Consider the following 143,615-nt stretch of genomic DNA (forward strand, 5'->3'; position numbering starts at 1 on the left):
ACTCGATGTGTCCCTTTCACGTTGATGTTTCGATCTCTCTCCTTCCTACTCTATCTGAACAAAAAATGGAAAAATGTCCTTGGGTGAGGATTAAAAAATAATAATAATAAATAAATAAAATTCATTATTAGAAGATGACATGATTGCTTATGTAGAAAAACCAAAATTCTCTGCAGATAATTACATTTAATAAGAATTTAGAAAAGTCATTAAATACAAAATCAATACACAAAAAATTTGTTTTTACTTTTATATACCAGCCATAAACAGTTAAAAATAAAAATATAAAAAAATAATACCATTTTAAATAACATTTTAAAAATTAATTACCTGGGAATATATCTAACAAAAGATGTGCAAGAATTTTGAGGAGAAAATTATAACATTTTATTGAGAAACATTAAAGAAGTCTAAATAAATTAAGAAATACATGATGTTTGTGAATTGGAAAAGATTGATACTCTAAAGATGTCATATATCCCAAATTGCTTTATGGATTTAATCACATCCAAACAGGTTCTTGCATGTGCATGTGTATATGTGCACACACATGTCTCCGTGTATGTATGGAGGTATATACTTTGACAAGCTGATTCTATAGTCAGTAATAAATCATGAAAGGCCAAGAATAACCAAGATATTAAAACCAACAACCAAACAAATAAAAAACAAAAAGAGGGTGGACTTTTCTAGCAAAATACCAAGGCTTATAATAAAGCTACAGTAATTAAGGAATGTTACTAAAGCTGGATTAGATAAATAGGCCAATGGAACAGAAAAGAGAGCCCACAAACAATCTCATTCAAATATAGGAATTTGACTTATCACAGAGGGAAACAGCAGGGCAATTCAAAACAGTCTTGCATAAATGGCATCGGGGCAGTTCAATATGCACACAGCAGCGGCGAAAAGAGGGGACTGGAGTTGGATCACTATTTCACACAACAACCAAAGAACAATTTTTCAAACCTTAATATTAAAAACAAAATTTTTAAGCTTTTAGAAGATAAAATAGGAGAATATCTTCCTGACCTCCATAAAGAGAATTATTACACATGACCCAAAATTACTAATAAAAGGAAAAGATTGATAAATTGACTACATTTAAATTAAGAACTTTGTTCATCAACAGAAACCATCAAGAAAAGGAAAGAGCAAACCACAGAACTGGAGAAGACATTTGCATCACGTATAACTGACAAATGAATAGTATCCTGAATATAAAAAGAAGTCCTACAGACGGATAAACAAACAAAATCAACCTAGCAGAGGGGTAAGCAGAAGACTTAGAAAGGCCATTCACAGAGGAGGAAATTTCGATTGGCCAATTAACCTTTTCTCAGGTTTGCAACCTTAAGGAAATACAAATTAAAATCACGATGATTTTCCACCACAGACTCACCAGGTTCACAGAAATTAGTAAATCTGGTAATTACAGGTGTGGCAAGGATGTGGAACCTTGGGAACTCTCACACTGTCAGCGGGACTGTAAATTAGTGCAAGACTGTTGTTAAATTTGAAGTTACATATAGCCTGTGACCCAGAATTTGATTTCTGTACACTTAAGCTGGAGAAACTTCTGCATTTGTCAACCACAATATATGTGCAACATGCTCATAACAACGTGGTTCATATTTGCCCCTAAAAATAACTCACCTGTCCATCAACAGTGGAATGGGTAAACAAATTGTGTTATATTCATACAATGGAATATTATAGAGCAAAAATGTAGATAAACCCGACAAACTTAAAGAAGCCAGACACAAAAGACTAAATATTGTGTCAGTACTTTATGTAAAGTTTAAAAACATAATATAGATTAAAAAATAATCTTAAACGATATTAATAAGGGACATATTCATAGGTGATAAAATGATAAAGAAAACCAAGGAGGGAAAGGGTCATGACTAGAAAGGGATGCCCTGTTCTGGGGGCTGGCAATGTGCTGGTTCTTAATCTGAGCAGAAGCTACCCATTATTTGCTTATTTATAATACAGTACATTTAAGGTTTGTATGTGCTTCTCTATGTGAGTGACATTTCAAAACTTGAAAAAGGCTTTAACAAAACAATAAGCAAGTTTAGCTGAATAATACCATTGTTAAACTCTGTCTCGCTTCATAGAAAACATGATAAAAGACACATTTTGCTCCTTTGTACCATACGTTATTCTATAGCCAACAGTGCATTTCATAGACAGGAATCACCCATGAAGCTGACTGATTTAATCATAAGGCCCAGACTACTTAAACTCTCAAAAGTCTACCGCTAATAAATAAGAAATTTTAGGAAAGGATAATTCTTACAGAAATATGTGATTTTCAGTAGTATCTAACCAGTCTTTTGAACCGGTTTTCAAAAATGTAAATATATACCTTAAATTTTTAATAAAAATTTTAGATTGTTGTAGTCTTAATTCTTCAGATAAAGAACTTGTATTCTCATCATAATAATGAAGATAATAGGTATCACATAGTGAATGCTTGAGTTTCAGCTGAGAGTTAAAAATATGCTGTTCTCTCCCTGTGTCCTTGTTGCATTCTGCACGTGATTGCATGTACTCTCAATGCAACCCCACAGTGTAAGAACACTTGTAACTGTTTTGCAAATGACCTTCACAGAGATTCGGTAAGTTGAATACAATTAATACCTCATAACTCTTAGCTAGGATTTGAATGCAGATCATTTTTATTTCAAACACTAAATGATTCCTCTTCTACATTGTTTTCCCTAAAGAGCCCAAAGTATGTCGGGCTAAAGGGATTAGATTACGAAATATCAGGTTCACTGGACTCCTGCCATGTACCCATCACAATGGTAAATATCACAGAAAATGCAAAGGTGGTATGGCACCGTTGAGAGGGTGAGAGGTGCAAGACACAATGCCATGGCTTAAGGAACACGATGGTATCCCTTCCACCCTGAGATGCTGTAATCCAAGCCAACTGAGAAGACAGTGATGACACATCAAACAGCTAGAGAACAGGCCGAACACCACACAATTCAGCGTGAAGCTGTGTGATATAGAAGCAATAGATTCCGCTTCCCTCTCGTTAGTACTTACAACTTTTAAACTCATGAGAGTTGTACCTGTGACTGATTTCCACACGTGGCTTGGCCATAAACTAGATATAACCATCATTCCCATGGCTGCTTCCAGGCACAGTTTGTTCTCATAATAGAACATTGGGCCTCAGCTACTTCCACTCTTGTGATTAGACCCAGTAGTGTCTAATAGCGCAGTGGGTTGGGAGCGGGTGGAAGTAATGAAGACCTTCCCTGGCCTGTGGGCTAGAACAATGGCTCTTAGTCAGAAACAACCACACAGTCACCCAGGAGAGGTGAGGAATGCTGCTGAACATTCTGCAATGCACAGGACAACACCCTCCTCCTTGCCCACCCTCAACAACAAAGATAATTTGTCTCAAAATGCCAAGCATGCAGGGTTGAGAAACCCTGGCCTAGAATAACCTTTAAGAGAAACTCAGAGAGAACAGAAGAGAATTTGGGAATGTGCCTGGTGATTACAAAATTAATCCGCAGAAAGCAAAAGCACACACACAAACGGTTAGAAGAGATGATGTAAGATCTCGATTTATGAAGCAACCGAAAAGAAATAATTACCAAGAAACTGGCACAGCACACAAGCATAAAACTTTAACGTGCTCCTGAGAAACACACACACAGACACATATAGACAATGGAAAAGCATGTCATGTTGTTGGGGAGGAGCAAGCAATATCATAAAGATGCCTACTTTCCCTAAATGAATCTATAAATTTTATATGCCCCTGATTTTTTAAAATCCCAAAACAATTTTTTGAGCTAGACAACCCGATTCTAAAATTCATATGAAAACAATAACAAGGGAAACAGGAAAATTCTGAAAAAGAAGAGTAATGAAGGTGAACTATTTCTATTAGATAATAAAACAGTTTCTGAAGCTACACATAATTAAGATAATGTGATATTGGCATGACAGATAAATGGAACAGACTGAGAATCTCAAAAAGAGGCACAAATACAATGGGAATTTTATATATTATAAAAGTAACATTCCAAATCTATAGATAAAAGACAGATTATTTGCCCTGGCCGGTTTGGCTCAGCAGTTAGAGCATCGGCCTGCGGTCCAGAGAGACCCGGGTTCGGTTCCTGCTAAGGGCGCGTACCTTGGTTGCAGTTTGTCCCCGGCCCTGGTTGGTTGTGCGGGTGGCAGCCACTCGATGTGTCCCTTTCACATTGATGTTTCTCTCTCTCTCTTCCTCTCTCTCCGTCCCACTCTACCTGAACAAAAAATGTCCTCGGGTGATGATAAAAAAGAAAAGAGATTATTCAGTAACTGACATGGGACAATTGGGTAACCATCTGGAAAAACATACAGCTTGACTTACTGTCCTTTATATGAATATTAGAAGAAACCAGGGGATTTTTAAGAAACAATCTCAAAGTGCGAAAAACTCATTGAAGTATGTCACAAAACCAAAACTCAGGAATTATGAAATAAAAAGTAAATATATTCATCTATGTAAATGGAAAAGAATGACAAACAGAAAAAATATATTTGCAATTTACATCATAGGGAGCTAATCTCCTTAGTATATGAAGAGCCCAGCTACTTCAATAGAAAAGCAGCAACTCAGAAGAAATGTAAAGAAAGGAACTGGACTGTCCACTGAAAAGGGAATTCAGATGGTTCTTAAATTTGTGAAAATAAACCAGTCTCATTCATAAGAGAAATTCACAACAATGACTTACTTTTCCCCCTATCAGATTGTTAAAGTCCTAAGAATTTTGTATGCATGTGGGTGTGGGAAAATAGGTATTCGCAGATGTTAGTGACGTGTATGTAAGTTGACAAATCCGACCGGAACTAGACACCCTTTCAACCCAGGAATTTTATCCTCCATATCTACTCACACATGTGCAAAAATGTGTGAGTTATTCCGTGAGACATTGTCAGTAGTAAAAAAAATTTGGTAAGATTCTTAAATGTTCATTGATAGTGGCTATAGAAAATCAGAAAGAATATAAATGCTCATTAATCGTGAACTATAAAATTATAGAACATTTACAGTATAGACACTTTGTAGCCATAAAAGTACTAAAGGAGTTATTTCTGTGTGAATATGGATGGACCAATCTCCAAATCTCCAAGATATAAATCTAAGCGAAAAAGCAAAGAGGAGAGCAATGCATAAACTCTATCCCCATTAGTAAAAAAAAGGAAGTCAGGAGATATACCTGCACACATAGGTATAAATGCATATTTGATTGTATATGCATAAAATATCTCTTGAGAGATATCACTCCATAGAAGCATGCTACTTGGGTTGCTTCTTCAGAGTTAGGTGGCTAGGTGTCAGGAATAGAAGCAATACTTTCTGTTCATTGTATAATACTTTTGTGCCTTTTGGATTCTGAACCAAATGCGACTATCACCTACACCAATCATTAATCAATCAATAAGAATGTCAACCTGGCACAGCCATCATGGCCGCCAGCTCTGGCCTGCCAAGTTTCTTTTTTCTTTTTTTTTATCCTCACCCGAGGACATTTTTTGTTGTTGTTGTTCAGATAGAGAGGGAGGGAGAGAGAGGAAGAGAGAGAGAGAGAAACATCGACGTGAAGGGACACATCGAGTGGCTGCCACCTGCATGACCAACCAGGGCCGGGGACAAACTGCAACCGAGGTACGTGCCCTTAGCGGGAACCGAACCCGGGTCTCTCGGGACCGCAGGTCGACGCTCTAACCGCTGAGCCAAACCGGCCAGGGTCGCCAAGTTTCTTGCCCTTTCCCTCCCTCGCCTGCCCTGTACAGGCTGTCACCGCCGAGGAAAGCTGGGAATGAAGAGTTTAAAAGCACGAGGCTACCTTTTCTCCACACGCATCCATCCAAGGCTAGAGCTCCGCATGGGTTCCCAGCAGCCTGCTTTTCAATCCACGGGGGTGGAGAATTTAGCTTATTTTTAAATTGTGTGGAATTCAGAAAAGAACTGCCAAAATGATTAAACAGACTGGAGAGACTGGTTCATAAGGAAAGATGAAAAGACCTAAATGTGTGTAATTTGGCTAAATGACAGCAGGGCCAGGCCATGGTCTGCACCTACAAGTATTCAACAAGTTCAATCACCAGGACAGGAGAGGAACAGTTGAGGACATAAGTAGGAAAAAGATGAAAATATGAAAAGAAAAACAAAGTGTCTTGGTCTTTCTGTCTGTCTGCATCTCCAGAGCAGCCCCTCCAGGAAAGCAATGGATGTCTTGTTCCTTGGATCGCATCCTAGAAAATCTTCACCTTTGCAGAGTTATGAGCCCACGGCAGCTGATAGCCTGGGGTGAGATGTCACCACAGAGGCCTTCTTATCTCTATTAAACGCCCTTTTCCCACTACCAATCTCCTTGAATTTGGTGCTCTCCTGGACCCAAGTGACCACTTAGCTTGCTTTTTCTCCCTCCCCCATGCATACCCCATGAGGCTCAGACAGTCTTGGGGTTGGGGGCTGCCTGTGCGGAGTATATTCATCACCATTCATATTTCAAAACCTTGCTGGGTGCCTATGGTCAGGCTGGAAACAAAGCTGCAGTTCCCTGCTACTATCATGGAGTTCCTGATAGCTCATGATCGTTCTGCCATCAAGAAGTGGCCAGTGAGATGGCCAGGTTGTCACAGAGCCAAGTAGCAGCAGCACTGGGCTGGGCATCTCCTGGATCAGCCCCTCAGCAAGCCTATCCCTGGAGCATATAGAAAATTTACATTATTGCTTTGCCATAAAAAAATGAGTATCGTAGGGGATGCTCCGCTCTTTTGTAATCTACCTGCCTCATCCCTTTAGCTGCATTTCTTATATTTATATTTCCTTTATTTTTGTTTTTTGTTAATCCTCACCCAAGGATATTTTTCCATTAATTTTTAAAAATAGAATGGAAGGGAGGGAGAGAGAAAGGGAGAGAAACATTGATGTGAGAGAGACACATTGATTGGTTGCCTCCCGCAAGTGGGGCCAGGGATTGAACCTGCAACCCAGGTATGTGCCTTGACCAAGAATTGAACCCGTGACTCTTCAGTCCACAGGTCGACACTCCAACTGGTAGGCCAAACTGGCCAGGGCTTTATATTTCCTTTTAACTGAATCTCAATCCATATTCCTTTGAGCTTGTGTATCAATGTGCCAGAGTCTGCATATAGATGTGGAAGCACGTATAAAATATGTGTGTGTACATGTGTACATGTACCAGTCTGTGTATCTAAGAAGATGCACATATGGGTAAGATGAGTCAAAAATGAAAGTTAAGAAGCACTCTGGTAGGAATGCCAAAATGAATGCCTAAGAGTATATTTTAAAACCATTTGTGGTTTATGTTTATTTTAAATTTTCACCATCTATCAGATGAAGGAACTGAACTGTGGCTGAAACTTGAGCCCGACATACCTACTATTGGCAGCAGGAGGCGAGGCCACACCCCTGCGGGCAGAGTAGGGTCTGAGGGGAAAATTATTAATTATAATTCTCAATTATCCTGGAAAGAGACAGCTTCTGGGTCAGGAGATGAAAAATTGGCAGCCGGGTCTTACACTGTAGGGAAGGAGAGAATTCTTCTCTCCAAGCACTGGTTCTCTTAGAACAAGGTTCTGAGGGGTCTAGACATGTTGAGGGGCTTTGCCGTGAGATGGACAGAAGCTGGACTCTGCCACGTGCAACCCGGTCAGGAGCAGAGCAAGGGAAGGCGACTGGCTCACTGCTGCACCAGGACTGGGTTTGCCTACAGATTATAGGAAACCCAAACACACACAAAGAAGTCCCGGAGTAACTGTTCCAAGGATTCAGGGATTTCACCTCCTTCTCTGCTCCACCATTCTCAGCATTTGGATTTCAACCTCAAAGCCACCTCATGTCCTAAGATGGCTTCTGTAACCCATCATCACATACTCATTTTGGGCAACAGAAAAGGCAAAGGCGACTTGGCCCAGGTGTATCAGCTCCTGCAAGGAGCCTTCTCAGAAGTTCATTTCTGTCGTGTTGGCCAGGACTTCGTCTTGTGACCATACCCAGCTGCGAGAGAGGTTGGGAAAGACATCTTTTCAGCCTGCTTCGTCCTTCAGATAAAATTGTTTTTCTGTACCAAAAGGAGGGGATGAATTCTGTGTGGAAAGTTTTTCTGCAGTAGGTGAGCAGAATTGTGGCCGATAGCAGACTGCATAAGGGTATCTGGTTGCCAGAGAGAGAATGATTTTGGTATATGCTTTCTTTTGGTATACCTGAGGTTGTACCAAAAAGAAAAAGAAAAGAAAAAGGTGATATTAAGTGTTGCAACCAATTATTGGATGTGCTAAGAGGTTTTAAAGAGAGGACCTCTGTCCACTCTTGGACACAGGGCAGAGCAGCACCCTGAAGCAGGATGGTGTGGCCTCAGAGAGCACTGGTCTGCACCCGACTACAGGGAACTTTCTGTAGCAGCAGTCACTTCGCACCCAGAAATAATGTGTCTAAGTTGTTACTGCTGGGGGCAGGGGGCAAGGGGTTAGAGGGGAGGACACAGAAAGACACCTCTTAGAGCCTCCCTGGGAAACACTGGTGGATAAGAACACCTCAGAAGTCAGCCAGGGTTCTGCCATTCCACAGGTGAAGGTGACCAGGTCAGTTAACTCTATGCTGAACCATGTATACCTGTGTACGCACAACTGAACCATGAGGACTGGGGGATATCTGAGTGACCTGAAATAAAAGATACATGTAGCCCTGGCTGGTTTGGCTCAGCAGTTAGAGCATGTGGATCGAAGGCTCGCAGGTTTGATTCCTGGTCAAGAGCATGTACCTGGGTTGCAGGTTTGATCCCTGGCCTTGCTCTGAGTTGTGCAGGAAGCAACCAATTGATGTGCCTCTCTCTCGCATCAATATTTCTCTCTCTCTCTCTTTCTGTACCTTCCTCCCTCTCTCTCTCTCTCTCTCTCTCTCTCCTTCCTGCCGTTCTACTCTGTCTAAAAATCAATTGAAAAATATCCTCAGGTGAGGATTAACAAAAACAAAAACAACAAAAAAATACATATAAAAGTATTTGTTTTGCAAAGAAAGAATTGGTTAAAAAAATGTGGATGGATGCCCTGGCCGGTTATGCTCAGTGGTTAGAGCGTCGGCCTGCGGTCCAGAGAGACCCGGGTTCAGTTCCCGCTAAGGGCATGTACCTCAGTTGCAGTTTGTCCCTGGCCCTGGTTGGTTGTGTGGGTGGCAGCCACTTAATGTGTCCCTTTCACATCGATGTTTCTCTTTCTCTCTCTTCCTCTCTCTCCCTCCCACTCTATCTGAACCAAAAATGAAAAAAAAAAAAACGTCCTCAGGTGAGGATAAAAAAAAAAAAAAAAAGTGGATGCATGCATTCTAGACTAAGTTCTAGTTTTTTTAAGTGAGTTTTGTAAAGAGGGTTGGTGCTCACTTTGGTGACTGTTAAGCTTGGTGGTTTTCAGAGCATGTTTCATGAAACTCTCTAGTTTATGGAGTACCTCGGTGCCCAGAAGGAGGCCGAATGGGCTAGGCTTCGGTCCTCCAAATTCTGCTGCTTGTACCATTTTTATATTTTTGTGTTCCATGTAAATTTTCACTTCAAAATTAATTTCCAGTGCTCAAAAAATTAAAATTTACTAGCTTAGGTATTACACTTATTAATGCTGATCATCTGATATAGTTAGTCTCATTATCTTAAACAGAGAAATATTGAGGAATAGTTGAATAAAAGGACATGAATATATACCAACTCATCTAAAAAACAATCCCAGCCTATACCAACATGTCCTGAAATATGCAACAGTAGGCACCATGATTTAGGTACTAGAGAAGGTTCTGGACATCATCAATCAAAACACCGAGGAGGACAGGAAGGGATTCTACATGAAGACAAGTTTTGAAAATCCTCATTTATCCGTCTGGCAGGAATGGACAGATGGATGGAGCATATAATAAAACCCGGTTAACGTGTTCCGTGCATGGAGGATTTAGAAATGGTGAACCACAGACTCTTTAACCAAATCGTAGACTACTCAAACCTGGTGAAGCAACTCGGCTTTGAAAGCAGCAGATACACAACAAATAAGAGGAAGTGCACTGGAGGCCGCGTGAGTTCCCCGGGTCTTGACTTCCGTGAATGGATCTCAGACACCTGCAGCAGGGACATGAGGTAAGCTCGAACTGTCCTGAAGTCTATCTTAACCTTTCTGGGCTGGTATTTTTCAGGGACTCATTACTTTTCACGCACAACCCTGTACTTCTTTGACTCAGATACCTGTCTGGGTAGACCACAGCCTGACGTGTATTCTTGTGGGTGTTTATATAATGGCAAGACCTGAAATTTCCTCTGCAGCCAAGTTTTCCCGAAGCAGTAGGCCGGAAAGCCAACAGATAGGACACATGCTGCTGTTACTGGCCACGTGAGAACAGATGCTTGCTCTGCGTGGCTGGCTGTATGCTTTGTTTATCATAACACGGGGGTTCATTATGACAAGCAAGTATTTATGTCACACCGTGTTAATAAAAATGCTCTTAGCAATCGCGACACATAGGCCATTACTCCTGATTAAAAGTGAAATGTCACTTTTCATGCTGGCTTTGTGCCACAAATTAAGATATTGTAGCTATATACTTACAGCTTTTTATTAAAACTACTTTGATTACTGAAATCCAAGCAGGAAAAAAACATCAATTTTGTTACTGCAAATTGAAGCCTTAATTTTCTAGCATTTCGCTTTGTTCTGAAACAATGGGATTTGGGGCGCAGGAGGTGACTTGAGAATACAATCATTGCATGACAACAGAGCTGCCTTCAATGGGGAGCTTGGAGGAGACAGCACATCATTATCAGCAGGAGATATGATTCATTAAAGAGAAATAGCTGGGCTGTGGTTCAGGCCACTCTGGGGAGACATGAGTAATCCCCTTAAGACAGAGTCTCTTCCAAGGCCGGAGAAGTGTGGCCCTTCACAGAGTAGAAGGGATTGCTGCTGAATTCAAAGCTGCAATTGACCTCCCAAGGTCATCTAGTTCATCCCCTCCAGGCAGAAACCCTTAGAACCCACAGTAATTCTGACATGGCAGCCTGAGAGAGCGCACACATTCCGGAATCCCTCCAACATTAAGAACTTCATTGCCAAGAAATTCTTCCTGGGTTGAAATATAATTTCTCTGCTGTGACTAATTTGCTTATGTTTTTGTTTCCTGTTTTCTTCTCTTGAGAGACAAATAAGCTGGTCAAGGAAGACTGAGGAACCCAATGAACACAACCTGCCCGGAGCTGGTGAATTCAAATCTAGAGAACTCATCATGTATCTCCAGGTCTAAGAACAGCAAATGCTTTCCTTGGCAGGCAGAGAGCACCGGCAGGAGGCAGCCTGGTCTACCTGTTTGCGATAACTAAAATTCTTCAAGGCTCAGGGTACAACGCACCAGGGAATGATTTCTAGTGCCAACCAAAACAACAACAACAACAAAAAGTATGAAAAAGGAAGGAGAGAAGCAATTTAAAAGTCTGTAAAAATACTGTTAGGTGGGTCTGATCCTGGCGTTTGAGCGCAAGGGTGAGCAGGGGGTCTCTTTTTCACCCAGGTAATGACTGTATGAGCCCCATAAGGAGATGGTTAAATCAAACACTGAGATGACTGCTCTTAAGAGGGGAAAAATATGTCAATCACACTTTGCCTTTGACACAAGGAAATTCCTTGAAACTGAGAATGGAGAGTGGAAGGGAGGAGAATGTCTCCTGATGTGGGTGGCCAGGAAACCAGGGGCCAGAAAATCATGAGAGGAGAGAGGGAGAAAGAGACAGAGAGGGAAAAAAAACACAAGATTGAATTCTAATCAAAATGCTATGAGGCGTTCACACCAGGCCTTGAGAGAATATTAACAAGGTTACCCAAGGGGGGGCCTTTAGCCCCAGGAATTATTAGTGAATATGGAATTATATTTGCACAAACATTACCAGATGCAAGGAGCTAAATGTCCTGCAGATGTGGAAGGAGCCAGCGCATGTTCCAAACAGGCACAGCTTTATTTGTTTTACCTTCTTACAAGAGCCCGGGCAGCACGTTTCTGAGGGGTTACATTCTGGAATGACCACCCCTGTTTCAAACACCAACGGCTCCTTGCCCTGGTCTTTAAAGTATCTCTGCCCAGGCCCAGGTGGAGGGGCCCCCCGCAGGTTTTTCAAACTTACCAGCTCACCCCCACCCACTCCAGGTACCCTAGCGCCCCAAGGGATCAAGGTGCTCCAAGAGGGATTTTCTGAAAGGAGAGAGGGTTCAGAGTTGGGTAAATCACAATCATTTAAAAGAGGTGTTTTGAACTCAAATATAGCAGCTGATGCTGGGGGAAGAAGACACCCAAATACAAGAGAAACAAAAAGTTTCCTTCTGATACGCTGCTATCAGATCCTCGAGATTCGATTTCAGGTCTGCTGAAGGAGACCTGTAACACCTCTAAGGCTAGGAAGTCGTTCCTTCAGGGAATCTCCTGAATTTGTAACCATAAATCCTCGCTGTCATCTTGCTCACGTCCAGCAAGACCAGCCAGCACGAGGGACAGACCTGTTCAGCATGCTGACATGCCGGGCAGAGGCAGATGGCTGTGGCACAAGTCCCTTCCAAGTCCCTTGGTGGGAGCTCTATCCTTGGTGGGCAGAGTTACATGCTTCTGTAAAGTTTACAGACCTAAGGTACTAACACCAATTAGTTACTACTGCCCTGATTGGCCCTCTGTCCCATTTCCTTTGTGTGGATTGGTTTTGGAGCTGAGTTGAAGATACATTTGGCTTGAGTGGAGTGGGCAATATTACGTGGTTCATATCACTTCGGGTATAGTTATTTGCTAGCCACCTGGTTGTAGGAATGGAGTCCACAAACATTCCTATCACTGCCACTGTCTGCTCATCCAGGGAGCTGGGGACCAAGGTGTGTCATGCTGGGATGTGCCTGCATCCTGCAATGCCCAACCCAGAAATTCCGAGGACAGTGAAGACAAACAGGATTTGAAAGCTAGTCAGAAGCTAGTTCCTAGAAGACGTAGCTAAATCTCACCACTCTTTCCTTCAAAACCTTGATGGAAGTTTTTCCAAATTTAACAACAATTGTAAAATTCTGCATACGTTACAAGCAGTAGGCTGTGGCGCTGAAAAAAATTTCCCAAGTTATCAATAATACACAACGAATTTTGATGAGTCATACTGGAGGGAAGTTGAAGTATGTTTTTATTCTCTCTCTACATATTACATACATGTTATAATTTTTGTCATGTGAAGAGGCATTAGAATATGTAGCATATGTTTATCTGTACGTGTGTATATAAATACACATGTGTACATGCACACACACATAACAGAGAGGTATTTCAGGTAGTTGTACATTAAAACTTCATGTTGTTTTCTGTAATTTGTGATGTTTGTGGTGTTTGTATGTGGGGCACCTTTTTAGCGATTTGTTGGGATACCTTTCCTCGTTCTAAATAAGTACTACCTAATTTTATAGACAGATCGAGTAATTTTTTTTTCCTAAAGAAAGTCTCCAACATTGTATAAGCTTCAGACCCAATATAATCCAAATTTGCCTCTGGTGTAAGCAATTTTCACTTAATTTTATTTTACTCACCAACTTAAAAGCTTAGCCTTGTTCATACCATTTGTTTCCCTTGAAAACTTTTTATTTTTATTTTTTAATCATTTTTTTATTTTTCACTTATAGTTGGCATACAATTTTATATTAGTTTTAGGTGTACACCCCAGTGATTAGACATTATTTAACTTACTAAGTGATCATCCCGATGAATCTCATACCCATGTGACACCATGCTTAGTCATTAGAATAGTATTGACTATATTCCCTATGATGTACTTCACATCCCTACAACTATTCTGTAACAACCAATTTGCACTTCTTAATCCCTTCACCTTTTTCACTCATTCCCTCAACCCTCCTCCCATCTGGCAACTGTCAAAATGTTCTCTGTATCTGAGTCTGTTTCTGTTCTGCTTGTTTGTTTATTTAGATTTTTAGATTCAACTGTTGGTAGATCACATTTTTAAAAGGTGGACCCTGAGACTTGAATCCAAGGTCTGTCTTGTGCCAAAGGAAGTAAATTAGTCCTAGCCCTAATTTTCCCCCCAACCCCACCAGAGGGCATGCTGATTCCTGAAGTGATCCTGCCGCACTTTATCTAGTGTGGTTTAATGGCTTCCCCTGACACCCTTCCCCCTACCACTCCAACCCATCTGCCCTTTGAACTACCTCATTGTTAAAAGATCTGAAAGATCTCACTGTCAGAAAACGTCTTCATTTCCTCTCCATTGCTCTGCAATGTGCCCTTGTGGACCCTCCGTCAATTCCTTCTTCTTCTGATACCTGACAATTTTCTCTGTGTGGTGTTTACACTGCATAGAAACAGGAAAGATGTTTCAAAGCATCTGGGCTGAAGAACATACCATCTTTGAAATAGTTTTTTAATTGAAATTCAAAGCACACCCTCTCCAGGAAGCCCACCAGATTAATTCCAGGCAGCAAAAAATCCCCATGCCATCCCCTTGAAGTCGCTTTGTAAATTGCAATTGGCTATTCACAACCACACTGGATGTGTTTGCTTATATTCTCTTCTTATGTTGCCTAACGATCCTTACTACTCAAACTTAAATGCTTATTCGGATTCCAAAATTTTTGTGGGAACTCAGTAAAATTTTCAGACTATATAATATAATGAAGTTCAGTCTGTTTTTTTTTTTTCTTCACTACACCTCAGCATCAATCATGTTGCTTTCAAAATGAAAAATACGCAAGTCCATTTTGTGCAAAAACAGAAAACCTCACTTCCGCGGTAGAACAAAAGCTCTGCAAACTCCGGGCCTGGTTCTCCAAACTCTACTGTATGGCTTCAGCTCTTCAGTGTGTAACAGTGGCAGACAGAAATGCTTCAGTTTCTCTACCTGTAAAATAAGAATCGCATTATTTTTTTCCCATTTACTTCACAGAAGTCTCATGGGGAACAAGAGGTAAATGATTAATGACTGAAAGTTCTTGGACAAACACAAAATGCTTAATAAAAATAATCCCTCATGAGCACAGTGATAGGCACTGACGACCTGATGCTAAACCTTGGCTGAGATGGAAGGCAATTCAGATAAACTCTGGGCCCCGTCTACGGCCAGGCTTCGTTTCCCCGGGGAGGATGATCCGGACTCCGGCTCCTTGACTCCCTCCACTGACAGGCTCCAGTTCACAACCCTTCCAGGCTCAAGCCCAACCCCCAGATAATATGAAATTTGACTTCCTGCTTGTGGAGGAGCAACACTTGGGAAACTGAAATGCCCCATTGTGAGGTCACTATAATTTTATCCTCCCTGTTTTAGGAAACATGCTTGGTCAGCCCATACCACAACATTAGTAAGAAAACGATTTGAGATCAAAACTCAGTTTTGCATCTAGTTTAGGTCCTTCCTAAGAGAAGCCCTTGCTTAGCTCTGGAAAGGGTTTCCAAGTGAAATATGTTTCCTGTCAAGGCGGAGAAAGCCAAGGTGTGCTTAAAGGGTATATGCATCTCTCTTGGTAGAAACTGCAAAGGTTATTTTAAAAAGAAACGAGGGATTCTGGCATATTTTCAATTTATTGTATTTATTGAACATAATGTGTTCCTGGTCTTCTGCTATAGGGAAGCCACGTGAAATCACCCTGAACACAATCTGATCTGTGAGTAAATTCAGAAAACTCAAGATGCGTACTTACTTGGCCTACTCTGCCATGTGTTAAACTGTCTTGTCCTAAATGACTTCCTTTTTATTCTATTCTTTAAGAGAATGAAAGAAAAATAAAGGAGTTTCTGTTAGAGAAAGAACCACCACACTCTGTTATGGTTCATGAAACAGAGGATAAAGCGACATGAGGAGATTGGGCTTTGGAATAAGACAGACCAGGTTTTGGAATATTAATAGTACCAGTTACTAACTATGAGATCTTGAGCAAGTTATTTAACCTCCTTGAATCCATTTCCCTGTCTACAAAGATGGGCTAATATATATATATATGTGTGTGTAATACACACACACACACACACACACACACACACACGAGTGAATTAGATATAGTATAAAGTGCCTATCTTATAATAGACAATCAATACATAACAGGATAGTAATAATCATCATAATAAAAATGATATATTCCTTAATTGTCAACAAACTTATTATGGCAAATCAACAAAATTTTTTGAGGATCTATGGGAACTATAGGAAAGAAAAATACAATGATTTACACAAAATAAAAACTATCCTCAAAGATCAGACCATATAGTTTCATTTTTGAAATTTTTCTTTCTTTTTTTTTTTTATCCTCACCTGAAGACACTTTTCCATTTTTGTTCAGGTAGAGTGGGAGGGAGAGAGAGGAACAGAGAGGGAGAGAGAGAGAGAGAGAGAGAGAGAGAGAGAGAGAGAGAAACATCGACGTGAAAGGAACACATTGAGTAGCTGCCACCCGCACGACCAACCAGGGCCAGGACAAACTGCAACCAAGGTATGTGCCCTTAGTGGGAACAGAACCCGGGTCTCTCTGGACCGCAGGCCGACGCTCTAACCGCTGAGCCGAACCGGCCAGGGCTTTGAAAATTTTCATAAAAATATCTTTGTGTATTCTTTGCTTTTATTTAATGCATATGCCAATCATAGCATAGGTTCTTAAGTTGGACAGGTTATAACACTATACCACAATATACTCATTCCTCAGGAACACTGCATACTATAAAATTGCATGTTAAAATAAAAAGGAAAAGGAAAAAAAATATTCAACTTTGTAACCAGAGCACTAACAAAAACAGTAATTATTGCATGGGACACACTTGAACAGCCCAGGAAAGCAGACCAGCTAAAGATTGCCTCAGGGGTAATTTTAAAATGCACAGAAACAATAGTGTGGGACTTCTGCTTCTTGGCAAGATGGAGTATCAAGGGCTAGATTTACCCTGTTGTGTAAAATAACTTAAAAAAGAAGGAAAGAAAAAAGCCTGGACAAATACATGAAACAACAGCTTTCAAGATATTGGAAATAAGCAGTAAAGGTCATTGATTTCTAAAAAGCAAATGAGGTGAGCCCTAGGGTTGCCTAGCTTACTAAAGAGAGTTTCCAGGTCATTATACACAGAGAGGATCTCGGGTAGAGCACAGTGACCCCCCTGAGTTGGGGAGATGGAACCGGGAGCACGGGTAAGCAACAAGACTTGAGTTCTCAGGGCAGGGGACTGCAGAGGAGAGAGCTGCACAGAAAGAGAACTGACATGTTCAGAGGGTCCTCTTCAAGGTTTCAGCCAGTAACTCATCAGAATGTGACTGAGAAAACTACCTGAGACGAAGGGATGAACCAACTGCCTTACATACAGGATAGGAGCAAAAAAAACTAGAAGATAGAACATATTAAATAAAGTCATGGAAGATAGTTTTAATTGACCTTTTACAGATAAAAACTAAAATATCAGAAGTGAAAGAAAAATACACTAAATGGAATTAACAGCATATTAGACATAAAAAGATTACACATTAGAAAGAAAGACAAGTGAACTTGGAGATATAGCAATAGAAAATAGCCAAAATTAAGCACAGAGATTTTAAAAAAGGAGAAAAAGAAAAAAAATAAAACATCACTGAACCATGAGACAACTTCAAGCAGTCCAATATGTGTGAACTTGGAGTCACTAAGGAAAGAAAGGCAAGGGAAGGGGCATACAAAATAGTTGAAAACGAATGCCCAAAATATTTTCAAATTTGATGAAAGCTATAAACCCATAGAACCAAGAAATGAAATGAACTTCAAGTATGAGAAATATGAAGAAAATTGCATCAAGGCACATCATAATCAAATTCTTAAAATTAGTAATAGAGGAAAACTCTTAAAAGAAGCCTAAGAAAAATGGCACTTTACATACAGAGAAATAGCAGTAAGGATGACATAAGTTTTGTCCAGATACCATGTGAGAAGATAGTGTAGAACATCATTAAAGTACTCAAAGAAAAACAAAAACAAAAACTGTTCAACTGGAATTCTGCAGTCCACAATTATATCTTTCAAAATTAAAGTGAAATATATTTTCAGACATACTAAGAGACAAAAACGAAAAGATAGTCTATCTATGATCATCTCAATAGATAGAGGAAAAAGCAATAGGCAAAATCCAGTATCCATTTGTGATTTTAAAAAGGTTTCCACAAACTAAGAATAGAAAAAAAACTTTCTCAACTTGATAAATATCATCTGAAAAAACCAGCTAATATACTTAATTGTGAAAGACTACATGTTTTCCCTCTAACATCAGGAATGAGTCAAAGATGTTTGCCTCACTACTTCTATTCAATATTATAGCGGAGGTTCTAGCTGGTACAATAAGCAAGTAAAATAAATAAATGGCATCCAATGGGAAGATGGAAGATAAACTGTCTTTCACCACAGATGACTTGGTAACCTATGTAGAAAATCCTGGGGAAGCAACAAAGAAGCTATCAGAACTAATTAGTGAGTTCAGCAAAGTTGCAGGATATAAGATCAATATACAAAACCCAATTGTATTTCTATATACTAGCAACAATTAGAAATTTAGAAATACCATTTACAATAGAATTTAAAAATATGAAATAGTTAGAGATAGACCTGATAAAAGATGTTTAATAGCTGTATACTGCAAACTACAAAATATTGCTAAAAGAAAATTTAAAAGACGTAAAATATGGAGTGATACTTGCATTTAAGGATCAGAAGATTCAATATTGTCAAGATGTCACTTCTTTCCAAGTTGATCTGTAAATTCAATGCTTTCCCAATCAAATATCCACAGGCATTTTTTATAGAAATTGACAGGCTGATTCAAAATTTATATGAAAATAACAAGGCCCTAGAATACTTAACACACGTTGAAAAGGTAGAACAAAGTTAGAGAACTTACACTATCTGACTTCAAGACATATTATAAAGCTATACTAATCAGGACAATGTGTATTGGTGTCAAAGAAGATAAATAGATCTATGGAACAGAACAGAGAGGCCAGAAATGTACCCATACACGTATAATCAACTGACTTTTTTGACAAAGATACAAAGGCAATTAAGTAGAGAAAAGATAGTCTTTCAATAAATGGTGCTGACACAATTTTACATTCATATGCAACAAAGGGAACTTCTATCTATAACTCATACCATATACCAAAAATTAACTCAATATGGATTGTACATCTATATATAAACCCTGAAATTATAAAACTTCAAGCAATTGTTTATTTATTTGGTGAACCATTTGATATAAGTTACAGGTACCATGATATTTCAACCTAAGAACTTCAGCATATATCTGAAAAAGTCAAGTAATTACTGTATGTTTCCAAGTTGCTGTTATCAAACCAGCAAAGTTAACCGATACAATAATATTGCCTGATATGCAGTCTATATTCAAATCTCCTTAATTGACTCAATACTGTCTTATTCTTCCTATTTTTCAATCCAGGATCAAGTCAAGTGTTATGCATTGTGTTTAGTTTTCAAGTTTCTTTATCTTCTATAATCTAAAATAGCCTTCCCTCCGGTCTTTAAATATTTTTATGACATTGTGACTTTTCAAAAGCCTATGCCAGTAGCCTTGAAAGATGTCCAATGATCTGGATTTGACTAATTGGTTCCTCAAGCTTGTATACAGGTTAAATATTTTGGCACATGTACTTCATAGGTGATGTTGTACACTTCCTGTTGAATCACAGCAGATACACCCAGTGACATTTGTCCCATTGGTGATGCTAAGTTTAACCACTTGGGTCAGTGGCATCTGCAAAATTTCTCCTCTGTAAATATATCTTTCCCTTTGTAATTAATAAGCATCTGTGATGTAATATTTTGAGATGTATGAATACTATGCACTCCAATTACAGTCCAACACTGATGATCTTTTTGTCTTTGTTTTTTATTGAGATATAATCGACAGACACAACATTATATCAGTTTCAGGTGTACAATGTAATAATTCAATATATGCCCGTATTGTGAAATGATCCCCACAGTAACTATAGTTAACATCCATCACTGATGATCTTTATCTGAATCAATCATTGCATATGTTGTTGTAAAATGGTAAATTTTTAATGTTATCATCCTTTCTACATATATTAGTTGGCATTTTTCTGTAAAAAACAGCTTTCCTCCCTTCCCCTGCCATGCTTCCTTTGGATGCTCAAGTTGTTTCAAATGTGGCCCTGAGGCCCTTTCAAGGCTGCTCCTGTGTCCTTTAGCATTTCCTTTGTAGTCTTTGAGCTCTCCCTTGGCTTCTGGCACTAGATATTCGGGGGTCATCTTGTATTTCTCCTGCTCCAAACTTAGAATTGGCCAAGAAGCCTTGTTTTTATTTATTTATTTATTTAATTTTTTTGTGGTACATGCCCCTAGCTGGAACTGAACCCAGGACTCTTTGGTCCGCAGGTCGATGCTCAACTGCTGAGCCAAACTGGCCAGGGCGAAGCCTTGTTTTTAGTAAGGAATGGTATTTAGAAACCATGACCTAATTTCAGATGTGCTCAAAGCTACTGTCACAGAGTTCATAATGGTATCCTCCAATTTCAGGGTTCTTCACCTTTCCCTATTCCATATTTATATCTTTTTTTCTTTAAAAATTTTTTTTTGTTTCCTTTATTGATTTTAGAGAGAGAGAAAGTGAGAGGGAGAGAGAGAGACAGAAACATCGATGAGAGAGAATATCGGTTTGCCGCCTCCCGCATGCCCCCCACTGGGGATCAGGCCCACAATCTGGGCATGTGCCCTGACCGGAAATTGAACCAGTGACCTCTTGGTGCATGGGTCAATGCTCAACCACTGAGCCACACCAGCTGGACTTACATCTTTTTTCTTAAACAGAGAGAACCCAAGTTCCCAACTATCTCAACATTTTTTTTTTTTTTGCTCTATCCTACAATACAAATAAAATAAATGCAGTACTCCAATACCAATCCTACTGACAAACCTAAATTCCAGATTATATTACAGAGCTTTTGAGCCTTAGACTATATTCTATGTATTTAGATTATTGTGTTCAAAAGTTAATTTAATTATTTTTACCGGTGTGGTTATGTTATAGATTTGATAAATTGTTAAGGTTTATTATTATATTGAATTTTATTTCTTTCAGTCTTTTCCTTTATTTTGAATTTGTAAAACATTTATATAATTTAAAAATTCAAGCTTCATGGGAAGATATATACGGGATATCACATTCTCATCCCTATCTTATCTAGTTTATTACCTACCCCTACTCTACCTCAGGTACCATTGTCGTATTTTATTTATCCTTCCTGGATTTATTTCTGAAAATGTAAGCAAATACATGTACATATTTTTATTCTCCTTTCTAACACAAAAGGTAACATACTATATATACTCTGTTATACCTTGTTTTTGTTTCACTTAAAAATATATCCTAGAAATAACTTCATTTCAGGTCACAGAGGTCATCCTCATCATTTTTTTATGGCTACATTATACTCCATTGTATGGATATACCATAGTTCACCAATCTTCTCTGGAAGGAAATTAGGTTGTTTCCATGTATTGCTATCAGAATTGTTATCACAATAAATAATTGTAATTATATATTGCTCAGTTATCATGGAAGTATAACTCCAAAGTATGTGTCCAAGAATGTATTAGGGCTGCCATAAAAAATACCACTGACTGGGTAGCTTAACCAACAGAAATGTATTTTTTCACAGTTCTGGAGGCTGGAAGTACGTGATCAAGGTGCAGCAAGTTTGGTTTCCTCTCAGGCCTGTCCCCTTGCCGTGCAATGGCTGCCTCTTTGGTGTGCTCACGTGGTCTTTCCTCTTTCTGTGCGTTGTCTGCTATAACTCCCCTTTCTTGTAAGGACACCAGTCACATTGGATTAGGGAACACCCACATAATCTCATTTTGCCTTTATTATCTCTTTACAGGTCCTATCTGTAAATACAGTTACATTCTAAAACACTGGGAGTAAGGGCATCAATATACGAATTTGGGAGGGGACACAATTCGGCCCATAACTAAAAGTAAATGCTAAGTAATGCCAAATCCCACGTCATCGGGTTTATACAATTTTGCACTACCATCATCAATCAAGCACTTATTTTAAATCTTAAAGCTGAGAGGACTCTCTCTAAGCAGTAGCCATACTAAAAGTTTTTCCCTTCACACTGAAAGGTATCATTTTATTCCCGCTATTCCAGCTCTCTTTGCCTAGAAAAATCATGTTTACCAATTGCCTATCAGATACTTGATGTTACAGAAACATGTCTTTTTTTTTTTTTTTCTTTTAAATTCTCACCTGAGGTCATTTTTCCATTTTTTGTTCAGATAGAGTGGAAGGGAGAGAGAGAGAAAAACATCGACATGAAAGGGACACACTGAGTGGCTGCCACCCAGATGACCCAACCATGGCCGGGGACAAACTGCAACCAAGGTTCGCGCCCTTAGCGGGAACGAAACCCGGGTCTCTCTGGACCGCAGGCCGACGCTCTAACTGCTGAGCCAAACCGGCCAGGGCTACAGAAACATCTTTTGAAGCACACCAGACTGGACTTGAAATTGTTGTGACTCAGATGTTTTCCCTTGGATTTGAATATTGTATTACAACAAATTCTTCCCTGAAAAACTTTTCTGCTATAGTCATGATTCTGAGAGTAGGACACGTAAATTTTCTAAACTAAAGAAAATGGTCAACTTGGGGATAGATCCAAGTTTTCTGGTCTGGGTGAGGAAAAGAGGAGTAGAGCATAGTCTATTATATAAGAATTTAAAATGAGAAACACAGATTGAATTTTTCTTAAGATGCAAGAAAGGAGAACTAAGGGCCATAGTTTTCAACCATTGTCCCTTGCATTATAGGTGTATCCCATAAACATAAGTTCTCATTCTAGGGATTATAACCTCATGGGGAGATAGGAGCATTGCAAGAGATTTATAGTGCCCTGGCCAATTTGGCTCAGCAGTTAGGGTGTTGGTCTGCAGACAAGGAAGAGTCTCAGGTTCGATTCCCCATCAAGGGCAGGTACCTGGGTTGCAGGTTCATCCCCGTGCAGGAGGCAGCCAATCAATGTGTCTCTCTCTACATTGATGCTTCTCTCTCTCACCCTCTCCCTCTATGTAAAAAAATCGATGGAAAAATATCCTCAGGTGAATATTAACAACAACAAAAAAGATTTATAGCTATCACCAGGCTCTGTCATCTTGGTGCCATGGTTACCTCCCCTAGTCTCATAGGTGGGTAGCCCACAAGGCATGTTCCTTTCCCCTCCATCAGCCGCTCTTACCACAGTGTTCTGCCTTGAACTGCTCTCTCCAGTCTCTTTTGATGAATGGTCTCATACTCCGGCCTTTACTTTCCAAGTGGAATTTTATTCCCCAAACAGTTACAAAAAGTGTTCTGTATTTCTTTCATGTTTGTTAATTACATAAGAAAACACTGCCACTGCATCAAGTTTACACAGGACAGATGTCTATAAAAGCAAGAAGCCTTTCTCTGAACCCCAGAGGTAACTTATGACAGTGTTTATATGTTATTTATAAGAACAAATTCCTAGTGATGGGAGCAAATGGGAAACACTCCAATTCCTTGTTGTCGGGTATATACACTGCTTAACATTTTTGGTGATAGATTAAGAGATAATTATCAAGATGTATATATATATAGATATATACTTCAAAATTAGTCATTACACTTTAAAATTTTTTCCCTGGAGATATTTAGATTTATTTTCTTAAAAAAATTTTTTTTCTTTATTGATTTTTAGAGTGAGAGGAAGGGAGAGAGAGATAGAAACATCAATGAGAGAGAGACCATCGATGGGCTGCGATCAGGCCCACAACCTGGGCATGTGCCCTGGCCAGGAATCAAACAACAGACCTCTTGGTGCATGGATCAATGCTCAACCACTGAGCCACACCGGCTGGGCAAGATTTATTTTCTTATGTGTACAAATATATATTCACAAAGGTATTCACTGAAGCTTTGTTTGCAATAGCAATGATCTAAAAATAATCTGTTGACCAAAAAGATTGTATAAACAAATAATGATACTCTCAATGAAATATTATGAAGCTTGTAATTTTCTTTCAAATTGAGGTATTGATGTGTACTGATATGCACAGATGTTTAAGACAACAAGAGACAAAATGAAGTTGTAGAGCTTGTCGGGAAAGAAAGCATGTGGGTGTCTGTGACATCTTTGTAATAAGCACAGAATACTTCTGGAAGGATGCACAATGGCTAGCAGTGATTCATTGGCAGTGGGATTCAGAGTTGGGGTAGGATACTGGAGAACAGAACTTTTACTTCTTTTAAAAATTGAAAACAAAAAGTATTTTAAATAAGATATTTCCATGTTCTTGGGCATGATTCCTATTTCCAGGTTCCTGGTTAGTAGATCACAATGCCTTCATTTCCCACTGTCCCCTGAGAGTTTTCTTTTGTCTACAGCTTTCTTTTCCAGTAGCCATTCCACACAACAGAAGAAAAATGGTTGCGTTTTGTCTAAGTTATAGCAGGCCTGGAAGAGACAAGATGAGCAAGTTGGGCTTTGTCTTACATAATTCCTTGTTGTGCTATCATAACACATCTAAACTCCAGGCAACACACCAATATACACTCAGCTAAAAGGACAGAGCAGGAAGTCTGCAGTGGAGAGCGTGGGGTGGAGATGTGCCGAACATCTGCCTCCCTGACCACGATCCGAACATTACTAATTGTTCTATTTGTTTACTTTCTCGACGTGGAGACCAGAAAATAGTCTCCTCGTATCAAAATTACAGTTGTGAGACATGGATACTTAGTTTGTTATCAGGGAAGATTTGACCAGTATTTACTAGATTAAGAACTGTAATTTGTAAGGTATAGCATGGGAAATATAATAAAAAATATTGTGATAACTATGTATGGTACCTGTGGGGACTGTAAATATCGGGGGGGGAACACTTTGTAAATTATGTGATTGTCTAACCACTATACTGTGCACCTGAAACTAATACAAAATAATACTGAAAGTCAACTGTAATTGAAAAATAAAAATTAAAAACACAAAAAATAAAAAATAAAGCCAACAAAAAAGAATTACTGAAACTTACTAGATTAAAGCTTTCTGAAATAATATCTGACCACCTTGAACCTATACAATATTTTACAGCCACGCAGAGAGATAAGTATTGCTAGCCCTCAGATCTGGCCCAGGTAAAAATCCAAAAGCACTGGCCTGCAGGACCATCAGCCTCTTATTCTGAGAATTCACTGCTGCCTCTCAGAGTTGCAGCATAGGATGGCTGCTCACGTCATCTACAGTACTAACACCTCCTAAAAGCACTGGATGGCATCTTTAAATTAAAATAAAATGAATATTCAATTTCATTTTTTAGAATATTTAGGAGTACTTTGCAATCCCCCTGGAGAAGTGCAGGCTCCTTGGACGATGCAAAGCCAGGGCCAGCAGTTCCTGCCAGAGGAGACAACTAGTGTCAGCTGCTTCTGAGCAGTCAGGAATGGTATGCTACAGCACCAGGGTATGTCACTGTCACTTGTGTGATTTGAACTTTAAAAATTAATCAAGAGTTGACCTCGCTAACTAGGTACCTGAACAGTGTTGTTGTTCAAAGATTTCTTGAAATCCTGCGTCACTGATTAAGTGAAGGCTAAGCCTAAGTACTTCCCCCACCATCCCTGGCCAATTCTAGCGGCGGAAAACCAGCCGCCCAAGCCCAGAACATTGCGGTGCTTTGTGCAAGGAGCACAACCCACTCCTCCCACCCGTCCTGTGTCCAGTCCAAACACTGCTGTCTGCCTCAGTCTGCAAGCGACTGAGTGAACGGTCAGTTTCTGTTGCAGTTGTGGGAAACCCCAAACTAACATCTGCAACCCACTTTAGAGTTTTCCAAGTATTTTTCCCTCATATATCCTGGGTTCCTAATACACAACTACAAGCTAGAAGGCAATTAAAATATAGTGTGTGTTTTTTATGTACTCATTCTGCATGCCCCATCCCCCACAGCCTGTCAAATAAAGCTGAAATGTCATTGATGAATATTTATTAGAGAATTGTGTGAATATTTTTATATTTTCTTAGAAACAATCGATTAAAATTGAAAATCATTTTTCCAGCCTTCCAAGATGAGAATTTGACTCCAGATGTTTCAAAATTTGCCCAAACTAGAACATACATTGTTTTGTTCCCTTCAGCTCAACGAAACAATTATTTATTGATTGTCTCACACAACCTCAAGCAAGACTGGTTTGCTGTTCTAGAGGGATCTTAGGGGATCTGTGGAGAACAAAGACAGTCAGGAGATGGGAAGGGGGTGAGGGACCCTATGGAATATGGGAGCACGGAGGGGTGCTAACCCCATCGTGGGAGAAGGTGTCTCCTGTGGCTTCACAGTAGATAGCCATCACATCCTCACAGTATGTTCAGGAGACACATACTGTTTGGATTATAGAAAGTGGTGTGAAAACATCCTGTTTGAGGAAAGCAAAGGAAAACATGCATATTTCCCCCTTGGCTTTGCCCTTGTTCATCATGTTTTCTTCCAAGTCCCTCCCTTATCTCCTCATGGGCTCTGATTCCTCATGAACTGCACAGGATGCTGGCTCTAAATAGATTCCTGGGAAAGGGCCTGCGAATGCCGGTGTCATGCCAGGGCGTGGGAGGCCGTGAGTGAAGAGACCGGGCCAGGACACCAGGATGAAGGGAAAGGCACTCTAACAGCTGGCTCCGCTTAGCAAAGCCGTCGAGGCCAGGGACAGGCCAGCTCGAAGGGCCCCAGCCTTGCTAGTGATCAGACCACTCAACTGAGATGCTACTTTTGGGGATTCTCTACTTGCCATCCTCTCTACCCAGGGCTGTCCTCTGGGTCTCCACTGACACCCTGCTTCCTTCCCTGGCGACACTTGTGTTCAATAACCGTTTCTGTTCACTTGTCACCCCTATTAAGCTGTGTGTGTGATTCAAGAATTTTCTTTACCTCCAGTGTCTACCACAGTGCTTGGCTGAGGGCACCTCTCAGAAAATATGTTTCTATTTTTTTTTTTTTTATCCTCACCCGAGGACATTTTTCCATTTTTTGTACAGATAGAGTGGGAGGGAGAGAGAGAGAGAAACATCGACGTGAAGGGACACATCGAGTGGCTGCCACCCGCACGACCAACCAGGGCCGGGGACAAACTGCAACCGAAGTACGTGCCCTTAGCGGGAACCGAACCTGGGTCTCTCCAGACCGCAGGCCGACGCTCTAACCGCTGAGCCAAACTGGCCAGGGCTGTTTCTATTTTTTAAATTAGAAAAAATACTGGAAATCCTAAAATTGAAGTAAAACACACAGTCAATGCCACTGCTTTAAAAAAAAAATTATTATAAACATGTAAAAGTTCCCCTTTCATATCCTTCCTTTCTTTTTTGCTAAAACACATATATCAATACATATAGTAAATGTTGGTTGGATGAATTAATAAATGAGCGAATCAATAAATTGAAAGAGTTGAAAAGACTGAGGGAAAATGCCAGAAGTTAAACCAACAATCAAAAGGATCATCTCTCCATCTCAAGATGCTTAACTTTGTATCTGCAAAATCCCTCTGCCATGCTTCTGAGCATTAAGATGTAGACATCTCTGGAGCCCATTTTTCTGTCTGCCACAGATCCAGTGGGGCAGAGGGATAGAAGATCTAAGTACTTAATAGTCTAGACTGCGTTTCTAAAAAGCACCTTGACCTCATCCACTTTCCCTCTTTGGATCTCAGTTTCCTTATCTATAAACTGGGGAAATTCACTCAATAAGTGTGTTATTAGCCACACACATGCTAAACTTAAGGAATATAGAATAAAACAGAAGTCATTGTTCTTATGATGCTTACATTCTAGAGGAGAAAAAATTAAGTATGTAAAATATGTTAGATGGTGCCAAGTGCTGAGGAGTGCTGAGGAGACCAGTGTGTCCGGAGCAGAGCAGGGTGAGGGAGGCAGTGGGGAAAGAGGCCGAAAGCAAGGCTGGGATGAAGAATGCAGACCATCTGGGCCTTCTGGGTTTGGGTAAGGACTTGGGCTGTTTTCCCAATGACATGGAAAGTCAGAGGAGTGACCATGATTTCACATGCTGACTGAGAGAATAGATGGAAGGGGACAAGGGTGGAAGCAGGCAGATGTATTATACATTATTCTCTTGACCTTCAACTACAGACCCAGACTTCCTCCATGCAGTTATCCCCCCTACGGGCACCCCGCTCCTCTTTCCAATTCAAAATTCCAGCTCAGTACTCATCTCAGAGCTGTAAGGGCACTCGGGGAGCTCATCCTTTGCCCCCATTTTTGGATGAGAAAACTGGGGTCCAGACCCTTTGGAAGCCTGTCCAAAGTCATTAAAATAGTAAGTAATGGAGCCAGGACTACCCCTTGAAGGGCATTAAAGGAAATTAATACCCTTCTTGAAGGAATTAAAAGATCTTCTTGACACAAAGATGTTTTCCCCGAAATTCTGCTTGCTAATTGCAGTCTCCCCATTAAATTAAATTGTGATCTCAGAGAGTGTGAAGATATTCAGCTTTGTGTACTTCGCACTTGGCATGATGTTCGGCACATAATAGACACTCAGTATTTGCTAGATGAGTAGGTAACAGAATGTCAAGCCCTCAGGAGTCTGTTTTTATATGTTATTAGCATCATGCCTCCCTACTCCACCCCACCTCACCGCCTCATGGTGTTAAATGTCAGACACATGGAAAGCTCTAAGAATCTGAGAGCTAAGCTCAGTGTTCTAGGAAATGAGACCTTACATTTTTTTTTTTTTAATCCTTACCCAAGGATACTTTTCCCATTTACCTTTAGATAGAGTGGGAGGGAGGGAGAGAGAGAGAAACATCAATGTGAGAGAGACACATTGAATGGTTGCCTCCCGCACGACTTTGACCAGAGCTGGGGACCAAACCGCAAACAAGGTATGTGCCCTTGACTAGAGTTGAACTTGAGACTCTTCCGTTGCTCTAACTGCTGAGCCAAATCCACCAGGGCAAGACCTTACTTTTTAACAACAGACATGTGGCGCCAGGATTGGAGTGGGGTCTTCCTACTACAGTGACCGCCAGAGCTGGAGAGCCTCTTCTTTCCCGTCCCTCCTTGACTCCCAAGCTGTTCTAGGGTAAGAAAGATAAAATAAGTTCTTAAGGGACGTTATTCTTTGAGAAGAAACCACAGTCCTGTTTCCTGTGACCTCCTGTGGCTGAGGTATGTGGATCCCGTTCTTACTGAGGTGCTAACTAGGAGTGAGATATGACTGATACATGTCCAGAGCTGGTGTGGGAGCTGTGCCTGTTGACCAGGAGAGAGGCCCGAGATGTGCATGCTTGTTCCGTCTGTGGCCTTGTGGACTCACACTGTCACTTAGTTGCTAATAATTTAAAACCTGGGGAACTTGAGTTTACACTACCATGTCCGTGCTCTAGTAGCAACTACCCTGTTGCATCTTAACAAGTTTCCAAGAAATCTTCCCTGCAATTTTCAGCTTCTCCATGGTGAAATCCATGTCCTTTTCCTCTGTGAATCCCCAGTAGCTTAGATGTCCAGGTTAATAACAGGTGTGGGAAGGGAGAGGGGAGGAGGATGGTGGTGAGGGAAGGAGGGAGGGAGGAAAAGTGGGATGGAGAGCGGGAGCGAGGGAAGAATGCTGGCTTTCCAATTCTATTTGTCTCTGAGGTTTCAGAGTGGGAACTAGGCAACTAGAACCAAGAGAAGAAGGTGCTACATGTGATACCATACAAGAATGATTCGTGGTACCTGAAGTGACACAATATTACCTTTTCAGCCCTTTAGTTTTGTGGGCATGCAGTAAGCACCCATTAAATATTTTTTAAATGAGTGAATTGTGTGAATAAAAAAGTATGTGCACTTTGCCTAACAGCCTTTACAGCTAAATGTCCCCCCGTGTCCTCCAGTTCTCACTCTGCCTCCAGGCTCTCTCCTCTGGCACTAGCTCCCTAACACCCCCTGTCCCCCAGGAGAGGCATGTGATACTACTAGAAAACTCATCATTCCATCTTTGTCTTATTATCTAATGATTTTCTCACTAACAGCATTCTGAATCTTCAAGTTCGTCACAGTTCAGGTTTGACTCCTCCTATATCAGATTATGCACGACACAGTCTCTGAGTCTTGCACAAATTCACAGTGTAATGATTAAAAACTCATTGAGGTCCCAGCAGGACCATCTGTCAAAATGGGAGGACATTTCACCTGTCATCCGTGTAGGTGTTATTTCCAAAGTGCTGGAAGATCCTTGGGTTGAAATGTGACACCTGTATGAGCATAAGCTTACATAGTTAAGGGCTGGAACCTTGAGAATCAGCAGGTTCAACCACTTCCATTTTTTTAAAGATTAAAAGCAGGCTGAGAGGTTAAAAACTCCTGTGTCACTTTGCTAGTTATGGCAGAGTGGGGGTTGGGAATAAAGTCCAGTGTTCTTTTCAGTAACCCAGTGCCTCCTGGAACAGTCTCTTCTGTCTTGCTTCCCATTGTCTCAGCTGCCTATGAAAGTGGATCCTCTTAGATGCAAAACTGATATGGACAGATCTTTATTTAGTCACTTATTTTTTAATCCTCACCGCAGGATGTTTTTACTGATTTTGAGAGAGGAAGAGAGAGAAACATCAATCAGTTGCCTCCCATAGGCACTCCCTGCCCACTGCCCCAGGATCAAACCTGCAACCTTGGTATGGGCCCTGACCAGGAATAGAACCCGCAACCCTGTGGTGTACGGGATGACGCTCCAACCGAGCCACCCGCCAAGGTTGGACGAATCCTTAAAAAGAGATGCTGGCAAACAGGAAACTTGATGATAAATAGGGAGATGATGCAAGAGAATGAGCTGAATCCAGAAATAAATCATATCTTCACATAGTGTTTACAGAAATTGTGTTTTGAATAATTTCCATAGAAATTATTTTACCCACCACAGGAATGCTGCTCCCTCCCACAGGGATTTGACAGAACAGAAAGAGAAGCAGAATGAAGGAAAAGCAGTAATTTAGATTTATATATAAAACATTAGTTGGAACCTAAGTAATAACCCTCGACTAATCAGAATGTTTTATGCATTCTGCTTTTCAGTGGAAAGAGCAAACCACAAGAAAGCAAGCATATATCAGAGATTTTAAAAAAATGTTTCCAGGGCTTATTTTAGGCTTTAAAAAGTTTTCCCCAATTCCCTGCACTGTCTGTTTGTAAAGTATCTCACTGGACACCTTCCTCTTTCCCCTCATGTGTTCATCTGTTCATTTAATCAACCTGCCAATACTTATCGAGCCTTCCTCTGGTGTCAAGTACTCTGTTCAGTCAGAGATGAAAACATGGTCTTGGCCTTCAAGTTTAATGCCTGGTTAGAAAGTTATCCTAAGAATATTTAGATTTTTATCACTTTTTTTCACAGTTATATTTCTAGTTCTGTAAAGTAGTTCTGTACTAAATATTTCCATCTGGCCTTCCAGATCCACTGTCTATCATTTTTGCATCCTGTTTTGTCCTTCTGGGGAGTGGTGGGGGTGGGGGAAGGACTCACCTTTATGGTTCAGATAAGCATGTTCCTTTGCCTTGAGGTTTAGTAAATGGAGAAACCAAAAGATCAGATCAGATGGTGGGAGGAGAAACCGGGCTGTGGCCTGGCCCCTCCCCCCAACCCCAACACACACCTCATTCCTCACACCTGCCAGGCTTTGGGGGGTGGGGGGTAGTGGCTACATTCCTCTCTTAAAGACCACAGACCTATTGGATAAACCTCTCCTAGAACTTGTTTGGATTAGTAGCTGTCATACAAATCATTGTGATTGCCAATTACACAATAATGAGTGTATTTCTGAGAAACAGCAGAAAGCAGCAGTTGGAACTAAGGAACTGCTACCTAAAGTACTAGAGAGAATGAAAATAGGTCAAGACTCTTCCTACTTTCCCTCTGAAAAGAGATCTGTGGAAAGCCACTTCATGTTCACAGCTGGTGAGAAAAGTTTCATATTCTGTCCTTCAGAAACCTAACCTTGCCATGGACCGGATGACGCGCCGGGGTAATTTTACTTGGTTGAGATACATACAGCAGTCTCGAGAGAACTTTTGAGGCCCATTCTAAATATCTGTATCTCAGTATCTGTCATGGCAAAACTGGAGCTGTCTTACTTTGGGCCCATCAGGAGAATACAGGGTTCTTTGGAAAAAGACAATGCTGAAGACAATGGAAGGCAGTAGGAAAAGAGGAAGACCAAATATGAGATGGATTGACTCTGTAAAAGAAGCCTTAGGCACGAGTCTACAGGAACTGAGCAGGACTGCTGAGGATGGGGCATCGTGGGCATCACTCATCACAGTCACCAGGAGACGGAGCAGACTCAACCGCATGTAACACACAACTGCCATGGACAGTATGTGCCCCTTTTTCAGGACACATAGTCTGAAATATGGATCCTGACTGTAATATCCATCTTTGTATCTCTAAATGAATCTAATTTGGAACCAAACAGAAACTAGTTCCTAGAACCACAAGTTACAATATATGCCATCTAGCCCTCCTAGTTTTTATTCATTTTACAGAAAAGGGAGGAAAGTATATAAAGGTTAAATGGTTCACTGAAATGAGAAATGGGTCTAGTATAGCGCTTTTCAGCCTTTATTTCATGGCACACATAAACTAATACCAAAATTCTGCAGCACACCAAAAAAATACTATATTTTTTTGCCCATCTGATAAAAGAAAAAGGTGTAATTTTGATTTATTCACACCAGACAGCTATTGTTGTGTTGACTGTTGTCATATTTTATTGGACAGTCTAAGGGGAAAGAGGTCAGTGCTCCTGACTAAATAGTCAGGTGTTGCATGTTTCAAAAATTCTTGTGGCACACTGGTGTGCCTCTTACAGTACCCAAGTTAAAAATCGCTGGTCTAGCAAACAAATTTTCTGAGTTCAGGCTCAGTTGACAAAAAGTAAAGAAACACATAGCTGACTACAACTGTCAGTAGGTTTTGGAAAGTCTAAGGGATCTTGGAGATGGGATTTGACTGAGACAGTGAGGTTAACACCCTCCCTGTTTTTAGAGAGATCAAGATATCTTCTGATTTTTTTTAAGAAAGATCAAGATCTAAGCAGTAGGTCATGGCCAGGATCCTAGCATTACACCAGACAGACAGGGTGTAGGAAAGGATCTAACGTAGCTTGATTACACAGACAAAATAGAAAAGACCCTATCTAAAAGACACTCCAAGAAGCTTTTTGGATACCTTGCTATATTTCTTTTTTAAAACATAAACTCTGACGTTCACCCCAGTTATGAAGTAGCTGAACAAAGGGTGGTGATCTACATGTACAGTGAGTGTAAAGATAATAAATAGATCTTGTCTTTAGGGCCACACCATCTGGAAAAGCTATGGCACGCAAAATAAAATGCTCCTTCTAAACTTTAATTTACTAATTACTAAGCCGCATTTCCTCATGGGACATATGTCCTAAGACTAAGGGTGAACAGTGGGCACGAGGAATATTGAAAATAATCTCTTGCGCCATGGCCGGTTTGGCTCAGCGGTTGGAGCGTCAGCCTGTGGACCAGAGAGTCCTGGGTTCGGTTCCTGCTAGGGCATGTACCAAAAAAAAGAAAAGAAAATAGTTTCTTGTATTTCTCCAAAATTATTCTCTCCATTCTAGATCCACATTTTATTAAGGGAGCAATTCTCTGTCTGCTTTGAAGACTTGTACTCTAACGATGAAACAGCAGTCTGACAAAGAGTATCGAGAGAAAATATTAAATATGAACAGGAATTCCAGGGCCTGCAACATCCCATATAACCCACACTCCTCATGGTTCTGCACCCAAAAGACTCTAGAAGTAATGGGAGTCAATTCTCTGAAGATCAACACAAGCAAATTATTTACCTAGGCCTCCCCAACCTCCCCACCGTTTTCCAACCCCAGTCAAAATGACATCATCACAGAGTAGGAAAGAGAGTCCCTAAGGTTAAGAAGTTAAATCTGAAAAAAACTATGGCCTTTACCCTTAATGTTAAGAAAAGGGTATTCTGAGAAAATTTCTAGTTTGCTATTCACATTACCAAGTCTCTCCTTTAATTTCACTAGCTGACACCTTCCAGAAAAAAAACTGATAGTACTGCAATGTCCCCTTTAAAACCCCTAAGTAGCTTTCCTAGACCAAATAAGCCTCCTGATGATTATCCTCACACAAAGAAGAGACTGTCATTTGCACTTCCTCAACAACAACCAGGGAAAGAGCATCTTTTAATGTTGGGGGTGGAGGCATGAGAGCATCAACCCTTTAAAAATTAGCCATGAAGTTGCTCTAATGATGAAGCATGACACAAGGATGTGTGCTCAGATGAAGCCTGTCCCGTGGACCAGCCCTAGCCGTAGCTACTTCAGCTTTGTAGAGCTGTCACTTAAAGTAGGGCACTCGTCTGAGAACTGAAGTTCTTCCTATTCCTGCTTATTCCTTGTGTGATTTTTGTCAAGGTACTTGATATCTTTGGACCAGTTTTATCAGCTATAAGGGGGAGTATTTGAATTAAGACAAGGGTAAAAAAAGAACAATCTCCAAATCAATATCATGATTTCTCACATAGTTTAATGACTCTTTGGAAGTTATCAAACTCAAGGATCGATTCTGCCTCACTTTATATCTTATAATGGATCAAGAATAAGACAGCATGGCCACAAAACGATAGCTGTACCCAATATTATAAAAAGAAGGGTTTGCTTTCACTGTGGAATCTATTCTGCTATTTTAAAAACATATTCAATATAAATTAAAGGTCAGAGGTGAATGGACTGTGCTTTAAGTAAGTTTTGAACACAGATGCCATCTAGTCTTTGCATTCTGCAAAATTCTTCTTTAAGTGAATAAATGTGTAGGGTAACTCTCCATTACCTTGATCAGCATCTAATACCAACCTGACACTTAGAATTAAATTAGAGAAACAAAATTGGATACTTTGAGACTTGAGGGCTGATTATACTACTGGAGCTAAGAGTGGATTTAAACTCTTTCCTTATCCCATTTGAATCTAACTAGATATAAACTCTCCATTAAAGAGGAATAGAGGTGTGTCTGCAGAGGTGGAGGTTCCCCTTGATGTTCTTGGACAAGGAAACCTAATCCTTTCTTCTGACACACATGGTTGCAATAGAAAGCGTTCCCCAACTGCCAGTCTGGTTTTAATCTATTGTTTCAAGCAGGACAGGATTTGCAGGGAATGTGAAGAAAAGAGCAAAATTACCAGAACTTACTATAAAATAAAAGTGTTGATGAGAAATCAAATTTTAAACAAGTGTTTAAAATTGTAAGCATGAACACATTATACAGCCACACAGTGCATAAGTGTATGACTATAAAAGTTTTTAATTGTAAGTCTATATCAAGTCTGCTTTCAATACAACATTTGTATCTCATTTTACTAAAATTCTTTGGCTTACCAAATGATAGCAATGGTAAAATAATGCAATAAATACAATGGTGCTTCATTTAAACAACCCTCTTGGACAATGAAATATTCCATAAGTGAACTTTCCATGTAACCAAACTATGCATTATACAAACACTTAAAATGTTAACCATTTTGTCTGGAAACATTTCAGAGGTGTATCACATAATTTTTTTAAAAAGATGCACTGAAAAACATATCTTTTCCTGAAGATTCAGAATTAGCATGTAAAATCCTTATCAAAATATGCTGAATATACTGTACTCCTTAGACGAGAACAAGATGATGAGCTTATATGATGGTGAGCTTTTTGGTGATACTTTCCCTAACACAAAGGTTTCAGAATGCTGCTGTAAAAAAGTACAAAAGCAGACAAAACTAGCTTGCTTTTAATAGATCTAGTGTCTTTTCTGCTGTCAGCGGTCCCTTCTGGCTGTTAAATGCCTATCAACCTCTGAAAATTAATCATGTACTTGTCAAAATAATATTTAGGTTTAAAAGCTCTATCTACTCTATGTAAGGCACTATTCAACATGCTGGGAGAAATGTTAAGAAACACAAAATATAGTCCTTGCCCAAGGAGCAACCTCGCTGGATGAGTGACACCCAAGAGTCATCAGGTCACCACTGTGGTGGGAAACACAATTTATTACTTCTACGACTGAAAATAATTTACTTAAAAAATACAGATATTGAAGTGATTACACTTGTGTTCTGATACACCTTTTCCAATGGGAGTATGTCTCCCATGAAAGTATTATCAGTCATGTGAGTCTTAGCAGATAAAAGACTAAAATTACTGCTTAAGGAAACAAAGTAGGCAGGCCTTTTGACAGCTATCTGCTGTAACCCTCCTCTTATTTTTAGGCTTTATTTTACAATCCAGATGGCGTAGGATGTCATAAATCTAATCTTACTAATTCCTAAGGTCATTGAATCTAATTAATAACATCTGTTTTTTTTATTTAAAAACAAAACAAAACAGTATTTTAATGCTTTGCTGTGTATATAAAACATTTAGGCATTTTATAAAATTGTATATTTACAAGGGATACTGTATATTGTTATAAAGATCAATCATCACACCCACTGGCAAAGTCTCTTTCCTGGGTTTCAGTATTACTACATTTTAGGGGGGTTTTATGTATCTTTTGGTTACTCCTTTTAATTTCCATCATCCAGCCATCCACTTTTATTCCACAAATGCTACCTGGCAGTCTCAAAGACTTCCTTGGTTTCAATTACCATCTGTTTCTTAGTTCAGACCCCTCTCCTGAGATCCAGACCTATCTGTCTAATGGGTGTCACATTTGGGAGTACTATAAGCACCTCAAGTTTGACAGAGACAAAACCCAATTGATCAGTTTTGTTGAAGAATGAGCCATGATCTCCTTAGATTTTTTTTCCCCCTCATCCCTACAGTTCTTTCCCTGCTTATATTACACTAATTATGCTTGAACTTCACCAGTACTTTGTACCACTATTGAGATTTTAATGTATGGTTTTAATTAAAAAATTTTGATTTAACTTGTTAGATTTCAGTTCCTTAAGAGTATGGGCATCCTTATTCCATTGATTTCTTACCTCTCCCTATGGAAATATGGTAATTTTTAGAATTGTTCAATGGATAAATACAACAAAACACATAAAGGAATTCTGACAAATCTCTTCGTTATATTTTTACTGATATCTATCTTATATGTCTCGGTGCTTTTTTGGGTTATTAACAGAAGCAGGCGCACTGAGTTAACTCTTCTCATAATTTACCTCAAAACAGAAAACATTTTCTATCAGTTATCACCTTTTTCTGAGGCCTTCCCTGGTCGGGCAGAAGTACAGTCTTCCTCCCCAGTCCTGGTGTGTGCTTGTTTAACGCCTAAAATACCGCATCATGTATTTACTACAACCCCGTCAGGCCGTACACTTCTTGGAGGAAAGGTGTCTTTCTGTGTCCCTTCAGTGCCTCGGGCCTGCAGATCGGATGAACTGAGGCCACACAGATCTCAGTGGGGCACTTACTGCTCTCTAATAAGACTGCGAAGGCCCCATTCCTACGGAAACTTCTTTAAAGCTGCCTCTGGGTGGCTAGGATCCGAAGAGCAACTTCCTTGACTTTCTTCCGGTCTGAAACTCCGCTAATATCCCCGAAGGAGCCTCTTCCTCCAGGAAACCTGTTCAAAGATTAGGTCTCCCAGGGAAACACTGAAGGTAAGCCCCACCCTGTCCCTGTCCCCACCTGCTCCTCAAAGACCGCACTTCCCGGGCAGGGGCACAGCTGCCCGCGCCCGAAGGCATGAGCGCAGGCGCAGCAAGCAAACGAGCAGCGAATCTGCGACTGGCTCTCCGAGCCGACGTCATTCAAGACAAGAAGGCTCCGCCCTCCTCAAGATGGCGCTGCACTCAATGCGGAAGACGCGTGGGTGCTGGAACCTCATCCGGGCATTTCACAAAGGACCCGAAGCTGCTCCTGCTCCCCAGGTAACCAAAGCTGGACCTTCTCCCGCTGGTTTTCCATCCTGCTTGGTCCTTCTCGTGTCCCCTCCCTCCCTCCATTTGCTTTTCTCTTCCTGTTTCCTCTGGAGAACACACGGTCACTTCTAAAGTCGACTCGCGTAGGACTGCCCGTCTGTCTGCGGCGCGGCGACGTTGCAAAGGTGCGTGATGACGCAACGCGCCCCTGTGGGCGGGGCGCACGGCCGCCTGCCCTCTGGGAATGCCCACCTTTTCAAGGACTCATTGTGATCTGACCGTCGGTTCCCTACCAGCAAGCCAGGGGGCCTGCGGAGAAATTAGAGAAGACGTCTTGTCAGGAATTGGGAAGTTTACGTTGGTGTAGCCGCTGACTTCTTCCCTGTGTCAGTGCGGTACTTGAGCAAGTGTCAATGCATTTTTCAATGTGGTTCCTCCATTACCCCAAAGGAGACCTGCGGAAGGGCGTCCTGTCCTGTGCCAAGCAGCACTACTGCTACCATGAATTTCTCTGTCATGCGGAGAGCATGACACGGCCATCAGCCTGCCCGTCAGTATTTGGAATTTTACCCTCATAGCAAAAGAAAAATGTGTGCGTGTGCGTGCGTGCGTGTGTGTGCGTGCGTGTGTGTGCGTGCGTGTGTGCGTGTGTGTATTTCATTCATTCAGACATTTACTGAACGTCTTCCAAGTCTAATATAAGCGGTAGGCACATGCCATCTATCTCTTGGGAGCTATCTTTTGGGAACTAGGTCTAAACTTCGGATTATGTGATTATTGGGTAATTTTATGGCATATTTGCATATTCGTTGTGGTGTTGCGTAGGTGTGAGGATTTTTGTAAGGTAAGGGGTGTTTTGGGAAGAGCACTAGACTGGAAGTTAGGAAACCAGAGGTCAAGGAATTTGTCAGCCACTTGTTAGCTGTGTGACATGACAAGTCACTCAATCTCCCGGGGTTTATTCTCTAGCAAAATGGGTGGAAAGGTTGGTTTGATTGACATTTATGTTCTTTCAAGCTTTGGAATATCTATGGCTTCATGATTATGAATCCAAAGTACAGCAATGAGATTAATTATGAAAACCAAGATTTAAGTTCAACTTGTTTTTCTAATCATCCCACAAATCTCTTAATTCTTTGTACTTAAGTTTTCTTCATTGATATGAGAATTAAAAGATTCTTATAAGGATAAAGGGTATTATATTGGAAAGCTCTTCATTAACAAAACAGCTATTTAAATGTTATTTTAAATTTCAGCTATTGATTCAAAATTAGATAAATCCATGAAATATTCTCCTCTTTGAAACTCAAGGGTCTGATTCTGCAGAACCAGAATTGGTTGATTACTGTATTTATAGCTAATAGTAGCATGTTAAAAGCTATGGTATCAAAGTAACTAAGCCTTAGACCCCAACTTCCTCTCATTCCAAACAAGAGCTAAGGATGTCATGAGAAATAGAGAATCAAAGAGAAAAGAAAAAAGAAACTACAGCTCACTAACGACTGCCTAGGGAGATTAAGGGGACTAAATCATAAATGCTAAAGAAAAAATCTTTTAAACATCTATTGTTTCAGTGGCATTTACCAACACAATTATCTTAAAGTTAATCAACTGTTAATCTAGATTGTTTCAAGATGTAGAATTTCCAGAACAGATCAGTGTTTCCAAAGCTTTGATTTAGCTTTGATTAGATTAAGAATTACATGTGAGAGCATCTTTTTAAGATATAAATGTACAGCCCTGGCTGGTTTGGCTCAGCGGTTGGAGCGTCGGCCTGCGGTCTGGAGAGACCTGGGTTCGGTTCCCGCTAAGGGCATGTACCTCAGTTGCGGTTTGTCCCCGGCCCTGGTTGGGTCGTGGGGGTGGCAGCCACTCGATGTGTCCCTTTCACGTCGATGTTTCTCTCTCTTCCTCTCTCCCTCCCGCTCTGTCTGAACAAACAATGGAAAAATGTCCTCAGGTGAGGATAAAAAACAAAACAAAAAGATATAAATGTACATATAATTTTCAGTCACTAAAAATGATGGTTTGAAGGATTAACACAGTCCTTTGAAAGACCAATTGAAAAAGATACAAAATTGCATTAATAGTGTAATTACAATATTATGTTTGCAAATAAATATTTATATAAATACACAGAAAAAAAAAGACTAGATGGAAACTATTCTTGTTTTGTTTTGCTAGGTTTTCCTAAATAGTAGATTAAAAGTGATTTTAGTTTTCTTTTTAAGCTTTCCATATTTTTCACATGTTCTAAATTGAAGATAGATCACTTTTAGACCTAGAATAAGATTTTAAAGTGTAAATCTCCATATAAATGCATAGTCATTAATATCATCTGTGATATTTTAGGTCTCAGAGAGATGCTTGTCCTACAGTGCTGTTATTAAAATGGCCTTAGAAAAGGACTACTAAAAATTTATGGCCACTTTTCCTGTGTGTATCTTCTTTTTCTCTTGAAAAGCTTCCTTTGAAGTCAAAGAGATTTTGTGAACAGATGCAGAAATATGTGAAGGAAGAATTGGATTCTTAAACCAGATGCATTAGACATTTTTATGATATCTCATAACCTTTGTAGAAAACAAAAATTATTTTGCAAGAGAACAGTATAATAGAAAGAAATGTATATTTGTCATATGGGTGATTCTATCTAAAACTAAGAAACAGCCAAGTTGCGTGCTATTCGTTTTGGCTGCACAGTTACTCCCTGAAGTGAGAAGCAAAACTGGAGGAGCCATCGCCCCTTTGTTGGAAGCTGTGACTGCTAAAGTAGTATGATTCCTACGTTGTTTTAGTGTTTTCTTAAAAAAGCAAAATCTTGGATAATAAACCTGGCGTTGAGGACCTTTAATTATCTCAGAGGCAGGCTTTTGCCCCTCAAGGCTAGATGTAGACTCAAGTTTAAAATAAAAAATAGGAGGAAAAAGAAATAATAGTGTATCAAGCAATAGTCATTTTGAGATGCCTACAGTTTATATGAAAGAGGTTTATTTTGCCAGGTGTTGCCTGACAGAAAACTGTTGAAGTCTGACAAGATGGGAGTAGTCCCAGAGTCAGAGTGAAGGTCTGACGTATTATGCTTAAATTATGCTTAAATGCTGATGGCATTAGGTAAATAAAAGCCTGTCATCATTAGTCAAACACAGACTCCATACTTTTTTAAACGCTGAGTTATGATTTTATTGTGCAAAGACTGAAATATTGATGGTTAGTCAAGTTTTGAGAGAATATTTATAATTATTCAATTGAAATGTAGATTGTCCCCATTTTGTCCTAGTTGAACAACACTTCATTGTTAACGGTCCCAACCTGGCTTTGGCCAATATGAATATACTGTTCCTACTGTTAATGGCCACTAAGTATAGCCATCGGATGAAATAATTATGCCTGCAAAAAAACAGACAGTATATTAAATTTTTTATCTTGTATTTATTTCTTACAACAAGGCTTTTTAAAAGTTCATCTTTTTAAATTTGTTTATTTTAAAATAATTTTAGATTTATTTACAAAGTTGCAAAATTTGTACAGAGTATTCCTATATACTCCTCACCAAGGTTCCTCTTATATAATCACAACCTATTGATCAAAGCCAAGAAATTAACTTGTTGCAATACTAGCTACTGACCCATTTCAAATTTGACCAGGTTTTCCACTAGGATCAAATCCAGGATCCCATATTGCATTTAGTTGTCATGTCTCCTTCAATCGATGGCACTTCCATGGTCTTTTGCAACCTTGGCACTTTTCAAAAGAATTAGTCAATTATTTTATAGAAAGTTTCTCAACTTGGGTTTGTCTGATGTTTTCTCACATTAGACTGTGTTATGGATTTTGGCAAGAATACCACAGAAAAGATATTGTTCATAAAGAAGCTTTAAGATAGGGTATTAGCACCTTCTTTTAAATCACGAGGAAGTAGACTTTAGTTAAGTAACTTGCCTAGTGTCACAAAGCTAATTAATCGGGGAATTAGGATGGCAAAATTTACTATTGGGATTTTGTTATATATATATATTTATTTATTTTTATCCTCACCTGAGGACATTTCCACATCTATCCTCAGACAGAGCCGGAGGGAGAGAGGGAGGAAGAGAGAGAGAGAAACATGAATGTGAGAGAAACACATGGAGTGGTTGCCACCCACACAACCCCACCCGGGCCCACGGACAAACCACAACTGAGGTACGTGCCCCCAGTGGGAACCGAACCCGGGACTCTCTGGTCTGCGGGCTGACGCTCTCAGCGCTGAGCCAAACCTGCCGGGGCTCTTTCTATGTTTTGCAATTAGTGTTTGTTTTTGTAGGTCTATGATCTAATGAGATTAAAATGGGGTAGTGTTTCCAGTTACTTTACTCTTAGCTCTTCTGTGCCACGTATTTTCTGTCCAACATGCAACATGAGATAATCAGCATGGAGAGCTATCAGGAGCTGCTGCAGCCATCTGGGAATTTTGCTAGATGATAACTGTGCCAGTTTTCTCAGTCTCTTCATCTCTCTGCCTTTCTTAAATGGTAAATAAAGCATTGTATGGATCCACTCTAAAGCTTTTAAGCTCAATCTAGGAGACTATTTGTTTAAAATGCTCTGTAGGTTAGTTTTTCTTGTGAACTAACTTAGCTTATTAGAAATAATATTTCTGCCTTGGCCAGTTTGGCTCAGAGGTTGGAGCGTGAGCCTGCGGACCAAGAGTCTCGGGTTCGGTTCCCAGTCAACGGCCTCATAAAGAACATTTACTCCAGGTCTGCTCTTGATTCCATTCTACCACCATCACTCAGGGTTCAGGAATTTCTCTTCTAGAGACTGCAACATGAGGCCTAAGGCTTCTTCCTGAATTTCCACAGGAAAAATTTACTCATTTAGGGTGGAAGCTGCCCTGCCAGTGTGAGACACTAGATGCAGAGAGATAATTTATAGGCACAGGGATGATCCATTGGCTCCAGCTTGACTTAATTTAACTCTGCTCAGGCATTTACAGTTTGCTCTATCTATCATTTCTGAGCAATACTCCATCTTTTATTCCCAGTTGGAGACTTAACACTTTTTCTTAACTTCCCTGCATACTGAGCGAAGCAAGGTCATATCTAGGTCTTCTCACTGCCCCTTCATCTGAGTTCTATTGGTCCTCTAGTCATTTGTCAAAATTCACCTATAGTTCTCTTTTTTTCTTGGCATAAGACTTCTTTGCATCTATTGAACCTACTCTGGTTGGCTAAGGGACCGCCTTTTTGATTGCCCTTTTGTCTCCTAAAAGGTGAGTCAAGCCACCCTGATTTCTAACGCTTGGAGATTTCACAACTTGCTCTTCATCCATTGCCTTCTACGCCAGGACACTGAACCTTGTGCAGGGATGGCAGTCTTTCTTTTTCATTCCTGTCCTGGTGTTCTGGCTGGGCCTAATTACAGTGCCAGGCAACTCCATGTGGATGGAGCCCTGAATATATGACCTTGGTTATGTTGCTTCTTATCCCAGGTTCTTGGGATGATAGTTGTAGATTTTTCATGAAGGCATTTGAGAGCATAAAATAAAAGAACAGATCTGGCTTTGTAAAACATTTTCAAGTGGACTCTTATTCTCACTAATAATAATAATACTACTACCCTATTCTAATATAGTACTTTGTAGTTTTCAAAATGCTTCACGTTTGCTCATTAATCTTCATTACAACATACAAAGTTTCAATACTTGGTCATCTAAAATTTTTATTCCTTGATTGAATTTTCATTGTTTTTCTATTTTATAACCAGTTTTATAAGATAGTGAATCTAAATAAGTAAATGTCAGTATTCCTTCGAGTTTTAGTTCAGTGGATATTATTTTCTTATTTGTACTAAAATTAGTTAAATGTGTGATTATTTTGGGGCCCTGTTGCAATTTCAGTTATTACTAACCATGATGATGTGGAAGGTGATAACTAGCATATATTTATTGGGTGCTTACCATGTACCAAGCATGGTTTTAAGAACTTGACATACATTAGCTCATTTGATCCTCATAACCCAATGAGATAAGGGCTAATATTAGTCCTGTTTTATAGATGAGGATATTGAGAAGTTAAACAACTCACCCAAGGTCATATAGCTATCAAGTATTAGAGCCACAATATAATTCCAGGTAGCCTGAGTCCAAACTCTGTACACTAACCATAATAAATAAGAAAAAGACATTAAATTCTGAAACAAATGATCTGTGATAATACTCTGATAACTGTTTTGCACCTTTTAAATCTGTTCCATTGAAAGCCACTTATGTATCTTGCCATGGTGACACACAGTAGAAATTATAAATCATCCTTTGTTGTTGCTGTTCCTACAGTCTTGTTTGGCTCAATGAATTATGAGAAAGGAGCAAAGCTGTCTTGTAAATTTATCTCCATGTCTCTATTTGGCTACTGCCACTAGGATTACCCTGTGTAAAATAAGGGCTTTTAACACATGAGTCCCAAGGTGCATGTAGGAAATTCTGTTTATACACATTCTATAGCTAAAAGGTCAACCTGTGCACAGCCCTGCAGGCAGAGGGGAGGTGGTGAGTGTTGAAGCTGATGGATGACCAGGGGACCACTATCTAGGGTTTAATTGGGATTTATGGCTAGAGTACTTTCTTCAAAAGTAGAGAGGTGCAAAGTGGGAAGATGGGAGAGATGAAAGTAATTAGCACTTCGAGCCATTTCAGCAATCCTTTATTCTAAAGGATTCTTATTCCAAAGAGTTCTTAAAGGGGTCTGTAATTCACTAATTGAATTAAAGTGAATTATTCCTAATTAGTACATTAATTAGGATGCTGTTGAGGCTTTAAAATTAGCAATATTGAACAGAGTTTACTTTATGCACCAAACAAAGGGCTCCTCATGAACTGTTCCTTATCCTCCCCATGAATAGGGACTTTGCATGGGCTCTTCTACTTTATATTCATTCAGCCCCACACTTTACTCGCTGTTACTTTAGGTCCCTTTTGGGAAGCAGGAGAATGTAATGGTGAAGGGAAATGGAGCTGTTTACTCAAATCCCTGAGTTGGATTCCTGTCCTCCCATGGGGAGAATCATCTAAGAAGCCAGTTCATAAATTTGCTGGAAGAGAGGAGATCTCTTGGGCTGGGGGTAAGTGTGCAGGATAAAGGTGGAGTCCCAAGGGAGATATTAAGAACCAGACTATATGGAGCCCTTGCCAGTTCTGGGGAGAGAGCCAGGTTGGCCCTCTGTGGATACTAGTTACCTGGCCATCTTGGTTGTGAAGGAAAATCCTCCTCTGCAGGCAACTTTGGCTTCTCCAATGGCTGGCACCTTTCCAGCCACCCCCAGGCCACCAAGCTGGGAAACTCAGTAAGACAGAAAAGCAAGTATCTAGAGGATAAATGGTCACACAAACATTATACTTGTCATTTAAAGTTGACTGAGAGGAAGTGTGATAAAGCAGAAGGTGTGTGACTTTGGGGATCAGTTGGGCTTAGTTCCACCACATACTAACTGAGTGTTGCCAGGCAAGTTATTTGACCTCACCAAACCTCAGTTTTCTCCTCTGCAGTGTATTAATAATAATACATTGTAGGAATTTTATGTGGACTCAGGATCTTGCCATATACATAAAGTCCCTTGGCCAGTGCACAGCACCTACTGAGTCTTGATTATTATGTCTTGACTGATGATGATGATTTTTTCAATTATACATAATTCTACTCAACAACCTTTCTCCTCTCCACCATTATCAGTCTTAATCCTTTGATTCCACATTTTCCTGCCCCTCCACCTCCCAGAAAAAACAGTCTGACCAGATTAAACTTCCAAAAGCAGAGCTCTGGTTATATTATTCCCTTGCCCAGATACCTTTGGGGGCTTCTCATAAAGTTTAGACTCCTTGTAGCCTCACATTCAAGACCTTTTACCGTTCACACCCAAAACACTTTCTAGGCCATTGCTGTCTTATATGGATCCTTTGCCCTGGAGTTAATAGAATTGCCAAGTTTGCTCAGAGCTGTTCCCTTTTACTTCTATGTTAAAACCACTATCTCTTGGAAAGGCCTTTCTCCCCATCCTTGTCGGCATTCCATCATTCTTTAAAAACAAGACAAAAAATAAAAACCCTCATATGTAGGTTCCAGAAAACTTTGTTCTGAAGCTGGAAATGATTGCTCTCATTTTGAAATTTTATAGGACTTTGTACTTTTCTTACAGAAATTAACACATCCTTCCTTTTATTCTGTCTTTGTTTATAGGCATTTGCTTAGGACAGATGGAGAACATGCTCTTTTTAAATTTAGACCTTTGTAAATATTCCAGCAGGAAACAGTCTATAATAAATACCTTGGTCTGCAGGTGCAGTCATAGGCTGCCATTCAGCAGGCAGACATCAGCAAGAGTACGTACCTGGCCACCTCTAGTACTGAAGGGTGGGCAGGAAGGATTCTTTCCACTGCACCTTAGCTATGATAACTATACATGTGAGAAAATGAGGTATTACTTGAATCTTTGGCATACTGATTCCTGTATCAGAAAGAGCTCAGTAAGTATTGAGTTAATGAATTCAGTGAAACAAAAACAATGATATAAGAGAAAGTACATACCGTTGGCATTTAGCATATTGTTGAATTTAAACCATACATTTTTTTTGTATATTTTTACTTATTTATTCATAGAGGGTATTCAGTGTTTGCTCGAGTTAACAAGTGATCTCATTATTGCCCTAAATATCCAGATGATTAGGAGATAATATCAATTTTATTTTAATGATTTTCCAAGTAGGATGTGAATTTCCAACTTGTTGCTATAAATGATTTTTATTGCTACTCTAGCCCCAGTTTTATTTTTCACTGGAGTTTCCTACCTCTGTATATTATATTAAAGCTTGTTACCTCTGTATATAGAAAAGTATAGGATTAAGGATTAAGATGAGGAGACTTTATTTTAAGGGTAGTTGCCTCAAGAGACTGGTTTACTAAATGTGCTGTATTATCTATACAACAACTGACATTTTGGGTTTTGCCTTATAATCAAGAGTATGCTTTCTTCAACTCATGAAGGAAATAATTTTACTTATTCTATCAATTTTACTATTTTTCTTATTTATTTTTGGTCCCTTTCAAGCAAACTGTCAAACCATGCCTAGCACCTTTGCTTTATAGATCTTGGTATGTTCTATGTACACATAGAAAAACCCCCAGGTCTCTCTGCAGTATTACACCATGTAGACAATAAGTCCATCTGCAAGCTTCCAGCCTAATGCTATTGTGGTTTTTCTCTGCACCATGATAAGAGTGGACTCGTGTGACTCAAGCAGAATTCACATCTCTATTACAAAAGACTTACATTCTCTTCTTTCAAAGTGGTTAGTAGTCAGTAAGGAAAATTTTATTGTTATACTTGCTTACCAGTTTACCATTTACATATTTAATAAAATCTGAAATCAGCCAAACATAATGATAGAACCATCACAGTATGTCAGCTCTTACAAGAGGTTTGATTATAGTACCTTCCTGATAAGTCTGTGGCTACCGTGGCCAGACAGCTTGTGAAATCAAGGACCAATTGTACTTATACATCTTTTAAGTGTCTTGGAAATTCCAACATTTCAGCAGCCACATGACATTTCCCACATTGTTTCCCACATTCTAAAATGGACTAGGAATTTTTCAGTAGACCATGTGTCCTTCATTTTGATTGGGAATAAATTAACATATCTGTGACTCAAATAGAGACACAACTTATCCTCTCATCTTATTTTTCTGTCTGAATAGCAGACTCTTGGGTCAGGCTTCCATGACACCTGTCTTCTTGAAAGTCAAACGCTCACCTTTAGACTAACCATGTGGAGATAGGGTCATCCAGCTTCCATTTGGACCACATGTGAAAAGGGATGGAGAGGGAGAGGAATGTCTCTTCAAAAAGGAGTAACAAAACCATGACCACTGACGGAATTACTATCAACCAAATAACACATTTGTTTTTAATACAGAAAGATCATCAAAAAAAAGCATGTAAAGTGGGAAAAAAAAAAAATATATATATATATATTTTTTTAGATGAGGGGTTTTTTTGGTTCCATACAAACTTTTTTTTTTTTTTTAAATCCTCACCTGAGGACATTTTTGCTTCAGACAGAGCGGGAAGAAGAGAGGATAGAAGAGAGAGAGAAAAACATTGATGTGAGAGAGACATATCAAGTGGTTGCCACCCGCACAACCCCAACTGAGGCTGGGGACAAACTGCAACCAAGGTATGTGCCCTTAGCAGACACCGAACCCAGGACTCTCTGGTCCGCGGGCCAATGCTCTAACTGCTGAGCCAAACCAGCCAGGACCATATGAACTTTTGAAGTATTTGTTCTAGTTCCGTGAAATATGTCATTGGTATTTTGATGGGGATTGCATTGAATCTATAGATTGCTTTGGGTAATAGGGACATTTTAATGATGTTAATTCTTCCAATCCACAAATAAGGTATTGTGCTTCCACTGTTTTACATCTTCCTCTATTTATTTTTTCAATGTCCTGTAGTTTTCTGCAAATAGGTCCTTTACTTTTTTGTTTAAGTTTATTCCTAGGTGTCTTAATTTTTTTGCCGCAATGGTAAATGGGATTGTATTTTTAGTTTCTTTTTCTGTGAGTTCATCATTGGTGTATAAGAATGCCATCGATTTCTTGACATTAATTGTGTATCCTGCTACTTTGCCAAATTCATTTATTAAGTGTAGTAGATTTTTTTATGGTCTTTGGGGTTTTCTACGTATAGTATTATGTCATCTGCGAATAATGACAGTTTCACTTCCACCTTTCCACTTTGGATCCCTTTTCTTTTTTCTTCATGTCTGATTGCTTTGGCTAAGACTTCCAGTACTATGTTAAATAAGAGGGGCGAAAGTGGGCATCCCTATCTTGTTCCCGTTCTTAAAGGAAATGGTTTTAGTTTTTGCCCATTGAGTATGATGTTGGCTGTAGGTCTTTCATATATGGCCTTTATTATGTCGAGATATGATCCCTCTATTCCTACATTGCTGAGCGTTTGTATCAGAAATGGGCGCTGGATTTTGTCAAATGCTTTTTCAGCATATATTGATATGATCATGTGGTTTTTATCTTTCATTTTGTTTATGTGGTGTATCACATTTATTGATCTGCAAATATTGTATCAGCCTTGTATCCCTGGGATGAATTCCATTTGTTCATGGTGAATAATTTTTTTGCTGTATTGCTGGTTCCAATTTGCTAGTATTTTGTTAAGGATTTTGGCATCTTTGTTCATCAGGGATATGGGCCTGTAGTTTTCTTTCTTTGTAGTGTCTTTTTCTGGTTTTGAAATTAGAATTATGCTGGCCTCATAAAACAAATTTGGAAGTCTTCCTTCTTCTTGAATTTTTTGAAATAGTTTGAGGAGAATGGGTATTAGTTATTCTTTGAATGTTCAGTAGAACTCCCCTGTGAAGCCATCCAAGCCTGGGAGAGTCTTGATTACATCTACAATTTCTTTAGTTGCTATTGGTCTGTTCAAGTTTTCTATCTCTTCCTGGTCCATGTGTTTCTAGAAATTTGTCCATTTCACTTAGATTCTCGAATTTGTTGCCATATAATTGTTCATAGTATTTGTTAATGATCCTTTGTATTTCTGTGGTGTCAGTTGTTACTTCTCCTCTTTCATCCCCAAACAGCTGCAACAATCTTGAAAAAGAAGAACAAAGTAAGTGGGATCACAATACCAAATATCAGGTTATACTACAAAGCGACTGTAATCAAAATAGCCTGGTACTGGCACAAGAACAGGCATATAGACCAGTGGAACAGAACAGAGAACTCGGAAATTGCCCCAAGACATTATGCTCAATTAATATTTGACAAAGGTGGCAAGAGCATACAATGGAGTAAAGACAGCCTCTTTAATAAATGGTGTTGGGAAAATTGGACAGCTACATGCAAAAAATATGAAGCTAAACCATCAACTTACACCATACACAAGAATAAACTCAAAATGGATAAAAGACTTAAATGTGACCCAAGAATCCATAAAAATCCTTGAAGAAAATGTAGGCAACAAAATTTCGGACATCATACACAGCAGAATTTTCACTGATACATCATCTAAGGCAACAGAAAAAAGGAAAAAATGAACACATGGGACTACATCAATCTAAAAAACTTCTGCACAGCAAAAGAAACAACCATCAAAATGGAAAGGGAACCCACTGTATGGGAGAGCATAATTGCCAATGAGACATCAGATAAGGGGTTAATTTCCAAAATATATAGAGTGCTCATGCAACTCAACAAAAGGAGGACAAAGAACCCAATTAAAAAATGGGCAGAGGAGCTAAATAGACACCTCTCCAAAAGGACATACAAATGGCCAAGAGATATTTGAAGAAATGTTCAACATTACTAATCATCAGAGAGATGCAAATTAAAACAACAATGAGGTATCACCTTACACCCGTCAGAATGACCACCATCAACACATCATCAAACAAGTGTTGGTGAGGGTGTGGAGAAAAGGGGACTCTAATATTGCTGGTGGGAATATAGACTGGTGCAGCCACTGTGGGAAACACTATGGTGTTACCTCAACAAAATAAAAATTGAATTGCCATTTGACCCAGTGATCCCACTTCTAGGAATATACCCTAAGAAGCCTGAAACACTATTAGAAAGAATATATGTACCCCCATGTTCATAGCAGCAATATTTTCGATAGCTAAGATCTGGAAACAGCCCAAGTGTCCATCAGTGGACGAATGGATAAAAAAGCAGTGGTACATATACACAGTGGAATACTATGCAGCTGTAAGAAAGAAAGATCTCTTATCCTTTGAGATGACATGGAGGGACCTAGAGAGTATTATCCTAAGCGAAACAAGCCGAGCAGAGAAAGACAAATATCATGCGATCTCACTTATTTGTGGAATATAATGAACATAACAGTCTGAGGAAGAGGGTAGACCCAGAGACGTTGAAGTAGAGTACAGAATGACAACCCTCAGAAGAAGGGGGAAAAGAGGGTGAAAGGGAGGGAAGAAATAAACCATAGAACTTATATGTATGTATGCATAAACGATGGATATGGACAACAAAGCTAGGGACGGGGTGGGGGGGGGATGGGGAGGAGGGTGTCAATGGGGAAAAAAGGAGAAACATCTGCAACAAAAATAAATTAATAAAAATAAAAAATCAGGGGTTTTTAACTCAAACTTGGAGAGAAACCAGAGGTGAAGAATCCAAAAAAGAGGTAGAGGTGGGAGGAGACTCAGAGTATGGATCCAAGGTTCATGAGGAGAAGGTGTCAGAGAGGGTGAACAGAGCTATAAAGAATGGCCTGACCAAATGAATTTTTTGGAGGTAGCCTGTTTTAGGATGGAAAAACTTAGAGCATGGGCATGATTATGGAAGCCAGTAAAGATGGATAGGCTGAAGGTACAGGAATGAGATGGAAAGAACTGGAAGAAATGCAATGCAGAGCAAGTGACTGAACACTGGGAGAGACATATCAACTCTGAGACTGGGAAAGAGGGTAAGAGGTGGCTGTGGGTCTAGATCAGTTTGCTGGGAATGGGATGGGGAATCCAGGGACTCTGAAACCTCCTGGGTATAATTGTCTCAGGGGACTTATGTCCCAAGGAGATGGAATAGGTTAGTGGTTTAATGTATGGGGCTCTAAAGTCAGATAGTCTGGGTTCAAGTCCAAGTTCTTCCAGTTGATAACTAGATGTCCTTGGGCAACTTACTGAACCTCTCTTCATCTGTAAAATGAATTAAAAGTTAAAAGCTTGAGGCCCTGGCCAGTGTGGCATAGGTGATTGAACGTCATCCCGTGCACCAAAAGGTCACCAGTTCAATCCGGTCAGGGCATGTGCCAGGGTTGCAGGCTGTATCCCCAGTAGGGGGCATGCAGGAGGCAGCCAAGCCATGTTTCTTTCACATCGATGCTTTTCTCTTTCTACTTCCCTCTCCCTTCCTCTCATTCTAAAATCAATAAAAACATATTTTTAAAAAAGTTAAAAGCTTGAACTCTGTAGCCAGACTGCCAGGGTTTAAAGCTTATAGACCACACCACTTAAATCCCTGACTAGCAGTATGTCCTGGGCAACTCACTTAACCTTTCTGTGTCTTAATTTCTTCATCTGCAAAACAGAGACAATAATAGTATCTGTCTCAGAGAATTACTATGAGGATTAAACGAGTTAATATTTTTAAATGTCTAGAGCAGTACAGAGATAGTGAGTACTGTGTAAGTTTTTAAAAGGGTTCAATAGCCCGGCTGGTGTGGCTCACTGGATGAGCGTTGACCCATGCACTAAGAGGTCACTGGTTCTATTCCAGGTCAGGGCACATGCCCAGGTTCTGGGCCCAATCCCCAGTAGGGGCCGTGCAGGAGGTGGCCAATTGATGTTCTCTCTCGTCAATGTTTCTTTCTCTCTCTCTCTCCCTTCTTTTTTTTCTAAAATCAATAAAGAAAAAATTTTTTTTTTAAAAAAAAGATTCAGCCCTGGCCGGCTTGGCTCAGTGGTTAGAGCGTCAGCCTATGGTCCAGAGAGACCTGGGTTTGGTTCCGCTAAGGGCACGTACATTAGTTGCAGTTTGTCACTGGCCCTGGTTGGGTTGTGTAGGAGGTAGCCACTGGATGTGTCCCTTTCACGTTGATGTTTCTCTCTCTTCTTTCTCTCCCTCCCACTCTATCTGAACAAAAAATGGAAAAATGTCCTCGGGTGAGGGTAAAAATAAAAATAAAAATAAAAAAATAAAAGAAGGGTTCAATAAGCAATGTTGAGATTTGAGAGTCTAATTGAGATTAGACACTATACATTAAATTAATAGGTAGATACTGCATTTTTTGAGATTTTTCACCAAGAGTGCTCAGCTATCAATGCGTATAAGTGAAGAATGAGCTGTCTAAGCCTACCTACCTAGAAAGGGAGGGATCCAGGGTCCTAAGCTGGGTTGGTTTTGCATTGTGCTGCTGGTTATTGTAGTAGGACATGAAGTCAGATGGCTAATAGGAAGGCGGAGGTGAGGAAGTCAATTGTATAGACAACTTTAGAAACAAATGTTAAGATTTTATCTTTTACTTGGATTGAGTTGAAAAGCCACTGGAAGGCTTTGTTTGGAAGAATAGGTTTTAAAGCCTCACTCTGGCTGTTATGTAAAAAAATAGAATAGAGAGCAAAGATGGAAGCAAGGAGACCAATTAGGAGGCTAGTATAAGATTTGAGCTAGCGATGATGGTGGATTGGACTTGGATAAGTGGAGAAGATAGTTTCATGAGAAGTAGTCAGAATCTGGATATTTATTTTTTAAAGAATGTAGAACCAACATGATTTTTAGATGTAGGATGAAAGAAAGGAAAGAATCAAGAATGATTCCTAGGTTTTTGTCTAGAGCAACAGAAAGAATGAATTTGACACTTAATAAGATTGTAAGAGTGAAAAAGGAATAAATAAGACTTTGGGAGAGGGGAGGTCAGGAGTTGAGTTTTAGACATGTGGATTTTAGATGTCTAGTGAACATCTATGCAGCGATGTCAGGTAGGCAATTAGATATATGAGACCAAGCTCAGGAGAGAGGTACATTTTGCGAATCCTCGGTACAGACTGTGCCTAAAGCTAAGAGATTGGGTGTGATCATCTAGGCATTATTTTTGGAAAAAGAAGAGAAGAAGTCCAAGTACTGAGTCTGTGAGCATTCCAACTTTAAGACATAGGGATGAGATGACCCATCTAAGACAGTAGTAGCCAGAGAGATGAAAGAAAAAGTAAAAGGTGACATCCTAGAAGCCAAGTGAGGAAGATGTTTCTTAGATGAATTCACATGTATCTGTGCACACACATAGACACACACGCACACGTGCACAGCACATATCATATATGAAGATAGAGTGATCAGGAATACTAGCTACCTTTACTCACTGATTGTCATAGTCTCTATTTGCAGGCAAATTTACTTGGGAAGCCAAATAAGGTAGCTTGATAGGTGTGGAATCAGAGCAAGGGGTGTTTGGGGTGTTCATTGGATCACCTCATTGGCTAGTGTAATCAAGCTATGATAACCCAAAGCTCCATCTCCATTATGGGACATACTTCATATTGCTGGCCTGTGTCTTGGCACCATTTCCTTCGGTCAGCTCTTTAAACACATGGCCAAGGTTTTTCCAATAGAACTTATTTTTCTAAGCTTCCACCACCCAGGGGGCATATTCTTTCCTTAGATATGTTAATGTTCCTCATCTTGTTTTTATTAAGTCTTATCCTAAAACTTCTTATACATTTTTGAGGGGAGAGGTGGTCACTATTTCCTTTGACTAAAATGTAGACTTTCTATCTAGAAAAATATGTACTCAAACTCTCAAAACTTTGTGTACAATTTCATCAACAAAGGTTAAGAATTCCTTTAACCTTTAAACTTTAGATCACCTTATCTCTGTTTTGCTGACTCACAGAAGTTCAACTGCTTCCCTTCTTTCACATATTGAGCCTTCCTCCTCACCGTTGCCTCCTTTCCTGCTTGTTCATTACACAGCCTGTCTTATGTTCTACACCATACAGCTTTCATGTGAAATTGTTTTATAATGAGGTATTTCTGGTACTACAGTGAGCCTGGAGAGTGAGGTGGACCTTCATACCTTATTCTTTCCTGCACAAATGGCTTTATCATGAAGTCCTAGTCTGTGTTGTTACAATAATGTGTAAGGCTCATGCTAGCCAATTCTGAAATTCTGCTTTTAGTGAGGGTGTGAGACTCTTACTATAAGATGCTGCTGTTAAAACATTTAGGAATGTGTGTGTGTATTATTTTTTAAAATATATTTTTATTGATTTTTATAGATAGAGAGGAATGGAGAGGGGGAGAGAGAAACATCGATGAGAGAGAAACATCGATTGGCTGGCTGCCTTCTGCATGCCCTATACTGGGGATCAAGCCCACAACCTGGGCATGCAACCTGACCGGGAATTGAACCAGCGACCTTTTGGTGCATGGGATGACGATCAATCCACGGAACCACATCGGCAGGGCAATATATAATTATTATTATATTTTTGGAGGAAATAGATGAAGATTGAAAATATTTGTCTGGGGGGGGGGGGGGGGCGCGTGTCCAGAATATTAAGAACAACACCCATCTGGACTTCACAGAAAGTATCATGAGAGCCTTTAGTTCCCTTCTTAATTTAAAATGCATTAAAAAAATGTAAAACTGTAAAAAAAAAAAAAAGAAAGTGTCATGAGAGTGTCAGTGATTAGAACTGATCAGATATTTGGCTGTCCTTTTCAACCAGAAGATGGATTTGAACCAGATTACCATATCCATGGTTTAGTTTTGAAGGGGGTGGAGGGAGCCAATTATTTGTCTCTTTGTTCAAAGGCCTTTTTTGTATTGTAGATCCCTGAAAAGCTGGTAGAGAAGCCAGCCTTTCACATCCATTAAGGTTAGCCCTGAAACTGTTGAATTTGATCTCTTCCATTTGCCATCTGGATACAGTAGAGAAAAAGCTATTCTGCATTGGGTTGCTGGACACCATCCAGAAAATAATATGTCAGGGGCATCAAAGGCTTGAGGCACTTGGTCCAGTCTGTCTAATGATCACAGGCAGGGGCTGCTCTCCAGTTTTGCAGTATATATGTATATATATCCCAGTAAAATAGATCACAAGGATTACTGCCAACTTGTCAAAGCTAGGATTCTTCCATCATAGACTTCAAAAAAGGACCAGGTTTTAATTGGGCAAGGCTTGCTTTCCAAAACTGAGGAAGCTCCATCTCATTCCAATCTACCCCTTTCTTATGGAGAGCACTTAATGTAAGGAGGGCTTTAATTTCTAGATGGCTTCATCCTACACCCAAATGCCAAATTTAAAGTCTCCTTAAAATTGACCTCATTTAAAATTGTATTCCTATCCTCTGTATAAGTGGGCCCAGTATCTGGCCAGCTAATGACCAGGCTGGCAGCTTTCCAGGAATCTGACAACCACATCTCATTATTCACACCAACTGGAGCCAATTGTAGCTGATTTTTTTTTTTTTCCTTTTTATTCTGTTATTTTAAAATGTGGATAGGAAGCAAAAGCAAGCAATGGCATGTCGTTTGGTCTCCTCTGGGATCGGGGAGGAGCCTTGCATAATAAGACCTCTAATATGAGGGAGCATATGGCTGTGTTTTAAGGTAGCTGGAGGCCATCTAAGTCTAAGCTCCGATAAAGCAGGCTTTGGTTGGGGTGTTTGCAGGATGTACTTAGGGATGAATTTATAGCTTCTGCAGTAGGTAAAATTGTGGGACCATTGCCATTCTGTCTCTTGCAAAGAGATGGGATGGCAGGAAGTGTTGCCAAACCCTAACCATGAACATTGCTTTTCCTTGTGGACAGGAATGGGCCCCAAGCTGCACCCTAAATATAGGGAAACTCCCAAATCTCTCATACTAATGTAGGAAGCTGGAAAAGCCCCTGCTGTGTTTCTGGCCAGCTCACTAAAGGGAGTGTTGTGGACAGCGGCACTCTGGTTTTATACTTTTGTCAATTTATCCAGTAGAATCAAAGTTATTTCTCACTCTGCTCCAAACTGGTACTGTCCACACTCCCATCCTGTCATTGAGAGACTTTACTCTCAAAATCTTCCTGTTCTTTTCTCTCTTCAGGTATCTTGGTATTGGGAAAAATGAGTAGTTCTCCTACATTAAGAAAAAAAAAATAGCTCTGGCCAATTTGGCCAAGTGGTTAGAGCATTGGCCTGTGGACCAAAGGGTCTTGGGTTCAACTCTGGTCAAGGGTGTGTACCTTGGTTATGGTTCGATCCTCAGCCCTGGTTGCAGTTGTGCGGGAGGCAACCAATCCATGTGTCTCTCTAACATCGATGTTTCTCTTTTTCTCTCTCTCCCTTACTCTCTTCCTCCCTTCCATTCTATCTGGAAAAGTATCCTTGGGTGAGGATTAAAAAAAGAAAAACAAACAAAATCTCCTCCAAACATAAGTCAAGCAAAGCAACGTTAACAATTCTTAGCAGCCTTATCCCTGCTCAGCTTTGTGCACATACAGCAGGTCCTTGAATAATGTCGTTTTGCTCAACATCATTCCGTTATAAGGTTGATGAGATGCCCTGGGAACTTAACTCTTGTTTACGTCAGTTATCCTGTGGTAAAAGTGGTTTCATTTTATGTTGTTTCACTTCAAGTCACAGAACCTATTGATGACATTAAGTGAGGATTTACTGTACACATAGCTTTTTTTTTTTTTTTGACGATTTAAAAAAATTTATTTGTAGAAAGAAAGGAAAGGAGAGGGAGAGAAACATCAATGTGAGAGCAAAACATCAGTGAGCTGCCTCCTGCACTCCCCCTACTGGGGATCAAGCCCAAAACTTTTTGGTGCACAGGATGACCCCCAAACAACTGAACCACATTAGCTAAGGCTGCATAGCTTTCATTTGGCTCCTTTCAGGCTAGCCTATTCCTTCCATATTGGTGATCTGTTTTTGTTTTTTTTTTTATCCTCACCCGAGGACATTTTTCCATTCTTTGTTCAGGTAGAGTGGGAGGGAGAGAGGAACAGAGAGAGAGAGAGAAACATCGATGTGAAAGGAACACATCGAGTGGCTGCCACCCGCACAACCCACCAGGGCCGGGGACAAACTGCAACCAAGGTACGCGCCCTTAGCGAGAACCGAACCCAGGTCTCTCAGGACCGCAGGCCGACGCTCTAACCGCTGAGCCAAATCGGCCAGGGCTGGTGATCTGTTTTTAAAGAATTAAACTATTGGGGTGACATTGGTTAATAACATTATATAATTTTCAGATGTACATGATTATAGTGCAACATCTGTGTACTCTATTGCATGCTCCCCACTGGAATCTAATTTCCTTCTGTTACTATATATTTGACCCCCTTTCCTTTTTGGTAACCACCATATCGTTTTATGTATCTGTGAGTTTGTTTTGTTAGTTCATTTGTTACTTTTTGTCTTCTAGTCCACATGAGTGAAATTATATGGTTTTTGTTCTTTCCCATATGACTTATTTCACTTAGCATAATACTCTCAAGATCCATACATGTCGTCATAAATGGAAATATATCATCTTAATTATGGTTGAGTAGTATTCCATTGTTTGTGTGTGTGTAAGACATCTTCTTTATCCAGTTTTCCATTGATGCACATTTAAGTTGTTTCCATGTCTTGGCTATTGTAAATGATGCTGCAGTGAATTTAGGGTTATATATATCTTTACAAATAAGTGTTATCATTTTTTTCCTATAGTGTTTATCTGCTCTCAGATGCCCTCCCTGGTTTTTTTTTTTTTTTTAAAGGTCATTAGAGCCAGAATTCCTGGCCCTGCTTACCTCCTACCCAAGTTACTTAGCCCATCTGTACCCTAGTCACCTTACCTTTAAAGTGGGACCAGGAATAGTGCCTATGTTGTACACTTGGAGCAGTTAAGTAAGAAAGGTGAAAAGAGCCAGACACAGCAGAATACTCAATGTATATTTACTGCTGTTATTATTTTCATGATTTGATGTACTTTAGTATAACAAGTTTAGTTATTTTTACCTCATCCAAGTATTCCGCACTTTAAGCCCTTTATTATTTATTGTAGATAAAAAGATTCTGAGTTCTGCTTCGAGAATTTCAAGCTAATGCAGGAGGGGTTGCAGTGAGGGACATCCTCAAGGTCACACGTTGCCTTGCTGGCTCTGGAGCTGCAGCAGGAGCTCAGAGTTGGAGAAGCGGGGACACCCGTTCCCCTGCCTGCAGATGAGCTCCTGGGGTACAGGTGGTCCGTCCTGTCTTACCAGTTTCTAGAACTGTGCCTCAAAGATGGGGGCTCCTCATCTTCAGATCAGTTCCTCAAACACTCCTATGATTTTTTAAAAATAATTTTTCTTTATTGATTTGAGAGAGAGAGGGGTAGAAACATCAGTGAGAGAGAACATCGATTGGCCGCCTCCTGCACACCCCCCATCTGGGATGGGGTCCACAACCTGGGCATGTGCCCTCACCAGGAATCAAAGCAGTGACCTCTTTTTTTTTTTTTTATCCTCACCCGAGGACATTTTTCCAATTTTTGTACAGATAGAGTGGGAGGGAGGGAGGGAGAGAGAGAGAAACATCAACGTGAAAGGGACACATCGAGTGGCTGCCACCCGCAAGACCAACCAGGGCCGGGGACAAACTGCAACCGAAGTACGTGCCCTTAGCGGGAACCGAACCCGGGTCTCTCCAGACCGCAGGCCAATGCTCTAACCGCTGAGCCATACCGGCCAGGGCAAAGCAGTGACCTCTTGATGCATGGGTCGACGCTCAACCACTGAGCCACAAAGACAAGCTCCTATGATTTTTTAAAAAATGATCTTTTACCTTTTTTCTTTAAAAAAAAAAAAAAGTTTTTTAACTGCCATTATCTGTCTGGAGCCCTTTTTAGTTTTAGGGAATCCCCTCTGTGTGAGCTTTGGTGGGAGGCAGGATCCCTTCTGCCACGGGGAAGCCAGAGGAGGGTTCCTCTGTTTCTCTGCCCTCAGACAGAATGAGTGCGGACGAGCTCCTGACCTGAGCTCAAGCAGTAGGCCTCGCCTGCGCGACCTACCCTGTCTGCTTTCCCAAGCTCGTTTCCTGCTGCTCATCTCCCCGCGCTCCCTGCACACCAAGGACTTCGGCTTCCTCTCTGTTCCTGTTGGTTTTGTGTTTTTGTTTTTACCCCGGGGATATTTTAGCCTTGTCTCTTCTTACTATTTGTTCTCTCATTTATTCTCCAGGTAAAAATTCAAATGGCATCGAATCCAGATGCTTTCTGCATTCATCCTGTCCAAAGTAGGCATTTCCCCATTGCTCAGTTATTTCTCTCAGTTTTCCCTTCGTGGCACTAATCACATTCTGTGTTTACCATGGTTATTTGTTTACCTAAACCCAAAGCCAACACTGGGATGTGAATTACTTGCTGCCTGAGATAGAGGGTGCAAGGAATCCCCTTGACCTGAGTGAGGGGAGAGTGAGTCTCGGGAGCCAGGCCTGGTCCTAAGGCAGGCTTACAGCGATGACACAAAGGGCCAGGCTCCTCTGGAGACCATGGCCCTGTCACGGGCCTTGAAGCTGAGCAATTCAATGAGCAATTATTTCACTCGTGGGGAGCAAGAACAGGGAAGAAAGGAAGCCTTCCTTTGAGTGAGCATCACGTGTCGTTGCAGAAAAAAATTGAAAAACTTCTGCTTTGGGTAGCACTCTATTTAGTGAGTAAGAACAGATAATCAAGAACAAAAAGGGACAAAATTGGAAAGCCAGAAAGGCTAAAACACAATATAGTGTAGCTTCATAAAATTCAAAGGAGAGTATTTTAAAGGACGATAATAAACAGGGTCAGTGGGTGGATTCAAAGACATTTTTGAAGGGCAACAAGACAGAAGAGGCTATTGAACTAAAGGATTAGGGGACCATTGTTGGTTTTAGAAAAGCTTTAGTATCTTTTTGGGTGAGAAACCAGATTGGGGGGAAGTTAAATTGGGTAGGTTATGGGGAATTAAAGTAAGGATGGCAAGGATAGAGTTCTCACAGCAATATTTAGGAAGAATAGGAGAGGGAGAAATAACTCCAGATAGGGGTAGACCTCTTTATATGTCTATACAGTAGGAAAGGCTGTGTAAAGAGATAAAGATTAAAGATGGAGAAATAGTCTGAAGAACACACAAAAGAATAGAATGAGCAGCACTGTGGAAAAGGGTCAGTTGTAGGAGGATTTTTCTCTTGAAAACAAAATATGAGAAAAGATAGTTATCTACTTGTCAACATTTGGAGGTACAAAGTAGAGAAGATGCTTCACACTGAACTCAGTTAAGCAAGAACTGGGGTCATCTGATGAAAGGAGGGGAGCTAGCTTGCTCCTGGGGGTTTTAGTAGACTGGAGATTACAGATGGGCAAGAGACATGTGAAAAAATGCTCAAAGTCAGAAAGATGCAAGTTAAAACAACAATGAGGTATCACCTCACATCTGCCAGAATGGCCGCCATCAACAAATCAACAAATGACAAGTGCTGGTGAGGGTGTGGAGAAAAGGGGACTCGCGCACACTGCTGGTGGGAATGCAGACTGGTGCAGCCACGATGGAAGACAGTATGGAGTTTCCTCAAAAAATTAAAAATGGAACTGCTTTTTACCCAGTGACCCCACTTCTATGAATATATCCTAAGAACCCTGAAACACCAATCAGAAAGAATATATGCATCCCTGTGTTCATAGCAGCACTATTTACAATAGCTAAGATCTGGAAACAGCCCAAATGTCCATCAGTAGATGTGTGGATAAAAAAGCTGTGGTACATTTACACAATTGAATACTATGCAGCTGTAAAAAAAGATGGGTCTCTTCCCTTTGAGACAACAAGGGACCTGGAGAGCATTATGCTAAGCGAAATAAGCCAGTCAGAGAAAGACAAATATCACATGATCTCACTTATATGTGGAATCTAATGAACAAAATAAACTGACGAACAAAGTAGATCCACAGACATGGAAGCATGAAACAGACTGACGAATCTCAGAGGGAAAGGGTAGGGGGTGCAGGAAGAGACTAACCAAAGAACTTATATGCATATACATAACCCATGGACATAGACAATAGTGTGGAGAAGGCAGTGGGGGGGAAGCTGAAGCAGGGTGGAGGGGGTCAATGGGGGAGAAAAGGTGGGACATCTGTAATACTTTCAACAATAAAAATAAATTTTTAAAAAATTAACTCTAAGTGAAATGGACCAGTGAATTAGCTGGCTTGACTCAATCGTCATTAGACTGTAAAAGTTCTCAAGGGGAGGGACTGGGTTTTATTACTCTCCACTGCCCAACACAGTGTTTAGTGCATGGTTAGTTCTCAATGAATATTTGAATGGATGGAGGGGCTGATATGTGGTTTGTGCTTATGGAAAGTTTATTTTAATTGAATTAACTACTTGACCCGGAATGAAGGCATAGGTGAAATGAAATGTAATAATTAAACTAAGCCCATAACAGGTCTTCAGTTTGGAAACTGGACTTAATAAAGTAGATGGTACCCATTCTGTAAGCCGCACATTGTGTGTGCTGGAGTTCCTTAGGATGAGGGATAGCAGTGGTATTTTGTTGGGGCAGTGCTGGACTAAAGGGTGTGTCGCTGGATCTAGCACACATTATTCTGCTGCCTGTAGCTCTGGAATTTGGCCCAAGTTTAGAAAAGCGATATTTAGGCCCCATAATTGTAGTGACAGTGGCCCACAGGCACCTGGTCCTTCCTTGTCTGAATGTTTTAGTAACCTTGAGATAGGTCAGATCTTTCTATTTGAAACTGAATGATTAGCATGGCGTGTTAGAGAGGCTTAGGGACCTGTGTTAGGAATCCTGTATCAGCTATGAAAACTGAACATCAAAATTCCAGATTTAGTTCATTAAGAGACTTTAAAGAGAAAGGAGGACAGAGACAGACATGCTTGAAAAACACAGGAAAAAGGCTTATTTTTCTATGAGAATGAAAAGGACACTGGTGATAAAACTCTCCTTCATTTAATAATTACATTCAGAGCACCCGTGGTCTGCAGAGGACGTTTCCTTAAGATGAGACTCGTAAACTGTGGCTTGTTCACTGGGAACATTTATTTATCATCCTTTATAAGATACAGCATGGTCTTGTTTTGATTTTAAATCAGTGAACTAATATTCCAGTTGGTTACTTCCTAACAAAGGGAAGTTAAAATGATTCTGATACTAAAACATGCACTTCTCCTCAACTGACCAGTTAACATTAGGAGTTTGCTGTTTCTTCATTACTACCGGGGACCAGCGTAGGACCAAAGCCTTTTCCTCCGTGTTGCTTTGTTTTTAGGAACCGGCACAGTGGAAGCCTTGGCCCCTTGAACCAGAGCAGCAGCAGGTAAGTGAAGGAGGAACTAGATTTCAAAATATTTGGTTTTAAAAGGTTATTTGTCATGTTGAAGTCATCACCCAACATCTGATGTTGATTGTGAGATTCTTAATTTACCCTCCTTAAAGATTCAGATTTAAAAAACGTTAACACATTGCTGCTGGGTTTTCCCATAAATCCAATTTCTTAACTCAACTCAGAACACCCTGGTCCTGCAGAGTTCTGCTGTATTTCTGCCCCTGCTGGACCCGGGCGAGCTCCTGGTGCTCGGCGGGGTGCCCGCGGTGCTTGTCCTCCAGAAAAGAGGAAATGACACTATATTGTAGGTTAGACACACTCTCCCCAAGGGCAGAGCTGAATTTATACTATGAGCTCCCTGTATACTTGTGAATGCCTCTTTAACAGCATATTGTTAAAATAGAATGTCAGGAAATCATCACATAAAATTCACTCTAAACCTCAAGGTAAGATTGCTTGCATTCTACAGAGAGTCGAGCAACTTTTTAAGGGGTTCGTAAAAATCGTTTTTTTCAGGACATTTTATTCCAAGAGCATTTTATTATAGATTCAACTAAAGTTATAGTACATTGAGAATTGGGAAAAAATGCCTTGGCCTGTGTGGCTCAGTGTTTAGAGCATCAGTCCATGGGGTTCAATTTCTTGTCAAGGGCCCAGGGCATGTACCTGGGTTGCAGGTTCAATCCCTGGCCCTGGTCGGGGTGTGTGTGGGAAGCAAGTAATCAATGTGTCTCTTGCATCGATGTTTCTCTCGCTGTCTCTTCCACTCTCTCTAAAAATCAATGGAAAAAATATCCTTGGGTGAGAATTAATAAAAAAAGAATTAGGAAAAATGTTCTGGGAGTTGTAGATATTGATAACTAAAACATGGCTAGCATTTGCACAGAAATCTGGGAAAGGATAATTTGAAGATGACCTACTAGTCTTGGTAAATGGCCTTCATTCTTCTCTCTTCTGGGGCTACTGAGTGCCACGGAACTTAAGACCAGATTTGCAGTCCTGTATTCTCTGAGCGACACGTAGTTAGTATTCATTTCTACTTTCTTCATAGATGTATATGGAACCTTCACCCTGTTGCTATTAGGAGTAAACATGGTTCTTACCCGTGAGGATTTCACTGGCTGCTGAGGGAAATAGTCTTGTAGGGAAAGTAAATTACGGAACAACCATGTGCCGTAAAGGAAAAAGAACAAAGCACTGTAGGTCTTGTAGGAGGAAGGGCTCACTTTGCCTGGGGAAGGTGGAGAAGACCTCACAGATGTGGTAACATCAGAACTGGGTCTTAAGAGATCATTGGAATTTGTCAGGTGGAGAAAGGCTACTAGGCAGGGAGAACCGAATACACAGAGGACTGGAGCTGAGAAAGAGGACGGCTTCTTCAGGGGGCCAAGAGAGGTACAGAGGTACTCCAAGGAGAGGCGTGGTGGGAGGAGAAGGCTGGAAAGGGAGACTTGGGCCTTATTAACTCAGCAGTGCTGGCGGGGTAGGGACCGCAACAAAGGTAAAATGTCCAGGAACGTGAGAGAACTTGTAAAGTACTTTTTTTGTGACATAAATCATCTGAAAGGGCATTGGACTATTTTTTTCTGCATTTAAAAAAATGCAGATTTAAAAAATTCTCCAGATGGAAAATAAAGCAAGTCACTTTAATACGTATTACTCAACTAATGACATTTCCGTAACATCATCTTTACCCGGGGGGTTGGGGTTCCATCGACACAGAACAGCTCTGCTGCACTCAGTACGTACATGTCTCACTCTTCACTGTTTGGTGGTTCAGACGAGAGTATTTGCAGTACTTTCTCAGTAGCTATGATTATATGATAGTAATATCAGAACAAAAGTCAGTGTTATTTTTCACAAAAATGTTAGAGTTTACTGATTTTGACAAGCAGTTGCGTCATTTGTGGTACCAAGTATTTTATGATGAATCATTATTCAGTATACAGTAATTCAGTAATTTGTCATCTAAGTAGATGAAAAATAATGTACTTTCAAACTAGTGGATTGAAATTGTTGAAAATGAAAGCAATATTCTATTATGTATTTTAATTATTTTACCTACTAAATTATTTTACCTACTAGAACATTAATATTTTACCTACTAAAATTTATTCATAGCAGAGAATTCTGTACAATATAAAAATTTCCAATTGGAGAGGGAGGGCAGTCTCAAAAACTCAGAAGTAAATTGCATTTGAAACCATCGTAGTTTGCGTGTGAGTGCTGATTTTGTGGTGAAGCTGTTGAGAAATTATCACTTTTCACTCAAAGCATATTTACAAAAATAGAATACACACATATAAAATATATAATACAAAAAAAATAAAATCAGAGTAGAAAGCTTATTGGAAAACAGCATTAACCACAAAGGGGACGTGATAAATACTCATTGGCAAATAAAGGCAGTTTTTTGGAGTTACTGGAAATCAAACAAAAATATAAAAGAGAATCATTATTTTTGGTTTATACATTCACAACTTCATTACTATAAGAATGCACAAATTCCAAATGAAATAAGAGGTATGAAACTAAGATGCTGCATTACCTTCGTAATGAGGTAACTATTTCTTCAGCTTGAACAACACATGATGAGGCCACTTAATAGCAATGAGGAAAATGTCATAAGTTTTTGTAAACAATCAGGAAAGGGAAAGCTCTTATAATTAAATAAATATTCTTGACTTTCAGTAGGCACAATGAGACAACTGACTAAGGGATGTTGAGGTGTTTCATACACACATACATACACACACACGCAGAGTACAAATGAGAGGTCTGATGTCACCATTAAACAGGTGTAGAAAATCGAATGTGATGGTGATGTTTTACAGTAAGAGCTAAGTACTCCTTTGTGTAAAATTTTAAGGTTTATTAGTAAGTGTGAGGAATTTAAAATTCTGAAAAGCCCCCAGTACGGATACTTCTTTGATAACACGGTCTCTGCATCTACAAACAGAGTCGCAGTTGTTTCGGAACTTGTGTGAGAGGCCCAGGGTGACATGCAGGAAGCTGTGCGGCATGCCAAAACTATGTGGGACTGTTCGTTCCCTAATCATGGGCTGTCATCGAGAGCTTCCAGAGATTATCCAGGTGATCTTACCAACACAAAAAGGGGTGTGAATTAATGATCAGCTGATGCTGGTTTCCAAATGGAAGTTTTCTCCTTAAGTTTATTTATTTCCTACAAAGCATTATAATCATCCTTTCAAAGGAGCTTCAAAAAAAAATCATAGACATGATTATAGTCAGTTGGTATATAAATATTTTTTTACATTTAGGGCTTTAAATTCTAGATCCTAAAGCTTACACTTGTGGTTTTAGTTGGATATGATACTGGCTCTAGCGCTGATTAACGAAAAATAGTGTGTTATAAAATGTTAAATGTAAAACATTTACCCCAAAATTCCCATAGGACTTCTCACTTCCTTAATCAAGTTCATTCATGGAGCCACTTGCCCCTAAGTAATCTGTATATGAGTGAAGTTAGATTTTGAAGATGCTTATACACTAATAAGGTGTTTGGACTAGACCCTATAGGAAAGGCAGATACAAAAGTCAGATAAAGCCATTGACACCGTGCAGGGGAGATGATTGGGGTTTAGACTACACTGATGGAGACAGAAAAGCGAAATTGTATTGGATACCATCCCTGGGGATTTAGCAGTTGATTAGATGATGTTAATAAAAATAGCCAGTATTTTTTCCAGCTTTACTATGATATAATTGACATATAACATTATGTAAGTTCAAGCTGTACAGCACGATGATTTGACATGTATATTTTGTGAAATAGTTACCACAATAAGGCTAGTCAACTCATTCATCACCTCACATAATTATAATTTCTGTTGTGGTTGTGAGAACATTTAAGATCAATCATAGCTAATATTTATTGAGTACTTTCTATGCGCTAAGCACTTTTTATTTACTGATTTATTTAATTCTTGCAAGAATCCTATGAAGTGGTACTATTAAAATTTTGATTTCAGATGAAGAAAATGAGGTGCAAATACTTGGCAGAGATTGCATATCTAGTAACTGGAGGAGCCAGAATTTTCACCCACAGACTCTGGCGAGGGAAAGGAAGGAATGAGAAATGGCTCACTATTGGGAGACCGAGTCAGTGGTTGTGTCATTAGCCAGCATTGTAAACACAGAGCAACAGGTTTGCGGGAAGCTGACTGGCAGGCTGCGCGTCCGCAGATTTAGTTTTGATATAGTATTAAGTTTGAAGAGCTGCTGGTGGGACAGCCAAATGGATATGTCCAATAGATACTTGATAATAAGTACTAGAAATATTTGCTGTTAAAATTCATCTTTTCTCAAAGAGAAAATATTGCTTTAATGTATACATTATGCAGCTACAGGAAAACATGAAAAATTAGTGATACTGTCTCCCAGCTCAAAACAGCAAGAGTGTTTTTAACAGGGGAAAAGCTTTGTGAAAGTGTATTCTCGGGTCCTCTTTCCATTAAGTTCAGTATATAAATAACTATCTTACTTGGAACTTTGTGATGTTTTTCAACCAAGCAGATAGAGGAGGGGAATTCACTCATTATGATTTGCACCCACCCGAACATAAGTGAATTTACTTCATTACAATCTCCCCTCCCACCCTCACCCTTTGTTCCAGCATTCCTCCACATGTACCCCTGCCTCGCTTGAACCACGGGGTACTCCAGTTCAAGCCCAGCTGTTTATGGGAACTGCTTTTGTGGAAATCATTAAAGAAAGAAAGGCCTGTGAATTCTCTGGCCGAAGCACTGCCTGTTTTCTGTGTCATTTCAGTCTCATTAATCAGCAGTGCAGCAAGGTAGACACTGCGCTGTGTGTTTTACTGTCCCCAGCACAGCAGCGCCTGCGTCTCTGCCCCCAGGCCGGCGCATTGGGGAAAAGAGAGAGGGAAACCATCAATCTTCCCCGCTGCACATGTCAGCAGTGATTCCTTCCCCCTTCCGTTGGCTGTCTCTCTCACCACCTGTGTTTAGAATTAGCACGGAAGCTGCTGCCCAGATGAATAAGAACTACTGTCCCTGTCACCTGCCCTGGTGCGGACCACCACTTCTAAATGAAAACAAGGCGTACACAGGGCAACTATCTTTGTTGTGAGCAGTGCAGGAGAGAGAACCACGCGTCCCCTTCGAAGTTCATTACAACATAAAATTAAAGCAGGTTTTAGGTCATACCTTCTAGAAGGTAGCATCATTTATTGGATCAGAGGGGTAAAAGCAAATGATTTCTTGAATGCTTTGTTCTATTCTCCTAGTCTCCCTCTGCAGTGTGGACAGCTGAAGTTGATCTATGTAGGTTCAAGTCCTGACTTCACTATTTATTGGCTGGCACTACTCACGAACCCCTCTGTGCCTGTTTCTGCATCTGTAAAACAGAAATGATAGTGTTACCTGCCTCACAGGATTCAATGAGGTGATGCATTCATAGCTCTTACTATAGCGCTTTGCACACAGTAAGCACTCAATAAATGTTAGCCATTATTATTGTTAAATTCACTGTTTGAATAATAAAACTGAGTTCAGAGAGGTTAAATAATTTGTGCAAGGTCCTAGGAGATGTAGATGGAATTTGAACCTAGCTCTATCTGATCCTCAAAGTTCATGCCCTTCCTGTGACATTATATTGTCTCCATTCTAGTTCCATCTTACAAATAACTTCATATGTGAGCTTAATAAATCAGTTAACTTTATTTATGCTTTTATTACCTTTATGTAAAATGAAAATTTTAATGCTTGACATTCCTGTTAGTATGAGACTATTATCATTTAATGTCCATTAATATAATCAGGCCATATGAAGAACAGCTAGGCTTTTTTTTTTTTTTTTTTTAATTTGGCTATTTAGAAAAAGTTAAATAGTACAAAAGTGTCAAAAAGGAAGTCATCATTCCCATTCTGAAGGGTAACCATTATTAAGTTCAATGTGTATTCGCCTTCCTTATCAGCATTTATCTGTTTAAAAATGTTTCTATAGAATCACGGGGGGCTAAGCTTTGCTCCTGGGCCTGGAGGGGGATGCTGTTACTCCCACGTCACAGTGGAGAGGTTGTCTGACTTGCACAAGGAAACACAGCCAGTGCCCTGCAGAGCTGGTGTTGGGCTCTGCGTTCTGGCTCTGGAGCTGGGCCCTTCACCTCCTGAGCGCTCGGTACTGACATTCTTCTTATCTGTTCTATAGTGTTCCATCGTATACAAATAAGGCTACGCTTTAGTTAATATTTCCCTGACTGAGGGACAGTCCATTGCTTGTAGTTCTTTTGTTACTAATAATCATACAGAGATATTTTGCCAGGTGTCCTTACATTCTTGTCTGAATATTTCTGAAGGACAGTATGTTGAATGGTTGGGTCAAAATATATAAACATTTTTTTGATGGTTTCCTTTGCTGTGCAACAACTTTTTAGTTTTATGCAGTCCCATTTATTTTTTTCTTTTGTTTCTAACAAAGTGGAGACAGATTCGTGGATACAGAGAACAGACTAACAGCTGTCATAGGGGTGGGGGTTGGGGGCTGGGTGAGAAGGATGAAGGGATTAAGAAAAAAAGAAGAAAGACTCATGGACACAGACAACAGTATGCTGATTGCTGGAGGGAAGGGGAGACGGGGGAGGTAGGAGAGGGCAAAGGGGGGATAAATGGTGATGGAAGGAGACTTGACTTGGGGTGATAAACTCAATACAATATACAGATGATGTGTGGTAGGCTTATATACCTGAAACCCGTATAATTTTATTAACCCATGTCACCCCAATAATTTCAATTAAAAAATATATACTTAAATGTTGACCTTCATAAATGTCAGATAACATATGGATTGGATTTTCAATACATGCCAAGCACCAAGTACTTTATTTTTTTTATCCTCACCCGAGGACATTTTTGCATTTATCTTCAGACAGAGTGGGGGGGGGGGGGAGAAGAGAGAGAGAGAGAAACACCTTTGTGAGAGAGACACATCGAGTGGTTGCCACCCACACGACCCCAACTGGGGCCGGGGACAAACCGCAACCGAGGCATGTGCCCTTAGCGGGAACCGAACCTGGGACACTCTGGTCCGCAGGCCGATGTTGTAACTGCTGAGCCAATCTGGCCAGGGCTAGCACCAAGTACTTTAATAATCTCATTCCAATCCCCCAGCCACCCTGTGAGGTAGGTATATTACTATTCCCATGTTGCAGATGCTCAAAGCTATATAGGTACTAGAGCCAGGACTTCGACCCAGGCAGCCTGGAGCTCGAGCCTGCTTCTTAACCATGGTTAATAACCAAACAAGTTATTTTTTACTGCTTGCCTTTGCCATGTTTCTGACTTATTCTGAAGTTGAGTTAATCTGAGCTGACAGAGGATCTGAACTGATGCGAGTGTTGAAACAACCCTGGGGATTGTATCCGTCTACAGGTTAGATGATGAGAAAGGGAACCATGGGTTGCTAGAAAATAAGACTTCTTCTTCCTAGTAGTGGTCAGGACAGCCAAGAGATTCTCTCTCTCAAGTATCTTTATGCCATGAAAATAACTTTAGAATTTTTTTCCCTCTGTACTGTACCTTATAAGAAATTCTTCTCAGAGGTACAGAGCACTAGAGATAATCCTAGCATTATTTCATACGTTGTGTATAAGAATTTCTGGTGTCTCAGCTTCACTTAGCCAAGACCTCCTGTTAGTCCATGTTTTTGGTCAACCGACTGGGCTAACATGAGATCCACTTACAGCTGCTTGAGTGTTGAATTCAGACTCTCTGATAGGGGTCAGAGGGTGTTAGAGAGTTTGCCAGGCAGGGAAATGGGTACAAAAGAGCATTTTTTAATTTTATTTTTTACAGAGATGAGTTTGTTTTCTATCCATTATAGTTCTGATGTGAAATTCAGGCTACATAGGCTCCCTGAATCCCTGAGCCCTAAGGACTTAGGGACCGGACATTGCCAAGAAGTGTACCTAACAGTGGAAGGTGGTGTGCTTACCTGTCGCAGGTGTCTTTTCTCACCAACATAGAGGCTCTAAGCCACCTTCAGGTTTGCTGACTGTCATGGCTGCTGAATGTGATATTAGAACTGCCTAAAGCCAAGAAGGCCTCTGACCATGTGTTAATAAATAACTGTCTCAGGGATTGTGTTACCTTGAAATGTAAATTAAAAGCAAGTGAACTTACTTTTCACATTTTTACAGTCTTTTTATTTTATTTGTATGTGTTTCCAAGCAGATTGGCAGCTTTGGAGAATAATTGTGTAGTAGTTGGCTTAGAATAGAGGCTTTTTGATCTTGGCCGCACATTAGAATCACCTGGGGAACTTTTAAAACTCCCAATGCTCAAGCCAAATCCCAAACTGATTAAATCAGAATCTCTGAGGATGGGGCCCAGGCATCGGTATTTTTTAAAGCTCCCAGCCAGTCACTGTGTAGCCAAGATTGAGAACTGCTGGCTCAGAAGATGTCTTTCCTTTTTCATTTATGGTGTTTTCATCTGGACCTCATTTTATGTAGTTGAAGTGAATTTTAAGAATAGATATTGGTGCCCAAACCCCTCTCTAATGGGAGCAAGTATCAGAATGACCTGGAGGGCTTGTTAAAGCACAGGTTGCATAACTTCTCATCTCTTCTTCTGGTTGCAGCTCACCCCGGTAGATCTGGGTGAGGACTCAGAAATTTGCATTTATAACAAGTCTCCTGTTCTGGTGATGTTGCTGGTACAGGGAACTCATTGAAGAGCTCTGCTCCAGTTCCAATGCCTGCCTTCCACCTGCCTTCTGCTCTTCTAGGGGGCCAGGCACCTGCTTCCACGGCAGCCCTCACAATGTCAGTGCCAGGAAAGCTAATGGGTGCCCGAGGAAGCTTTGGTCTATTGCCCTGCTTTTAGTGATCATACAGTCTAATTTTTTTTAAGTCTATTACATATGCAAATGCAGCTTGTCTTCACATCAGCTTGCTCCCCTTAAGCCCTTTCTAATTCCCAATCAGAGCCCACCGGGTGGGGTTCTGGTGTCCCAATTAGAGGCCCTTCTGGGTGGGATCTGGTGTCCCAAACAGAACTTGGAGTTCACCTTCCCACAGAAACCATTTTATGAATGGTGTTTAGGTGCAGCTGAAATGGATATTAAAACCCTTCTTCAGGAATACGGTGGGCTCAGTAAGGCTTCCATGGGCTGCCTTCCAGGTGCTTGACCACCATTTAAAAAATTGAGTCTGAGTGTTTCAGAAAACCAATTTTCAGACAAGCTCTTAGAACATAACTTGTTTAAGAACTGCGTATAACTGGAACATTTGGTCCATTTTGTTTACAGTTACTTTGCCCTTTACATTTGGAGCCAAAGTGGGGGGAAAGGTTTGTCATTCATTCCGCTAACATTTATTAGGTGCTCACAATGGACCTGGCACTGCTCGGTGCCGGGGATCTAAAGATGAAAGAGACAGCCCCTGCCCTAGAGGAGCTGGTGCTCTAGGTGGGAAAATATTTTCTAAGCAAATAAGAAAATATTTATCAAGTTACAATGTGATATGTGCAATAATGAGGAGCTGGTGAAGGAGGGGTCTGTACTGCCTGGGGAGAGGGGAGGGGAGGGAGGTTCCATGGGAGAGGACGAGAGTGGGAGGGAGGGAGGGAGGGAGAGACTGAGAGCTCTGGAGTTCCGGATTCTGGTCCCAGCTGTGCCACCAGCTGTGTGCCCTTGGCCTTTTGATACGCATCTCTGTGGCACACTTTCCCCTTCTGAGAAGTGTGTGTGGAGTGGAGGTATTGGTGGGAGTGAGGGTTCTTCAAGGCCAGGCCAAGCCAACCTTGAAGTCAGAACATTCTAACCTGGTTGCAGCCCAGTGTGAAGGAAGGAGACAGAACTGGGCAAGGGCTCGGATCCAGATCTGACAACCTGCCGGTGTCTCGGGCAGGTTATTTAACCTTGCTGTGTCCTTCCCTGGAAATTGAGGCCAGAAATTCCTATTCCCATCACATGAGATGAGGTCCGAGCAAGTGCCAGGGAATGTTTCTGGAAGCGAGTGTTCCCAAAGGAAGGAAAGGAAATGTACGAAAGCATTTTTTCCCACCGTGGAAGGATGTCACAGGGCACACGGGGAAAGGTGCATGGCTCTTACTATCTGGAAGTGGCTTAAATCGCTAGGAAGCTTTTAAAAATCAAGTTTATTCCTTTTAAACGCTTTCACTAGCCTGACAATATGTACTAAGTGCTTATCATCTATGCCCCGAAAAAAAATCATAGTCTTTAAAAAAAAATTTTACCCCCTTTTAAAAAAATGTTTCCTGCAGTTTTGTTTCTTGTTTGGGGGCCATGTAAGAGCTGCTTTCTCTTATACTGAATTAATATTTACTATATTGATTCCCAGATCTGAGCATCTGGTTTCATTTCTAAGGAGAAACAAACCCATTTTTCTTGGTGCTGAGTCAGCACTTTCTCCCCAGACCGGGCCCTGTTCTTTCTGGGAGAAAGAGCTGACTGCGGCAGAACAATGCTGAGCCCGGGCCAAAGAAAGCTTCAGAGAAGCAGCACCTGGGTCCTCCTGGCCGCCGGGCTGAAGTGCTATTTTTCTGTACTGGGTCTCTTTTGTTTCAGTTCTTAAATCACTAATTGGTAGTATGTAGAGCCTTTTTTTTTTCCCCCTGGGGGAGGTGGAAGAGGGCATAGAAGGGATAAATGGTAGTAGAGACATTTAAAAATATATATATATATATATTTCTTTATTGATTTTTTAGAGAGAAAGGAAGGGAAAGGGAGAGAGAGAGAGAAACATCGATGAGAGACAACATCGATTGGCCACCTCCCGCACGCCCCCCATGGGGGATTGGGCTCAATACCTTGTCATGTGCCCTGACCAGGAATTAAACTGGAATCTCAGTCCATGGGTTGCCACTCAGTCCACTGAGCCACACAGGCCAGACAGTAGTAGAGACATTTACGAAAGTGTTGAGGAGCCCAGGATTGAAATAGCTGGGTGACATAAGTGTTAGAATCGAGAAACACTAACAGAGAGCTAAGGAGTGAGAGTGGTAAGCTGTACAGTACACCTTATTTATACACAATTAGAAGAATAAATAGTTTCATAGAAAGAGATTTTCATTCCAATTAGTTGACAGTGTTGTTGATTACTTTTTTATCATCATCTGATAACATGCCATTCGTGGAACCAATCAGACATAGTATTGTTCAGCCAAGTTTTTGGTTCACCTTTGACTGTAGTTGAAACAGGTGTGATGAATGAACAATGGACGTTACAGCTGGATGTAAGCAGGACTTTGTAATAAGAGTCTTAAAATCTTTTGTTGACGGCTTTGGTTCGCACTGCCGTACCGAAGTTGAGTGTTTCAAAACTAGTAGGCAGCCTCCTTTTAGTGTATTTTATTCATTTGCGATTAAAGATAGAAGCTCTATTTAGATTATCACAAAATTTATCTTTTCCCATAATTAGCAGTTTGGGATTTTTCAGTTGCTTTAGGGTGCAGTAATGAAAATTCAGATAATTATGAATTTTGTGTATGCTTAGTACCTTAAGACAGGAAGTATTTTAGCTACATTTGCCAGATTGATAAGTATATTCTTCCTTTGATTTGATCACCCACCCTTTCTTCTGAAACATTTCAAATCCCAGGGCTGAAGCTGCCCATTAGTAAGATTGGTCCCATTACAAAGTGAGCTAATCATTGATTGTACTGGCTGGAGGTGGCATTCGTTAAGGAAGTACGTATACCTGAAATAAAAATGAAGCCCTATTTTGTAAAAATCCTCCTTTTTTGTCTTCTGAACTCCGTGATGGGATTGTAGGTCGATGCTCCAGGTCTCCCGTGAGTGGATGAATGAATGCCTGTGGGCTAGTCTTGAAGCTGTTTTCTTTGTGGTTTGCCTCCTGTCCACTGGGAAAACCATGCTCTTTTCATTTTCTGCCCCCAACTCTAGTGCTTTTGAACACAGAATCCCCATCCTCCCACCACCTAAACTGCACATTCCAGCCCTGTGATTTCATGGTACCAGGAGTATCTCCCCTGCCATGCGCCAGGCTGCCTGCTGACTCTTGCCGGGGAACAGACGGGAACGTAAACTCACCGCCGAAGAGCAGGATGCTCTGTATATTTTTAAGACCAAAAATTCAGTTCTCATTTAGAGGCTGTATTTTCTTAATGACTGCTTGAACACTGAACAAAACATTTCTTGTTGCTCTTATTTCTTGATAACATCATTCCCTCTGCATGGACATATAAAAAATCACAGAAACCAGAGAATGAAAAGATGTATTAGATCCTGTTCAGTCCATTCCCACTGGTCACAGTTCTTCTTCCCACATCTCTCCTCTAGTGCTTTTCTCTTCTAGTTTTCTCAAGAATTCGTTTCTCCTCTTCTTCCTCTTAGTTTGAACATGGAGGGATTTATGTGGAAATATTCATATTCTTTTTCAGATTGATATTCCTAGTCTTCATAACTCCTTACAGTAACATAAAGATTCCCTCTTCATCCTAGGTCAAGTATTTCTCAATGGTATTTTTCTCTCTCTTCCATCTATTAAGTGCAGAGCTTGTTTTTCTGCTTTGTTTTCTCCCTTCATCAATCAGTCCCTAAAGCCCATTAATCATTTTTTACCTCACTGCAAGCTCCTTTGCTTATTCCCCTATCAGGAACCCAGGGCTGGTAAGGTCTCAAGGTGCTGGATGAAGCCTCAGTGATAGGTACTTATTCTATGCTAACCTCTCTCTCTTCTCCCCTCCTTTTCCCTCCCTCCCTCTCTCCCTCTCCCCAGTTTCAGTTCTCAACTACAAACTATTTTTAAAGTAATGTTTCTAAATTATGATTTGGGGAGTTATTCACTGGAAGGCCTAGTGTGTGTGTGTGTGTGTGTGTGTGATTTTAAGTGGTAAGAAATATTTGTTCTCAATTTACTTCACAGATATTTTTCATATCCCCAGTGTCACACATATTTTAGGTCTCCCCAGTGCTTAGATCAAGTGCAACTCTGGAGCTGTGATGTAGCATCCTATTTCAGGGTTGTTGTCTCAAGCACAGAGAGAAAAATTAGCAGATATGGAGAAAACAGACCATGTTTGTAGGATTTGGAATTCTCGGGCAAGGGAAAGGCAAAATTTAAGTAGCCTTGGCACTGCCATATCTCAAGTAGATTAACCCTTAGGAGCTAGTTTCAGGGATAAAGATAAAGACTTTTTTATGTTACTTTTAAATTTTTCAGCTTTATTGAGGTATAGTTGACAAATAAAATTGTGAGGTATTTAAAATGAGCGTTGTGGCAATTTGATATAATTGGGAAAGGGTTCCTCCCATCTAGTTGATGAACACGTCCATCATCTCACATATTTATGTTTTTTGTTTGGGTTTTATTATTATTTTTTTTTTTGGTGAGAACATTTAACTTCTGGTCTCTTTGCAGATTTCAATTATACAACACAGTGTTATCAACTGTGTCACTGTGTTTTATATTAGATATTCATATGCTATAAGATTTCCTAGATTGGAGGACTCAGTGTTATAAAGATGTTGGTTCTCCTCAAAGTAGTCTATAGGCTTAACATAAAAAAAAAACAAAAAAAAAACCAACAATTTTTTTCTCTTGGAACATGAAAGATGATTCTAAAATATTGAGAGTAAAGGACCAATGATGGGTAAATGCTCTTGAAGAAGAAGGTAAAAAGACGTCCTCCACCAGGTCACAACATTTATTAAAAAAGCAATTGTGATGCCTAGCCGGGTGGCTCAGTTTGTTGGGGCATCGACCTGTACACCAAAAAGTTGCAGTTGGGTTCCCAGTCAGGGCATGTACCTAGGTTGCAGGATCGATCCCTGGTTGGGGTACATATGGAAGGCAACTGATTGATGTTTCTCTCTCACATCAATGCCCCTCTCTCTCTCCATTCCTCTCGCTCTTAAAAAAAAAAATCAATAAAATATGGCAATTGTGGTACTGGTTCAGAGATAGACCAGCAGACCAACGGGACAGAATAGAAAGGCCAGATACAGACCCAAACATGCAGAGATACTTGATTTATGGTAGAAGTGGCCTTCCAGAGCAGTAGGGAGGGAATCTCTTCAGTAAGTGGTGCTGGAACGATTAGGTATCTATGTAGGAAAAAAAGAAAAGAAATGGATGCCTACTTCACACCATATGCAAAAATCTCCAGATGGATATAGACTTAAGGGTGTAATAGAAAACTTTAAAGCATACGTACATACCCATACATAAGCTTTATATATGCATATACAGGGGTGGGCAAAAGGAGGTTTACAGTTGTTCAAATAAATAACACAGTAATAAATAAATAATACAAGAATAAACTGTTTTGTGCACCCATAACTGTAAACCTCTTTTGCTTACCCCTGTATGTATGCACACACATCTTCATGACCTCAGGGTATCGAAAGATTTCTTCTAGAATGGCATAAAAATCTGTAGTCAAAATTATATATTTGGTAAAATAAAGAACATCTCTTCATCAAAAGATAATATAAAGAAGACAGATAGCCACACAATGAAAGAATACATTGAACACACATATGATTGACAAAATATTAGTATCCAGAATATATAAAAGTTCTTAATAAAAAGACAATCCAACATGAGAAAAGTAGGCAAATAACCTGAATAGGCTCTCCAAAGGGGAGGAAGTAAAATTAACCAAGAACCACAGGAGTTCTCGACTTCTTTAATAAAGAAATGCAGTTATCCCTGCCAGTGTGGCTCAGTGGTTGAGAGTCGACCTGTGTACCAAGAGGTCACTGGTTTGATTCCCTGTGAGGGCACATGCCCAGAGTGCCAGCTCGATCCCCAGTAGGGGGCATGCAGGAGTCAAGTGATCAATGTTGATGCTTCTTTCTCATCAATGGTTCTCTCTCTCGGAAAAAAAAAAAAATCAATAAAACATTTAACAAAAGAAATGCAATTAAACCATAATGAGATTCTACCTCATATCCATCCAGATTAGCTAAAAGTAAAAATGCTGGTAAATGCTGATGAGGCTGTGGAGCTATAGGAGTTGATATTAGGAACTGCAGATTATTGCATAGTTGGGAATAGTTTAACACACTAGTTCAGCTGAAGATATATATGCATAATTTATGACCCAGAATGTCTACTTGTAGGTATATACTCTAGAGAAACTTGGCACACAGTACACAGAGATACATATATTAGAATGGTCTCTTTTTCCCTGACTTTTTTTTTCAACTTTTCAAACCTACAGAAAAGTCGCAAAATTAATACAATGAATGTAATAAAGTTGTAATAGATGGTGTCTATACAAAACATTGTAGTTAGTGGAAGGAGTGTACAGGGCTTTGAAGCTGATGATACCTGGCTTGAAATCCCAATTCCACCACTTACTATCTCTGTGACTGTGAACAACCTATTAATATCTGTGAGCCTCAGTTTTCTCATCTGCAAATTGAAGGTAATAAGATGCCTACCATATTGGGTATTATAAGGATTAAATACATTAATATATATAAAGCACTGAGCATAGCCTGGCTGGTGTGGCTCAGTGGTTGAGCATAAACCCATGTACCAAGAGGTCGCCGGTTTGATTCCTGGTCAGGGCATGTGCCCAGGTTGTGGGCCAGATCCCCGGTGAGGGGCAAGCAGGAGGTGGCCAATTGATGTTCTTTCTCATCAATGTTTCTGTCTCTCTCTCCCTCTTCCTTCCTCTCTAAAATCAATAAAGAAAAAAAATTAAAGCACTTAGCATAAATGTCTGTAATATAGTAGTTGTCCCATAAATATTGCTGCTATTATTAATATTTTATTGTTAAAAATTGTAATGATGCATTTTATTTTTTCATATTCTTTTAGTTATAGCACATTTACTAATATAATTTATTTTTTAGGTTTTTACTACAGAATGCAAAAATTTTATATTTTCACCCTATGTCATAATTTTTCTTCTCATTTCCTATTTTACCTTCATTATTAGAAAGTGTGCACCAGTGGGAAAACATGACAAAATGTTTTTTACTGAATTTATTGGGGTGACATTGGTTAACAAAATTATACCATTTTCAGGAGTACAATTCTATAAACATCATCTGTATAATGTATTGTGTGTTCACCACCCCAAGTCAAGTCTCCTTCCATCCCCATGTATCCCCACTTTACCCTCTCCTACCTCCCCCTACCCCCCGTCCCCTCCAGTAATCACCATACTGTTGTCTGTCTAGGACAGAATGTTTTTATAATTTAAACAATTATACTGAATTAAAAACTCCTTTTGAAGAAATAAAAAACCAAGTATTATTTATCAAAAGTACAGAAAACTGAAGCATGAAAAAGTTATGTAACTTTTAAAAATTTAATTTAATTTTTATTTTATAAAAGTTAAGTAATTTTATCAAGAGATAATATTAAAAATAGAGTGTCGGTTTCCAAATTTCTAGCCCAAGATCCTACACACTTAATTATATTAATTATGTAGTCTACTACACTTCAGTATATATACTCAATTATATAATATTGCTGATATTATGTCAGCAATTATTTTCAGAGAAAACTGAATTAAGTAAATAGTAGTCTTTACACTTAATCTATGGCCTTCATTGCCCTAACTTCAGAATGAATGAAATCACATGAAAAACCCTTCCAATCCCTTTAATCTCCAATGAAATTTGATTCTATGTCTGAAGTCTTTCTCACTGACCCCCAGATCCACAGTCATCTCTCCTTCCTGGGCTCTCCCGCCTGTACCCCACTATTTATCTTTCCAAACTGATCAAGGTCATGTCTCTGCAGTGTACTGTTACTTATCTTTTAGACATATCCTTCTCCAATTAGATTGCATTCTCGTGGGGATTTAGACTTTTTCTTATGTGCCTTTGTATTTGTAAGTTTTTGAGTGCAGAAAAACCCACAGTTTAAATATCATTTTCTGTTCCTAACACTGTGCTTTCTACAGAGTTCCTAACAATGATGACCGTCAGATTGTTGTTTAACAAAGTAGGACTAGCCATTGTAGCTATGGTAATATGGACACAGGTTTTGTGGAGTCTGCCTCAGAAGCAAATATGTTTGTTTTCCTCTGTTCCAGAAAGATGCCGGGAGGCGAGTTTTCTCTGGCATTCAGCCTACAGGAATCCCCCACCTCGGCAACTACCTGGGAGCCATTGAGAGCTGGGTGAGCTTACAGAATGAGCCTGGCTCCGTGTTGTACAGCATCGTTGACCTACACTCCATCACTGTCCCCCAAGACCCAGCCGTCCTTCGGCAGAGCATCTTGGACATGACTGCAGCTCTTCTTGCCTGTGGCATAAACCCAGAGAAGAGCATCCTTTTCCAACAATCTCAGGTCAGCTTTGCAGATTAGAACCAAGAAAAGTTTTATTTTCAGATTATTTGAGGAAAATTTTGAATGGTTTACTTAGCTCCAGTTTTGAAAAAAATTGTTCAAGGGTGATTTCATCAAATGTGATTATTTCATTTTAATATTTTCTTTGTATTCATATCAAGTACCATTTATAAGACAGTAGTATTTTTCAACTTCCTCCCCACTGTCCATGGTAAGTTTATAGTGCTTCATATACCAAAAGTTGTGTCTCATTAGTACTTCCGACCCTGGAATTGTTTTCTATACTGGGTTGCATTCAAACTGATGATTTCATACTGTTGCCTAATCTCCTGGGGATCAAGGATAGAACTGAGCGACCAGTGGTGTTACGTAACTCCGATGTTACTTTATTGGGTATTGCATTTGGAAGGACTATTGGATAAGTCCCATTGTTCATTCTTTGTATAATAGTTTTTGAGGAGATTTGAGAGAACTAGCTGGGAATTGGAAGGGAATGTCCAGTGACTTGAGGCCAAGCCAAGAAAGCCTTTGAACAAAGCCAAAATATTTGACTCATCTCTTCACTATGGATGAATCAGTTTTACTCTTGGACAGGCAGATAGCCTGGACTAGAGACGGGGTCCTTAAGTGACTCCCTAGCAGAAAATATGAAATTTAATTGGATCATGCCCTCATTACATATCTGCTTTAACCTTGTGACAAAGTCCCAGCCAAGGGATGGTATGTTATACATGTTTTGGCACATGTTGACATGTACACATGTGTGGCATGTGTTATACATGTGTATATCTCCTTCCTTGATCACAAACTTTTGACAATTATTATGTTTATGTATGTTTTATCACCCACAGAACTTAATGTCATGATTCACACAGAGCAACCGTTTTTTAAAAATGTAATTCAAAGAATAATATCTTCACAAAATAAATGCAGTTATAAAGTTAAACTTGTTGCCATCTTGGAGATAATTTGATAAAAGAATAGAACTTAAATATAAAAATGACCATAAAGGCAATTTACTTCAGTTGCCTTTCTTACAGTTGGTCAGGAAGCCTTTACTTACACATGACTTTTCAAATTCAATCTTGGACAGGTCTATAACAAGTACTTGTTATAAAGTACTTGCTTATATTGAGTATACACCTGCCTCTCTGTGATTTCCATCCATTGACTTAACTTCTGCTGTCAAAAATACATAATCAACTCTGTCTTCCACATGACCGCTCTTCAGATACTTGGAGACATTTCTTTTGTGTCATCCTTACCCTACAGGTCTTTACCCTGCAGATTTTTACCTTCTTCAAATGAGTTGTCCCCAGATCTCACCCTCTTGGTTGTCCCACCTCGAAGAACTCTCTCCTCTCTGAAAGGGGTGTGCCTCTCGTAGTTCATGAAACAATGTTTATTCCAACTGTTCACCTCCCCCTCCAACATTATAATGCTGGTCATCATTAGAGCTACTTTTGAGTTACATAGTGCATTTTCCAAAGCCCATTTGAGCTATTTTTGCTATCACACCTCTTTTATTCTTATCTGATACTGTTTCTAAAAATTGTATTCCCAGGACCTATTTCCATACTTCTTGTAGATGAAAATGTCTACACTGGCCAGATTGATTTTTTTAAGTGACCTTCGAAATGAATGGCTTATTTACAAACCACATCTAATACTTGCACATTGAGCTCATACCCCCAGGACTGATTTTCTCCTTTGTAAAGGATTTTTGGCAGTGACCCATATACATCTGATATTTGCAATAATTGCGGGACCTTCTTCCACATAGTACTTTGTTGTTCAAAGTAGCAATTGAAAGAGTAACCCACAATATGGAGACTTTGAAAGAATTCCCTTGTAAATGAGGGATAATAAAACTTACCTCTTTGAATTTTTTGTGGTACATAATGGGTTCACTGGTTCCCACCGTGGCTGTGGGTCTAGGCCAGAGAGGGGAGGTAACTGGTGTACCTCTCTCCTAAGTGGCAGCACGCAACTCTAAGCTCCCTCGAGATTCCACCCCTCCCGTCCCCGCCTTCAGCTGCTTTGGGAGAGTTTTGATAATATGCCATTAAAATTTGAGGGAGAAACTCTTCAGTCCACATTCTACAATTTACCCCACAAAGATAGTAAAGAAGACTCCCTCAGGTGTCCTTCTGACCTCAAGACATGCTTGGTGTGAGCCATTCACTTATTTAATCAAGGCAACCAAACTTATCACCGCTCAGTGGATGGACTGGATGTCTTATCAGGTTTTCTTTCCTTTTCAAAAGTACTTAATAAAGAAAATTGTAAATATATGTAGAAGAGTAGGGAGAATAGTATACTGTATTCCTATCACTTACTAACATTTTGTGATTTGTCTCATCGATATTGTTTTCTTTGTTGAAGTATTTAAAAGCAGATGCCAAACATCATGGCATTTCATTCTTTAAGTAGTTCAGTGTGCCTCTCTATAAACGAAGGAAGTTTTCTTATGTGACCATAATACTGTCATCACACCTAAGTTGATTCCATTTATCATCTAATACTCAGTTCATATTCACATTATGCTGATTCTCCCCAAATGTCTTTTATAGTTGGCTTATTTAAATGATAACCTAGCCAAGGACCACACATTACAGTTGTTTATGGAACCTAAGTCTCTTTGTTTTCATGCCTTTTGATTTGTTGATCGAGTCATATTTCCTGTCAAGTTGAATTTTCTGCACTTAATAACATGAAAAACTTTTTTATGCTCCCACTTTTTTCATGCCTTTGATATGATGACCAGTTTTGTTGATATGTTGATAGGTTTTCTTTTATTTACTATAAAATTAGCTTTTTTTGAACATAAAATACACCTTAATTTTTTTGTTGCATTCTTTTTGTACTTGTTTGGGTTGGCTGAAATTTAGTGGCTGTTAACCACCATCCCCATTGCTCATCACCATTTTTATTTATTTATTTTAATATGTTTTTATTTATTTATTTATTTTTTTAGCGAGAGGAAGGGAGAGAGAGAGAGAGAAACATCATGTGAGAGAGAAACATCACTCGGCTGCCTCCTGCACGCCCCTTACTGGGGATCGAGCCTGAAACCCGGGCATGTGCCCTGACTGAATAGAAACGGGACCTCTCAGTCCATGGGATGATGTCAGTCCACGGAGCCACACCGGCCGGGCTCATCACCATTTTTAATAGTGTGAATAGAAGAAACTGCTTGCCCAGCACCCACAGAGTGCCTAGAAAGGAGTGCCTAGACATCGTTCCTTTAGAATGGCCAGAAAACTTCACTTATTCCTGGAGGGAGATGACAAGTTCCTCCTCATGCTTTATCTTGAAATTAGCTTTTGCTTCTTAGAACAGTTCTCCTGTAGAAGTATAATAAATTAAGCTAGTCTTCCTTTAACAGCTAGCTATTATTTTAAACACCTGGCCTCATATTTGCAGTGTTCTAGAAGGTGAAAGAATCATCGCAGTTGTTCATATTTTATGTCTTGCAATATAAAAATCAATAATTAACAGCTTTTTTCATCAACCTATGGAGTCCCCAATAGATGGGAATTGAAAAGAAAATACTCATAGCATTTTTAGATCTGGAAAAAAAATATTGCAAGTAATGTTTATTACTCTTTTACAGCTAACCTTTATAAATGTGTAAGATTTATGAAGACTTTCATGTATGTGACCCCTCTTTCAGTCCTCAAAATGGCATATAAATCAGGCATTACTGTTCTTACTGTATTAAAAGATGAATAAATTAAGCTATTAATAGATTAAATAGCCCTGGTCATTTTTGCTCAGTGGTTAGAGCCTCAGACCGAAGGGTCTCGGGTTTGATTCCCAGTCAGGGGTATGTACCTGGGTTGCAGGTTTGATCCCAGGCCCCAGTTTGGATAATGCGGGAGGCAACCAATTGATATGTCTCTCTCACATTGATGTCTCTTTCTCTCCCTTCCTCCCTTTCTTTCTATCTTAAAAAAACAAAACAAACAAACAAAAAAACTCAATGAAAAAAATATCCTTGGGTGAGGATTAACAACAACAAAAATATTAAATAGATTAGAAAATACACTTAAATCAATTTCTGAGAGCTGCCTGATACTTAGTAAAATGCTTAACAAAAACATCTTCTTAATTAGCTCAAAGGTGGCAAATCCAGGACTTTTCCTTCCCAAGGTACCACTCCTGGAGGATACACGCATGGGAGAGAATCTTCTTCTGCCCCCACAACCCCTTTGCCTCGGGAGCAGATGGCAGAGGGGCAGTGGAGAGCCAGAGCTGACCTCAGGCTGTGATGATTTCTTGCCTGGACAATTAAATTACCCTTTTACTCCTGTGTCAGTCTCAGAAATCGATAGCCCATTTCCCACATTGTCGCCATGGTCGTCTTTCTACTTAAAACACGTTGGCCCCTCTCCCACCCTCGGGGTGAAAATCTAAACTCAATTTGTGGAGAGCCCTTGGAATGAGGCCCCGGAGAACACCAGCCGGTGTTTCTTCACCAATAACTCCTTAAAGCAGAAACTGGAGTCTTTTTTAAGAAAATCTGATAAAGCAATTCTTATAAACCAGATAACTTAGAGAGCAGTTGTTTACATTTTAACCAGGTTTTTGTTAGCTCCTTTATGCTGGGGATTTCGTAGTGCATTTATTCAGTTGATCATGAAATATGTTACAGAGAAAATAGGAATTTAGAAAACAGTTGGGAGCCTTGCTGAAGCTATAACTTAATTCCTCCACAATTGTTTACAAGTAAAATTGAGAATATTTGAAATTGTGAATCAGAGCAAAATCTTTTTTGTTGTATATAATATGCTCTTTTTATGTATATCCATTGTGTTAAGCAGAGTATTTACAGCCAAATAGAAAGGCTAGTTCCCCAGGTGCTACTGGGTACTTCAGAGTAAGTTCTAGTAACACTTGAAGTAGAGAAAGAATTTAGCTATGTTATAATGCAGATTTTACCAATAATTTCATCTCCAGTCCTTTGCATTCTTTCTCAGCAGTCTGACTGGAATAATTTAGGCTTATTGAAGATTTTTCTCATTATTTTCCTTTTCTTTCTCTCCCACTGGCCTCTAGTCATGGTGCTTCCCCTAAAATATGTTTGCCATATGTGGGGAATTATACAGAGCCTCTCCTCTGAAAGGTGTGTGTGTGTGTGTGTGTGTGTGTGTGTGTGTGTGAGAGAGAGAGAGAGAGAGCCCGTCTATGTGTGTGTTTGGCAGAGGTTTTCATCCCAATGCCAAAGTCAATGGTCTTTTATTTCCAGCAGGCTTGAGTGCAGAGCCAGTCTGATCCCGCAGCTGTCTCTGAGGTGTGTGCCTCCACATCTTCAGTTGTTCCTCCCCTTGCGATGAATCACCCTGCCGATGGCAGATAAAAGCCGGGGTCCGTAGCTCTTGGCGTGCCTTTCTGCCGAGGCTAGGAGCAAAGGACAGTTTCGACTGTCATATGTCGTGGCACAGAGGATCCAAACAGTCCAGGGAAGAGCCGAGGGAGGGGAATGGAATCTGCAGCTTTGGAATGTGGCCTCATGCTCTAATTAGACTCATGTTTTGTTTCCCAGGAAATGAAAATCGGTAATAATAAGTGAAAGAGAGTTATGGGGGAATCAGATTTTGGATGAATGCCCACAGAACTGACTACATGATCTCGGCTCACTGAATACAAAAAACGTCACACCTGACCCATCGTCCCGTGTCTTAGAGGTGTAACACCGTGGCCTGAACTTAGACAGAGAGGCTGTCTGTCATGTTTTCACCAAAGCATATTTGAGTACAAATTTATATTTGTTGACCTCTCAAAGTTGTTAGACTACCAACAACAGGTGCTCATTCAACTCATGATCGAACGGAAGCAAACCAGCATCTGAGGGAAGGAGGGATCTGTTTGTGCACCTGGCACCATCTCCCAAGTCCTCCAAGGAGAGACAAAGGAGCTAAATGGCCCCCGGCATAAATAAGAAAAAGTTAAGAAGATTATTATGTAACTAAACTCCTTATGTTATTTCCTTCTCTAAGAAGTTTCCAGATAGTACCACTTTTTCCCCCAGATCTGTGCTCCTTTGTGACTTGATGAGCAGGTAGTGTTTGTGCTGCCTCCATTCCGGGCCACAGGTGTAGGTCATATCTTAATTATATTTTCAAGAAGAGAATTTTTTTTTAAAACTCTGAGTGGAAAGAGTACAGGCTTTGAAGCCAGATAGTGTTGGCCTGAATCTCACAGTGACCTCTCTTGTGACATGCTGGGAAAGTTACTCAAACTTTCTGAACCCCCTTTTTATGTCTATAATGGGATATTTAAATAATATGATGTATAATACTTGGCAAATGATAACTTCCCCTCATCCTGCCCTACTGTCCACACAATGCCCCCAGCCCAGGCTCCTTGATTCATTTAAGGGCAGAGTGGAATTGAGGTTGGGGGTGAGGTTGGGGGGGGAGTCTAATTAATGACAGTGCCTCTCTTTATACTCAATACTCAATATTTTCAGAAGAATTTGTTGTTGACCACTCAAAAAAGATAGTTTTCATTTTCATTTCCCTAATGATTACTCTGTTGAGCTTCCTGTTGCATGCCTGTTGGCCATTTCTGCGGCTTCATTGAAGTGATGTCTGGTCAAGTCCTTTGCCCATTTATAAATCAGTGTATCTTTGTGTTTTTTGTTTTGAATCATAGTTCTTTGTTTTCTCCCATCTCGGGGGTTGCATTTACACTTTGTGGCTTGTATCGTTTGATGAACAAAATTTTTCAATTTTCATGTAGTCCAACAAGCCTTCATTATTTTGTTGCACCGGGGTTTCTGTGGCTATCAGATATAACCACATTGAAATTTAAAATAAAAACTTACTGAAGAGATAGATTTTTTTAAAACACCTATATACCATCAAGTTCTTTGTAGGATGGCTTTTTTATCCTTCTCAAGTTAGCTGATTCTTGGGGGGATGCTTGTGATAGATTGTTCTTGTTCCTAATTTTTCATGTTCATTTCCTGTAAGAACAGGGATCAGCACATTTTTTCTGTAAAGGCATAGATAGTAAATACTGTAAGCTTTGCAGGCACACACGGTCTCTGTCACCTCATTGCCTCCACCTCTTCCTCCTCCTCTTTCACTTTATCCTCTCCTTTTCTTTTTTCTAAATTTTAGTACCCCTAAAATATGTAAAAACCATTCTTAGCCCATGGGCTGAATGAAAACAATCCACAGGCCAGATTTGGCTGGTGAACAGTCGCTTGCTAACCCGTGTATGAGGATTCTGTGTTCTCACCCATGGCCATGTGACTGACAGCATCTCCCTACCCCTGTGATGTTGGGCTTGTCCACGTGACTTGCTATAGCCAGTGAAAAGTGAGTGGGCATGATGTACACCATGCCCCAGCAGAATCTTTAATAGCTGTTCCATGTTTGTTCTAATTCTCTTGCATTTTTCCCTTCTAACTTGAGAATAGCATGTTCCAGATGGGGGTACTCCTTCAGTTTGGGTCTTGGAATGAGAAGTTGTATAAAGCAGAGTTATAGCCAGCTTATAACTACCAGTATGTAATGTGAATGAGAAAGAAACCATTGCTGTAAGCCACTTATATTTGGGGTTATTTGTTACCCAGCATAGTGTAGAGAAAGCTGACTAATATAATGCTATAGATAAAAAACACATATGTATACACATATACACAATAAGCAGTAGAATTTAGATGGAGGTGACGTTTTCATCAGGAGCAGACTGATAGAAGTTATTTATTCAGCTTTGGATATATAGGACTAAGAAAAAGTATAGAAAAATCCAAAGGTGCACAGAGGGATGTTCATTGGTGAACATAAATACTGACAGGAGGCAGACCAATTGAAAGGAGTGAATGAGAGTTTATCATTGATAACAGTGCTCTTTTAATTAAAATCAGATCCCCAAACGAGTTTCCTCTTAAGGGGATTTGTCATGGGCATGATAAGAGTCTAATAAAAATAACTCAGCATGAAATTGCTAGTTTCCAAGCGGAAATGGTATTTGGGAATTTGTGAGTCTGAACAGTTTGCCAGGTGTCCTAACCAAAACTTAGAGGACCTGATTCCTGGGAAGATAATGTTTATGGGAAATAGGACACGGAGGGTATCTTAGACATTTCATCCAGTAGTAAGTGAACCAGTTAATTACTTAAATGGGTGGGATCAATACCTAGCAGCCATGTCTTTTGGAATCATGCTATTCTGCACTCTTGCTGCTAATTGAATCTTTTTGAAAAAATTTTAAAATACATAAAATAGTATAACAAACATTGATGTTCCCAGCACCAGAGATGAGTATTGTTAACATTTTGTTATATGTGTTTGACTTCCTGATATTAAAAAATAATTATAAAGTCGAGAGCCTCTTTAATTCTTTTCCTTGCCTACTCCCTTGGCCTCTCTTCCCAGAGTCCCTTTCTCTATCCTCAGACAACCCAAATCTTGAATTTGATGTGTATCAATCTAGTCGATTTAAAAAATATATGGTTTTTATTGATTTTTTTTAGAGAGAGAGAGATAGAAACATTGATGTGAGGTAGAAACACCCCTGCACACCTCCTGCCAGGAATCAAGCCCACAATTTGGGCATGTGTCCTGACCAGGAATTGAACCAGCGACCTCCTGGTGCATAGGTTGACGCTCAGCCACTGAGCCACACCAGCTGGACTGTGTTGGGTTTTTTTTGTTTTTTTTTTTAAATATGTTCTTATTGATTTCAGAGAGAGGATGGGAGAGGGAGAGATTATAGAAACATCAATAAGAGAGAAATATCTGATCAGCTGCCTCCCTACTGGGGATGGTGTCTGAAACCTGGGGATGTGTCCTGACCTGGAATCTAACCTGTGACTTCCTGGTGCATGAGACAATGCTCAACCAACTGAGCCACACTGGCCCGACGATTTGTGTGGTTTTTAAAAGAAATATTATGTAAGCAGTGCAGTATTGTACTATTTTTTTAGAATTTTCTTTTTTCACACAGTATGTTTTTGTGATCTTTGGTTATACATATAAATCTAGCTCATTTCCTCTATTTGTTGTATAATATGTCATTAGATAAATATGCTATATTTCATTTAGTTAATCTCCTATTAATAACCTTTAATTTCATGCATGCATTTATTTAACAAATATTCGTTAAGCACTTACTGTGTCCTAGGTATTCATGTTATATGAGTGATGAAAACAGACAAAAATCTTGCTGCCATGGTACACAAAGATTTCTGTTGGGGTAACACAAAATAAATAATAACTAAAATAAGCCAAACAGATTATACAGAAAAATATATTGAGGGAAATGGGGAGTGGTGTTGAGGGAAACATTGCTATTTTAAAGAGTGTGGTCTGGGTAAGCCCCCTTGATAATATTTGAGCAAAGATTTAAGGTGAGGGAGTTAGCCGGGTGATATGTGGAAGAAGAGAACTCCTATCAGAGAAAAGAGCCCAAACAAAGCCTTCAGGTAGGAGTGTTCCTGTTCTGATCAGGGACCCCAAGAAGGCCAGCATGGCTAGGTAAGAGGGCAACAAGGAATATTCGAATCACAGATATGCTAGGGCCGAATGGGAGATCGTGCCTGGTCCCATAGGCCATTGTAAGGACTTTGGCTTTTCCTGAGGAAATGGAAGTGCAGGATTTTGAGCAGAGAAGGGACATGATCTATCTGGGTCACTTTGGCTGCTCTGTTAAGAGTAGATGGTTCGGGAGCTAGGGTGGAAGCAGGGAGACCAGTTAGGAAGTTATTACAGGAATCCAGGTGAGACTGGATGGCATCTTAGACCAGAGGGCAGCAGAAGTGGTGGAAAGCGGTAGGTTTCTGAAGGCATTTTGAAGGTAGAAGCAGCAAGATTGGCAGGTGGGTTAGAGATGGAGTATGAGGGACGGAGAGGGGTGAAGAATGGCTCCAGGGTTTTTGCCTAAGTAACTGCAGAGATGAAGTTGCCACCAACAGAGATGACAGCTGTGGATAGAGCAGGTTTGGGATGGATGATCAGGAGTTTGCCTTTGGAAGTGGTGAGTTGGAGATGCCATTATAGCCACAGAAAGATGCTGGATAGAGGGATATGTGAGTCTGGAGTTCAGCGAAGAGGTCTGACTGGAGTTTTGACTTTAGAAGTCATCAGTTATGAAGATTGCATTTATTTTTATTTTTTATTTATTATTGTTGAAAGTATTACAGATGTTCCCCTTTATTCTCCACTGACCCCTTCCTTCCTGCTTCCAACCCCCTCCTGCCTTCCCCAGCCTAGTGTCGATTGGTTGTGCAGATATGCATATAAGTTCTTTTGTTTATTTTTTCCCTCCCTTCACACCACCTGTCCCTCTGAGGTTTGTCAGTCTGTTCCCTACTTCCATGATTCTGGATCTCTTTTGATCAACAGCTTATTTTGTTCATTATGTTCCACAAATAAGTGAGATCATGTGGTACTTGTCTTTCTCTGACTGGCGTAATACTCCCCAGGTCCCTTCACGTCATCTCATAGGGTAAGAGATCTCTCTTTCTTACAACTGCATAGTGTTCCATTGTGTATATGGAACACAGCTTTTTTATCCACTCATCTACTGATGGGCACTTGGGCTATTTGCAGATCTTAGCTATTGTAGATAGCACTGCTGTGAACATAGGAGTGCATATATTCTTCCTGATTGGTGTTTCGGGTTTCTTGGGATATATTCCAAGGAGTGGGATCACAGGGTCAAATGGTAGTTCCATTTTTAATTTTTTGAGAAAGCACCATATTGTTTTCCATAGTGGCTGCATCAGTCTGCATTCCCACCAGCAGCATGCTAGGGTACCCTTTTCTCCACATCCTTGCCAGCATTTGTTGTTTGAGGATTTGTTGATGGCAGCCGTTCTGGCAGGTGTGAGGTTATATCTCATAGTCGTTTTAATTTGCATCTCTGTAATTAGTGATGCTGAACATTTTTCATATGTCTCCTGGCCTTTTGTTTGTCCTGTTTGGAGAAGTGTCTATTCAGGTCCTCTGCCCATTTTTTAATTGGATTGTTTGTCTTCCTTTTGTTGAGTTATATGAGTACTCTATATATTTTGGATATTAATCCCTTATCTGATGTATCATTGGCAGATATGTTCTCCCAGAGAGCGGGTTCCCTTTTCATTTTGATGTTGGTGTCTTTTGTCATGCAGAAGCTTTTAAGTTTGATGTAGTCCCATTTATTAATTTTTTTCCTTTGTTTCTCTTGCTCTGATGTATCAGTGAAAATTCTACTACATATGATATCTGAGATTTTTTTTGCCTACATTTTCTTCTAGGATCTTTGTGGTTTCATGGGTTACATTTAAGTCTTTTATCCATTTTGAGTTTATTCTTGTATAAGGTGTAAGTAGGTGGTCTAGTTTCATTTTTCCCAACACCATTTATTAAAGAGACTGTCTTTTCTCCATTGTATGCTCTTGCCTCTTTTGTTGAATATTAATTGTGCAGATTGTCTTGGAGTGATATCTGGGTTCTCTGTTCTGTTCCATTGATCTATATGTCTCTACTTGTGCCAGTACTAGGCTCTTTTGATTACGACCGCTTTGTAGTTTAAACTGATATCCGATATTATGATTTCTCCTACTTTGCTCTTCTTTTTCAAAATTGCTGTGGCTATTCAGGGTTTTTATGGTTCCAAATAAACTTTTGGAGTGTTTGCTCTAGATCTGTGAAATATGCTGTTGGTACTTTAATAGGGATTGCATTGAGTCTGTAGATTGCTTTGGGGAGTATGGACATTTTAATGATGTTGATTTTTCCAATCCATGAACATGGTATATGTTTCCACTTTTTATATCTTCTTCTATATCCCATTCTCCTCTAACTATTCCAAAAAATTCAAGAATAAGGAAGACTTCCAAACTCTTTTTATGAGGCCAGCATAATTCTAATTCCAAAACCAGATAAAGACACTACAAAGAAAGAAAACTATAGGCCAATATGCCTGATGAACATAGATGCCAAAATCCTTAACAATATATGAGCAATACATTAAAAAAATTATTCACCATGACCAAGTGGTTTTCATCCCAGGGATGCAAAGCTGGTACAATATTTGCAAATCAATAAATGAGATACATCACATAAACAAAATGAAAAATAAAAACCATATGGTCATATCAATAGATGCTGCAAAAGCATTTGACAGAATCCAGCACCCATTTCTGAAAAAAAAAGCTCAGCACTGTGGGAATAGAGGGATCATATTTCAACATAATAAAGGCCACATATGAAAAACCTACAACCAACATCATATTCAGTGGGTAAAAACTAAAAGCATTTCCCTTAAGAATAGGAACAAGACAGGGATGCCCACTTTCACCATTCTTATTTAACATAGTACTATAAGTGTTAGCCACAGCAATTAGACAAGAAGAAAAAATAAAAGGGATCCAAATCAGAAACGAGGAAGTGAAACTCTCATCATTTGCTGACGACATAATATTGTACATAGAGAACCCTAAAAACTCCATGAAAAATCTACTAGGTTTAATAAATGAATTTGGCAAAGTGGCAGGATACAAAATTAATGTCGAGAAATTGATGGTATTCTTATACACCAATAATGAATACTCAGAAAGGGAAACAAACAAACAAACAAACAAACAAAAATCCCATTTATCATTGCAACAACAACAAAAAATACCTAGGAATAAACTTAACCAAGGAGGTAAAAGACCTATTCTCAGAAAGCTACAGGACATTGAAGAAAGAAATAGATGAAGATATAAAAAAGTGGAAACATATACTATGTTTTGTTTTTTTTCAATCAAATATCCTAATGGGTGGGAATGATATCTCAATGTGTTATTTTGGCTTGCATTTTCCTAACGACTAATGATGTTGAGCATTTTTTCATGTGTCTCTTGGCCATTTGTATATTTTCTTTGGAGAAAGATTTTTTCAAATCCTTTGCTCATTTTAAAATTGGATATCTGTCTTTTTATGGTTATCAGAGTTCTTTATATACTCTGAATAGGAGCCCCTTATCAGATATATTATTTGCAAATGTCTTCTTACACTTTGTGAATTGCTTTTCACATTCTTGACAGTGTTTTTTGAAGCACAAAATTTTTAAATTTTGATTGAGATCAGTTTATATGTTTTTTTCTTTTGGTGTCATGTTTAACAAACCATTGTTTAAGCCAAGGTCCTGGAGATTTACTCCTATGTTTGATTCTAAACATTTTATAGTTGTGGCTGTGATACATTTTGGTCTGTGATACATTTTGACTTAATTTTTATGTACAGTGTGAGATAGGGATCTGACATCATTCTTTTGCATGTAGATATGCAGTTGTGCCAGCTCATTTGTGGGAAAGACTATTTCCCCCCACTGAATTGTCTTGGCACCCTTGTTGAAAATCAGTTGACCATAGATGTATAAATTTATTTCTGGACTTTAAATTCTATTCCATTGATCTATATATTCTATCATTATACCGGTACTACATTGTCTAGATTATTGTAGTATTAAAATGATTGCCTTTGGGATATTAAACCCAGCATGCATTTCTGGAATAAATCCTAGTTGCTCACTTTGTGTAATTTTTTTTTGTTCAGGTAGAGTGGAAGGGAGAGAGAGGACGAGAGAGAGAGAGAGAAACATCGATGTGAAAGGACCACATCGAGTGGCTGCCACCCGCGCGACTGACCAGAGCCGGGGACAAACTGCAACCGAGGTACATGCCCTTAGCGGGAACCGAACCCGGGTCTCTCAGGACCGCAGGCCGACGCTTTAACCGCTGAGCCAAACCGGCCAGGGCGTAATTTTTTATATATGTTGCCGGATTCATTTGCTAGTATTTTGTTTAGGAGTTTTGCATCTGGAAACACAAGGGGTGTTGGTCTATAGTTTTTTGTTGTTGTGATGTCCTTGCCTGGTTTTGGTATGAAGGTAATTCCGGCCTCTTAGAATGAGTAAGGAGGTGTGCCCTTCTCTTTCATTTTCTGGAAGAGATTGTGAAGAATTGGTATCAGTTTTTTAAGTGTTTGTTAGAATTCACTAATGAAGTCCTTCCACACCTATGGTTCATTTTGTTGTTGCATTTTGTTTATTTAGTGATTTCTGCAGCAGTTCTATAAAATCTGTTTTCATTGTCATGTCTGGCCACCACAGCCTCTGCTGCGTTAGCTTGTGCTCAGGTACTGATTGAACAGAAATTTCCAAAAAGCTTGATCCTATACTTTCAATCCTTGGCTGAAGAGCTTACACAGGACCTCAGGGTGAGCCAGAGGTGAGAGATTAGGGTTTTCTCAGGTCTTTCCTGGACATGTGCATAGCCCTGCAAATTCTTGTGGCCTTCTAGATGCCCAGAAATATGTCAGGTCTTTTCAAAGCATCCAAACGGGCATATCATTTTGCAGCTTTTCCCTTTTTTAATGTACTTTTAGAGAGAGAGGAATTGAGAGGTTGAGAGAGAGAGAAACATCTATTGGCTGACTCCTATACATCCCCTACTGGGGATCAGCATGTGCCCTGACCAGGAATTGAACTGGCAACTTTTTGGTGCAGGGGATGACGCCCAACCAATTGAGCCACACCAACCAGGCCTCCCTTTAAGTTTTTTGACCAGCTTTTTGTTTTCCTCTGCTGGTATCAGCACCTTAGGCAGCTGCAATATTAAGTCTTTGCTGCTGATTATTTTTGATCCTAGAGATAAAACTTTCATGACTGAATGAGCTCTAAGTCAGGTCAAATAACAGCAAACCCTGCACATGGGGCTTTCCCAGGGAGCTGTCAGACAGGTCAAGTAATGCCAGTTCTCTGGAGATGGGCCTTTTGAGGCATTCCAAACCCAGTCTTCCCCTTCCTTTGACAGCTAGGCTGCTGGTTTCCATGGCTATCAGAGACCCGGAAGAGGCTGATGGCAACAGGGGGAGTTTAAATGCCACAAAGCTCTGTGTTTTTACTGAGATTCGGATGGTTTTCTTAAATAAATACTCTAAAGATTATTGCTGCCTTTGGTTAATTTTCAGAGTTTGGAAAAAGTTGATCTCTACAATTTTTGCTAGTGTTCTTGTTGCTTTTGTGAAGTAGTAGATTTTCAGGGGTTACTCAGTTATCCCAGAAGTCCCACCTTGTTTTAAACATCAAAAAAGGTTTTCATTTTATTTTACTCAAGGCCCAGTGTAAGATTTACTAGCCTCTTACCTATGATATTCCATTGTATGAATATGCCACAATTTATCCATTCTACCTATGTGGACATTTGAATTGCATTCAGTTTGGGGCTGTCACATTTTATTCTTGCACATATATTTTGAGAACATTCCTGTTAGATATATACCTAGAAATGGATTTCCTTGCTCAAATGTTTTATGAATGTTGAGTGTTAATGGATACAGTTTTTAAAGTTGTTACACTACCAGATTATATCCCACAGCAGTGTATAAGAGTTCTATTTACTTTATATCCTTGCCATATTTGGTATCATTCAGCTTTTTCGCTTTAATCATTCTGTTGCATGTATAGAGGTTTTACAGTAATATAAGTTTAATTTGCAATTAATGCATTTGGCCAGTTTTCATAGGACTATTTTTTTCTTACGAATTTATAGGAATTTTTCATGTATTCTGTATACCAATATATTCTATAAAGGTTTGCAAATGTCTCCTCCCACTCTGAAACTTCCTTTTCCCCTCTTTAAATGGTGGTGTTGGGTAAAGAAAAGTTGTCGATTTTAATGTAGTTTAATCTATCCAGATTTTTGCTTTGTGTTTAGTACTTTTTGGATCCCGTTAAAAATCCTTATTGGTCAAAAAAAAATTTTAAATGCAATCAATTGATTTAACATTTTCTGCAAAAATTTTTTAAAGACCTATTATTTAGGCAGAACACTTGAGTCTATCTTGAAGAATACCAGTGTTTCCCAAAGAGTGTATTATACAAATGATTGCCCTCTCTAATTCACAAAAACATCCACAAAACATCAAGCCTGATATAATTCTATTCCAGAAGATCTTTTGTTCTTTCCTATCAAACCCAGCAATTCCGCTGAGTGTATTTCATATCCCATTTGTTTCTAATCACCCTGTCTTCTATTTTCAGAGATAATAGAGTCCATTAGATGTGAAGCCCTCTAACTTTCTGCTTCCCGCTTCTATCCCACAAAGTATAACCTCATCTATATTTATTTCTTCTCCCGTTTCAGTTGAAGATGTTTTGTAAAGTAGGTCTATCCCATCTTAAAAAAACATAATAAAAATTTATTCTCTAAGTCCATCTAATTATTGCCATCTCTATCATTCCTTTAAAAAAAAAAGTTTTGCCCAGCCAGTGTGGCTCACTGAATTAGGTGTCATCCCATGGACTGAGAGGTCCTGGTTCGATTCCCAGTCAGGGCATGAGCACAGGTGGCGTCCCCAGTTAGGGGGCGGGCAGGCGGCAGCTGATTGATGTTTTTCTCTCACATCGATATTTCTCTCTCTCTCTAAAACAAACAAACAAACAAACAAACAAACAAAAAGCATGAAATCTAAATAGGGTGGATGAATTGTATCAAGTTCATTTTCCTGGTTGTGATATTGTACTATAGTTGTGCAAGATGTTGCCTTTGGGGAAACTGGGTGAAGGGTATACTGAGTTTCTCTATGCTATTTCTCACAACTGTATGTGAATCATCTCAAAATAAAAAAATGAAAGCAAAAGTCTTTCTAAAAATTATCCATAATAATAATTACCATTTATTGAGTGCTTACTGCATGCTAGCACTGGTAGGTGGATACTGTCGTTAACCTCATGTTACAAATGACAAAACTGAGGCACAGAGAGGTTAACCCACTTACACAGGGTCACCCAGCATGTAAGTAGCAGAACTTGCATTAGGATCTAGGTAGCCTCACTCCAAAGAGAGAGCTGTTAACCACCCTGCCGTACTCCCTGTACATCTGTCTTCAGATCCTACCTCCTGCTCACACTTCAACCCAGCTCTGTGCTTGCACTCCCATCCCCATCACTCCCTTGAAACGGCTTTTGCCTGAATCACCAACAAGGCTGTTGCTAAAGCTAATGGATTCTTTCGGGCCTAACCATTCTTTCTGCAGCCTCTGATATTGTTCATACATTCAACAAGTATTTATTGAGCACCTACAATGTGTCAGACTATCGTTTTACAGCAGCAAACCAGGTAGGCAGAACTGTTGTAATTGATGAATGCCTGTGTCTTTACTGTTACTATTAGGGGTCAGGAAACTCCAGTTACTATTGACTTGTTTGTGGATGGCCACCTTATTTTCCCATGCTTTTGTTTTTCTGTGGCTAAAACACATCATATCGATATTTTTTTTGTGGTTTCACAACATAACTCAAAACATACTATATTTAAATACCATTTTCACTTTTCTCCAGATAGAAATCTAAACCTTTCCAGTTGTCTTGAATATGAGTAAATTAAAATAACCGAGTCTGAAGAGTACTACCCTTCCTATAGAATTAGTAATAATAAATTGTGAAAATTGTCTTTGACCTTTTTACCTCCTTTTTTCTGTCTAAGAATAATTCGGATTACTTTTATGCCCCTTATTTGGAAACACCAGGAAGATCTCTGCAGAATATTAAAGTCTCATTCCATATGTCCAAATAAAAAGCTATTCCAAGGAAAATACTTGACTTCATGGAGACCTGATGCTAGCTTTTTTGCGAATCGCTGAAGCTGAGCACATGAGCCTGCATTGAAGGAAAGGGGTTATCTTGTCTCTTTCCACGTCCATTGTTATTTTCTGTGTTGTCTTTCCTTTCCCCGTCAGTAAAGAAGAAACAAAAAATCCTCTCCTACTTCTTCATGCCAAAAACCAGCTCTTGTTTTATTAGTTCTAATAGGAATGTGTTTTTGCTTGATTAGAAGCAACTAGAGTCCTCCTGCTTCCATCCAGTGTTACTGTTTTTGTCTGATATGATTGTTTACAGCAGCAGTTAGCAATTTGCATGGACAGTGCTGTCAAAGTCGCTGCCCTCAGTGGAGCCCAAATGGCTCTTGGAAGAAAGATGACAGATTCAGCCCAGCAGCTTGCAAAACTTGAAAAGCGATTCCTTGTCAAACACGTGAAAAACAACCCTTCCCTCTCCATGACTTGAGGGAAAAAATGAGAAACTAGCTTACGCCAGATGGTGATTCCTTGCTAGTAAAATAGGCCTGGGCTGATTCAGCCCCATTCCTTTATGTTCTTTTTGCAAAACCCACAAAGAACACATTTGGGGCCACTTTTCAGAGTTGGCAACAGTCTCTGCTTTTGAAGGAAATCATATGGACACAAATAAAGCCACAATGGATGAAGGGCTCGGAATCCCCAGGGCCCAGAAAGAAAATGCATGGGCCTTAAATTCCAGGTCATCAGTTAGATCCTGGCCTGGGCCCAAGAATCATCCCAATTGTAACCAGGTTTGGTTACTTGATTAAATTTGGTTGAAACGAAAACAAATTGGGAAAAGGTTATATTTTCTTGTTGACTAGACCTCTTTTTTTTTTTTTTATTCTCACCTTGAGGACATGCTTTCATTGATTTTTAGGGAGAGAGAGAGAGAAACATTGATGTGGGAGAGAAATATCGATCGATTGCCTGCTGTATGCACCCCGACCAGGGATCAAACCTGCAACGTAGGTATGTGCCCTGACCAGGAATTAAACCTGCAACCTTTTGGTGCATGGAACAATGCTCCAACCAACCAAGCCACCCAACCCGGGCTAGAACTCCTTTAGAAAAAGAAAAAAAAAGGAAGAGGAGGAACAACTAGAAACTATTCAAAACACCCTTTGGGATGATAAAATGATTCCTAAATTTCAGATTATTCTAGGTCTAAACAATCAATCTTTAAGTCCAGTACCTTTCTCTGCCATTTGCATGTAAATTATCATAGCTGCTTTCATATGTTTAGAAGTTATTTCAACTGGATTTGAATCTTTGTGTATGTTTCTTAGTAACCTTGGTTTTTTAAAGGTGGAATAGATATCAGGACTTAATGAAGTCCTGTTACTGAAGATTTTGAAACAGTCTGGTCAGCCGCTTGCTAGTGGTGTTATAAAGAGGATTTAAATACTAGACTAGCAATTGTATTGGTTAGTTTTGAAGATTTCATCTTCACCTAAAATTCTGTGCATTTTGCACAAGAAGGTTGCGGATTTGATTCCCAGTTGCGGCACATGCCCGGGGTTGCAGGCTTGACCCCGGTAGGGAGCATGCGGGAGGCAGCCAATTGATGTTTCTACAAACTCGCACATCGATGTTTCTGTCTCTCTCTCTCTCTCTCTCAAATCAATTTGAAAAACATCACAGAAATCTATGCATTATGAATCAGTCCCCTTCACCTGTCCTTTTTTCAATTACCTTGATTTGGGGTATTTTCAGCCATTTAAGGTAATACCTGTCAGCTAGTTTCACCCGTATGCAAGAAAACATTGACCACCTTTGTTAACATTCTGCTTTATTTTTTTTAGGTGGTTGAACACACACAATTAAGTTGGATCCTTACCTGCATGGTCAGACTACCCCGATTGCAACATTTACACCAGTGGAAGGTAAATGCCAGTAATCCGATGAACAAACAGCATTACAGCTATCCCCTCCCCCGTTTATTTCTGTGGTAGACTCTGGGAATCCCAAGTTCACTGCCTTCCTGGTCTGCTGCTCACTGGTGGCTAGAAGAGCTGTCTTCAAACTCTCTGCCTCAGGGTATAAATGGAAATTAAAAGGGTTCTCTAAGATGCCTTCCAACTTAAAAACTGGATAAAAATAACCAACTTACTTGATTTGATCTCTGTGTGGTTGAATCAGAGTGACTTTTGGATAGTCTTGGTAATGACTGAACCTACCACATGGCACCTAACAATCCCGATCTCTGGACTGCTGGGCTCGGAGGCCGTCCCGCTGGCACTGGACTGAACTGGCAGCGAGGCAAGAGTGTTTTCGTTGTGGGGGGGGCACGGCATATTGTATTTAACATTAAACGAGTTGAGTCCAGGCAACACTTCAAACCCACAGAAAATTTAAGGCTGTACTTTTTCTTAGAAGTTCAACTAAGAAAGATAAATTGGATAACTCATAATACTTTACTTCTATTTATTTTTGCAATTGGAGAACCCAAGGGTAGATAGCCCCTGACTACGTCAAGGCAAATGCAGTTTCAAGCTTCTTCCCAGCATGCTGGATCAGAAGCCTTTGCACGCGCTGCAGAGATAAACAGGCAGAGCTCGGGAGGGACAGTGCCTCAGTGAAAGGTACTGGATGCTGCAGGATCATTATCTGACAAGAATGCCAAACACTTTTGTAATGCTTTCTACCACGTTTTGGTTTTAGGCAAGACTTCCCCAGTTTATCATAGTACTCTAGCATGCAATTGAATGCTGAAATCCTTTTCATGAGAACTGACTACTAATCAATGGGTAATGTTCCTACTTTAAAATAGTGTCTAAGGGCCTTCTAATTACACAACATAGTGAATACCATGATGATATTCTGGAGAAGTCCCCACTAGCCGGTAATTTTTTATGTGTGGGAACAACATGGATTTCAAATGCCAGCCTTTAACGAATACTTGTGATGCTTCTGCAAGTCTCCCGTCGCGTGAGGTGCTGGAGGTACGGCAGTCACCAAGACAGATGGACACAGCCCTTTCATGGGCTTGTAGTTTGTTCAAGAAAAGGCAATTAAACAAGTAATCAGAAAGTGTGGAAGAAAAGAGGGAAGGTCCCAGTGCCGTGGCAAGATCTCAGAGCACCTAGCTCGGTTTTGATTGGTGCTGTGAGGGGTGGGACAGTGGGGTGGGAAGGTGGGGTCAGGGCTGCTGAGGTCAGGGTTATTTGGAGGATTAATGAGATAACACAGATGTAAGGCATCTGGGGTTGATAATAGGCACTCAATAAATATTAGTGGTTTCTACATCTTTCCCTTTTCTTTGTAATTTCAAGATTCAGTATTCTAATATAAAAAGACTATAAATCTGATGCAGTAGCAATTTTTAAAAATTGAGTTCTTTTCCCATTTGCTCATTTCCAAATTAAACTTTCTTTATCTTTACCCAGCGGTCATTGTGAACCGGCCTTTATCATGGATGTCTTAAGTAGGAGATGTGCTGGAGGAATTGTGTGTTCAGACTTTCAAATTTCCTTTGAATGGCCTCTAGCGTTAGTAAGCCCAAAACTCCTGGAAGTAACCGGAAAAGTTACATTTGTAAGTGAATTATGAGAGCGAAGCTTTTGCTGTTAAGGCCCCAACTCAAGGGGTGCGCCCGCATGTTGGTGGGGGAAGGCCAAGTTGTGAGCACGTTGAGCTTGGTCCTTGGGATCATGCAAATCCATAAATTCAATTGTTCATTTCATTCAGAAATAACAGGACCTCTGAGAAGTGATTCATAGTAACTAAACAAATGAGATTTGTCTACACACCAAAATACCTATTTATCATTTTACATGCACTGAGATACCTAGGCCGTGGAAGCACTGACCAGTGAACTGCACATGGTATTCCCTGCAAATAAGTAGCTCTACTCAGAACCAAATGACCTGTCCGCACTGTTGAACTGCAGCAGGGAGCTGGTATCACTAGGGCTTATATTCGGCGGGTATACACTAGTAGTTTACAGTTGGCACCCACTGCTCACCAGTTACTAAATATTTCTGATGTTGCCTGGCCAGTGTGGCTCAGTGGACTGAGCGTCACCCCATGGACTGAGAGGTCCTGGTTCGATTCCTGGCCAGGGCACATGCCCGGTTGTTTGCTCGATTCCTAGTAGGAGGTATGCAGGAGGCGGCCGATCGATGTTTCTCTCTCTCTCTCTGAAGAAATCAATAAAAACATATAAAAATATTAAAAAAAATAAATAACGAAATCAGTATTTCCGATGTCACCTTTGGTGTTTCCGTCAGGATCCCCAGTAAGGAAGTATTCTGGTCTGTCCGCCTGTCCTGGGCATCGGAACCATTTCACTCGCACTGTCTTAGCACCTGCAGATCAGTACGGGAGTTAGGGCTGGTAGATTAACATTTCTCTTCGTTTTATCTTTTAAATGCCATGGTTTTCTTTGTTGTTTTCTTAAATGTGATTGTAAGGGAACATTCCAGTGTTGCCATCAGCGTTTGATGTCAACTCATGTTAATTTATAGACATTTAATTTCACGACATTTTCTGATCTTACCTGTGCAATTGGGAGTGATCTGACTTGAAAACTGGAACACTCTTATGTCCTCACTTTCATAAAATGAATGTGAAACAGTGGGGGGGGGGGTCGACTCACCTTATCGCTGCCTCAGCCTGGAGTGTGAAGACAAGCCAGCCCGAAGGCTCCAGTGGCTCAAAGGAACGAGATGCAATGTTATTACAGGTGGCTTCAGATTACCCTGTGCTTGCTTTAAAGGTTTCTTCATTTAGCAGTGCAATTCAGTTCATCTCGGATTTCTTTCCCTCTCTTTGCACCCCCACAGGCAAAGACGGCCAAGCAGAAGCACGATGGAACGGCGGGCCTGCTCACGTACCCGGTGCTCCAGGCCGCTGACGTTCTGCTCTACAAGTAAGGAGCAGGGTCCACCCGGTCTTGTCCATACTCATGCTGAGAGGAGGATGTTTTAGCCTCTTCCCAGTATATTTGGTCCACAGGGAAAGGGGACGTAGAAAGGGTCAGACACGTGAATCAGTTTGCATCTATTCCCGGGAACAGATACTAAATTCTGGATGTATGTTCCAAGGAGAAACTAACAGTATTAAGGGCTAACAGTCAAGTCGCACTTAGGTGCTGGAGACTGTTATGAGTGCTTCACATACACTAACCCATTTAGTGCTCACAGTACCTTAGGAAAGTTGTGCTATTACCATCCCCATGTTACAGATGAGGGAGCTAAGGCACAGAGTGCTTTGTGACTTGCCCAGAGTCATGTAGCTAGCAAAGCTTGTCATGTACTGGGGATTTGGGTACAGAGTTTGTGCTCTCAACTACTCTGCAGTACAGACTTTCTCAGTAGAAATGAAATTTCAAGAGTTTTAAATGTTGATTTCTCATGTAATCTAGATTCTAAAGCAATGCTGTTCAATAGAACTTGCCTGCAATTATGAAAATGAATCTGCTTTCCATGACCGTAGCCACCACCTACATGTGAGCTATTAAGCACTTGGAATCTTTTCAGAGGAACTGAATTTTAAATTTATTTAATTTGATTTTTTAATTGATAATTAAAGAGAGAGGATGGGAGAAAGAGAGAGAAACATCGATGTGAAAGCGAACCATCAATCTGCTGCCTGCTGCTCGCCCCCTACTGGGGATCAGGCTGGAAACCCAGGCGCCTGGAGATCAAACCCGCAACCTTTCAGTGCACAGAACAACGCCCAGCAACTGAGCCACACAAGCCAGGACAAATCTTATTTAATTTTAGTGAATTTAAATTTAAATAGCTACCTGTGGGTAGTGGCTACTATATTGGATCTGTAGGTTGAGAGCAAGATTTCAGCATGATGAATCGTGCCCTCATTCTTTCTGGACCTGTAATCCAGCTAGTCAGCTACTGTTGCCATTTATAGGCCTCAAACTATGTACCCAAAGGATGCTGACCTCTGCACTCTGAACTGCTGGCCAGGGCTTCTGACCCATCCCTTTCCCGGTTCTTCCTTGCTATACCACATGACCTTCCGCCTGCCATCTGGCCTTCTAGGTCATCATGTGTACATGGCCACACCTTGCTACTGAGAAAGCTTTTGAGGAAAAAGAGAAACTCAGTTAGTTTTTTCACCCCTTTGCCCCAAAGCCTCCATCCCATAACTGATTCTTCCCTCGGAGAACAAGCATTGTCTGCCTGTAAGTGTGATAACTGAATGGAGGTGACAGTGTGTGTGCCTGTGGCTTGACCCCGGAGCCTGTGCAGGTGTGGTGGAAAGAGCCAGAAGTGGAGCTGCTTAGCTTTGCAGACAAGGAATGTCCAGCATCCCATGCAGGCTATCTTTAACCTGATTAAAACCCAGATACAAGGAGTATGCGTCTGTTGTGTTGACTTGAGAGCTGGGCTCCTGGTAGCATTTATTATTGGTTATAAGTGATTTTTGACTTATCCTGGAAAGTCTAGAATACTTTACCCCAGGAACAGCAGGTGAAAGTCTAATAAAGATCCAATCATTTATTTCCTAGCCAAGTAGCGTATTTATTTAGAAAGGTTCTGTAAAGAACCTTGATTTCTGATCTGTAAAACAGGAATGGTAATTGTCCTGCCCAGAGTTATCCAAGGGTTAAAATGAAGTATGGGCCAGGCAGTGCTGTGACTTGGAGCCGTCACTTGGTTATGATCGATGATAGTTATGTTTTGTTTTTTTTAATTAATTCATTCATTTTTGTTACAGATGTTTTTCCTTTTTCCCCCACTGATTCCCTGCCCTGTCTCCCTGTCCCCCTCCCCGCCCTGTCCCCAGCTTTGTTGTCCATGTCCATTGTTCATGCTTACATGCATATAAGTTCTGTGGTTTATCTCTCTCCCACCACCCCCTCTTTTGGGGATTGTCAGTCTGTACCCCACTTCCACGTCTCTGGGACTACCCCATTCCTCAGACTGTTATGTTCATTATATCCCACAAATAAGTGAGATCATATGATACTTGTCTTTCTCTGTTTGGCTTGTTTCACTTAGGATGATATTTTGCAGGTCCCTCCATGTAGTCTCAAAGGATAAGAGATCTTTCTTTCTTACAGCTGCGTAGTACTCCATTGTGTATATATGTACCACAGCTTTTTTATCCATTCATCTACTGATGGACACTTGGGCTGTTTCCAGATCTTAGCTATTATAAATAGTGCTGCTACAAACATGGGGGTACATATATTCTTTCTGATTGGTGTTTCAGGCTTCATAGGGTATATTCCTAGAAGTGGGATCACTGGGTCAAATGGAAGTTCAATGATAGTTATGTTTTTGACGGTAACAGTCTTATATCTAATTTTGTTTTCTTTTCCTTTTTAAATATTTTTTTTTCCTTTATTGATTTTAGAGAAAGAAGAAAGGAGAGGGAGAGACATATAGAAACATCGATGAGAGAGGACATTGATTGGCTGCCTCCTGCATGCCCCGCTCTGGGGATTTGGCCCACAACCTCGACATGTGCCTTGACTGGGAATCGAACCAGCAACCTCTTGGTACATGGGTCGACGCTCAACCACTGAGCCACACCAGCCAGGCTCTAAATTCATTTTCAGAGGCTACTTTCTTACAGAACAACGGGCTGAGATGTTTAGCACCAGGGTACAGAAGCACATGAGCACGGCAGGTTTCCTTCACAGTTCAAGAGCTGTCGTGGAAAGCCCTCCGAGGTCAAGGCTGTGCAAAGGGTCAAGTTTAACAGAAAAGCTTGTCCTCCTTGTGATACCATGGCGTACAGCGTGGGAAGGAGCTCTAGAGGACCTCTTCAGTTCCCTTGCTTTACCAGCGCGGCCTGACGAGGTCGAACAGTTTCCCCAAAGCTGCGCAGCCAGTCGGAGGACACTGCGGTCTCTGAGCGCGATTCTGGTCCCCCAAGGCCAGTGCTGACCTGTAAGGAGCCAGCAGTTCTGGCAGGAGACAAGGTCACCACAGGGACAACCAGAACAGCCCAAGGCCATACATGCTAAAGTGCTGATGGATTTACTGTTATCAAGTGCCCAAAATACAGTTAGCGAAATGATAAAATACTCCTGTTTCTCTCCCCTACAAAGTGGGTTAATGGGACATACAGCTCAGGGAGTTATGAAACAAATGTTGTATGAATTGAAATGCAAACATTTTAAGACTGCAAGAGCAACATTGGAAAAGGCTTAAATTGGCAAAAATAGTTCCTTAAGATCCCAAATATGTACATATTTACATATAAATGTTTTATATATAAATATTTTAATATAAATATTTCTATATATTGTAAATATGTTACATGTTATATAGTTCTTTATATAGATGTCATATATTATATATTTCTATATTATATAGCATTATTTTATATATTATATTTACATATCAATAGATATATAATAATAATTTCTATATGTAAATATAGAACTATTTTTTATGTATTATAAACATATAAATATATTTTCTATACTCTGCCTTTTTTCAAGCCATGCCTCAGGTTGTGAGTGTTCTTTCTTAACACAAAAAATAATTATTTCAGATGTGGCAGGTACACACTAAGAGGTTTCGGATAGCTTCCAGCCTGCCCAGTACTGGCAGGTTCTCCCCCCACTGGTGAATGTTTCTGAGGAAAAGCATTCCTTCCCAGCCTCAGTTATCCCCTGGCCCACTCCCGGTAGCAAAAAACTCCCCTGCTGGAAACGGTCCTTCTTTAACTCTGACTGATCTATTTGCTGGTTAGCACGTGTACTAAGAATGGCATAAGGTGCCTTTCTTTCTCCTGTGTTTTTTTTTTTTTTTTAAAATCCTCACCTGAGGACATTTTTTCATTTTTTGTTCAGATAGAGTGGGAGGGAGAGAGAGGAAGAGAGAGAGAAACATCGACGTGAAAAGGACACATTGAGTGGCTGCCACCAGCATGACCAACAAGGGCCAGGGACAAACTGCAACCGAGGTACATGCCCTTAGCAGGAACCGAGCCTGGGTCTCTCTGGACCACAGGCCGACGCTCTAACCACTGAGCAAAACCAGCCAGGGCTCTCCTATGTTTTAAAAGCTGAATTATGGTAGCTGATTTTTATTTATTCCCATGATATTTTACATACAATTTGTTAAAATAAATAGATAAAAGTATTTTTTCTATGAAACTGGATAATTATCTATAGTCAGTTATCTATAGGAGACTGTCTCCTACCTTAGCCTAGGGAACTACCTACTGTAATGCCGTATTAGGTCATAGACATGGAGCAGACACCTACACGCTTATTTTCTTAAGGGAAAATATCTCTACGTGTCCCTCCTGTCTGGTCTCAGGCCGGACCTCCTGCTGCTGGCTGCACATGCTCAGCTCATAAACTGTTCCTTTGGGCTCTGTTTTCCTGCTGTCTTCTGTCAGACTGTCCCCATAGGAGCCATTGCCACACCACACGTAGCCACATTTCCTGGGCAAGTGTGTCGTGTGGACCACTACAGAGTGTGCAGACAAGTGCAATAAAATCAGCTCTGGCTCACTACAGCATTTATTCTGCTAACACACTTCTCATCTGTTTCATTATGCTTCCTCCCAAGTTTAGAAATTCCTACCTGCTTCGTAATAAGTAGCAGAGGCAGGATTCACACCCAGGTCTGGGTTTTAGCCTGTGGCATTTTTGTCCTCTGTAACAGAGCTTAAGCACTTGGGGTATTTTTGGTTTGATTCTGGTTCCAGTATTGCTGGATTTTTGGAAAAGGCCATAACCTGAATGTATGTGAATATTTACATTATAAATGTAGATAGATTTTTAAAAAGCAAAGATAGATAGATACATGTATAGATGCATTGAAAAAAATACTTGAATTGTCTCCTACCAGCAAATCTATATGTGGCCTCTTCATAAAATGTTCATGCAAGGGAAGTACAGAGTCAGTGTTTGCCATTGTCCAAGTCGGCATTAGAATGAGTGGTACGTGGTCTGGGAAGGGGATGGAAGAGGAGCCTTTCAGGCACATGTATGACAGACTGATGTAATTGTTTCGGTGCTTGGTGAGGGATCCAGAAATGCAGAGCTGAGACCATCTTAAGCTTGAGGGTATAACACAATAGCAGATATTTGAAGAGAGGCAAAATACTCAAAAATAGCAAGTGTTCATGATTTTTATTTTGCATTGGCATTATTTTTCTGAGTACCTAATTTTAAATAGCTGGGTATATTAAGTGGATGTTTCTCTCTCTCTCTCTCTCTACACACACACACACACACACACACACACACACAGTGTTTACTAATATACAGCGAGCACTTGGTTAGCACCTATAACGCCGCGCATCCAGGAAAAGGCACTGTGCATGGGCTTGAGGGAACGGAGGGAGGAACTCACACGTGGTGTGCTATTTGCCTGGCGCCATGCTAGCTGCTGCAGCAACAGTTCTGTACTACAGCCAAGTGGTCTTTTCCCCACTTTACAGATAAAGAAATGAAGTTTTAGAGAGGTGCCACTGATCTACTCAAATAGACATGAGAGTGATTACCTGGCTAAGCACTTTTTCTTTCTCAAGGATTTGAACAGGGAAATATGGGAAGAGGGTAGGAAGATATTGAGAGTGAAAACTGAGATAATGGGACGGGGGAAGCACAACCAAAGTGAAGAGTAGAGAGATGACTGGTTAGAAATGTCCCATCTGGTAATTCCAGGGAAGAGCTGAGTCACCGTAACTCCAAGGATCAGACTACTGCCATTGAAGACAATTGAGATCAGCAGCTCCTCAAACTGCTTTGGAGATGTCCAGTTCTTGAATTACGTCCTTTGTGAGGCCAGACCGTCCCCAATTTTTATGAGATCCTCGAAGTTGCTGGCCAAACCTCATTTCAGCAGTCTGCGTAATCACCCGCAGCTGCCAAAGCAATAATTCCTTCTTTCTCTTTTACTTTCCAGCTCTCAGGCAAGTGCCAGCACCGAACCAGACCCTCCCGGAAGGCGCTCGGAGAGGTGTAGCTTTCAGGCGGCTAGCCCCTGGAAATCAGGCAATAGGTAGAAGGGAGAGAAGGGCCTGAGCTGTCAACAGACAATCCAGGAAGCTCTTCTAAAAGCATTTTCAGGACAGAATGAAATAATTCAATATACACTTTTAAAAGAGAATGGATTCAAATGCAGAGAATTAATTGGGGGACAAAAGCAGCTGGGGCAGTCTATTAAGAGGCTCTTTTAGCCCTGGCCCGTTTGGCTCATTAGTTAGAGTGTCAGCCCTCGGACCAGAGAGTCCTGGGTTCGGTTCCCGCTAATGGCACGTGCCTTGGTTGCAGTTTGTCCCCAGCCCTGGTTGGGGTTGTGCGGGTGGCAACCAGTCAATGTGTCTCTATCACGTCGATGTTTCTCTCTATTTCTCTCTTCCTTCCTCTCTCCCTCCCGCTCTATCTGAAGATAAATGTAAAAACGTTCTCGGGTGAGGATGAAAGAAAAAAAAAAGCTCTTTTACTAGTCTGTTTAGACCGTGAAGGTGATGGTGAAGATGAAGAGAGTAGACACACTTACGAGATGTTAGGAGGTGAAATGGATAAGACCTCATAATGGATGGGATGTGTGTGAGAAGGAGGTATCGGGGCTGACCCCAGGTTTCTGACTGTGCTCCTGAGTGGATGGCTTGCCGTTCCCGAGGCGGGGAACACTGCAAGGGGCCTGGCCAGGAGAAGGCAGAGCTACATTCTGTGTTCTCTCCTCCTGGGAGCCTTCCCTCCCCAGACAGCAAAACCTTGTCTGCCTGCCAGGCCCCAGCACCAGGCCCTGCACATCGTAGGTCTTCAATAAGGAACTACTACATCAGAGTCGTCACAGCGCATCCAACAAGCAACAGTGGCGGTGGATGAATTGTTTACGAAAGAGAAAAACACCACCAAACTTCTATCCCAGCTGGGCTGGTTCAAGACAATGGCACAGAAAACTCACAAACAGCCGGAGAAATGGCGGGGGGGGGGGGACCCCAAGAGAACACATCTCTGCAAGCAGATATATGTAGGCACGATTATTCATCCAGACGCTAATTCTGCCGAAGGGTTGGGGTGGATCCCAAGTCAACGTAAGCGCAGTGAGGAACTCAGCAAAAGAAAAATGGTTTAGTCACCAGAGAAGATCAGACGCATTATTATGTGACAGAAGTTATAACAATCAAAATTATGAAAGACTTTTGTTTTATGTTGTGTCTAAGAAAGCACACTCAGGGTAAGTAAAAAAAAAAAAAAAAAAAAGAATATGGGGAAAAGGAGAAGACATTAATATGGATATCGTTATGGAGGGTATAAATTTTAAAAGAACAGCACTAAATTATTTGAATTGAAAGGAAGAGTATGAGGAGAGAAGTTGCAAATGTGAGGAGAATAAGCCCCATAAGTGAGCAGAATCAAAGACAGGCTGAATTAATGTAAAGTGTAAACTCAATGGATGAGAAGTCAGGGCCAAGATAAATTATAGGAGGTGAAAGGAACAGCAGGAGCAGAGGGGGAAAGACTAGAAACAAACAAACTAAAATCAGATGAAGAAGCCAAGTGGAGAATAGGGCCAGGTGAAAAAAATTAAAATTTTTTACATCTTTTTTTTTTTTTTTTAAGCCAAACCTCACAGAATGGTAAGAAAAGAGGCGAGAGTCCGACATCAGGCAAAGACGCATGCGGAGTCACCACGAAAACTAAATGTGTTTTCTGTTTAGTTTGGTTGCTTTGTAAATCTGGAACCATTTTGACATGTGGAAATATTCATTTTGATGTGCTTAAAGTGTATTGATTATGGTAATTGTTTTTTCTGTGTTAGTTGCAGTCCGGCGTGATTTCCTATGGGCTACCGTAATTGCTTTTTAACCTGCCCTGTTGGCTAATTTGGTTTGGGAGAGTCAAGGTGACCTCTGCATGTCAGCCTCACTGTGATTACAAGACAGGAGAAGCGAAGTCCAATCAAAGAAGAGAAATGGGGGGGGGGGGGGATGCGTGTACACCTCAGAGAGGAGCGTGTGCAGGGTTATGGGCACTGAGTGAATCATCAAAAGGACCATCTTTGATTTTACCACTCACTGGGCTCCAGACCATGTGGAAGAGAGCAATGGACAGAGCCCTAATCATCTTTTTCTGGACTTTCCCAAATTTCATTTACTGACTTTAGCAGCAGAGAAACTGCTTCCTGATCCATTGTCATGGTCCCTGCATGCTGCCTTTCCCATTCATTGTTCTGTCCCTGTTTTCCTGAAATGAAAGGAATTCTCAAAATCCCTATAGCCTGACATTTATACTTTGGAATTACCCAATCGGATCCGTGAACTGTCAGTTTCAAATATGTTTTGTACCCATACATTCAGGATGGCTGCCCAGGTCTGTGCCTGTCTCTGGGGTTGTATGTCGATATTTATGTTTGTGGTGTGAGTCAGTTATTAAAAAGGAAAGCAATCACGGTTTGAAAGAAGTCACAGTGTATATCTCACACCAGGGTCTCTAATTGCATCAAAATTTCTTTTACCGTTTTATCCTTTATCATGTCAGATATTCATGAATATATGTTATATCAATAGCTAGTGTTTCTTGAGCTCTTGCTATCAAGTACTATGCTTGGTTATTGCATTTAATCCTTGAAACAACTGTATGAGGTAGGCACCATTATGATCTCCATTTTACAGAGAAAACAGGCTTAGAAAAGGCAAGGAAGTTGGCTGTGACTCACCTAGTAGCTGGTGGAGCTGTGATTTCAATTCAGAAACGCTGACTTCTGAGTTCATGCTTTTATCCTGCATACTGATCACAAACTGATTTTATTATAAATTTTATCTTGGTATGAAACTAGAGTGACTTCATATAGATTATAGTGGCTTTCTCTTCAGATCATTCATTTTTTTTGGATGAGTGTTTATTAAGCTCCTCCTCTGTACCAGGCAACTCTACTAGGTGCTGGAAATACATTGAAAAGCAGAACAGACAAACTCTCCAAACACTTACTTTATAGCAACAGAGAAAGCAATATACTATTAAATAAACAACCAGATGAGATAAAATAATTAGATTGGGATTAATACTTAAGGCCAATAACTAGGACACTGAAAAAGAATAAGGGAGGGAAACCGACTTCGGAGAGTGCAGTTAGGAAGGCTTCACTGAGGAGGTGCTGTGAAGCTTAGACCTGGAATAAAGGAGCCAGCGTGCAGGGGTTGCGGGAGGAGCCTTCTGGCGGATACAAGAGCAGGGTGTTCAGCAGATCCAGCGCCTGCTTTTACATTTGAATTATAAACCACCCAGGATACATGATTTTATTAGGGTCTAGTCTTGGGAGAGTCAAGTCTCCCACAGGTTTATTTCAGTGTTCTAATATACGTAAACATTCTTAAAACATTCTAATATACTTAAAACATTCTTTCTATATTAAATAGGAAAAATTTAAAATCACTGCCACTCTTTCTGTTTTTATTACCATATTGGTGCATTTCCTTCAAATCAGTTTCTTAAGCTAACATTTCTTGTTTGCACACTGTGTGCCAGGCACTAGACTGCGAGCTTTGCACGTGTTATTTTACTCCTAAAAGAAGCCCTTGTGAAGGAACTATTACTAGGCAGTTTTTAAAATGACAAAACAGACTGAAGGAGGTTAACTAAGTTGCCCAGGAACACCCGCCTGGAGACTAGGAATCTGACGCCAGAGTCCCCACTCCAACCACTGTAGCTTCTCCTTTACGTGAATACACGTTACATGTATTTTCCAAGAAAACTTGCATCTGGGCTTTTTTGTCTGATATTTTCCCACATCATTTAAATGTTTTCTGATTTTTTTTTTCTGATTCTTTGTTTTCTGTCTTTTGCTATATAGATTGTGTTTTCTTTCCTTCTGTCTACTCCAGCGATTCAGAAGGTGTACTCTCTGTTTTCCGTTCTAGCAGTGATCATCTTTGAACTAAACACAGAGCACTCGAAGGAGAACATGCGGACCACTTATTCAGAGCTGGCCGCAGCGAGGCAGTCGGCTGCCACGGTTGGGTTTGTCAGAGGCTCGAAGCAGGAGGGGAGCGGAAAAACTTTATAGGAAGGGAAGGTTGCAGGTATGTTTTCTCTTTGGAGGTTGTTGCCATGGGAAAGCTGGAGGCTTGCTGAGTAGAAGCAGGGCATCTTATGTGATGCGTTTGGGAAGCAGTTTGCCTTTCTCTGGTTAGTCCTGAGTTGGACAAAGCGAGGACAAAGAATTGGGGCGCTAGCAGTCATTGCCCAAGTCTTGACCATTGTGGACCAGTTCCCGAAGAAGTTATGATTTGGCTTCCTGGTCTGGTTGCTCCAAAGGTTTTGGGTCATAGGTTTTTGGTCATTTATTGTTTGGCCATTGTCCATTTGTATATCAGCTTCTCTCTTTTCAGAAATTATTTCCTGAGGCTTTTTTTAATTGTTCCAGGTGCAAAATGATTATCATGTGGTCAGATGGGTTATTAATCACACTTTGAGATCCTCAGCCTAGACTCTCCCTTCCTTTTGATTTTGTTAACCCGAGGTTTTCGACAAAGATGGTTGTACACGTACTGATTTTAGATTGCATTTCCTACTTCAAATTGTAACCAAAATTTAGACTTTATGTTTTCATGTTTGCAGCCTGTCTTTGTGCCTCGGCATCTCTGCTTCTGAGTTCTTGAGTCCTTAGATTTGACTCACAACTTTCACTGGTCCTTTACATGCCTGAGAATTTCTTTCTGTTTAGCTTGCTTTATCTGTAAAATGGGATTAAGTACAATAATAATACATTAAAAGTGCTCAGCAAAGTGATCAGTATGTAAGGGGTGTTCAATAGCTACTAGCTACTTTATTATCATTATAATTATTAATATAGCTCACAATAAAAGGTGGCTTGGCTGTGTTTTTAATACCTTTTATTTTCAACCCTATGAACATTGTTTCATTATTGTATTATTAACCTGATTTTTCTTAATTTTGTTTTTATTTTCTGGCTGTGGCATAGAGGATTTTTAGTCCAGTACAGCTTCCTGCAGTTTTAAGGTTATGGCTTCTGTTCAGATGGTCCAGGTGCCTTCCTCGGGGGGACCATCATCTTAGATGGGAGGATGGTCCTCCAGCCTGTCATTGCTGGTCACGTTTCATCCAGGTCACTGATACGACCTCCACCCTGTCATTGCCGGTCACGTTTCATCCAGGTCACTGATACAACCTCCACCCTGTCATTGCTGGTCACGTTTCATCCAGGTCACTGATACGACCTCCACCCTGTCATTGCTGGTCACGTTTCATCCAGGTCACTGATACGACCTGTCCCTAGGATTCTGCTCTTACTGCTCCTGATTCTGCTGTTATGTGTTTGCCTTTCTTTATCATTTCACTTTCTCTGCATTTTACTGTTTTCTCTTACCGGCGTTTTTCTCCTTTTGTGGCTTCTTGCTCTCATCTTAAAACAACCATGTCCTTTTGAATCCTATTGAAGTTACCAAGCAGTTTTCTTTAAAAAACACAACTTTCTGTTTCTTGTAAAAGTTCATTTCCAAATGTCTGATCTTTCTCAGGGTCTCAAGGGTCAGGTTGCCTTTCCCTTGGCCCACGTTATTTTTCAGAGGCCCCGTTTTGGGGTCTTCTACTTGCTAGTTTGTCAGATTGGGGTTTTTTTGTTGTTGTTGTTTTTGATATTTTGTTCCAATAGAGTGGGAGGGAGAGAAAGAGAAACATCGACGTGAAAGTGACACATCGAGTGGTGGCGCCACCCACACGACCCAATCAGGGCCGGGGACAAACTGCAACCGAGGTACTTGCCCTTAGCAGGAACCGAACCCGGGTCTCTCCAGACCGCAGGCTGATGCTCTAACCGCTGAGTCAAACTGGCCAGGGCCAGATTGGTTTTTATGCGGTGGGTTTTTTAAATCCATATTGAAACAAGGAAATATATTAAAATAGTGTCTGCCAATAGAAAAAATCTACGAAAGGCCTGTGACCACCTACTTCTGTTTGAACTCTCTGCTCATCATTCAACAGGAGGGCAGAGTGGGGCACTGCACTTTGGTCCAGTGGCTTGTGTCGCTCAACTAGGTTGGCCCTGCTGGCCCGAGATAGAGTTTTCTCCTACTGCCTGCCTGCAGCACTCTACTTTTTCTTTTATTCATTCAACAAATGTGCCCTGAGTGCTGCCCACCCCTAGCCAGAAAACACTCTCTGTCCTGGGGCACGGTAGGGGTCAGACAAGCAAGTCCCTGCTGTCACGGAGCTCACATTCCCTGTCGTTTTCTGAGTGCTGTCTTCAGGACTGGATGTAGAAAGAAGGAATCAGGCTGATGCCGAGAAAAGGGTCGCTAGCAGTCTAGCTGCAGTGCAGGGATGTCAGCTCTCATCTCCAGCTAGGGTGGGTTTCCAGCAAGGGAGGCGTTGGCTCCAACCACATACTACAAGGGGCTCAACCAATTGCTCCTTCTAGTTCAGTTCTGTCGATCTTCACCATTAACGAAACGCTTCTCAAATTCTGTCTTTAGCTTTAACTCTCGATGCTAGTTTTCGGGTATTTGTATTGTCTCTGTTTTCATGGGTAGTCTCGGGAAAAATTCAGACAGGCTATTTTGGACCGCAATGCTGATAGCGTTTTAAACCTGGACATTGATTCTTCAGTGTTGCGTTTGGAGTAAGTGTGGGATATTTAATGCTCATGTCTAGTAGGAAGGCAGAGGGCTAGCCCTGCGCCTTCAGAGAGGTAGCCGAGCTTGTGGCAGAGCCCTGGGGGTCAGAAGAGGAGGGACATGCAGAGCGCACGTGGAAGCTGAGATGCTTTCTAATGATGAGACAAAAGTAGAGGGCCAAGACTGTGTTCTCGACATGTCGAGATTTAGGGGACAAAGGGAGGAAAATAAGCCAACTCATTGATCTGTGTTCATTCTATGTTATTTTTACTCTTCTGTGAAAATTTACAAGCAGATAAATATTCCATTGGGTCTTGATTATCTACTTTTCTAAATATGCATGATGACCTGGGCTTTTTTTTTCCTTCATAAACTGTCCCTATTTTTGGCCAAGATGGAGAGAAGTTGGAATCAGTCAGGTAACAATTGTACCTCTGGTTCTTTAGGAAGTGTGTCTTGAGCACCTTACTGAAATACAGTGCTTGCATACTAGAGAATTGTACTCTCTGTGTAGCTACCGTTACGTGAAAGCTTGCCAAGTTCCAGGCACTGTGCTAACCACTCCACAGGCATTGTCTCATAGGTAACAATAGTTGTGGAGGTAACTATCATTACTCCCGATTTATAGTAAGAAAGTTGCCTATAATAGAAATTCTGTGATGTACCCAAAGCTACATAAGACAAGAGTAGCAGAGTCAGGATTTGGTGTTAGCCTGACCGCCAAGCCGGTTATGTTAAGTGAGTACTCTACTGCATTGTGCACAAATGTGCACACACCTGCACACACACACACAGGGCAGCTATATGAGTGTATGAGGAACCATATGAAAACACAGTTAATGTTCAGTGATTTTTTTTTTTTTTATCATTACCTGAGGACACTTTTTGAGGGAGGGAGAGAGGGAAGAAGAGAGAGAGAGAGAGAAAGAAACATTGATGTGAGAGAGACTCATCGAGTGGTTGCCACCCACACAACCCCAACCAGGGCGGGGGACAATCTGCAACCAAGGTATGTGCCCTTAGAGGGAACCGAACCCAGGCCTCTCTGGTCTGCGGGCTGACGCTCTAACCGCTGAGCCAAACTGGCCAGGGCTTCAGTGATTTTTTAAAAATGAATTTTCTTTGATTTTCATGCAAAAGAAGTTGACACTTCTTTGAAACATATTGTTTATTCTGATACTCAAAACATGTACCAGCTCTTCTATGGGAAATATATTTAGAATTATTTTATCTTTTTTTTTTTTTTTATTAATTAATTTTTGTTACAGATGTTTTTCCTTTTTCCCCCACTGATTCCCCCCTCCCTCTCCCTCCCTGCCCTCAGTTTGTTGTCCATGTCCACTGTTCATGCATACATGCATATAAGTTCTGTGGTTTATCTCTCCCCCACCACCCCCCTCTTTAGGGGATTGTCAGTCTGTACCCCACTTCCGCGTCTCTACCCCATTCCTCAGACTGTTATGTTCATTATATTCCACAAATAAGTGAGATTATATGAAACTTGTCTTTCTCTGTTTGGCTTGTTTCACTTAGGATGATACTTTCAAGGTCCCTCTATGTAGTCTCAAAGGATAAGAGATCTTTCTTTCTTACAGCTGCATAGTACTCCATTGTGTATATGTACCACAGCTTTTTTATCCATTCGTCTACTGATGGACACTTGGGCTGTTTCCAGATCTTAGCTATTGTAAATAGTGCTGCTACAAACATGGGTGTACATATATTATTTCTGATTGGTGTTTTAGGCTTCTAAGGGTATCAAATAAATATTAGTTTCGTTAATTGACAGTCATACTTTGTTTCTGACCAGAAAGTATAGAACATTCATTCACCAGACTTGTCTCCAGGCGACTTTCAGTTATTATAAAAGATAATATTTTTTCACTATAATCACAATTTCCTCCTCTATGAATATGCATAAAAAATCTGTCACAAGATAACGTGAGTTCCTTGTGGTTCTCTAACTATAGTACAGGAACAGTCTCGTGCAGCTATTAAAATTCTGTTCATGAAGACCACATAGAAACATGGAAAATACCTATTATGTTAACATAAAAGGTGTTATGCAAATTATAACTGCAGTTGTAACAATATGTATCCATATAGACATACAACAGGGACTGGAAAGTAATTTGCAAAAATAAAAATTATTAAAATTATGAGGGATATTTCAAAAATTTTCAAAATGTTCTCAAGTACTTTGCTGTCTTAAAGTAGCTGGTCCGTTATTCTAGTCAAAACTACCTTCACTTTCTCCTGCTCTAGACAATCACGTTCAATGGACCAGTAGCCTGTGGACAGTGATCCACAAGGAAAATCAAAGATCTGGGCCAGTTTCCGAGGATCACTCATTAACCCTGGGCTAGGTTCTCCTCTGTAACAAAGCGCCCTGGCTTCCTAGCAGTTTTCCTTTGCTGTGGCTGTTTTGAAAGCTGATATTTTTCCTCTCAAAATGTACAATTATTTAAATATTCAAGTTCACTTTAAGGCTGCTGCGTTCATAGGGGGGATATTCAACTTCCTTGACCAAGAAACTACAGCACTTTATTAACTGTACTATCAAATGTAAACTCCCCAGCGAGCAGTAAAGATTTAAAATCACCCTTCTACTTTTCCGGTAATACTTCAGTATAAAGTTTTCCCCATCAAGACTTCTCTGTAATGGTTAATTCTTCCCTTGCTTAACATAGCTCACCATGATTCAACATTGCAAACTTTATATATGTGATTAAAATAATTATAAATAAAGCCCCTGTATTGTGATAATTTTTGTCTTACATCTTCATTTCTTAGTAAAATAAAATACTACAGATAGAATTCAGGTCTCCTGTGTTCCTCTGCTCAGGCCCATTCTTCCCCCCCTTTTCTGGAGACAGCTAAGATCGCGAATTTGTGGAGGAGCTTCCGATATATCTTCTAAGTTATATATGTGTTGGTAAACAGTGTACAGAAGTTTCGTACATACTTCTGAGATTTACATAAAAATCGGCGCACTCTACAGGTCTTCTGCTACTTGCTTTTTCCGTCCAACATTGTCTTTGAGATCCGCCTACATTGTATTAATAGATTTTTTCATTTATGTTAAGTTCCCTGCAGCATATTAATTGTCCTGTGATTGTTGCAATGTACTTGAAAACAAAAGAGCATCTACTTCAAAAAGATCTTGAGTTTCTCCCTGTGTGGTAGGGAGGAAGACTCTTGCCTGAAGAGCTGCTGCCATGTCTGATTTGAGGAGCGGGGTGCAGTGTCTTTCAAGTGTGAGCACAGCTCTGAAGTAGAAAGCATCTGGGCAAGGCTAGGATAATATGTGCTGACTGGGGGGGGGGGGGACGGAGCGGCTTTAAAATACAATTATGCTGAGAGCCTGTGCTATTTAAGATACCATCCCTCCCTCCGGGCGAGATGCTGTCACCCTGCTGCTGTTGATGGCTGTATTCTGCTGTGGAAGAAAGGGAGTCGAGCAGCCAAATGTCTCTTTGGCATTTGTCTGGTACCCAGATAGAAACGTGGGTCGCAACGTCCCCTCTGTAGTGGGTGAGCGTTGGCTGAACACCATCAGTGAAACAGGCGCGGGGCTGGCTGCTTGCATTCCCGTATAAGCAGGAGCCTTTCAGAGCTTTTCTGTCTTTTATTAAAGGTCCACACACGTTCCTGTTGGGGAGGATCAAGTCCAGCACATGGAGCTAGTTCAGGATCTAGCACGAGCGTTTAACAAGAAGTATGGGGAGCTCTTCCCGGTGCCCAAGTCCATTCTAAGTAAGTAACAAACGTGGGATTGATAAATCAGGGCTTTTTAAAAAATCCTTTAGTATTTAAAAATATATGTTTTTACTTTTCAGTTATAAGTGGCATACAATGTTATATTAGTTCCAGGTTTACAATATAGTGATTAGACATTTATATAACTTACTAAGTGGTCATCCCAGTACGTCTAGGAATCAGGGTATGTTTCAAAGAGAGGATTAGATAATGGACCAAAGGTTGGAACCTTTCTTGGAACTAAACTTAGCTTTCTCATGGACAGGCCTCAGGATTTATAACTAGAATCCCATCTTTTTATGTCATGTAGGACTAGTAGACCTCATTGGATAATTGAGCAAAATAACCAAAAAAGCTTGAAAAGTATGGGAGAGACTAAAACCTAAAAATAATCATTTTCATATATTATTATATAATTTATCAAATATATGTGTACACACACACACACACACACGTCATTTGGTAGAACAGGTAGCTTTCCCTGTTTTATGGATGAGGGAACTAAGGCCTGGCAGGGCCAAGTTTGTGTTCAAGTCCTGTGCCTAGTTAGTGGCAAAGCTGGGCCTTATATTGAGTTCTTCCAAGTACAAAACCAGTTTACCTTGCCTTCCCTATTCACAGTAAAACAAAAGTCTGAGACTTTCCGGACCATAATCTAGATAAAGCAAGAGGGCATCGGCCATCCTCACACTCTCCCGTCTGAAGTGCACAACCATGGTAGCGTGGACAGACCATCTCCCGAATCTGAGACCTCAGCCACTTGCCAGGCTGTGCTAGTCTGGACTCTTCTTGAGGAAAGAAGCTGTAAATCTCCATCAACATTTTGGTAGCTGTGTAAACTTGTAGCAGGGGCAGAAATCACTGAACCTAAGCTCTGTCCATCTTTATTAAGCTCACAGCATTTTAAAGGAGTATAACATGTGCCCAGTATCAATTTAGAAACATACGGTGGGTTTAAATGTCTGTTATTCTAACAGTTCGCACAGATAAATCCAGGGCACACCATGTACTAAAATCAGCCTTCTTTTAGCAATAAGTAACAGTTTAATGTTTTAGCCTATTGTTATTTTACTGATTTCAGCTTTATATGCTTCTGTAATAGCCATAAAATAGGCAATTATTACTAACACTGGTTTATGAAGCACAGCTTAACATCTTGATTTTATCAGAGTAATAAACAAGCTTCTCCCATGTGTGTGTGTTTGTGTGTATGTGTGTGTGTTTGTGTATACTTACCTAATCGTGGGTAAAGATTTGGAAGGATTGACACATTGTGAAAATTGGTTTGGGGACAGGAAGGGCAGTGGGTGTGGGTAGGGGGTGATTAGCTGGGAGGGAAGGAGAGAGGGAGAGAAAGGTAAGAAATAGACAATACTTTTTTTTTTTTTAAGGTGTGCACAGCAAAAATGGTGTGATTGATACCATTTTATTAATATAGGATTATATTAAAGACGTGATCAACAAAACGTTAACAGTATTACATATTTCAGATGATGTTTCCTTTCCTGCTTGTCCGAATTGCTTGCATTTTGCACAGTGAGAATTTAATACTTATATAATCAGATAAAAATGATCAAGTTATTTGGTGTTCTTGATTTTTTTTTTTTTAAGATCTACTAGACACTGACATTCCTGGTGATTTTTTTCTTTTTATGTTGTCATTGTTTTTTGTTGTTTTGTCTTTGGGGGTGTATATGTTGGTGTTTTTACCTAAGCATCGATGAAGAAGGTAAAATCCCTCCGTGATCCTTCTGCCAAAATGTCTAAATCAGACCCAGACAGACTGGCCACGGTCAGAATAACAGACAGCCCAGAGGAGATAGTGCAGAAATTCCGCAAGGCGGTGACGGACTTCACCTCCGAGGTCACCTACGACCCGGCCGGCCGCGCGGGCGTCTCCAACTTGGTGGCCATTCACTCGGCAGTGACGGGCCTCCCGGTGGAGGAGCTGGTCCGCCGGAGCGCGGGGGTGGACACTGCTCGCTACAAGCTGCTGGTGGCCGACGCCGTGATTGAGAAATTTGCTCCAATTAGGAGCGAGATTGAAAAACTGAAGACGGACAAGGACCACTTAGAGAAGGTGTTACAAGTTGGGTCAGCAAAAGCCAAGGAATTAGCGTATCCCGTGTGCCAGGAGGTGAAGAAGTTGGTGGGGTTTCTATAGGACATTTCAACTGATCACACAAAAGCTTTTCTCTTTTGTGGCCTGTGCACTTGGGCAAAGGCAGCTTCCCTCCCGAGCAAACACGGACAGTTCGGGACGTTTCGTTTGGCGTACCTGACACCGGAAGAAGGGTCTCCTGAGCAGTGTTCTAGATCCCATCAGCAAGATGCTGTGGCCGGAGAAAACAAAGACGGCATAGCTTTCTGAACTCTCAGTGTTTGAGGGACAGTCCTTGGCCTGAATTTATCTACAGCTGTGATTGAGGTGAGCAGCGATTTGGCAGATGGGGGTATATCTGTGCCTCTCTCAAGCGCCTACTATCACAGGTGATCACTTTGCCTGTCCCAACCCCTTTGTAGTAATATGCAGAAGTCTCAGACTTATAATCCTTGGGATGCCATTTGGACCAACTTGTATTCAGATCTCATAAAAATAAATTGATTATTGTAATGCGTTTGACACTGAGATGGTGCCTGATTTCATGTACCTACACTGCTTAACTTGTTTTCCAAGAGATTATACTGATTGTTCCAGCATTTTTTTTTTTAAATTCAGAGATGCAGGATATATTCTTATGAAAAGGCTGTATTATTTCAACTTGATTTATTTATTGGACAAGAGCCCAGTCCTTAGATGATGTTTCTCATAAGTACTTCCGTGCCTTTATCTCTCCGTTTAATCTCACCGTCCCCCTGTGAAATGTATGGGAGAGGTGCTGCCACTGTGCCCTGAGGACCCGCAGGCTCAGGGAGGAGTTCGCTGGGTAGGAACACTCTGGACCTGAGAGGCAAATCCAGGACCAAAGCCTCTACTCCTTACCTGACCCTCCAACCATGCTTCCTTTGAAGGTGGGACCTGGAAATATAAGACCTGAACTACTGATACTGTTTCTATCAGCAACTCAACCCATAGCTGCCGGCTTTAAATCTCGTTTCTGCCAGCCTTGGTCACATTTGCTCCTCAAAGTCCCCGAGGCAAGCCCCCAGTTCTGTCTCCGGTGGGTACTGCAGGCCCTTCAGAGTGTGTGCTGCCAGGCTGCGCAGTAATACAGCTCACTCTGAACCCTGCTTCCCTGCACGCCGTGTCCCACACCTGAACGTGGAGATGGAGATCCTGACTTACCAGGGTCTGTCAGCAGGCCTGACTTTGTAACAAATTGCTTATGACTTCTTGCCAATGAGTATAATGATCATTATCTATACACAAGAGACTAGTGTGCTGGGCACAGAATTTTTACTCATTTTAATTCTTTAGAGAAGGCAGCAGAGTGGTCCTTGCATTAACAGATATAAATCCACAAAACACTGCATCCCAGAACCCAAATTTAAAAACCCTTCTGTGGATCTTTTTGTGGGATGGGGTATCAGTCGTCCTAGAGCGAGCCTCTTTGGGCATGTTTCTTCCAAGGCTGTTTGTTTGTTTTCCTTTCAAAGGAACCCTATTGTGAATACTGGAATATGACAAAATTAAAGTTGGATCTATCAAGCCAGTGGTCTGTTATTTGTTTGTCCATCTGTGTGTTTCTTTCCCCCCTTGCGACACTTTTTGTCCACAGAACCACAGGCACCATGGAGAGAATCTCAGAGGAGAAAAACTAGACGGCTTGTGATAACTTCCGAGGAGCAAAACCCTGCGCAGGTGAGGTCGGGCTGTGAGCCTCCTGCTGTGGTTACTTTGAAAAGGACCCAAGGGCTCAAGTCCAAAATCAGCCTGTAATGACTGGGACGTGCCCAGTGATCTAGGAAGCTGATGAAAGAGCCAGTGCTGGAACCCAGGTCGATTTCACATCCCTTTCACTCACCATGTCCAGGCCTCAGCACTCCTCTTACTGAGATGAAAAATCGGGAGGTTTCTGACTTGCTCACTTCAAAAGGTGATTTTCATTGTCATTTTCTGTGTGTTTTGCGGAGAGTTGAAATGATGATCAGTGTTTCAGATTCTCTGTAGCTCCACCAACTGACAAGCCCCACTTCAAACACCCCTGACGTCACTTGGAACACTGGAGGTGCCTTGCCTTCGTAGGTGCCTCATGAACATTTATCAAAACAATGTCCGGTTCCTAATGAAGTGTGGGGTTTGTTTCTCAGAAACCTCTTGGTGCACACCATGAGGCTGCTGATCATGAAACAGCAACGACACCACTGAGTTCTCACTATGCTCCGGTCATCACCCTAAATGCCTTATAACCGCCCTTCCGAGTGTGGTCCCCAGAGCAGGTGAGTGCCACCTGGGAACTCATGAAGGATGCGGGTTCTCTGGCTCTACCCCAGACTTACAGAATCAAAACTTGGGGGATGACATAGCAATCTGTGTTTTAACAGCCTTCCAGGTGATGCTGATGCATGCTCAACTTGGAGAACCACTGTGTTTTCTCACGTGTATTCTCTTGTTTCCTCATCGCCCAGTACAGCGATACTGCTATCACGCTCATGTTACTAAGGGTGAAACCGAGGCACGGGTTGAGTGCCTAAGACAGTTCATTCTCCAACAGGTAGAGTCAGGTCCTCCGACCCAGAGCCCCCCTAGGCAACCGTGGCTCCAGCACACTGTCCTCGGGTGTGTTTGGTGTCATGTGCTCTGAGGTGCTCTGTCCAGTAAAGTGTGTGTCCATTTAAATTTAAATTAGGACTAAATAAATAAATAAGTAATGCAGGCCCTCAGCAGCAACTCCAAAGGCCCAGTATCCTCAGCGACTGATGGCTGGTGTAGTGGACAGTACAGAGGGGAGTGTTTCTGTACTCACAGAAATGCTACTGGACGCTGCGCTTGAAGGGATTTGGCTTATGGGTTTGGTTGTAGCAGGCTGAGCATGTCCAGTTGAGGCCTGTTCCCTGGACAGTTCTTCAACTGCAGAATTCCCGAAGATAGCGAAAGGATTGTTGGCAATGGCAGACCATGTTGTTTCCCAAACAATGCTTAGATAATGAAAGCTAGCTTGTATTCTATACTTGCTGTATGCTGGGCACATATCTCATCTAGTATTTGTATTACCCTTATAGGAACTATTAGTGCTACTTTTTCAAATAAGTGAACTAAGGTTCAGCAGCTTGCTTAAAGTCACGTATTTATTATTACTCTCTAGTTTCTCCTAGTTAGGAACCAGTGACAGCCCTAACCAGTGTGTGCATGGAAGTGGCCTGTCCCTTCCTGGCTAGTCTAGACTTTTCTCTCAGCACCCGTGACCCTCTGCTGTGTGTCCGCACAGCTCCCTCCCTTCTTCCCCTCTCCTTCTGACTTCAATGGTCTTCCCAGCATTCCCCCAAGTTCTCCATCTGCGCACACAGCTCAGTCTCTCGGCTGCTCTCTCCTGCAGCCCACTTTCCCCAGCCCCCGGGTCACGGGCGGCGCGCCTGTGTCAGAGGGAGCGCGTGGTCTCTCCTTTCGCGTGACGCCCCTGTCCTCACTGACGGCGGCTTCCCCGTGTGAGCCAGACTCTCTCCACTGTCAGCTGAATGGGTCTTTGAAACTTCCTGGGCTGGGAAGAGTCCACTCCTCCCTGAAACTGAGCTGAAACAGATCGCCTCTCACTAGACTCCAACATTTTCCGACACCCCAGAGGCAGAACACCTGGGAGGCTCTCCCGTCCATCATGTAAGCCCTTGAGTGTTCACTTCTGCAGCTCTGGCGTATTGGCTAAGGATTGTCTTCTTTCTCCAGAGAGGAAACTGGTGTTCAGAGCGTCAGTGACATGCCCTCAGCTATGTAACTCAGCATTGTGGCAATGTTCACCTAGCGCCCATTTTATGAAAGGCACAGAGGAAACAGAATGTGCCTATGATTTAGAGGAGGACACACAGAGGTACAAGCTAGCGAATGCTGGTGAGACCGAGAATGGGTGATTAACCAGGATATTTAGGAAAGAAGTATGATAGAGGATAGAAGAGAGGCCTTCTGATCAGAAAGGAGAACCCAGAAACGTGGAAACAGTTAGGGAAAAGCAAATCCATATAGCACAAGCAAAATGAGAATGGAACCATATGAAATTGTCAAGATTTTATTTATTTATTTATTTACTGGCAAAACTAGTAGTTCCATGTTAATCAACCTCATATACCCAGTGAGCAAGCATGCTGTAGAGGGCCTGCATGGCAGGCACCACCTAAGCCCCAGGAGTTAGAAATGAGACCCAGTCTCCACCCTCAGGCTCCTTGTCCATGGAAAGGGGAACTTGAAAAGCCAGTGAGAGGAAGCATAGGAATTAGAACCAAAGCTTTCGGAGTCTTGTCACCCTCCTGGGTCCATCAACTGTGGCATAGCTCTTAATTATTTGGAAAATGGCTTCTGAATGTTACACTCACTGAATGGTTCTCAAATAAATACAATATTAGTAAATAGTATTTGCTATTACAGTATGGGCTCTGTGGAATGCAGACTTGTTGGTTTTGTTTTTATATCCCCTCCCCTCATACACACGCAGGAAACCAGGCCAGCAGTCATCACTCTCTAAAAGGGTTTCTGAAAAGCAGATAATGTGACTGTATGATTCTATTTAGAATAAACTGGTCTGATTTTATAGAGTCACTGCCTTACTCATCACATCTGCCTTAATCCCTTTTTCAAATAAGACTTTAAAATGCAGACTCCTGGGAAGAAAGCCGTGTCCCGTCCCCGATCTGTGGACGCGGGAGGAAGAAGCGTGTGCGCCTGGCATTGACCTCCAGATGCCACGCTCGCCGGGCCCACAGGGAAGCCACTGAGAACAGCTGTCGGTTCCAACACCAGGTTATCCAGAGAGTCCCTGAGTTTGCAGCAGCCTCCCCCAAATGAGGAGCTTCAGTGATCATTTAAGAAAACAAAACATTGTGTGACTCGTCTAGACATGACCATGGGAACCAGACCTGGAGAGACCAGTGTTCCCACCGTAAGTCAGACAGCCATTGAGCAAGAAGGGTGTTATTCCTTAGCAATATTCCAGAAGAAATTAAAAGTCACAACATTGTTTTAGGAGGGATTCCTCTCCTGGGAATTCGCAAACAGTGGGATTTCTGAGGCTGCAGGTTCCTCAGTCCATTATTATTCTTTCATTGTTGCTATGCCTGCCCTTTCCACTTGCTGTTTTCTAGTCACCTTCAAAGGTCCTGCAAGCGCAGCACAAAGACAGAGGATTCCCCAATGATTAGGTCCCCACATTCATGCATAATGGGCATTTGCTCTTCGGCATCTCCCCCCTCCCCTAACTAAGTGGACGCCCAACCAGTACTACTGCCCCTTCTCTTCACGATCGCTTTCTCTAGAGAAAAAAAGAAAACACACCTTCTCCTGAGACCTTTTCAACTTTGCCCTCTTCTAGCTCAGGGCTGCATAACTGCCACGCCCGCCGGCCCAGGGTCTTGCCTGACTCCTGCGTAGGTCTCATTTCTCTCTTCCCCAGTCTCCCGTGATGTCTAACATCCCTGCAGCCAACATCAGCCACCTCCCCGGGCTCTTGCGCGTCAGGGCTGTGTGCTCCTTATTTCCTGCCCCCTGCTTTGCAGTAAGTACCACTGTGCACATGACCCCTACCCACTCTCAGCCCCTGGTCCCTCCTGCTCCAGCCACTGTCTTGACCTCGGTGCATTTCTCAGCTTCTACAGCTTCGTATTCATCAAACCGTCTGTTCCTCCATATCCTCCTTTTGTGGGAAGCACATTCTGATGCCCCTCTGATATACTGGTGTATTGACGTGTCAAGGTAGATGGAAGAGTTTTTGCCTTTTGATCCATTGCAATTCCAAATGAACAACCTCTGTATTAAGCCTAAGTGCTTTCCCATTTCACCCCATCTGCCCCTAGAAAACAATGTGTACAAGTACACAAAGAATCCTCACTGTATTTATGGTACAGATTTTTACATGGATTTGCCATAAAGTGTTGTGGCAGAGACTGCTAACTATGTCTAGTGCCCAGTCTTTCCTTCTTCCTTTTTACTTAATGGGATCCTCACTCTTAATTTTAATAGAGCGCACAGTCCCAAGGAGGGACTACATTTCCCAGTCTACCCTGCATCAAGGTATGGTCCTGTGAATTTGTTTTGGTCGGTGGGATGTGAGCTAAAGTGATGCCTGCCAAGAGCATACAGTGGAGTAAGGACAGCCTCTTTAATAAATGGTGTTGGGAAAATTGGACAGCTACATGCAAAAAAATGAAACTAGACCATCAACTTACACCACACACAAGAATAAACTCAAAATGGATAAAAGACTTAAATGTGACTCATGAATCCATAAAAATCCTAGAAGAAAATGTAGGCAACAAAATTTCAGACATTGTATGTAGCAGAATTTTTACTGATACGTTACCTACGGCAACAGAAACAAAGGAGAAAATGAACACATGGGACTACATTAAACTCAAAAGCTTCTGCACAGCAAAAGAAACAACTACCAAAATGGGAGAGCATAATTGCCAATGATACATCAGATAAGGGGTTAATTTCCAATATATAGAGAGTGCTCATACAACTCCACAAAAGACAAAGAACCCAATTAAAAAATGGGCAGAGGAACTAAATAGACACCTCTCCAAACAGGACATACAAATGGCTAAGAGAGATATGAAGAAATGCTCAACATCACTAATTATCAGCGAGATGCAAATTAAAACAACAATGAGGTATCACCTCACACCTGTCAGAATGGCCGCCATCAACAAATCATCAAACAACAAGTGTTGGTGAGGGTGTGGAGAAAAGGGGACTCTAGTACACTGCTGGTGGGAATGCAGACTGGTGCAGCCACTATGGAAAACAATGTGGTGTTACCTCAAAAAATTAAAAGTTGAACTTCATTTGACCCAGTGATCCCACTTCTAGGAATATATCCTAAGAAGCCTGAAACACCAATCAGAAAGAATATATGTACCCCCATGTTCGTAGCAGCACTATTTACAATAGCTAAGATCTGGAAACAGCCCAAGTGTCCATCAGTAGACGAATGGATAAAAAAGCAGTGGTGCATATACACAATGGAGTACTATGCAGCTGTAAGAAAGAAAGATCTCTTATCCTTTGAGATGACATGGAGGGACCTAGAAAGTATTATCCTAGGTGAAACAAGCCAAACAGAGAAAGACAAATATCATGTGATCTCACTTATTTGTGGAATATAATGAACATAACAGTCTGAGGAATGGGGTAGTCCCAGAGACGTGGAAATGGGGTACAGACTGACAATCCCCAGAAGAGGGGGTGGTGGGGGAGAGATAAACCACAGAACTTATATGCATGTGTGCATGAACAATGGACATGGACAACAAAGCTGGGGACAGGGCGGGGAGGGAGGGGGAGGGGGGAATCAGTGGGGGAAAAAGGAGAAACATCTGTAACAAAAATGAATTAATTAATTAAAAAAAAAAAGGGATGCCTGAAAGTTCCAAGTCACATCTTTTTAAAAGGAAATTGCTCAGCCCTGGCTGGTTTGGCTCAGCGGTTAGAGCATTAGCCCTCAGACCAAAGAGTCACAGGTTCGATTCCAGTCACGGGCACGTACCTTGGTTGTGGTTCATCCCCAGCTCTGGTTGGGGTCATGCGGGAGGCAACCAGTCAGTATGTCTCTCACGTCGATGTTTCTCTCTCTCTCCCCCCACCCCCACTCTATCTAAAGATAAATAGAAAAAATATCCTTGGGTGAAGATTTAAAAAATAAATAAATAAAAGGAAACTGCTCAGCCCACCCCCTTCCTGAAACAGCACGTTAGACCCATTGATGGAAGCCCCAAGAGAATGATGGGGAGACTCCACCCCTCAGCCTGGGTCCCAGAACTCAGCAAGCAGTCCGGCCTCTCTGCCCTGGACTACCCACCTGCCTCGGGACTGGAAGTGAGAAATGAACTTTTATGATTTAAGCCACTTTATCTTGGGATCTCTTTGTTGTAGTAACTTAGCTGCTATCTCAACCAATATACTAACCCTACTAGCACTGTTGTCTAACGTCCTCCCTCTAATTGGGTCAGTTCCATTCAATTCAGCATTTTGTGAGACCATCTGTGTGGTGAGGCAGAGGTTCCCAGTGTCTGGCTCCCAGGCCAGCGGCATTGTCCTCACCTGGGAACTCAGTGGACATGCAGATCCACAGCTCCACCGCAGACTTCCTGCAGGGGAGTGTCTGGGGGGGCTCAGTAATTCACACGCACACTAGTGTTTGAGAACCACTGTACTGGGGGATAAAAAGGAATATAAACCAGCCTCTGTCAAGGAGTTTAGAGTAAAGAGAAAGAGAAGAAAATTGATAATTAAAAACATAATTATTTCCATTACCACAGAAGATTCTATTAGATAGAGGTTCTTCACAGCAGAACTCAACTAACTGCAGCCCCCAGGACAGATCTTTTGGGTGGTCTTTTGGGTGGTCCATGAGATCAGAGTGGCTTTCTTCATTTTTAAATGGTTAAAAAAAATAGAAAGATTGTTTAAGATGTGAAAATTATGTGAAATTCAAATTTTGGTGTCCACAAATAAAGTTTTATTGGAAAAAAAAAACCCATAATTATTGTCTTAACTTTCTATTTCCCATTTATCCCCCTTTTAAAAAATCAGAGTCACTCAATGCAGCTTAGCTTGATTTTGTTTATATATGTGATTATTATTTATAGACAGTCTAAAAATTTAGGTGATTTGGGTCTAAGAAAATCCTAAAAGTGGACGTGACTGAAGTTACATTTGTAAACACAATAAGCAGAGATTCGATCATCAGTGCTAGAATTAATGGCCCTGGCCAGTTAGGCTTAGCAGTCAGAGTGTCGGCCTGAGGACGGAAGGGTTTGATTCCCAGTCAAGGGCATGTACTTGGGCATGTACTTGGGTTGCAGGTTTGATCCTGGCCCAGGTTGGGGTCTTACAGGAGGCAACCAATCAGTGTGCCTCTCACACATTGATGTTTCTCTGTCTCTCTCCCTCCCTCCCTTTCACTTTATCTAAAAAATCAATGGAAAAATATCCTCGGGTGAGAATTAACAACAACCAAAAGAAGAAAAATACGAGAATTAATGAGGATCTCCTGAAGTCAAGTGAGACGAATAAGAAGAGGGAGTTATTTTACACAGTGAGTAGTAAAATTATAGTACTTATTACCCTATAAAGGGTTATATGACCTAGAAATAAAAACAGTTGAGCATGGATTAAATTTATGAGTGAGAAAGTCACTCATAAATTGTATTAAGCACAAGTTAGGAATGTTCAAATTCTTTCTGAAAGTGTCTGATGTCGATATCATAGAAAATACCACCCTTGCTATCACCACCCTCACAATCTTCCGTGTTCAGAACTTTGGGCTAGACCCGAGAAGACCAACACAGGGCTGGTGGTGGGCTGGACAGGAGCCTGCCTGAGAATAAAGACTCTCGTACTTAGTGTGTTTTATAAAAACCTGTACACACATCAGATTGAATGGGTATTAAAAGTAGAGAAAACAAAGTAGGCAATGGACACAATTCTTAAAAGAATTTGTTGTGATTGCTAATTAAAGCCGGTGTGTCTTTATTCTTATTAACAAGAGACAACCCAGACATTAAAATAATCCAAAACCTAAATGAAATATTATTATTACTATACCCAGCAAACTGATCTTATGTTTTTCACAGAGGAGCTAAACACTTTGGATTAGTGCTAACATATAAACATCCCCATACTAGCCAGACCGGAGACTTAGAAACTAGACTTTGTGATCATGAAGAAGTAGCAGTTAGTACTACCCATCTTTCTCAAAGCTATGTGAATCTTTAGAAGAAAGAGTTTAATTTCCCCAGCCCATGGTTAGAAGCACGGAGTCATTTTGTATGTCTGCCATGTGCTGCGAGAAATTATTTGAGCTCTGGCTTATGTGTTTTTTAAATCTTGCAATATCTTTAAACTGCCTTCCAGTTTGGTAAAATACAACCATTTTATTTCCTTCTTTCCCTCCTTTATCCCTTTAAGGAGCCTTCATCCATCTTCTATCCCCAAATACTGTCAGTCAGGATTTCTATTCCAAATAATTTGGAGTCAAAAGCATTCACAGTCTGGAGGCAAGTGAGCTTTTTATTGCATTTTTATTGAGAGTAAATTGAACTGTGTGGGCAGGCGAGAGAGGGGCTCCTCTGTGAGGCTCCAGCATGCCCCACCGGTGCACCCCAGCAAGGACTCATGTTACAGAATTACATCACTGGGATCTGCTTATATTGGCTGACCAGGCCCAACAGACCCCTGGGCGCTGCCAGGCAGGTTAACTCCTTCTTGAGCCTCGTGAACCATCTACAAGAGAGCTTATGTGGCCCCCAACAGTTCTATCTTTCTTACTTTTCTTTCTTTTTTAATTCCTCACCCAAGGATATTTTTCTACTTATTATCAGATAGAGTGGGAGAGAGGGAGAGAGAGACAGAGAGAAACATCAATGTGACAGAGCCACATTGACTGGCTGCCTCCCACACAACCCGACCAGGGCCGGGGGACAAACCGCAACTGAGGTGCATGCTCTTGACCGGAATCAAACTTGTGACTCATTGGTCCGTGGGCCAACGCTCTAACCGCTGAGCCAAACTGGCCAGGGCTGTCTTTCTTAACTGTCTAATCTTTCTCTAATTTAATATATAAAGTGTTTAGTAAATCTAACCACATTTCATCTTCACAAACCTGTGTAAAGCATAAGAATTGTTATCCCATTTTACAGATAAGTACTTTGGCACCAGCTAACCTGTTTATTGCACTTGAAGTTTGCACCATATATGTACTTGTTTATAAGTGACTTTGAGAATATGCTGGTGCAAAAAGATTAGGGCTTTTATTATTGTTTTTGTTTGGTAAATTACTCATAGTCGGGAGCACAAGACTGGGTACAGAGTAGGTGCTAAATACATGCTTGTTGATTGGACACCACCTGAGAAAAGAAAGAGAGGTTAGGGATTGCGAATTCACATGCTTCACGAGACAGATAGCTTTGTGATTTAATTAAAGAACTCAACAAATACGTATTCTGTGCTTACTGCGCGTTAGGTGCTGCGCTGGATACGGGGGATACAGAGGGGAACAAAATGGGCAAAAACCCCTGCCCTCTTTGAATTAACATTGGAGAGAGACAGACAATGAAAACCACAAAGAAAGTAAATGGTTGGTCACCATTTTGTAGAAATGTTTGTAGAATGTTTGTAGAAATACAAAGAAAAGAGGAGTGGAGTGTGTTAGGGACTGAATTGTGTTTCCCCCCCCAAATTCATATGTTGAGGCCCCAACCCCAGCATCTGAGAATATGACTATATTGGGAGAGAGAGCATTTAAAGAGGTAATTTAAATGAAGGTAATCCAATCTGACTGCATCCTTACAAGAAGAGTTGGAACACACAGAGAGACCCCAGGCGTGCCCAGACATAAAGCGCTGAGGCCTCAGGGAGAAGGTGGCCATCTGCAAGCCAAGGAGAGGCCCGGGAGAAAGCAGACATGCCAACACCTTCATCTCAGACGTCCATCCTCCACACTGGGACAAATGCATTTCTGGTGTTCAACAGTGTGTGGTGGTGTGTTATGGCAGCGCTAGCAAACGAATCAGAGTGCTTGTTTTCAATGGAGTCACAGGGGATGGTTTTGCTGAGGCTAAATTTAAGCAGAAAACTGAACGAGGTGAGGGAGATGGCCATGTAATTTCTGGAGGAAGACCAGTCCAGACAGAGGGGAAATCGACCGCAAAAGCCTTGAAGCAGGAGTGTGCTTGATCTGTTTACAGAGGTGCAAAGGGGACCAGTGTGGCTAGACTCAAGTGAATGAAAGGGACAGTAGTGAATGAGGTCAGAACTGGACTGTAATCAAGACCTTACCAGCCAATGTGAGGATCTGGGCTTTTACTTTAGGGCAATGGAGTTGGGAAGCCTTTGTAGGCTCAAGTCATGAGGTTCGTGCTGGCTATTATACTGGAATATAATCAGAGAGAGAAGTGGGCAGACCAGGTTAGGAAGGCACTTGAATCACCATGGAAGAAGGAAGGCTTGGAGTAGGGTAATGGTGATGGAAGTGGTAGGACATGACCAAGGTTGGGATACATTTGTGAAGGAGCTAACAGGGTGGTTTTCCCAGTTTTACTGAGATACAGTAGGCAAAAACATTAAAAGTTTGAGGTGTGCAACATAATTACATGACTTACACATATTTGTGAAATGATTACCACAATAACTTTAGTTAAATTCCATCATCTCATATACATACAAAAAATGTTTTCCCTTGTTTTGAGAACTCTCAGAATCTGCTGTCTTAACTTTCAAATACACTGTACAGCAGTGGTAACTGTAGTCATGTTGTACCTTACACACCCGGTACTTATTTAGCTTATAACTAGAAATTTGTATCTTTCGATCACCTACATCCAATTCCCTCACTCTCCACCCCTTTCCCACCTCTGGTAACCACAAATGTGATCTCTTTTTCTATGAGTTTAATTTTCTGTTTGTTTATTTTTTTAGATTTCACATATAAGTGAGATCATATAGTATTTTTCTTTCTCTGTCTGATTTATTTTACTTAGCATAATGCTCTCCAGATCTGCCTGCGTTGTTGCAAGTAGCAGGATTTCCTTCTTTTTATAGCTGAATAATATTCCAATGTATATATGTACCACAGCTTTTATATCCATTCATCCGTCAATGGACACTTAGGTTGTTTCTGTGTCTTGGCTATTGGATGTTATGTTACTGTGGACATGGGGTGCAGACCTCTCTTCAACACAGTGTATTTGTTTCCTTTGGATATATTTCCAGAAGTGGAATCGCTGGATCATATGGGAGTTCTAATTTTAATTTTATTTTTTTATTTTTTTATCCTCACCCGAGGACATTTTTTCATTTTTTGTTCAGATAGAGTGGGAGGGAGAAAGAGAGAGAGAGAGACAGAAACATTGACGTGAAAGGGACACATGGAGTGGTTGCCACCCGCATGACCCAACCAGAGCCGGGGACAAACTGCAACCAAGGTACATGCCCTTAGCAGGAACCGAACCCGGGTCTGTCTGGACCACAGGCCGATACTCTAACTGCTGAGCCAAACTGGCCAGGGCTATTTTTAATATTTTTCTTTATTGAATTTGGAGAGAGAGAGGGAGAGGGAGAGAGAGAGAAACATAAATGAGAGAGAACATTGATTGGCCACCTCCTGCATGCCCCCCACTGGGAATTGGGCCCACAACCTGGTCATGTGCCGTGACCAGGAATCGAACCGGGGACCTCTTGGTGCATGGGTTGATGCTCAACCACTCAGCCACACCAGCCCGGCCTAATTTTAACTTTATGAGCAATCTCCATACTGTTCTCCATTGTGGCTGCACCAGTTTACAATCCAACCAACAGTGCACCAGGGTTCCCTTTTGTCCATATCCTTCCACCATGTTATCTAGCTAACAGGATTTTTTAACAGATTGATTGTGATATTGGAGAGAAAGAAAAAAAAGAAGTCAAAGATAAACTCAATATTTTTAACTGGAGAAGTTAGAAGGATGGAGTTGCTGTTTACTGAGATGGGAAAGAGTCTAGGAGAAGCAAAACTGGAAAGATCGGGAGTTTGGTTTTGGACATGTGGAGATGTTTAGTGGGCAGCAGTATATTTACAACTAAAGGTCAAAGAGAGGTCTGGGCTCGGGATATGAATTGGGAGGCATCCACATAGAGCGAGCATGCAAAGCCAGGCGTCTTGGTGAGCTCTCTAGGGGAGTGAGTGTGGATGGCAAAGGGAGGAGGCCCGACGCCGGTCAGAGATAGAGGGAAATGAGAAGACAGGCGGCCAGGAGCCCAGAAAGGAAAAGCCAACACGACAAAAGGAAAAGCAGGAGAGAGTGTTGCCCTGGAAACCAAAGGAAAAGGCTGTTTTCCAGAAAGGGACTCGTGTGTGTCTACCAAGGGGAGGACTGGAAAAGGGCCACTGGATTAGCAATGCAGGGGTCATCGGTGACCTTGGTCAAAGCAGTTCGGGTGGATGGTGGGGTCAAAAGTCTAACGGAATATGTTTAACAGGAAATTGGAGCAGAGAAATTAAAGACAGTGTCCCTGACCACCCTTATGAAGAGTAACGCCCTAAGGAGAAGTAGTGAAATGGGACAGTATCGTAGTGACGTAGAGTCAAGAGAGGGTTTTGTTACTGATTTTAGGTTGTGAAAATGATGGCATGTTTGTGTGCTGATGGGAATGATCCAGTATAGAGGGAAAGTTTCATGATACAAGAGAGAACTTTTACCGATGCATGTCCTCGAGGAAGTAAGGAAGGATGGGATCCAGAGCTCACGTGAAGAGGCTGGAGTTAGACGGGGGCCAGAAAAGAAAGACTATATGGACACAGGTGCAGATGGGTTTTTACATGTGGTAGAAAAGCAACTAGAATGTCTCTTTATTCCTTCCATTTTCTTAGGGAAATAGGATCCAAGGGCCTGACAGGGAATTAGGATGAGGGAAGATGTGCTGGAGTTGAGGAGAGAGGAGGAGGAGGTGTGAAAGTCATCTCGGGAGAAGGCGAGGGAGCCTGGGACCAGGGACATGTAGCAGAACTGCCAGGCAGCATTTAAGGGCTCTCTTGAGGCTAGAAAACATGAATTTACGAGAGCAGTCAACCAGTTGATTGTTTTGCTCCAGCCACATTCCACTGTGTGGGTGTAGGCAGAGCGTAAGCAAAGTTGGATTAGCCTAGAGCTGGGTTTTACTAAGTGATTGCAACAGAAGGGCAAAGGGGCAAAGGAGCCAAGTGCGTATGACAATGAGCCACTGCCTCCCATGGGGACAGGGGTAAGGAGGATGTGAGGGATGCGGAGACAGTGAAAGGATGGTAGGATCAAATGATTGACGGTCCCAGTGGGGTCAAAGAAATGAAGGAAGGAGATGAAAATACAGATGTTGGTCTGAGCTTGAATTCCAGATACGGGCATGCACCTTTTGGTATTGACAAAGTTGGAGGTACGCCTCGAGGAATGGTTGTAGAAATAGGGTGGAATATATAGACTGTGGAGGAGAGAAAGCAAAAAAGACTCGGGTATTATAAAGGTCATTTACTTTGATGTGCAACCACAAAGACTATGCCCGGAGTAGCACTGGAGACAGAGTGAACCAGGAATAACATCTTCAAAAAAATGAAGGGGAATAGTCTTGGGAGTCTGTCCACTGATGACATGAGTTCTCAACCAGAGGTGTTTAGGGATGAGAGAGGAAAGTAACAATAAGGTGCAAAGGGAACACTTCCTCCCCTCCAGCTGCCAGTATGTGTACAGGCTGGACCATGAGATACCTCACAACTCCAGCACATCCTGGGGGTTTTTGTTTTGCTTAGAGTGTTTGGGAAGGTGAGGGGCCTGACAGCTAATTTAGCCCATTTCCTCAGAGACCATCTCAGAATATCTTAGAAACTGGCAACAGGGATGCTGTCCTGTAAAAAGCGCTCTCTCTCAAATAAGGACCAGAGCATCCGGGGCTCCCAGGCAGGTGTGCCTCCTCAAGGAATCACTCCGATGTCCTGGTGCTCCTTGGTTCCAGAGGTCTGGACCCACTGATGTAGCTGGGTCACCACTTTGCTGTGTGTTGTGTCACAGGGACACCACGGAAGTGACACACTTTTTCTGGGCAAAGATGCTGCTCTGCACCTGACCCGCCTGCCGCCGAGCGAGTTCTTCAGTGTGGGCAGCTCTGGGGCCCCTGTGCGCTGGCGAGGATGCGGTGACCATGCAGTCTTTCATGTGGCTGGTGAACTGTCCCTGAAGTCCTTTCCAAAAGAGGCATTCCAAACATGTTTTCAGCGATCATTTGAATAGAACCCCAGGGTAACTTCTTTGAAGGATAACTCAATTTGAATAAATTCTGGTATTTAAAAATAGTTATCAGCCCCATTACTTTCTAGTCAGTTTTCAATCCTTGAATCCTTTATAAAAAAAAAAAAATTTTTTTTTCACTGATCAAAGGAAAGAGCCCTGCCTTAGTGACAGTTGCTATTCACCATCATGAGCTAATACACGCGATGTGTGGCTGAGATAGAAAATACTTCTGGTTTGGTGGATTTAAGATCAAGCCCAGCATTGTTTGCCTTCTGAGTTAGCCAACAATCAATTCAAATATTTGAGGCTTTTGTAGATGCTAAAGCAGAAACATAGCGGGGAGTCAAAGGACGGACTGTTCACTGCAGGAAGGCCAGCGTTTGGATCATCTGTGAACCGCCTTTACATCTAAGTAAAGGGCGATAAAGAGATGGGCCAAGAAAGCAGAAAGCCTTTTTGGAAAGCCACAGGAAGGGATAACAACTTGATCCTGAGTGCCTATCTGTGCCTTAGGGAAATTTTAAGCAACAACAACAAATGTACAAAGAGGTAGAAAACAGAAAGCTCCTTGAAAGTGGGTTAGATGTCTGTTTCATTACATAGTCTAGAAAGGCACCTAAACCTGAGTAATGCCCTGGCTTCTATGAGACAATTCAATTAGCATACCTTTTTCTTTCTTTCTTTTTTTTTATCCTCACCTGAGGACATTTTTCCATTTTTTTGTTCAGGTAGAGTGGGAAGGAGAGAGAGGAACAGAGAGAGAAACATCGATGTGAAAGGGACACATCGAGTGGCTGCCACCTGCACGACCAACCAGGGCCAGGGACAAACTGCAACCGAGGTACGTGCCCTTAGCGGGAACCGAACCCAGGTATCTCTGGACTGCAGGCCGATGCTCTAACCACTGAACCAAACTGGCCAGGGCTAGCATACCTTTTTCAAAAAACAAATCTCCTGTGGGGAGATGAAGAGTGGCTCTTTCCCAGTTCCCTTTGGCCAAATAGTAACATATATTTATGGGAAAGATTATCATGGATGTGCTTGGAATGGGCCAAACTAGCACCCAAGTGGGTGGAACTTTTGTAATGATCTCATTGGTCCCCACACAAACCCACCGAGCTAACTAGTCATCATAGCTTACAACGGAGCAGCTAAAAAAGCTATGGATGGGGCAGTGGGGTGGGAGGTAACCCGGAAGTCATCCTCAGCTAAACTCGTCCCCCTCGCTATGCTTTCCTAGCCTCCTGTGGGAAGGCAGAGAAGGCAAGGATGTTGGTTTTGGAATTTGGGCAGGTGGTGGTATGACCCAACTGAAGGGGTAATCTGAACAGAAATTTCCCTGCCCCTGGACCACCACAGCCCCTCTACTGAGAGACCTGGCCCTGTCCAAAGGGGTGCCTACACATTACATTTTTCTTCACATTGTCCACGTTTAGTCTTCCCCTTCACCTAAAGATGTTGGATGGGTGCACCCAGCAATATGCAAGACATTGTATATAATGAAAGTATTAACATTGAGTCTCTGATCTCAGTATGTCACAGTTTGGTTGGGGAGACAACACTTAAATCCATTTAAACATGGTCAGCCCCTCACAGTCTAGCAAACATAGTCTTGCTTTGTAGGACACACTCAAGAGATGGATCGTGGAGGGGTTTTTAACTCAATGGAGTTAAATATCCAATCCTTTTTGTACTCCTTTGCTTTATACTTCTCAAACAATTTGTCCATTCATTCTACAAATATTTATTGAGTGCCGCCTGTTACGAGCAAGGCACTATGTTGGGCACAGGAAAACCTCGGTAAATGTAACATATCCAAGATATTAATACTGATCAATAACACCCCCTGGGGGGAGGCATGATTCATTGTGAAGCATTTTAAACAAATGATTTATTACAATTTGGTTATTATCTTTCTTTTCCCCTCCTGATGTGCCTTTTCCATCATACTATAAAGTACTGACAGTATTTTGGTGGAGTGAGGTCGGGAAAAAAACAAGCTTGTGGTGTAAAATAAATGAAGTTGGCACTCTCTTCTGCCCCTGGAAATATGAGGACTCCGCGTGCTCTGGGGGTTTCTGTGCATTAGGAAGCCCTCAGCTGGTCTTTAGCAGCACTGATGACATCAAGGAAAATTACGTTCTGATGCAGAATTCAGCCCCTTCATCTTTCTCCTGTCTCTACAGCATGAAGCTAGGGGCCCATAGAGGATCTAATATCAAAAGGAAGAGGGTAATGCCACTACACAAAGAAAAAAAAAATAATTACCAAATTTCCTGAATAGTAAACAGCTTAAAAAAAGAAGCTGAACTCTTTGATAGCTTGGCCCTCGGTCTGCCTGTGAATGCCTTACGGATTATATCATCAGACCGACTCCAGCAGCCTGTGCTATTGTTTCCGAGGAGGAAACAACGAAGAAGGGGGCTGGGTGGGGAGAAGAAAAGGGGATGGTTGGGAGCAGGTCTGCACCTCGGGGAGAGAGGAGGGTTTGATTTTGAGAGTGCAGTTATCAAATGCCAAATGCCAAGGCTAGAAAGACAAATTGAACAATTTTTCAGCGTCTGTGGGAAGGAGGTTTCTCGGGACCATTACTCCTTCTCTTGAGAGATTGATGTAAACGTTTGGATTCAATAACTTCTACCACAGATGACGTTTGCTCAAAAAGGAGAGAAAGCGACTGCAAGTTGCCCACAAGTGTTATTGCTGAAAACCATCACCTGGGGGCAGTCTTGTGACTGTTAAGTGTCCTATGCCTCATTCTAGCAAGAATTTTGATACTTTCCCCCACTCTGGATGTGCTGTTTCTTTATCCGAGGTTAAGGTGTGAGAAAAAGGGGCAAAGGGGGAAGGCGGTTTAGGAACCGAGCCTTAAACCTCCTCAGTCAGCCAGGAGGTGATACCAATAGAACACGCAGGAATAGTGAGGAATCACAAAACAACTTTGGGTCTTTGAAATGGAGAGCCTCAGAAGCTGAGTGGCGGCGGGGTGGGGGCTCCAGACGTCGGGTCCTGGGATACTATCGACCTCAGCTTGGATGGCGAAAGCGAGAGGCCTGGATTCTCCGCATTCCGGGAACGTACTGAGCCCCTATCCGCGCCCCCGCACACACACGCCCCCGCCTCCCTGCGCCGCTGCGCGGGGCCAGCCCCACGGGTTCCCAGACCCCCGCTCCCGCCCACGGCCGCACCGGGACTCAGCCGTACAGGGAGCACGGGGCGTGGGCCTGCAGGGCGCTCCCCACTCCGACCGGGAAGACCCGGGCTCCGGCTCCCAGGCCTGCACCCCAAGGCGCGGCGGCCACGGAGTTCTGAGCTCAGGTTCACAGGCGCGCGCTCCTTGGTCCGCTCCTGGGCCAGGCCCCCGGCCGCCGGGCGGCGAGGTGGGATCTGGGCTCACTGACTGCACCCTTCTCAGGCCACCAGTCTGTTCTTACCTTCGTGCTCTTCCCCAGTCAAGCATTAGGAACCTCTTCAGACCTCTGTGCTATCTGATCAAAGACCGTGACAGGGAAGGCTACCCCAGCCTCCCCGGAACCGTGGGCGGAAACGCTCGGTCTGGAGGGGTTTGTCCCTTCGTGCGTGCCTGTCCTTAGTGTGCAGTGTCCCTCCTTGTGCATGTGTGCCGGGCAGCCCGAGGACAGGCTCGGCGCGCGTGCAGCCAGACGTGCGAACTGGGAGAGTGTAGAGCAAACCCAAGAGCGCCGAGCCCGCCCGAAACAAAGCCAGACCTTCGCTCCACAAAACAGCAGCGGGCATTCTCTGGCTTTAGGAGGGATGACTTCCACGAGGCTTTACCTCCTCCTCCCACAGGCCCGCCGAGCAACAGAAGGGGGCATCCTCACAAGCTGGGGAGAAGCAGTTTCCCGAGGCGGGAAATGTAAGGCGGGGAACTCGAGGCAAATGGGCCCTTGGCGCGCTAGGCCTTGGCATTCACCGCCAGCCGGCTCGGGAGGGCTCCTCTGGCCCAGGGCCCCACGCCGCACGCACGGTGCCAACGGGTCATTTGGAGCGCGGGGGGCCCGCCCGCAGGCTCCACGGAATTCAGCGCGCGGGCCCATTTCTCCGGAAGTTGTGTCCGGCGGGGCCGGCCCTTCCTGGAAAAGAGGGAGAGGCCGCCGCTTTTTAAAATGGGGGGATTGGGAAAGAAGCTCGAAACGGCTTTTTTTTCCCCCCTCCAGAAGACAGAGAAGAGGGCGATACCTGGCTTAGGGTGGACAGGGTGCCTCAGCCTTTCTATAACTCCAAGCCCCTAGAAATAAAAGTGAGGGTGCCTTTTTGCCCCCACGCGGGCTGCCGCACACGCCTTGAGGCCCACTCACGTGGGAGTTGGTGGGGTGAGGTTTGGGAGTGGACGAGCCCCTGCTCAGAAACCTCGCGAGGGGTCACAGGGCTCCGGGAGCCCCTCGTGGAAGCTCCTCCGTGAATTCGCGGGAAGCGTCTAGTCGGAAGCCCGCGGAACCGCTGGGCGCATCTGGACGCAGAGATGGCTTCCCAGAGGGCCCGGGCCGGGAGCTCAGGCCCAAGGCGCGTTGAACTCCCCTCCCCCCTTGCCGTCCGACCCGAGCTCCGCGCGGCGGCTTCCCGCCTGGGACAAAGGCAGGCACAGCAGCCTGGTCTGCGTCTGAATACCGCGGACACGCCGGGGTCGCTCGTGGAGCCCCTGCACTTCGCTGGTTGGGGACCAAGCCACAGCTCTCCTCCGCGACGGGGAGCGCAGTGCTGCGAGGGATGCGCTTGGCACCACCCGTTTCCTGCGCTGGAGTGGCCGGCTGCTGGGCTCCTTCTCCTTCCTGGCTCCCGCGTGGGTGGGCGGCTCGGTCCACGGGCAGCCTGGCCGCCTCTCCCACCGGCCCGCACCGCTACCGGCCCTGCTGGACCCGGGTCTCGAGGGAAGCTGGATAGTGGCTGGCAGGCTGGGTAATTGAGCGACCCGACGCTGCAGGGGTGTGAGCGAGTCTCACCTGTACAGGTGCAGTGGAAATGATTGTACGCTCCCCAGTCCGAAGCTACATTTCCCAAGTCTAGAAGGAAAAACAAGAATGGTGTTTAGAAAAGGAAAAGCCGTTTGCTTCACTTGTTCAAGGTGAAAGTAAAAATATTTTCAGCTTGATAGAGCTGGATAATTCTCTCCGTTGTACACTTCACTAGACGTAGCTCAAGTGAAGGGGCATTAGGGAGGTAGGTGCAGCTTGCACAGTCCTCTGTATCCACAAAGGAAAGGCTCTGGTTCGCGGTGCCTCTGCGATGGGAAAATTGTACCCGCCTTGGCCGTCGGCCGGGCTGGGCTTGAGCGCAGCGGCATCTGGCCGGTCCTGGGGGCTCCTACCTCTATCCCTGCTTTGCCCCCATTCGACCAACCACGTTGTTTCCTACTGAAGCTTTTCTTTCTTTTGGGTCGGTTTACCTTCCTCTCCACCGCTTTGTCACACCTTCCCCCAGTGAGGCCCCCCCAAAAAGGCACTTATCAGACGAATTCCTTTATTGGTACCCTTCTGCTTGGGCTGGATCCTAGAATTCAGAGTCCCTGCGGAGGAACATTTCTGTCCATGCAAATGCCTAGGCTGCTGAACCTCCAGTAGGTCTCATAGCGTCTGAACATTTGATACCAAGGAGTGTAAATCTGATTTTAACAGACTGTGCCATGAAACCACAAGCCACTGGATGGTACATGTCCTGGCTAGTGTCTGCTGGGCTGGTTATGCACTGGTGAAGTGGATAAGTTGGTAAGGGCACATGAAAATGACTGTTAAAAAGCTGAGTGATATTTTGAGCCTACCTGTAGAGTTTCCGAATGCACCCTCTTCCTGTTCTGATTTTTTTTTTTGGTAGGTATGCTTATATTGTGTAAATAAATATGTATAGTAGTGTGTGTTATTTGTGTGCACATGTGTCTGTGTGTGAGCATGCTGTTGAAGTGTGCACCTATGGAAATTGCCCTAAATCAGTTTCTCTTTCCTGGCATATGCACTGAAAAGAAATCCTTTGGTTGCAGGGTTTGTGATGCCCAAGCTTCTCAACACTCCTAGATGGGGAACAGGCTTTAGGAATGGGAAGTATTATTTCAAAGGGATCTAGCATATTCTGCTTCTCAGCATTTCCCTTAAAGGTAGTAGGACTGGACATTGGAGTTCAAGACTGTCCCTCCCCCACTCCCACAACTGCACAGGAGGAAAAGTGTGAACTCCTAGGGCACCTGCAGACTCGTTACCCGCTCTGGCAACGACCCAAAGTGTGTATGTATCCTAAAATGTAAGCCCCATCACTCTGATTGTTCTGAGCTGAAAGTCCCACAGACCTGCCTTGAAGCCAAATCAGAGTTGGCTGGATGAATCTGTACTCAGACACAGACATGTGTTTTTTGTTGTTTTGTTTTGTTTGTTTGTTTTTACAAAGAAGAGCTTAGTAAAATGCCCTGCATGTGGTAGACATTCAATGATTATTTGTTGAGAGAATGAATGAACTCATGTGTATATTTATTCTGCCCGAGGCAAGATTGTTTTCACTAAGTAAGCTGGTACATGCATATGTAACATATATGTGACAAAAAGAATTGTGTGCCCAGAATATAAGGTGTGTTTTTTGTATCTGTCTCCTTTTGCCTTCAAGTTCTCCTGAGCGGCCTCCTCCCCCATGTCCCTGCCTGGGGTGCAGATCTCTGCAAGTAGTTGGTAAACGTATCCAACCCCTACCCAAGCTTGTCAGTCAGCCAGTAAAAGCAAATGCATTACTTTGGTCACGTCCT

General features: G+C 41.3%; 1 protein-coding gene across 3 annotated transcripts; it reads left to right on the top strand.

Annotated features, from left to right (window-relative positions):
• Positions 1 to 37,871: 37,871 nt before the first annotated feature.
• WARS2 (tryptophanyl tRNA synthetase 2, mitochondrial) lies at positions 37,872 to 121,625 on the top strand. Of its 3 annotated transcripts, none has more exons than XM_036273555.1 (6): positions 37,872 to 37,980; positions 79,848 to 80,105; positions 99,517 to 99,597; positions 102,499 to 102,584; positions 118,875 to 118,993; positions 120,712 to 121,625. In XM_036273555.1, the coding sequence occupies exons 1-6, from the start codon at positions 37,891 to 37,893 to the stop codon at positions 121,158 to 121,160; spliced, it is 1,083 nt and encodes a 360-aa protein (XP_036129448.1). In that variant the 5' UTR covers positions 37,872 to 37,890; the 3' UTR covers positions 121,161 to 121,625. The 3 variants fall into 3 exon arrangements, with proteins under 3 accessions (XP_036129448.1, XP_036129450.1, XP_036129449.1); XM_036273557.1 differs by lacking the exon at positions 37,872 to 37,980 and adding an exon at positions 62,764 to 62,811; XM_036273556.1 differs by lacking the exon at positions 37,872 to 37,980 and adding an exon at positions 65,858 to 65,913.
• Positions 121,626 to 143,615: the final 21,990 nt, after the last annotated feature.

The sequence above is a fragment of the Molossus molossus genome, unplaced genomic scaffold, assembly GCF_014108415.1.
Source record: "Molossus molossus isolate mMolMol1 unplaced genomic scaffold, mMolMol1.p scaffold_m16_p_20, whole genome shotgun sequence".
In the NCBI taxonomy this organism is placed as follows: Eukaryota; Metazoa; Chordata; class Mammalia; order Chiroptera; family Molossidae; genus Molossus; species Molossus molossus.

What these genes read in the sequence shown, in the direction of transcription:
- WARS2 (XM_036273555.1), top strand. Translation starts at nt 37,891, where the DNA reads ATGGCGCTGCACTCAATGCGGAAGACGCGTGGGTGCTGGAACCTCATC. An exon ending in AACATTTACACCAGTGGAAG is followed by an intron (nt 99,598 to 102,498) that starts GTAAATGCCAGT and finishes GCACCCCCACAG; the next exon opens with GCAAAGACGGCCAAGCAGAA. An exon ending in GGTGCCCAAGTCCATTCTAA is followed by an intron (nt 118,994 to 120,711) that starts GTAAGTAACAAA and finishes TTTTTACCTAAG; the next exon opens with CATCGATGAAGAAGGTAAAA.